Source organism: Cetorhinus maximus, chromosome 3, assembly GCF_964194155.1.
Source record: "Cetorhinus maximus chromosome 3, sCetMax3.hap1.1, whole genome shotgun sequence".
In the NCBI taxonomy this organism is placed as follows: domain Eukaryota; kingdom Metazoa; phylum Chordata; class Chondrichthyes; order Lamniformes; family Cetorhinidae; genus Cetorhinus; species Cetorhinus maximus.
Window position 1 is genome coordinate 88150586 of NC_135881.1, and position 144179 is coordinate 88294764.

Genomic DNA, 144179 nt, shown 5'->3' on the forward strand with positions numbered 1-144179 from the left:
CTTGAGTAGCAGCAGGGTGTATGTGATGTACTAGTAGACTTTGCAAGCACACTGCATGATTTCAAAGACAGATGAATCTGTCTCAAATATAAATGCATGTTGCACATGTCTTTGTGATGATGTCTGCTCCAAGCATGAAACATGGCAATCATACAAATATGTGCAGGCCATTAACAATGACTTTCCCACAAGAAATGGGGTTAATGATATCCTAGCCTTGGCCTATCATTGTTCCATGGATCTGCAGCAAAGTGCACATTGCTAGCAGTAAAATGCACCTGGGCCATGAGAGGGGAGGGATGAAGGTGACAGAGGACATGGAAGTGGGAACTCAACTCAAGGCATTTCCACTTCTCACCTGTTTCCCCATCCAGCAATCCTCCATACCTCAGTTTGTACCTGACATGCTGCCTTATGTCCTGAAAGCCAAGACCGCGCTGCAGTGGCGCAAGCAGAACAATCTTTGGCAGGGCCCTCTCAGGCTTCAAAACCCAAATGACACGGGGCCGAGAAATTCTCAGTAGTCAGAGCAGGGATCTGAGCAACCCCTCTTTATCTCTAACAGAGTTGTGCTAAGTAGAAGCACGAAGAAAAGGAAGATGGAAAATATCTATTTGCACAAGGACATGCACATGACTGTCCTAACACACTGTTAGACTGTTAAGTTTCTGTTTAGTTGCCTTTTCAATTGTGTGACTGATGAATGAGATGGCCTAAGTCAACAGTGACCAGTGATGTACTACAAAAGGCAGGCTTGGGTATTTGTAGGAATATTCTGTGATAGTGGCATTGGCCAGAGGGCGGGTGTGGGGATGTGGCAAGCAGTGGGGAGGTTACAAAGAGGCTTTTGCATGTGATTATTGGAGCACCATAGCACCTTCCTGCTCTCCTCCTCGTCTTCTTCCTTCTTGGATGCCTCTGAGGAGACCTTGTGCTCCATGGCTTGTTCCTCGTCGAGGTCCAACCCTCATCGTTACATAGAGTGTAGTGCAGCACAACAATTTTGCACGCCCTGGTTTGTGCATACTGATTGGTCAATCTTTTGAATTGTAGCTGGTGCATTTTTCGTACTAAATAGCATGACTTTATATTGGAACTGAAAATGGGGTCACAAAAGCAGAAATTTCTTTGGCTTTGTCAGTCAAGGTGATTTGACAATATGCTTTCGCAAATCCATCTTGCTAACAAAGGCCAAGTTTCCAGCCTATCAATACAATCCTTGACAAAAACAAAAATACCTGGAAAAACTCAGCAGGTCTGACAGCATCTGCGGAGAGGAATACAGTTAACGTTTCAAGTCCGTATGACTCTTCAACAGAACTAAGGAAAAATAGAAATGTGCTGAAATATAAGCTGGTAGTGGAGGGTGGGACAGGCAGAGCTGGATAGAGGGCCACTGATAGGTGGAGATAGCCAAAAGATGTCATAGACAAAAGAACAAAGAGGTGTTGATGGTGGTGATATTAGCTAAGAAATGTGCTAATAGGTGACATTAAGGGTAGAAAGCAGGACGAGCAAGGTACAGATAGCCCTAGTGGGGGTGCGGTGGGGGGAAGGGATCGATATAGGCTAAAAGGTAGAGATAAAACAATGGATGGAAATACATTTAAAAATAATGGCAATAGGTGGGAAAGGAAAAATCTATATAAATTATTGGAAAAAAAGGGGGATCGGAAAGGGGTTAGGGATGGAGGAGAGAGTTCATGATCTAAAGTTGTTGAACTCAGTGTTCAGTCTGGAAGGCTGTAAAGTGCCTAGTCGGAAGATGAGGTGCTGTTCCTCCAGTTTGCGTTGAGCTTCACTGGAACATCGCAGCAGGCCAAGGACGGACATGTGGGCATGACAGCAGGGTGGAGTGTTGAAATGGCAAGCGACAGGGAAGTCTGGGTCATGCTTGCAGACAGACCGAAGGTGTTCTGCAAAGCGGTCACCCAGTCTGCGTCTGATCTCTCTAATGTAGAGGAAACCGCATTGGGAGCAGCGAATGCAGTAGACTAAATTGAGGGAAGTGCAAGTGAAATGCTGCTTCACTTGAAAGGAGCGTTTGGGCCCTTGGACGGTGAGGATTGGGGAAGTAAAGAGGCAGGTGTTGCACTTTCTGCGGTTGCATGGGAAGGAGCCGTGAGAGGGGGTTGAGGTGTAGGGGGTGTTGGAGGGATCGTTCCCTCCAGTACTCCCAGATCCACTCCTCCATCACCCCCTAAACCTCAACCCCTCCCACGGCACCTTCCCATGAAACCGGAGAAGGTGCAACACCTGTCCATTTACTTCCCCCCTTCTCACCGTCCAATGCCCAAACACTCCTTTCAAGTGAAGCAGCATTTCACTTGCACTTCCCTCGATTTAGTCTACTGCATTCGCTGCTCCCAATGCGGTTTCCTATACACTGGAGAGACCAAACGCAGCCTGGGTGACCGCTTTTAGGAACACCTTCGGTCTGTCTGCAAGCATGACCCAGACCTCCCTGTCGCTTGCCATTTCAACACTCCACCCTGCTCTCATGCCCACATGTCTGTCCTTGGCCTGCTGCAATGTTCCAGTGAAGCTCAACGCAAACTGGAGGAACAGCACCTCATCTTCCGACTAGGCACTTTACAGCCTTCCGGACTGAATATTGAGTTCAACAACTTTAGATCATGAACTCTCTCCTCCATCCCCAACCCTTTTCCGATACCCCTTTTTTCCAATAATTTATATAGATTTTTCTTTTCCCGCCTATTTCCATTATTTTTGAATGTATTTCCATCCATTGTTTTATCTCTACCTTTTAGCCTATTTCGATCCCTTCCCCCCACCCCACGCCCACTAGGGCTATCTGTACCTTGCTCGTCCTGCTTTCTACCCTTAATGTCACCTATTAGCACATTTCTTAGCTAATATCACCACCATCAACACCTTTTTGTCCTTTTGTCTATGACATGTTTTGGCAATCTGCACCTATCACTGGCCCTCTATCCAGCTCTACCTGTCTCACCCCCACCTTAAACCAGCTTACATTTCACCTCTCTTCTATTTTTCCTTAGTTCTGTTGAAGAGTCATATGGACTCAAAACGTTAACTGTATTCCTCTCCACAGATGCTGTCAGACCTGCTGAGTTTTTCCAGGTATTTTTATTTTTGTTTTGGATTTCCAGCGTTCGCAGTTTTTTGCTTTTATAATACAATCCTTGAGTTGTGGGATTAGATGGAAGTCTGCCTTAGTTATTGCATTAACCTTTCAATAATCAATGCAGAATCTTTGCGAACCATCTGGTTTTGGTACCAGCACAACAGGAGTACTCCAACGGCTTTGACTTTGTTCAAGTATATCATTAGTTAACATAACTGAACTTCCTCCCTGACCTTGGTCAATTTGCTGTGAATTAATTTGTAGGAGTTCTGTTTAATTATTTCAGCTTCCTCTAAATCAACTTCATGAATAGCCAGGGAGGTACGACCTGGCTTACCTGTGTATACAGGCTTTTTTCCCTCTTTAGGCGAGCTGTCTTTCTTCTGTTGCTCAGGTAGAAGGTGTAGTACCTCATACAGGCCCTTCAACACCTCCAAATTCATCAGCTTCACTGCAGAAGGCTCAATCTGAGAACTCTCAGTCTCAGATTCATCATCAGGTTCATCATGTGCATCATTAAGACCATCTACACTTTCTACCACCTGGGCTGCACCTACTGGCTGACTATGGTCACAGTCATAATACCTCTTGAACATGTTCACATGACACACCCATTGACTCCTTCTGTCTGGGGTACTAACCACATAGTTTACCTCACTGAGTTTCCTTTTGATACAGTAGGGTGCACTAAACCTAGCTTTCAATGGTTAACCAGGAAACAAAAGGAAACAAAACTAGCACCATATCCCCTGGTTCAAAACTACTTGCCTGTTGTGCCTCAACCAAGGAACATCTATTAAACAATTTGCTATTGTTAGCCTTGGAGCCTTTAACACCAAAATTCCCATCTAAGTACTTGTAAAAGCTTTCAGGCGCCCAAACATCCAAATTATCCTTTAGAGCAACTGAATTTGCTCATTTTGTTTAGTCCTATGATCCTCACTCTATCACTACTATCAAGCAATGGGACCAACCCTGATTCAATGAGATGACACCAGGAGTAGCACCAGAAATACCTAAAAATGAGGTGGCACCCTTATAAAGCTACAACAAATGATCACATACATATTAAACAGTGGGAGCAATATGCTATTGACAGAACCAAGGGATCCCACAACTAATGGTTTAGATCAAAAAGGTGCAGGCATGCCACATCCAGTCATGAATGGTGGTGAGGAATCAAACAATTAAAGGGAAAAGGAGGTTCCATCCGTAATGATGTATGTGAATGCAAAAGGCAAGGTTGAAGCACTTGCAACCATCTTCAGACAGGAACGATCCATCTCAGTATCCTCCTGAGGTCCCCAGCATCACAGATGCCAGACTCCATGTGATTCCATGAAACAGCTGATCGAACTGGATACAGCAAAGACCAAGGGCCTTGACAATATCCTGGCTGTAGTACTGATGACTTGTGCTCCAGAACCAGCCTCTATCCAAGCTGTTCTAAATACAGCAACAACAGTGACATCGATCCAACAGAGTGGAAAATTGTCCAGGTATGTCCTGTTCACAAAAAAGCAGGACAAATCCAATTTGGCCACTTACTGCCCCAACAGTTTATTCTCAATCATCAAAGTGATGGAAGGTGTCTTTGACAGTGTTATTAAGCAGCACCAACTCACTGATGTTCAGTTTGGATTTCACCAGGATCAATCAATTCCTGACTTCATTACAGCCTTGATGCAAAAGAGCTGAATTGCAGAGCTGAGGTAAGAGTCACTCCCTTTGACAAGAGAGCATTTGAATGAGTGCGACATCAACGAACCCTAATAAGACTGAAGAATCGGGGACAATTTTCTGGAGTCATACCTAGCACAAAGGAAGATGGTTGTGGTTGTTTGAGGTCAACCATCTCAGTCCCGAGACATGGTTGTAGGAGTTCCTCAGGCTAGTGTTCTAGGCCTAAACATCTTCAGTAACTTCATCCCCTTCCCTCCCTCATAAGGTCAGAAGTGAGGATGTTGTGTAATGATTGTACAGTTCACCATTGGAACACCATCACCTGATAGTTCCTCTCCAAGTCACACACCATCCTGACTTGGAAATATGTTACTGTTCTTTCATCGTTGCTGTGTGTCTTTGATCCTGAAGCAGTAACGGTAAGGAAAATGTATTTGAAAATGTTTGTGAAATCTGTAATTTTTAAAAATGTTTGAAAATGACTTTTAAGGGTTTGTATCAATTGTAAATGGATCAATTATAAATTTTTGATAATAAGAAATGACCTGGCGATCATTGACCTAGATGTGGGACCAACAGGAAGGAGGTTAAAATACGGACTCCATTTGGCAGGCGAAAAGAGAAAAGGCAAGAGCTGGAAAGAGAAGATGGTCAGCAGGTCAGGTCAGAGAGCTGGGGCAGAATTTTGTCAGGTGGGCTCAGCAGGGGGGAGCAGGGGTGGTTGGGAAGCCGACCGCCACCCGCGATCGAGGCCAGAAGGCAATTTCACGCTGGTGGGCCAATTAAGGGCCGCTCAGCATGAAACACGAGAGGCAACACTCAGCGCTGCCTGTGCGAGCAGGGGGGAGGAGAGCGAGCGGGCAAGCGCAGGCTTTGCGAGCGCACGCTTGATAATCTCCCCGAGGCACAGAGCTGCCTCAGGGAGATGTGACAGAGCTGCCTCTGTCATATGAGCTGGGACATGTTATTAATTAAATTTTAAAGTTTTTATTTTATTTTTATTTGCTTTAGGAAACCTCATCCTGCCCGTGGCTGAGGTTTCCTAAAAAATGCAAAGGCCACTTGGCCTTTTCACCTGCCTGCCAACCGTAAGTTTGGACAGGCGGTGAAAAATTTATTTTAATTACCTTGTTAATGGCCTTAATAGGCCTCTTAATTGTTGACAGGCGCACTGCCGACTCCAGCATGCGCCAACTGACCAAAATATCGCTCGACTGCGCGTTGACGTCGGGACACTCGCCCAACGTCAATGCGCATCATTTTACACTCGAGCGGGTTGGGTGCATGCCCATTCGCCCCTGGGTTTCTGAGTGGTCAAAAAACACATTTAGGACTGCTGCTGCTGCTGTTTTGTTTTTACTTCCAAGTGATTGAATGCCCAGAACTGGCTATATGGTGCAAAAATAAAGTCAATTCTGATAGATGCACGCTATCAGAACTGACAGAGCTGAAAGTTGAGAAAGTTCTTGAAAGAATTGCACTATTGTGTGGAATACTGCATGGGTAGAATCTTGTTTACGTTCGAAGCTTATGCCTGTGGAGTAATGGCTAAGTCCTTGAAGGAAAGGGACTGGATTTCTGCTAAAGGAGCATCTAAGCTTGGAAAAACTTTGTGGCTGAAATCAGTGTCATACAGGGGAATGGACTGCCTAGTAACTCTTTGGGATATCTCTGTTACATCTGCCAATCCATGTGAAATTTATAGTTCATACTGGCCATGATTTTCCTGTTACTTATGTTTAATTTACATTGATTCTAACTTGTTTTAAGATAAAAGTTACAGAAAGCAAAATCTTGTTTGGTAACTTCTTCATTTGAAGGTCTTTTGGTAATTTTTATTCTTTTGATTTAAGGATCCCCACGGGGATTGTAACAGTTGGTTCAAAATCCTAGAACTGCCTCCCTAATAGCAATGTGTGTGTACCAACACCACATGATCTGCAGTGGTTCAAGGTGGCGGCTCAAGGGCAATTAGGAATTCCTTATTGCTATCCTGACCAGCAGCACCCACATGCCAAGCAAGAATAAAAAAAAATCTTTCATTACTAGTATTAGGTTAACACAATAATAAACCTTTTCCTAACATCTCAGCAAAATTATTATTATAACTTGGGAGGGAGATTTAATGTCAGTGTGTGGGGTCTAAAATCTCAAAAGATAGGCAACTCGGACATAATATTCTATGAAGCTTCATGCAGTTTGACGGCCTATCACATAAATTTAACTGTGAAGTATACACAAGAACTGATATCAAACAAAATAGATCAATTCAAAGTTACAATCTAATCTCAGGATTCTGATATTGGTTGTAAAACACTCATGAGTTGTGATATCATTTGAACCTGTCCATGAAATTGTTGGTTTTGTAAGTGTTCACTACTTCCCATTTTATTCAATATAATAATGTGCAACTGATTAACTTTGTTATCAACTTGTTTCAATCCCAGAAGTATTCACGAAAACCATCTGTTTCAGCTTTCAGAATTAAATCAATCCTCCTACCTCTTTCAGAATTCAACGCCTGAATAATAACGTTCCTGAGTGACTTGTCTATCATGAGCGCTCGCTTGATCAGAGGCCATTGTGGCAAAGACTGCAGATTTTCCTGAATCCTTTTCTCATACTTCTCTGACCTGAAAATGTAGATACAGCATTAAACTCCTCTCAGATGGATCATAGATCATCATTGTGCTTGAAGCTGTACATTTATGTTACATTTTACATCAGTAAAGAAGGCTCAGTGAAAACATCTTTTACACTGTCTGTTGTATATACCATGGTACACAATGTATATTGTGATGTGTTACACATGACCCAGGGAGTCCAAGTTGCTGTGGCAACACACACTCTTTACATGCATGTTGTAGCCTAGAGTTATGGATAGTGATGGTGGAGGCTGCAACTTTCTTTCCATCAGATATCAGTAATCACATGGCTGACCAGGAACCTCTCCTGCTCTTACTGCCTGCTACTGATGTGTGTTGGAAGGATTTGCAAATTGACACTCAACCTGTTTGGCCACACTGAATGTCCCTTCCTTGACTATCAATTCCTGGAGTGGGGCTCAAACCTGGAGTTTCTGGCTCAGAAGTAGGTTTGATACCCACTGCACCACAAGACTCCCTCCATATATATCGTGTGAAGGCTTGCATATGGATTCAGCAACTGTTGACAGGGGGGCACATGGGGGTAACATTTATTTTTGGTGGGAGCAGCACATAAAATATGATAGGTGGCTAGGCCACCAGCTTCTCGCGTACCCCCTAACCGCTCCCCATAATATGGTGGGTAGGTAAGGCACCTGCTAACCTGCCCACCCTTAGGCCTTTTGAGGCCCTTAACTGAAGACCTAATTCTGCCTCCGCTGCAATAATATGGTTGGCGGTGGATGCGGAAGAGAGTGGGCAGGCCGCCCAACTGTGGTGAAAAGGTGGGAAGGGAGGGGGTGTGCCTTCTTTGGGGGGGTGCTCTATGTACATCAGGGGAACACCCATCCGAGATGTTACCCCCTTTGTAATCACCCCCCTCTAAAACTCGACCACCCAGCCCCTTCCACACCTCAGCGTACCCAATCCCTCCCCACCCCAAAACCCTGGACTTACCTGAGTCCAAATTCCATGCTGTTTTCTTGATGGGACTATGTGCAGCCTCAGCAGCACCCACTACTGAGTTCTGGTGCTGTTGGGACTGCAAGAGCTACAAGCCAATCAGATTGGCCAGCAGCTCTCAAGGGCTGGATTTCCTGCCACTAGGGGGTGGAAGTCCAACGCTGAGCTTGTTAAGGCTGTCTGCAGTGTATCATTGCTGCAGGGCAGCTTTTTTAAAGTCAGTCAGTTCACGACCGAGTTCTCTCGGTCCACATAATGGGAATGGGGACAGGTGATACAAATTATCATTTTGACTATGAAAGGAAATTTATAGTTGCTATGAATATTACAAGAATATATGGCTTCTGGCTTCAGCCCATGGGCTGAATTTTACATTGGGGGTAGGGTCCCCACTCCCGGTGTAAAAGTCATGGGCCAGCCAGCTCCCCACAGGCATTAAACAACGATCGGGCCATTAATTGGCTTGAAACTCTTTCGAGTTATCAACAGTCACAGATTGCAACTCTTTCGAGTACAATCACAGTTCTTGGTTTTTTTTTCCCGGGAGTGGGACATGAACCCACAACCCTCTAATTCAAAGGCGAGGGTGCTATGAACTGAGCCATAGCTGACACCGCATTAATTGGCTTGAAGTGGGACATCCACTCCCATCTGGGTAGAGGTCCTGTCTCTGAGATCTGACAGCCAGTCAAAGGGCCATAAACTCCCTTGTACCAGCAACACCACTGGGAGCAGTAGCCTCAGCTAGGGCTGCACGAAATCCCCTGAAGTGGAGACACTGATAGAGCTCGAATGAATGTTAGTCTAGTGTCTTGCCAGGGCAAGGCTGGCAGGCTCCGGTGATGGGGCATGGGGTTGAGGTGAACAGAGCAGTGGGGGAGAAAAATGCAGAAAGATACCTTGGGAGGCCTCCAATGGGCATGGGGGGCCCAAGAAGGAGGTACATCCCTTGCTCGGCTACCTGGTCCGCCATGTTTTACCTGGTGCATTGGACACTTGGTGCCGATCACCTCACCGCTGGAAATAGAGGAATTAAATGGCCATTAATGGTCCCACAGGTGAGTGGTCCGCCTGATGCCTTCATCCACTGTTACTTTGTTGTAACATTTATGCTGTTTCTCCATATTTCCCATGGATCTTATGTCAATGTTATGGTGGAAGATGCAGACTACTTTGCCCCCCGCAATCTCTATGTTTAATCAACCCTTCTACACCATAAGGGAAAATAATCACATTCTTGCCAACAGACTCGCATGTTGCACAAAAGTAATAAAATAACTAACTCACGCCTCTGTTGATGTATTGCTTTCAGGCTGTGCATAGAGATGAATCACATCCTTAAGCAGATAAAGAATCTGTTGGGCTGAAGAAGCTGTTTTGAAATCCTGGTTGTTTGTCGAAAGTCTCATTACAGCTGCCGACATTTGGTCAAATGTGGTCAACAGATAGTCAGGCAATCCATTGCTGTGCCAAAGATTAAAGACCTTAAAGTGTTACATGAAAAAGACAAAATAACAAAATGATGAGTCAAAGCAGGTAATAGAACTGTTTCACTAGCACTTAAGAATACAGTCTCATTATTATCATCTAAACCTGAGGATTAATTTTAATATTTAGCATTTTTTAACTTGAAACCCAAGGAGATTCTGCATCTTATTTACATAGAGGTCTTAGGTAAACCTGGGTACTGAAAAATTTCTTCTCTCACTATATTGACTATAATATTGTTGTTTCTTTACTCTTTGTCTGATTTGTGTTGTAGATTCTTTATCATCACAGGCACAAATTGAATACATTTCAGCTTAGCATCTCTTCTAAAGGCTTTATATGGAGGCCATTTACAAGCTTACATTGTAACACTAACACAGATATTTGTGTAAAAATCACAACAGACAGAGAAAGAATACCTCAAAAATTATATGCTCATTGTTAATAGGCTGAACAATGAATAATTCTGTCATGGATGGATGCATCCCGGTCCCATTAAGCTATGGGGGAATAGTGTCCTTGATATAGCGCAAAGCATGCAGTATCGTATAAATCAATTAGTTTACCAGTTATAGCTATATTGTGCAAACATAAACCACAGAAAACTGGTAATTAAAACCAGTTAATTTTGGCTGATAAAGAATTTTTTAAAATATAGTAAGCAACACAAATGAAAGAATATTAAACTTCATCACTTTCATTCAATAGTGAATACCACAGGACCATACAAATGTATATTTCTTTAGCATATAAAATTCATGACTGAATTCTCTATTGTACTTCACAATGAACTTAGCTGAAAAATATTGTTTTAAACATTACATTACATTTAGCATAATACGCTTGCAAACATAGTCAATCAAACGTATAGCTCACATGGTTCACGAACGGCAATGTTACATTTTGTTCCAATTATGGACCTCTGGAATATGTTGAGCACTTCCCATACTCTGACAGCCACCTCTCTCAAAAGGCCACCATTGACAAGGAGATCCAACACCAGATCAGCTGCATCAGTTCAGTCTTCTACAAACTACGGCAGCGAATGTTTGACAACAAAGACCTTTGCAAATCAACAAAATTCCTAGTGTACAGAGCAGTTGTTGTCACCACACTTCTGTACTGCAGTGAGACCTCGACTGTGCATCAGTGAAACTTAAGAGCACTAGAGAATTTCCATCAGTAATGCCTCCACCGCATCCTCTAGGCTCAATCAGAGGTCTATCGAACAAATACTAATGTCCTTCTTGAAACCAGCTCCACACATTTAGGCAAAACTCCTACAAAGTCAAATACAATGAATTGGACAGTGTCCAGATGGCTGAAAAGCATCTCCCCCAACAAGTCCTGTTTTCTCAATTCTCAAATGGCCTGCATTTCAGGGGAGGACAAAGAAAATGCTTCAAAGACACTCTGAAGCTCTCCCTGAAGTGCGGCAGCATTGCCATTAATTGCTGGGAGAAGCTTGCTACCAATCATTTAAAATGGTGACAACTTGTCCTTCAAGCTGCATCATGCTTAGAGTCCAAACACCTTAAAGATGCTGCAGAGCAAAGGCAGAGAAGGAAGGAAAAGGACACAAATACTGTACTCTAGATCCCACACCTCACGGGGCATCCTGCCCCATATGCCTAAAGACCTGCGGGTCAAGAATTGGCTGAATTTGGTCCAAACATTTTTTTTAAATTAATATCGGAAACCTCATCCCACCCCTGGATGACTAGAGTGTGCAGCATGATGATACCAACATCACGGGTTCAATCCCTGCACCTCTCTCAAAAGGCCACCATTGATGTGGTAGGTCATGGAGGCCTGCCTCCTTCCTTTATCCCATGTTTGATGCACAGTGATGCCCCTCAAGCCATATAACAAATTGTATCTCTCTAAGGGAGGGCCAATTACCATTACAATTACCATTATGGCCAATTACTTAACTACCAATCCCTGAAATTTGAAGATAAGGGGGTGATTTGATTGAAACTTTCAGCAGAATAAGGGGAACAAAAAGAGTAGATCGAAAGTATTTCCGCTGTTTGGGCAGTCTATGACTGGAGGCATAGTCTAAAAATTAGAAGCAATCATTCAAGAGTGAAATTAGGAAACACTTTCTCATGCAAATGATGATAGTAATTTTGAACTCTCCTCTATAAATGGCAACTGATGCTAGATTTATATTTTTAATTTTAAAACTGATATCGATAGTTTTTTTTAACCAAAGGTATTAAGGGATATGGCCAATGGTGAGTAAATGGAGTTAGGGCCGGAATTTTCCAGCCCCTCAGGCCGGCAGGATCTTCCGGTCTAATGTGAACGGCAATTTCAATGGTTCGTCGGCCCCGCCAGGGGGAACCCACCGCAGGGGGGCTGGAAAATTCCAGCCTAGGTCACAGATCAGTCATGAATGGCAGCACAGGCTCAAGGGGCTAAATACCCTTCTCCTGTTCATGTGCCCCTATAATCCAAATTTTTCTTGGAGTTTTGGTGATAGTCAAACAGCTCAGAGGAGTCGACAAGGTCTAATGTACAAATGAAATGTAATAACTGGAATCCAGCTGAGATCAGTACATAGTTAAATGTAAAAGTTCATAATTTTAATTTACCTCAAAGCTTTCTAGCATCCTTTAAGCACCAGCCAAAAGAATTTTCTTGATTTCATGCATTCAACATGGCTGTTGCAGCATTATGATTATAATGAGTTATATATTTATAGTTTTTCTATCTGCCAGAGGAAGTCCATGTTTTAAATGATTTAACAGTGAAATTTGTTTAAATTATTCATGCTTGCTTAAAAGTAATTACTGTACAGCTGTAGCAAAATTGTTGTAACTGCAAAGTGGTTAACTATGTCAATGGTAGTTTAAAACGACAGCTTTTAGACTTCCTCATTAAACATTGGCATGAATTTTGCGCATGCCTGGTGCATGCGATCGGTGGGCCCGGAAGCAGACAGGAAATGCACTTGCGCCAGCGATCGGCCCCAACCATGATCTTACGCTAGCTGGCCAATTAACGGTCGGCCAGCGTGAAACTCGCCCGGAAAAAGGCTCAGCGCTGCCGTTGGGGGCAGGAGGGGGGCAGGCGCCGACGTCACCGCAGGTGCTGCCGAGCACTTCCACTGAGCTCCCTGAAGGAAGACAGATGCCTCAGGGAGCTGCAGACCTCCAGATAAGAAAATAAAGCCCAAAAATGCTGCAAAAATGCCAATGCAGCACAGTCAAGCACCTGAAAACCACCAAACACATCTTCCCTTCACCCCGCCCGGCGGCATTCCGTAGGGATCGTTCCCTCCGTGACACCCTGGTCCACTCCTCCATCACCCCCTACTCCTCAACCCCCTCCTACGGCACATCCCCATGCGAATGCAAGATATGCAACACCTGCCCCTTCACTTCCTCTCTCCTCACCGTCCAAGGGCCCAAACGCTCCTTTCAAGTGAAGCAGCATTTCACTTGCATTTCCTTCAACTTAGTCTACTGCATTCATTGCTCCCAATGCAGTTTCCTCTACATTGGAGAGACCAAACGCAGACTGGGTGACCGCTTTGCAGAACACCTTCGGTCTGTCCGCAAGCATCACCCAGACCTCCTTGTCGCTTGCCATTTTAACACACCACCCTGCTCTCTTGCCCACATGTCTGTCCTTAGCTTGCAGTGAAGCTCAACGCAAACTGGAGGAACAGCACCTCATCTTCCGACTAGGCACTTTACAGCCTTCCGGACTGAATATTGAGTTCAACAATTTTAGATCTTAAACTCCCTCCTCCATCCCCACCCCCTTTCCGTTTCTTCCCCCTCCTCCTTGTTTTTTGCAATAATTTATATAGATTTTTCTTTTCCCACTTATTTCCATTATTTTTAATGTATTCCACCGATCATTTATCTATACCTTTTATGCCCTTTCAGTCTTATTTCACCCCACCCCCACTACAGCTATCTGTACCTTGCTTGTCCTGCTATCCATTCTTAATTAGCACATTCTTTTAGATAATATCACCACCTTCAACACCTCTTTGTTCTTTTGTCTGTGACATCTTTTGGTTATCTCCTTCTATCACTGCTTGCTTGTCCCAACAACCACCCACCCCCCTCACTTCTCTCTCCCCCCACCCCTCCTTAAACCAGCTTATATTTCACCCCTCTCCTATTTTTACTTAATTCTGTTGAAGGGTCATGAGGACTCGAAACGTCAACTGTACTCTTCTCCGCCGATGCTGCCAGACCTGCTGAGTTTTTCCAGGTATTTTTTATTTTTTTATTTTTTGACCTGAAAACAGGTCTCGTTAAAAAAACAATCCCCAGATACTTATTTTTATTTTAAATCCAAATGGAGATTTCACCCCATCCTTGGATGAGGTTTCATCAAAAATGTAAAGCTCGCCTGGCTGATTGGCCCATCCACTAACCGTAAGGTTGGACAGGCCACTAAAAATGGCTGAAAATTGGGCCTCAATGGGCTTAATTGCCCTCTTAATCGTCATTGGATGCTCTTCCGACTTTTGCGCACGCCTGACAAGCGAAATATCACGTGAGTGCACAATGACATCAGGACACTCGCCCAGCCGTGGGACGTAAAATTCTGACCATACTCTCTTTGAATGGTTCTGACAGGTTATTTGATACTATAAGTTAGAATGCATTGCTGGCAATATCAGCAGATGAATACTTATGGAGGGATGCCAAATTTTGCAGTGCTCCACGATATCTAAATAGGCTACTCACACAGGAAAAGTTTGTCCAGACAAATTAGCCTGCAGCACATTCTTCTGGGAAGTGCAACATTCAGCAGAGCAGCAATTTTTAAAGTGCTACTGTTCATTTATAGGGTTTAAAGAGGTGTGGAGGTGGGAAACAAATCGATTAATTGTTTGCAACGATACAGAAAAAGCATGTGGGAAAGGACCCACTTCCTGCTCCCTCAGCCCCATTCCCAAAAAACTGCTGGCCACCCAACTTCTCTTCCTGGCCCCCGTGTAAGCTGATATTGTTCCCTCTCCTCGGGTATTGTCCACCTCCCTGTCAAATCTGCCACCATCACGCCTCTCCTCAAAAATCCTACCATTGACCCCGATGTCCTTGCAAACTAACAGCCTGTGCTGAATAAGACAGTGGTGGCCCAAGGACGGGTTCCGCACCTAGAAGCCGGTGGTGTTCCGGCTTCTGGACCCGCCATCGAAATGTGCCCGCTAATACACAAATTGCTGGAAATCAACAGCAAGGGCAGGTTGGAGGCCTTCATCCTGGTCAAAGAGTGCTGGAGGGCGGGATGCGCTGTGTGGAAAGAGGTGGCTGAGTGGTCAACATTGTGGACATTGTCAGAAGGACTTAGTCCCATTTCCAGAAAAGGCTCAATGACCTAATGAGGTCAGCCAGGTTGAGTATGGCTTTAGTGTGAGAAATCTTCATGCTGCAGGCCACACTAGCAAATGGAGGAGGTAATTGAGTGTTGCTGCTCCTCAAAGGCAGCATAATTCCACAAAGACACAGCTGTCCTAGACTATGCCATTGTGCATTTGGAGCAATGGTCCAGTTATAGGGCGGGTGGTTTTCAGGGTGAGCATATGACGCATGTGCAAAGCCTCCAGGCTGGAATGCATTTAGCTGATAATGGGTAAGCCAGCAAGTCATAAAATGATTTGGTACTGTTAGTGAATGCACTCTTACACATCTTTTCAAGAGAAGTGAGATGACAATGCCCATCTCTCTCAGATACTTTATAGCCCTGGGAGATGGCCAGGAACAAAATATAGCACTCAGCAGCCAAAAAAAAGCCCTTAACTCATATGATTTTAAAATGGATGGTCTGATTATTCAAATGAGAGCTCCTAGCAGTAACGGATCTACCAGCTGCTAAGCTGAGACTCAGAGCTCAGCTGTAGTTTTTAACACTGCCCTAACAAGCTGTTCCTTAAAAAAACAGAACCACACATGGCGTGAATCTGACTCTAAAGGAATATTACAGCGTTCACACTGTATATATCGCAGTCAAATGGGCCGTTAATGACCTTAAATACACCATTAATTGACATTTACATAACATGGGTGATGTTCTGACCTTTAAGCCTGCCTGCCTTATTATACAAAACTGGCATGATGACGTTGGGAATGCCACTCATCACGCTCGATAATATGTCTACAGATGCGGGCAACGCTCCTGATTTGGGAGCCTATTATTCTGCCCCTTGTCTGCAACCTCTCTTTCCCATCCAAATTCTTAGAACATACTGCTGCCTTGCAAATTCCTGCCCGTCATTTCCACAATGCCACGTCTGAATCCCTCCAATCGGTTTTCTGCTCCTGCCATAGTACTGAAACAGCCCTTATCAAAGTCACAAATGCCATCCTATGTTGCTGTCTATGGCACACTATCCTTTCTCGTCCCTATTTACCTGCCTCTAGCCCTTGACATGATTGACCAAATCATCCTATTCCAACATCTATCTATCATTGTTCAACTGGTTGAGACCGCCCTCACCTGGCTCCATTCTTATCTATCGAAACATAGCCAGAGAATTCTCTGCCATTACTTCTCTTCCCATTCTCATGACGTTATCTCAGGAGTCCCCTAAGGATCTATCCTTGGCCCTTCCCCATTTATATGCTTCTATTGGCAACACATCATCCATAAACATATTAGGTACAACATGTATGGTCGTGACACACATCTGTTTTCCACCACCGCCTCTCTAGACCCATCCACTGTTGCTGATTACTTCTCTAACATCCTCCAGAAATAGGTAGTAGGGTTTCTTTGAGTGCAAAGTTATACCCATGTGGTCATCAGGATTCATGGGACTAGATTTTTCTCTGGGAATCTGCCAGCTACAGAGCAATGTTCAAATGAAAATAGGGCAGAAAATATGACCAATGCATGTGGGCCAGAATTTTTTTCTTCAACTCAACACCAGTTGTCTATTCACTGTTTGCCCAGCTTCACAAAAAGGAATGAAGTTTTGGACTCCTGCTAATTTCCTTCTTTTCTTGTCTTTTTAACACTGCTGGAGAAGAATGTTACATTCCAGAAAGACAGTTGGTGAAGAATGATACTGGAGTCAATCTTTACTCAATCATATGTTCATTTGCAGAGTGACACAAAGTGTCCCCAAGTGTCGCTTTATACTCTTTGAGTATACCAATAAAACAAACTAATTAACAAATTAATAAATTGACAGCTCCTTAAAGGAGCACTGTAACAAGAAAACAAATCTTTGCAGGATACATATCAAATTTTAAACTAAAGTAACATTTTGAGGGCTTCAGCACCTGGTATTCCCAGGTTGTGTCCCATCCAAGTATAGATGCTGAGTTTTTCCAGGTATTTTTATTTTTGTTTTGGATTTCCAGCATCCGCAGTTTTTTGCTTTTATCCAAGTATTAACCAGACCTGAGTCCTCATAGCTGCCAAGGCCAGATAAGATTGGGCATTTTCAGACCATTGTGGCTACAGACAAGTATCGCTTTATATGCACTCAAGTAAAACCCCAATTAATGCCCTCCACTTGCATATAATTAAACACAATTAATACACAATTAACTGGGAAGATGGGAAAGAATGGGAAATTGTGGTAGCAGAAGGCAGGAGATATCACTTTAATGGATGAAAGGTGGATGATTTACCCACCTTTCCTGCTCATAACTATATAACGTCAGCTTTTCAGCTGATATGCAGAAATGCACATTTTAATAGCATTTTTTCCATTCCTAAATTAAAACAGTTATTATACTTCAAAAAGTGCTTTATTGGCTGCAAAGCTCTTTGGGACAACCTGAGATAATGAAAGGTCCTAAAGAAATGCAGATAGAAAAAACATTCTTAAGCAAACTAAAACTACACTCTTAAAAACTTGGTTCCATGCTTAGTAAAAGGGCACAATTAGAAACAGGGGCCAGAATTTTATATCCCATGACTGGGCGCGTGCCTGACCCGTACGGAGGTGAAATAGCGCAAGATGGTGTCAGGCGAGCATCCCGACGTCCTTGTGCACTCGCACAATATTTTGCTTGGCGGGAGCGCGCGGCAGTCGGAAGCGCACCCGCCAACAATTAAGTGGCAATTAAGCCCATTAATGATGCAATCAACAGTGATTTTACATGGCCTGTCCACATCTACGGTTAGCGGATGGGCCATTCTCCCAGGCAACATTCACATTTTTGCTCAAACCTCGATCCAGGGCGGGATGAAATCTCTATGGGGAAATAAAATAAAGAGAGATATCTGGGGACTAGCTTTTTTATGAGCTATACTTTCAGGTGCTTGATTATGCTGCATGGACATATTTTGCAGCATTTTTGTTGTTTCCTTTATTGCATGGAGGTCTGCAGCTCTCTGGGGCAGCTGTCTGCCTTCAGGGAGCTCACTAAAGGTGCTCAGCCACACCCTCAGGTCAGTGCCTGCCCTATTCCCGCCCCCACCCTGGCAGCACTGAGCATTTCCCAGCACATGTTTCAAGCTGGCTGGCCGTAAATTGGCCAGCCAGTGTGAAATCGCGGTCGGGGGCCGATCACAGCTGGAAGCTCATCTCCTGTCCGCTTTCAGGCCCACCAATCATGCACGCCCGACGATCAAAAATTTCAGGCCAGAGACTAACAGCAACATTTCCATTTACTTCCAAGAAAGAAACAACTTGAACATGAGCAGTGCATTGACTATCAACACTGCCTAATGTTACTGAGCCCAGTACTGAAAAACACCATTACTAGCTGGATAATCCACTTTCAAAGTCAGTGTACACACAGATCAAACATTGCAATTAATGGTTGAGAAATATTAAATACTTTTCAGTGATCCACAGAGCTCCTACTAATCGTATTATTTAGCAGTCATATCTTTATGGCTGATTTTGATTTGTTCATTACAAAAAACTCTCCTGGCTTTAACTTTTAACAAAGTAACAGATTTTAAAGATACTCCAAGGGTATTAACAAATGGAACAACATCAAGATGTTTGGATCAGTTTAAGTTGAATTTTTGTTACACTGATTATCAACTATCAACAACTTTGGGATGACCATTGACCAGAAACTAAACTGGACCAACCATGTAAATACTGTGGTTACAAGAGGAGGTCAGAGGCTGGGAATTCTGTAGCGAGGAGCTCACCTCTTGACTCCCCGAAGCCTGTCCACCATCTACAAGGCACAAGTCAGGAGTGTAATGGAATACTGTCCACTTGTCTGGATAAGTGCAGCTTCAACAACACTCAAGAAGCTTGATACCATCCAGGACAAAGCAGCCATTTACCACCTTCAACATTCACTTCCTCCACCACCAACGCACAGTGGCAGCAGTGTGTACAATTTACAAGATGCACTGCAGCAACTCACCAAGGCTCCTTCCAAACCCATGACCTGTGCCACCTGGAAGGATAAGGGCAGCAGATGCATGGGAACAGCAACTCTGCAAGTTCCCATCCAAGCCACACACCATCCTGACTTGGAAATATATTGCCGTTCCTTCGCTGTTGCTGGGTCAAAATCCTGGAACTCCCTTCCTAACAGCACGGTGGATATACCTACATCACATGGACTGCAGTGGTTCAAGATGGCAACTCACCATCATCTTCTCAAGGGCAAGAAATGCTGGTCTAGTCAGCAATTCACACATCCCACAAAAGAATAAAAATAATTTGTGTCGCTTCACATCTTCTACCCCCTGATCCACACCCCCATCCCAGAATAGTAAAAAAATGCCTTTGCTTGTGAGAAAGCTGATCTTTTACCCCTCTTACAAATATTTAAGTATAGAGTGTAAAGAAGATATTCAGTGATATATTATTGAATCATCTCTAGGAAACCATTTTGTATTGGTTTGAGTTCATACCAAGTGTAGAATATTTCATCCTTGTTAACTCAAACTTTCAAGAATGTTGAGTAATAAGCAATTCAACTAAATTGGATAATCAATAACTTACAAGATTGCACTATAAAATAAAAATTGTGGAGGAGAGAGAAGCAATTTTGAAGGTTACTGAAAATGTTCACATCTCTTTGCAGCTTGTCACTGACAAAGATAACCTTTTTTGTTGAGAATAAACTTAGTTAGCTTAAGTTAAGTTAACTTAAGTTAGCTGCAAAATTCAATCAGGCTGAAAATGGGTGGGGGAATCATGAAGTGCACTTAAACCACATTTGTTGCTTCCAATGCAGGCAGCTTCCAAACCTTGTACTGCTTATTTACATGATTGCAGCATGCAGCCTGCACTAAACACGCTATTGAGTTGCTGAACACCTGAAAAGTGGACAGAAAATCATGAAAGGCTAGCATGAGTTCAAGCTAGCCTGCACTACTTAAAGTTAGTCTGAAACTTTTCAAGGGGAAGTGTATTTTTACTGAAGCAAATACTGTAAGTGGTTGTGGGGGTCAATGACCTGCAAAGGAGAGAGAGGGTGCTCCAAGGTTCTCTGATGCATCACTGAAGGCCTTAGTGCAGGAGGTGGGCAAGAAGGGAGGGTTTCACTTTCCAGGAAGAGGGGATAAGGAAGACCTCCAGACAAATGCTACAAAGGCAATAGGAGCAGAAAGCTGTCATGGTCAATGCCAATAGTCTAACTCCAAGGACCTAGATGCAGTGCCACAAGGAATTCAATGATCTCACATGAAGTGTCAAGGCCAGTAAATACGAATATATGAACGTACGAATTCTGATTTTAACGTCATATTCTTGCCTACCCCCAATAATCTTTCACCCCCTTGCTTATTAAGAATCTATCGACCTCTGCCTTAAAGATATTCAAGGAATGTGCCTCAACCACCTTTTGAGGAAAAGAGTTCCAAAGCCCCACAACCCTCAGAGAGAACATATTTTTGCTCATTGCTGTTCTAAATGGGCAACCCCTTATTTTAAAACAGTGACCCTGAGTTCTAGATTCTCCCACATGAGGAAACATGCTTTCCACATTCACCCTGTGAAGTCCCCTCACGGCCTTGTATGTTTCAATCAAGTCACCTCTTACTCTTCTAAACTCCATCAGATACAAACTTCCCCTGTCCAGCCTTTCCTCATAATACAACCCACCCATTCCAGGTATTAATCTAGTAAACCTTCTCTGAACTGCTTCTAATGCATTTACATCTTTCCTTAAATAAGGAGACCAATACTGTAACAGTACTCCAGATGTGGTCACACCATAGCCCTGTATAACTGAAGCATAATCTCTCTACTCTTGTATTCAATTCCCCTTGCAAAAAATGATAACATTCTATTAGCTTTCCTAATTACTTGCTGTACCTACATACTAACCTTTTGTAATTCATGCAATAGGTCACCCAGATCCCTCTGCATCTCAGAGCTCTGCAATCCCTTACCATTTAGATAATATGCCTCTTTTCTTATTCATCCTTCCAAAATGGACAACCACATATTTTCCTACATTATATCCCATTTTCAGGACCCTTGCCCACTAACCTAAACTATCTATATTCTTTTGTAGCCTCCTTATGTCCACTTCACAACTCACTTTCTTACCTATCTTTGTGTCAACAGCAAATTTAGCAACCATACCATCGGTCTCTTCACCAAAATAATTTATATAAATTGTAGAGTTGAGGCCCCAGCACTGATCCTTGTGGCACACCACTCATTACATCCTGCCAACCAGAAAATGAGCTATTTATGCCTATTCTGTTTCCTGTTAGCTAGCCAATCTTCTATCCATGCCAATATGTTACCCTCTACACCATGAGCTTTTATTTTCCACAATAAACTTTTATGAGGAAAATGCCTTATCAAATACCTCTGAAAATCTAAGCACAGTATATCCACAGGTTCCCCTTTATTCACAGCACCTGTTACTACTTCAAAGAACTTCAATAAATTGGTTAAACATGATTTCCCTTTCACAAAGCCATGTTGACTCTGCCTGCTTACCTTGAATTTATCTAAGTGCCCTGTTATGATGTCTTTAATAATAGCTTCTAACATTTCCCTATGACAGATGTTAAGCTACCTGGCCTATAGTTTCCTGTTTTCTGTCTCTACCCCTTTTTGAGTAAAGGAGTTACATTTGCTATTTTCCAATCTAATGGAACCTTCCCAGAACATAGTGAATTTTGGAAAATTAAAACCAAAGCATCAACTATCTCACTAGCCACTTCTTTTAAGACCTGAGGAATAGAATAAACCTTAACCGCTTACTAGGTACTCACCAGTTACTCACTAAACAGCTAGCTTCTTCTTCAACCAATCAGATTGCTTCTTTGCTGTGATGTCACTGTTTTCTTGCGCTGTTTTCAATCTCCTGACTGACTCTCCTCTCACGCTGTTTTCAATTTGCCGACTGCCTCTCCGTTCCATCTTCAAATGCCATACCCCACCAACTACACCACCAGTCTCATATTCTCGATCACTTACCTAATAACAATCTCCAACGATTTCAATGCATACCTCATATTCATAGCTTCCACTCACCTGCACACAATTAGCACTGCTCCAATCTTCACACCCACATCTCACAGCTTGCAACACTGCCAGCTATTCAAGTATGACAGGCACATCACTCAAAAACATTGCACCACTGACACACTTCCCTCTTTATTACAGGACAACGTAACTGCATTACATAACTACAGACATGAGACCTAACCAGCGGGGTCAGGCGTAGCTGGATGTTCTCACCATACTGGGGAAGACAATGCTTACATTCATAACCATTGGAGGTGCAATGAATTAGACCTTGGCCAGCAACAGGGTTGAAAGTATAAAAGATGATGATATGCTCAAACCCAAACCTTCTTCTCATATCCCACTTACCCCTAATCCAACAATTTCTTCTAATATACAAGCTGCAGATGTGTAAGCATGCACCTCTTGCTTTCCCTATCTCCCCTCACCACAACCTTACCCTTGTACCAGTCTCCTTCAGATACCCAAGAACTGCCACTTGTGGAAGACCAAGAGGTGGAAGAGTGGGAAGACAGTGATGAAGATGAAAAACCATCACAGATTCTCATACTTGCAGTCACTAACTCAGATATGAGCACTGTACTTTAGAGGTTAGCTTAGAGGCAGGAGCTGCATGTGGTGGAACACTTAGTATGAGTGGCCTACAGCCAAGTCAATGGGTAAGGGCAGGGTAGGTGCCTGCTCACTGGACAGTGAGATAACATATGAGTTCTACTCCAGAGGACTCAGGTGAAGACTTTGATTGACATTGTACAGGAAAAAATCGGTATGCACACACAAATGCTTGGTGCATTGGAAGGCCTGGAAGGTCTCCTTTACAATGTCAGGGAAAATGTAAGAGTCCAGCACCAACTTTGCACATAGTTTTGCGCAGATTGGTTTCCAGCATGGAAGCGATGACGACCTCCATTAACCAATCATGATGCTGTATCTTTAGGCCAATGACATGGATGACAACATTCACTCTCTCACTACCGCCATCCCATCAGTGCTCTTGCTGTTACCTCTCAGCCAGCCAGCCCAGACTGCTGCTGTCCATGCCAATGGTGAATTGGGGTTACATTAACTGGTGCAAAGTTGGATTAGCCTTCCTGTTGCTGAATGCATGTTCAGCTGTGCGAAATTAAGAGTGGGTGTTAGCTGGAGCACTGAAATTAATAAGATGCCGCTAGAGTACAATCTACATTGCACCCCAACTCCCTATACTTCCAGTGCATGGTCCCAGTGCCTGCACTGTTCACTTCACCAACATGGCAGCTGCACAACCAGCACCAGAAGTGTTCAGTGCATTGTATGTGGATGTCATGTTGGATCCAAAACAACACCTGTAGCAGCAAAGATACAGGTAGTACAGGTTTACCAAATTTTGGGACAATGTGGTTGGAACTACTGGACTGAATCCTGCACTTGCTTATTTGGACCTTTTTTGGTGTCATAGGAACATTGGAAAGTAGGAGCAGGAGTAGGCATTCAGGCTGTCAAGCCTGCTTCGCCATTCAATTAGATCATAGCTGATCATCTACCTCAATGTCACTATCCCGCGTTATCCCCATGTCCCTTGATGTCATTAATATTTGTCATTTGCGTCAAGGTCACAAAAATGCTATTGTCTGTGTCATACATATTAAACTAGTTTGGAATGTTGTTTGGAGGAGAGGTTACTTTAAATATGAGGAGATATGATAACTGGCCAATAAAATTTAAGTTTTCATTAAGTGAAACATTTTAAGGCAATACATAAGTAAATATCGATGCTGGAAATCTGAAATAAAAACAGAAAATGCTGGAAATATTCATCAGCCTGAAACGATAACTATGTTTTTCTCCACAGATGCTGCCTGACCTACCGAGCATTTCAAACATTTCCTATTTTCATTTTAGGGCAATAGTCTGTTGTCTATTTTTCTCACCTCTTTGAGAACACTCATCTTGTCAATGTTGTAGAACAGATAAATAGTTGTGTAGTACCACATATAACAAGGTCGTTTTACAAACTGATCCATCCTTGTGCACATATAATTATGGAATTCTTGCATATCCAGTAAAATGGAAAACTGAAATGATAAACAATTCAAATATGTTATGTGAGAAAGAGAGTAACATTTTCATGGCTATCATATTCCAACTGGTAATAGCATATATATGGTCTACAGACAGTAACTAGGCCTTGGTTACGGCTCTCAACTATAAACTTCATCTATGGTTGTTCAACATACATTCACTCCTTAGAAATTACAGATGGGTACTGGAGATGTCTCCATGGGTACTGAAGCCCTGAAGGAGCAAAATGGTGTGGGTTGTGCTGTCAGCCAATTCTGGCGTGGACCACATGGTGCTGCGCCGTGCAATAGCGTGGGCATGTTGTTCATGACCCATGAGAGAGAGAGGGTAAAATATCAGTGGTTGTGTAAAACTGGGTGATGGTTTGGGTGATGTGTCTGCCATAGCTGAATAGCTGGAGGTATGTGGAGACAATGATAGGTGAGTCATGTTTAAAGGGTATGTGAGGGCGGAGTGGAGTATCTGAAAGTTAGGCATGAGTCCTGAGTACTAGAGATTGTTGATGGATGAGTAAGGGGGGTGTGCTACATTGAGCAGAGTGAGACTGGTGGTGTGATGGGTATGAGATATCCTTTGAAGATGCATTTACTGATCTGACCTCATTAAACTTCTTGTGGCACAGGTATCATGTCCTTGGGGCCAGATTGCAGAGGTTCATCTCCTAGACCACCTGCTCCCTTTGGATAGCATTCCTTGATGGTCTCCTGGTCCCTGGAGGAAAAATGGAGCGGAATTTTGTTGCAGTATCAGGGGCCTTGCCTGCCAGCTAGAGAGCCACTGAGAGGCCCATGGTGCCTCTTTTTGGGAAGGTCCACCAAACCTCAAGCTAATCAGGCACTGGTGAGGCCACTGGCAGGCGTTGTCCTGGAATCAAGACCCTGGGGGTGAAAATCCTACCTGGCGAGAGCTGCCAGCCAGTCAGAGGTCAGCAGCTCTTGCAGTCAGCAGCACCACGGAGGAGGCCATGGCTGCTGCCGGAAGGATGCCCTCCAGAGTCCCAGAATCGTGGATGACCCAGGCTGCAGGTAAGTAATGTGGATGGGGGGCGGCAATTGCAGGGTGGGGGTCATGGGGAGAGAGGGGCAGGATGGTTGGAAGCAAGGCAAAGGGGTGACTCTCAGCTAGCACTCCCTTGTTCCCAATGTCCAGTCCCTTGATCAGGCACTAATTGCCTTTGGTCAAGAGAACACCCCACTCCCCCAGGTGACAAGCAGCTGCCAAAGGTTCACCTGTCATACACGATGTATGGCGACAGGCCCGCTTGCATCTGGGTTTATTGCAGAGGTGGTGAGATGAGACCCTTAAGTGGTCATTCATTGACCACTTAAGGGCCTCAATGATGGCGGGGTGGAAAGGTTGACCATGGGCCTTCCCATCCAGAACTTAAGTTCTGATGGAGGTGGAAAGGTTCAGCTACAGCACCACCCCATTTAATTGCATGCCTTTCTGGCCTGCAAGCTCACCCCCAGTGAGAGCAGAAGATTCCACCCATAGCCTCTCCCCTCCTATTCACTTCCATGACTAAGGCCTCTAGCACTGCATCTGTGAACCACAGAACCCTTTTTCTTCATTGGTGCTCCATTTCCCTTCCCTCCAATTGTAGCACTGACAGACATCATCAACGTCCTGTGAAACAGTGCAGCTTTCCTTTAACAGGGACAGACTGTCTTTAAGAGCTTTCCTTTAACAGGGACAGACTGTCTTTAAGAGCTGGAGGCTAGCTGGGACATGTGCTCGCCTCGCTTGCTGTTAGGCTCTTTGTTGTGCATGCAGTCATCAGCAGGGGTTGCATTAAACTGCATGCTGAAATCATGAAAATGAGAAGGCAGCACAAAGTGTGTCCGCTGCTCGCCTCAAAGGGACCAGGCGGTCAGATCACAAATTCAACCCCCACACCCGAAAATGGGTGCCACCAAATTTTTAGCCCAAAATCTATTAGTGTGTGCTTGTTTCAATAATATTTCTCACTTGTTAACCAAATGTGGTGCCCAAAAATAACACTCACTGAGAGCCTACAGGAGAAAAGTCCTTAGAATTTCCTGAAATTATTTCTCAAAATAGGTAAGTTTGAATGCTTGGATAACCTAATTAAACCTGAAAGGCTTACACAAACAAATCATTCATTACCAGTGATAGTAAACAGATAGAGTGGCAATGTGTAGGAGTAGGTGCTACATTGATTTGTAAATCATAGGAGTAGTTACAGGACTGTGTGAAATGTTTAACACCAAAAGTACTGAACTCTTCTAATAAATACATGTGACTTGGATTGTTATGAAATTCAGACTTTCCTCAGTGTTGGGAGGCTGGAACTCCAAGTCCCAGCAGGCCTCAGGAGTTTCACAGGCCAGTAGTGGGTGGTGCATGTGCAATTTGAAATTTTTATAGGTCTTCGGGCTGAGGACGGGCCCAGTGCACCTGCGCATGAAGAAAAATGGCGCAAAAACCTGGGTCATGTGACTGGCAGCAGGGTGCCATTGCAGAGAAGTATCCCAGGCAGGGGACAGGGAAAGGGCACAGGGAGAGGTCCCAGCTAAGAAGAAAGAAGAGCAGAGAAAAGTGCTCCAAGCAGAAAAAGGGCTGCGGTTGGCAGGCTTTAAGTGGAAATGCTCAGGAGAAGCCCTTGTGATCAAAGAGGGCTCTGGAGAAGCCCTGAAGGTCTAAGAAGGCAGCAGGAGGCTGATGACTTTATGATGCAGGCCTTTGGGGCAAAGGTACCCCTTTGGAGCAGCAGTATTCTGCTCAGCATGGTCGAAGAGCTGAAGATGTGCTTGTGAGGTGGTTTGTGAGTTTAGGCTCGGGAATCCAGGGGAACGGAGTCTTAGGAGACAAGATTGAAATCCTAGAGCTGTACAGTTGCTGAGACTGAATTGTAGCGACTTTTGGAGAGAATTCCTAGGTGAGATATTTGAAGGTGAAGACAGGAATCCCTCGTGAGAGAGGTAGAGTTTCAATGAGATTGGTTGACCCACAGTGTTTACTGATGCCTAGATAGGATTTTGAGAAATCCATGGAATCTATCTTAGTCGCTTCTGCTATGTATTGTGCAGTGTGGTGCGCTCAGCCATAGTTTGCCTGCTAATTCACATGTACCTCATATTAACTCTGAGTGTTAGAGTATAAGATAGATATTGTAAATCGTTTTGTCTTTATGACCTTGTATAGTAAAGTTTATTTTGTTGGTCCAAAACCTGTGGAATCATGTGGTTTTATCCCTTAGCAAGTGTCTTGAATCAAACTTTGTCCAGAATTTTATCCTGCCTGGCGGGATATTATGGTTCTGCCGAACTGAATGGAGATCTAAATGGCTTGCCACATCCACCATGGGGAGACACACTGCTGCGGGGCCATAAAATCATGGCCTTTGTCTACTTTAAACAAAACATTATAGGTTCCTAACCAGACCTTACCAAGAATTTGTAGGTCTGGTCCCAGATCATAACAAGGTTTATCAATAGAATTGTGTTTGTTGGGAAGGGTAAATTAAGGACACATAGGGAAGAATTTTCCGGTTGGCGGGGCCTGCTCGCTGATGCGTAAAGTGACGTGCTGTGACGTCAGGCGGGCGTCCCGATGTCACCGCGCGTCATTTAGATTTTCAGTTCGGTGGGTGCGCAGCCAACTCGGCTGCGCGCCTGTCGAACTGTCAAAGACCTATTAAGGCCTGTTAAAAACTAATTAAAATAGTTAAATGAGCTGCCCGTCCACCCTTAAGGTTGGCGGGCAGGCAAAGAGCCCAGGCGGCCTTCGCATTTCTCATGAAACCTCATCCACAGTCAGGATGAGGTTTCACGAAGTTTTTATAAATTAAATAAAGTTTTCCATTAATGTTCCTTGACATGTCCCAGCTCATGTGACACTGTCACATGAGGGGATATGTCTTACATTATTTCTTTTCTGTATTTAGCTTTTAAAACTTAAACTTTACCACGGAGGTGCTTTAGGGAGATTTCTGCGCTCTATCGTGTCCATGTGCAAAAGAGCACAAGTCCCGACTCAGGGAATCCCCCCCCTACCGCCCGCACAGGGAGCACTCAGCGCTTTCGGCTGTGCGTCACACTGGGCGGGCCTTAATTGGCCTGCCCATGTAAAATGGCGGTGCGGACCTGATCGGGGGCGCTGATCAGTCTCGCGTCCGCCCCCACACAACCCCCCAAAACGGGAGGGGGTGGGAGATAATATATTTATTTTGATAATAAAATGTGCTGTTAGTGTTCATTCATCAGTCCTTTAGTTTTAATGTTTAATTTAGTTCCAATTCTTTAGTAATTCTTATAGCAGTGTTTGGAGTAGAAGGTGTAACAATTCTTTGTCAGATCAGCCACTTTTCAGATGTGATGTTAAACTGAGGTTCTATTAGCCCTTTCTGCAACAGGTTAGGTTTATATCATGCATTTATATCAAATTTCACCATCTGCCATAGTAGGAGTTGAACACAGGTCCCCAGAACATTACCCTGGATCTCCGGAATACCAGTCCAGTGATAATACCACTATACCACTGCCTCCCCAGAAAATTCACAATAAGAAATGAGGGAATAGGCTAAGGAGATCTCTTTATGCAGAGAGTTTTTGGAGCGTGGCTTAGAATCATCGAAATTTACAGCACAGAGGGAGGTCATTCAGCTCATTGTGTCATCTAAAAAAGAACAGTTCGGCCTAATCCTGTTTCCAGCTCTTCATGCAATGAGAATTTCTGTCGCTACCATCCTTTCAGGCAGTGAGTTCCAGAACCCCGCTACCATCTGGGTGAAACAAATTCTCCTCAACTCCCCTCTAATCCTTCTACCAATTACTTTAAACCTATGTCCCCTGGTTATTGACCTCTCTCCGAAGGGAAATAGGTCCATCTTATCCATTCTATCTATAGGCCTCTCATTATTTTGGGCACCTTGATTAAATCTTCCCTAAGCCTCCTCTGTTCCAAAGAAAACAAACCCAGCCTAGCCAATCTTTCCTCCTTAGAACTCACCAAGGCTCCTTCGACAACACCTTCCAAACTTGCAACCTCTACCACCTAGAAGGACAAGAGCAGCAGATGCATGGGAACACCAGCACATGCAAGTTCCCCTCCAAGCCACAGACCATTCTGACTTGGAACAATATCACCGCTCCTTACTGTCAGTGGGTCAAAATCCTGGAACTCCCTTCCTAACAGCACAGTGGATGTACGTACACCACATGGACTGCAAGCGGTTCAAGAAGGCAGCTCACCACCACCTTCTCATGGGCAATTAGGAATGGACAACAAATGCTGACTCAGCCAGCGATTCCCATATCCCAGGAAAGAAAAAATAAATAAAATTTTCCATTCCTGGCAACATTTTCGTAAATCCTCTCTGTAGCCTCTCCAGCACAATCACATCCTCCCTGGAATGCAATGACCAGAACTGTAATCAGTACTTTAGCTAAAAGAACTAGTGTTTTATACAGTTCCTTGATCTTATAGTCTATGCCACAGCTAATAAAGGGAAGTATCCTGTATACTTTCTTAACCACCTTACCACCTGTCCTGCTACCTCCAGGGGCCTGTGGACAATTCCTCCTCTTCATCTACATTTTTCCATATCCTATCATTTATTGTCTATTCTCTTACCCAGTTTGCCTTCCCAAATGCATTACCTCACACTTCTCCAAATTGAATGAAGGCCTACTCCTGCTCCTGATTCATATGTTCGTATGTTTGTAATTCCATTTGTTAATTTCCTGCCTACCTGGCCAGTCCATTTATATCCTCTTGCAGTCTACAACTTTGATCCTCACCAGCAATCATATGGCCAATTTTTGTATCATCTGCAAACTTCTAAATCATGCTCCATACATTTAAGTCTAGATCATTTACATATGTCATGAAATGCAAGCGCTGAGCCCTGTGGAACCCCATTGGAAATAGCCTTCCACTCAAAAAACCACCCATCGATCATTACGCTTTTCCTCCTGCCACAGAGCCAAGTTTGGATCTAACTTGCCACTTTCCCTCAGATTCCATGGGCCCTTAATTTTCTGACCAGCCTGTCATGTGGCACCTTGTCAAAAGCCTTCCTAAAGTCCATTTATTCTACATCAAATGCACTTCACTCATCTACCCTCCTTGTTACCACCTCAAAAAATTCAATCATTAGTCAGACACAACTGGCAGAATCATCTCCTCTTTAGAATTATGCATTCTGAATAAGGTAAAAACAAACTTTTGTGATTTAAACTCTTGCTGTGAAAAAGGCAACTGTGGTTAAAAAGCTTATTGTTCCAAACTCAGTTAAACACGACTTTTACAAGTTGTCCATCACCGTGTACAAAACATTTTTCTTTACCATGTGGATCTCGGTTTGAAAGTCTAAACTTGGTTAATCATTTGAAAGGTTCAAGTACCACAAATCAACAATAAACTGCTTTTATCTGATAAAATTAGCACTATTTTTATAGAATTTTGGAAATCTGGTTAACATGAAGTAGGGCTAAATGCCCTATTTATGCAGAGTTGTTGGGGTGTTTGTAAAGTGCACCCCAGTACTTTGCAAAGTGAAAATAATATGAGGAAGAGGGAAGCAGGAGAACCCACAGGTTGGGATTACATTACACTGACATGTTTGACGCCATTTCCGCTAGAGGGTGCTGCATTCCGGTTTATCAACAACAATTCTGAAGGTGAAATTCTGAGGTAAAATCCAGCCTTCCTGCTAATCTGTCAATTCTTGTTTCATATTTTTCTTTATTCAGCCATGGGATGTGGGTGTTGCTGGTTAGGCCAACATTTATTGCCCATCCCTAATTGCCCTTGAAAAAGTGGTGGTAAGCTGCCAAACATAAAGTTGGACTGGCAGCAAATAATTTAATTTAATTAGATTTTTAATGGTCTTAATAGGCCTGTTAATTGTCAGTGGGGGTGCTGCCGACTCCCGCGCTCGCCCACCAACCAAAATATCGCACGAGTGCACGATGATGTTGGGACACTTGCCCGACGTCATCACGTGTCATTTACGCTCGCTCGGGTCGGGTGCGCGCCCGCCCGATGAGCAGAAAATGGTGGGTTCAAATACCACCATGGCAAATGGTGAAATTTAAATTAAATTAATAGAAATGGATATGAAGTTAATCTCAGTAATATTGACCATGACAACCATCATCAATTGTAAAAACCCATTTGGTTGACTGATGTCTTTTAGGGAAGGAAATCTATCTTCCTGACCAGGTCTAGGCTACATGTGACTCTAGGCCCAAAGCAATGTGGTTGACTCATAACTGCTGTCTGAAATAGCCTCGCAAGCCACTCAGTTCAAGGGCAATTGGGGATGGGCCTTGTCAGCTATGCCCACATCTCATGTATTCCCTTGTGGTGGAATCTTGAACTAGGGGACAGTTTAAAAATTAAGGGTCACTCATTTAAGACTCAGATAAGTAGAATTTTTTTTCTCTCAGAGGTTTATTATTCTGTGGAATTCTCTTCCCAGACATCAGCGGAAGCTAGGCCATTGAATATAGTCAAGGCTGTGTTGGATAGATTTTCGATCAACAAGGGTTATGGGGGCAGATAGGAAAGCAGAGTTGAGGCCACAATCAAATCAACCATTATCAAATGGTCAAGTGATTCAAGAGGCCAAATGATCTACTCCTGCTCCCTTTTGAAAGAATAAAGACAAAAACTGGACACAAGGGGCTATGTTGTGAATATACATGGGAGTTAAAAGCACGGGAGTTTAATGCACGCCCACACAGAGCAGACCACGCGTGGCAAACGACAAAGATAAATGGGTCTTCCAACAAAACGAATGAAGTTTGAAGCCATTTGGCTTCAAGATATGATTTGTAACATTTGCTGACTTGTCAAATAACTGTGTTGCAGCAACAAAATTTGGTGTCAGTGAAAAACTGGTGCGAGAATGAAAGAAAAAGGAATCCACTCTGAAGAAGGTGCCCAAGACCAATTGTGCCATGAGATTACGGACCAGCTATCGGCTTGATCTTGAGAAGCATGCATCTGAATGGGTCCTCAAAAATCACCAGAATGATTAAATTGTCACCAGAAGTGCAATGTGTATAAACACATCTAAGTGGGTGAAATCAAACCCTGAGCCCAGCAAAGACTTCAGAGCAACAGCTAGTTGGTGTAGCCACTTTATGGAATGAAACCGTCTAGTGTTGTGGCTGAAGACCAAGATCAGTCAGAAACAACCAAAAGATCTTGATGCCAAAACTACCAGCTTCCAATGATTCATCATCAGACAATGGCAAAAGCATGCGTTTCAATTATGCCACATTGGTAAGACGGATGAAATGCCCATGAACTTAGTAAACCCAGCAACTGAACTGTGGAGTAGAAAGATTCAAAAATAGTTCTAATCAAAACCACAGGACATGAGAAGACACGATTCATGGCGGTACTAGCCGGCATGACCGACCAAATGAAATTAAAGCCAATGTTAATTTTCAAACATAAAACCAAGCTGAAAATCAAGTTCCCTGCAGGAGTTAATGTACATGTCCATGACAAGGTTTGGATGGATGAGAATGGAGTGAAATTGTGAAACAATAGCATGTCGAATAGGCATCCTGATAGCCCATGCAAGAAAATGCAGCTTATTAGTGTGGGGTATGTTCAGATCTCATATAACTGATGAGATCAAGAGACGCCTGAGAAGAAATGACAGTTATACCAGGGGATCTAACATCAGTAGTTCAGCCTTTGGATGTGTGCCTCAACAAGCTATTCAAGGATTATGTTCACATCAAATGGAATGAGTGGATGGTTGACAGAAAAAAACCTTCACAAAGAGAAGGGTGATTCTGAAACTTTGAAGAGCCATATCTGATCCAGTTCAATCCCAGGGTCAGGCTTAGACCAATTCCTGATCCCAGGGGGCATTCCAATCCCTGATTCCAGTACTTGAATCCAATATTAAGAAAGGAGGTAAACTACAGCGTTTGGAGGAAACACTTCAGTTCCTCTGGGCCCAGAAGCAGTGCTGACAAGGCATTTTACCTTTCCACAAAACAGTCCTCATCTCCCTTTATCTGCTGGTTTCCTGAGGCCGCGGGTTACCATGGGTTAAACCTTTAGGTTAAATGTGAGACACATTAGCAATTATAATATTTAATTGGTCAACTTGTCTCCTGGAAGCAGGATGGTCACCCATCCTCATCTCATGCCATCTCCATTAAACCATGTTGAAGGCAAGTTTTAGATTTTTTTTAAAAATTACACCTCATCCAGCCACAACCCACTGATTTTTCAGCTGATGCTCCAGTTTGAGCCTAACCAATGATTTGTAAAAGCTTAGCATAATTTATTTGCTTTTGTACTTTATCGCTCCGATATTTGCCAAGAGACATGGAGGTTGAGCCGAGAAGCAGGGGGCTATCTACATAATGGACAGGAAACAGGAGACACAGGTTTCCCTCAGGTCCTGCCAAGTTAACAGCAGATCTAATTAGCATTGTCAGGATCTGTTTCAGAGTGGCGGACTGGCTGATGGGCGAGTAGGCCTGCAGCACCAGTCCACATCCTGGCAGCCAAAAATGGGGAGTCAGGGAGACATCGATGGGGGGACCAGGAGAGATTGGAGGGGGAGAGAAGATCATCATGAGGAACCGTGGAGAACATGCATATGGGGCTATCGGGAAAGGGATCACAGGCTGGGGAGGACATTGGGAGGGACATTAGGTTCATGGGAGGTTACCAGGGTTACTAATTTCCTTATTGTTTAGTACGTTTCCAGGTTTTGTGTCATCTGTAAAAGTTGAAATGATGCCCTATATATTCAAGACTGGGTTATTATTATATATCAAAAAAAGAGCAATTGTTCTCATACCAAAATCTGGAAAATACATCTGTACACTTCCATCCAGTTTTATAAGAAAGGTTCACCACCACTCTTTTGCTTAGAAAAATCTGGAATTAATTTTTGAAGTCGAATCGTTTGATCTTGGTTTTGTGACATAATTCACCAAGACCTATCCCTTTAAAAAAAATCATCTGACTACTTAGATTGTTGTGATTGGTACAAATGTAATATTAGAGAAATGTTCTCATCTTGTGTCATGTAGCATTCTCTGTAGGATACTCTCTACTGTATGTGTAAGGTAAACTGATGTATAATTTCAAAAAATATTTATTTTTATATAGGAGTAATTTCCCTGTAATTGCAGAAAATAGGTGTCCAGTGAGTTAGCATGCCCTCACATCTGGGTTCAAATTTAGCCCAGAACCAGATGCATGAACACAAAAAATTCTAGAACACAATTGCTTTAAACAGAACTTACCTTGAGTAAAGGAACAGATGTATTCAGCACCTGTCCGGTCAACACAGGATCCATACGAAATGTGTTTTTTAACAGTGCCTCACTCATTTTATGATTATACAGAAAATGCCCCAGCGTCAGGTTCTGTTCCATGCCTATTAATTAAAATGAGTTTTTTATATTCCTAGGTACAATCTATAAGACCATCAGACCAAAAGACATAGGAGCAGAAATTAGGCAATTCGGCCCATCGAGTCTGCTCCGCCATTCAATCATGGCTGATAAGTTTCTCAACCCCATTCTCCCTCCTTCTCCCCGTAACCTTTGATTCCCTTACCAATCAAGAACCTATCTATCTCGGTTTTAAATACACTCAATGAACTGGCCTCCACAGCCTTCTGTGGCAATGAATTCCATAGATTCACCACTCTCTGGTTAAAGAAGTTTCTCCTCATCTCTGTTCTAAAAGATCTTCCCTTTATTTTGAGGCCGTGCCTTCGGGTCCTAGTCTCTCCTACTAATGGAAATATCTTCCCCACGTCCACTCTATCCAGGCCTTTCAGTATTCCGTAAGTTTCAATCAGACCCCCCCTCATCCTTCTAAACTGCATCGAGTATAGACCCAGAGTTCTCAAACGTTCCTCACATGTTAAGCCTTTCATTCCTGGGATCGTTCTCGTGAACCCCCTCTGGACCCTCTCCAGGGCCAGAACATCCTTCCTGAGATACGGGGCCCAAAATTGCTCACAATATTCTAAATGCGGTCTGACCAGAGCCTTATGAAGCCTCAGCAGCACATCCCTGCTTTTATATTCTAATCCTCTCGAAATAAATGTCAACATTGCATTTGCCTTCCTAACTACCGACTCAACCTGCAAGTTAACCTTAACAGAATCCTGGACGAGAACTCCCAAGTCCCTTTGCACTCCAGATTTCTGAATTCTCTCCCCATTTAGAAAATAGTCTATGCCTCTATTCTTCCTACCAACCTCACACTTGCCCACGTTGTATTCCATCTGCCACTTCTTTGCCCATTCTCCTAACCTGTCCAAATCCTTCTGCAGCCTCCCCGCCTCCTCAATACTACCTGTCCCTCCACCTATCTTTGTATCGTCTGCAAATTTATCCAGGATGCCCTCAGTTCCTTCATCTAGATCATTAATGTATAAAGTGAAAAGTTGTGGTCCCAACACTGACCCCTGCAGAACTCCACTAGTCACCATTGGCCTATTCTATCATTTTTCAATTCAAAAGTCCTTTGTTAACAGTACCCATGGGCTTTTCAATTTTAAATATTGACTGTAGCTACATCTGGTGATGTCAGGCCTGCCACATTTCAGTAGGACTCTCCCATTGATGTGACAGCCTGTGTCTCTGTAGGAGACCTTAAGAAAATGGAAACTAAAATAGGGTGGGCTGCATCAGAGGACATATAGGTATAATGAACTACTGCTATAGTTCATGTGGTGAAGGTACTCCACAGTGCTGTTAGGGAGGGAGTTGAAAGATTTGCCTTAGCAACACTGATGGGAATGGTGATATAGCTCCAGTCAAGACAGTGTGTGACTTAGAGGCAAACTTGAAGGTGATAGTCTTCCTTTGCGCCTGCTGCCTTTTTCCTCATAGGTGATAGAGATTGAGGGTTTAGCAGGTACTGTCAAAAATACCTTAGCAAGTTGCTGCCATGCATCTTGTAGATGGTACACACTGTACCCATGGTCTGCCAGCGGTGGGAGGAGTGAATAATTACTATGGTGGATGGGGTGCTGATCAAGCAGCTGCTTTGCCCTGAGTGGTGTCAAGCTTCTTGTGTGTGGTTGAAACTGCACTCATCCAGGCAAGTCAAGAGTATTCCATCCCGTTCCTGACTTGTGGTCTATAGATGGTGAAAAGGCTATGGAGAGTAAGGAAGTGAGTTACTCACCTCAGAATATCTAGCTTCTGACCTGCTTTTGTACCCACAGTATTTATGTGGCTGGTTCAGATAAGTTTCTGGTCAACAGATCCCCAGGATGTTAATGGCGAGGGATTTATTGATGGCAATGCCATTGAATGAAAAGGGGAGGTGGTTAGGCACCCAATGATTGGAAAAGTGAGGACAGGGTCAAACTTTAGTCTGATGCCCCCAAGGCTGGCACACACATAAATTGACCATTCCTAGGGATGTTAGTATTCACAGGACTCCAAAGTGAGAACATGACAACAAAAAACATATTTGAGTGATATGTTAAATTATTGCCTCTAGACCTTTAGTGTAAAATTGAAAACTTATACATACCTCGAGTGCCCACATTGTTCATGATGTTTATTGCGCTAATAGTCAGATTACAGCCAGTGTCTAAAACCAAATATGAATCCTGATTGGTGGAATTGAAGAGATCCTTCAGTGATTCCAATAAGCTGAGGAGGCAGAAATTCACATATACAGAACAATTCAATCAATAATTGATATTAACTAAACTGTACTTACACTTACACCACAAAGGGTAGTATTGCAGTAGGTACAAAAATAGTTTGGTGTTAGTCTTGAGATTACTGGTGGCAATTTTAACCAACCTCACTAGCCAGGAACTAGGCAGTTAAAATTGTGTGAAAATTTACCAGCATGATCCACTCTATTCCCATCTACCACTGCTTTAGCTAAACTCTTCTTTTGGATCATTGGGGCTCACCTGATTTAGGCAGGAATCTCATGAATACATTATTAAGGCCCCAATACCATTTTAATTGATGACTGAGTGAGGCATCATCTCTTCAATCAAACCTGTCAGCAGCAGAAGTGCTCCTCTTAGACCCACAAAAATAATTAAATTTACAACAACATCTTACATTTATATACCACTTTTAATATGGCACTTCACAGAAACGCTACCTAATAAAATTTGACTCTGAGACACTTAAAGGGATATTAGCCCAGATTTTGCAGCCTGCGATGAAGGAATGGTGCTCGCTGTTCACCATGTTGACAGCGGCCCACAAAGCTACAATGGGCTTCTGAGTTGAGACTTGCTCTAATCCACCATCTGATGTAGCATGGTGCCTTCTACAGGGCATCTTCGGAATATGTGGGATGATCAAGAAACAACATGTTTCTTCAACCAATCAAACTGAAGAATCATCGTTGAGGCACGCAGGGCCCCATTTTAACTCTGTATGAGTGAGAGCGTTTTGAGCGAGTTAAAATCTCGGCCACAGAGTCTAAATGATGAAGTATAAAGCAGGGAGTAAAAATTAGATTTAAATTATGTACAGAAACAAAATAATAATTGAGAGAGAGAGGTGAGATTAAGAGAGTGACATAACAGAGGCAGGCCGAAACAGTTTGAAGAAATGAAATTCCACACTTGTAGAGAGGTTGTTCAGCATTAATTATCCCACTTATTGCATCATTAAAGGTTCACTCACTCCTGGATGCACCAGTCCTAATTTTAACTGGCATGTTCAGTGGGTAACTTGTGTTTAAGTATCCCAACTTCACTCTGTTGTTTGTATTTCAATGTCAAGTCTATCAATGATACAGTGCTGGATTTTCACAGAACCATGGACCTTTGAAAATGGCAGACAGGACTGGATTTAGAGGTCCCTCCCACAATTCCAACAGTTTCCATTTTCACTGGTAGGCTAAAGAGGCCAGAGCATGACTCACACATCAGTGAAACCCAAATTCAGCAGGACCATTTGAACTCAATGCTGAGTTCAAACAGACCACATTTTTTCTATAGCAAATGCCTTAACTGATAGTGTAGGAGTCACAAATTTTTAATAGACTTAAATGCTCACGAAGGGCAGATAAGTTCTGTAGAACTGTCAAGCTGAAGTTATTTAAATCCCCAACCCTTTAAAAATTAAAACAAAAACTGAAAAAAGCCTGTTCTGGCAGTTACAATAGCTTTTCATCTTGCACTCATCAGGACAAACACAAAGTGTCAAATTTCAAATAATCACAACAACTTATACTACAGGAGGAACGGATGCTGGTTGGTTGGCAAGTCACCTTTGATTGATCACGAGCTTGCTATGGAGAAAGCAACAGGGAAAAGATTAAAAGCTTTGGCAATATGTCCCTCTTTTCAGCAATATTCAAATTCTGTACTACTAAATGATCATTATGTCATTATTAAAGCTCAGCTGCTTTCCACAGGCTATAATTATCTCAGCAGGGGGTTCCAAGTTCACAGTTTGAGTGATTAATTAGAGGTTATAAAAGCATTATCTGTCTTTGCTGTGGGGTTATGAATACAAGTCTGCTTGTTTTCACAAGGGATTAAGTACTTGTGAGCATTTAAAAGTTTGGAATGGGCTGGGCTTTTGTGAATGGGGGCGTTTTTATTAATAAAGTGAAGGCTGTAATAGGTATTTATTCTATTTCATCTCAATATGGCACTTGAGAACTTTCAATGGTGGATACTAGGTGACTTGGCATGGAGGGTGTAAGGGCAAAAGGTGGTAGATGTGGGGCATGGTTTGGCATGGCCTGGCATTAAGTTGGCATGGGGGCTATAAGGGACCATGGAGGTGAGTGGGGTCATGGGTTGGCATGAGTTGACTTGGGGGCAAGGAGGTGGAATGGGGAGTGATTGGGGGTACGATGGGTGTGAGGTGAGGGGGTTAAAATTTAAGGAAACAACTGGGACCAAGGCCCAGAGAGCTGAGGTAGACCTTTATAAACTGTCTACCTCAGAACTTGGCAGCTCCTGTGGCCACCTCCAATTCCTGTTCCTGCCCTGTTACCCTGGAGTGAAAATCGGGTCTATTGAGGCACTTTTTCCTGAGGTGGGTGCGACAAGCTGGGAAATTTGCTGACTCATGTTACCCACCTTGGGATTGAAAATCCGGCCTATAGTGCAGCCTGTGAAAGAGCTGGATTACTCAGATTGTAACTCTGGATTTTCATGTTAAACTATGCAGACTCCAGTAGTTGCTATATTTTTTTACTCACAACTTCCATTCACAACCTCACTTATTATTAACACACTATCCAGGTCATTAGGACAGGTGACCAAATACTTGGTTTATGAGGTAGGTTTTAAGAACCTAGCATCTTAGAGGAGATGAGAGAGAGGCAGAGAGGTTTTGGGTGGTAACTCTTAGGCCTTAAGCAGCTGTAGGTATAGCGGCCAATGGTGGAGCGATTAAAATCGGGATGCACAAGAGGCTAGAATTAGAGGATTGCAGATGTCTCAATGAGTCCTAGGACTGGAAGATATTACAGAGATAGGGACGTGCAAGACCTTGGAGAGATTTGAAAACAAGGATAAGCATTTTAAGTTTGTGATGTTGCCAAACCAGCAGCCAATGTAGGTCCATGAGCACAGCAGTAATGGGTGAAGGGACTAGGCACAAGCTAGGATATGGTTGGCAGAGTTTGGGATTTGAAACTCACTTATACAACCAACTGAAATTGTTCTTAGGTTACACAATCCAAATTCAGCTCACAGTGTCACAGCTCTAGGCAAAAATATCAATGTATTTGGGAGAGCCCGAAGCCTTTAGATAAAACTTTAATGAAAGCATTAACGACACATTCATTCATGTTATTATGAAATGCTCAATATTTTATTTAAAAATTTGGCTAAGTGCAGTTTTTTGAACACTAAAAATTTCAGTTACTGGGAAAAATGGCAGATGAAAACATATTTTAAAAATTATTTTCTAAAAACTATGGGCAGGATTTTTGGGTCGGCGTGCAGCTGCGATCAGCAAGCCCAGGAGCGGCCAGAGAATGGACCGCAATCGCCCCCCACCGACCACGATTTCACGCTGGTTGGGCCAATTAATGGCCAGCCAGCGTGAAAGGCTCAGTGCTGCTGCGGTGGGGGCGGGAGGAGGGTGAGCGCTGAAGTCAGCGTGGGTGCGCGGGGACAGGGAATGAAAGCTCCCTGAGGGCAGACAGCTGCCTCAGGGAGCTGAAGAATTTAACTTCAATAAAAACAGATTTTAAAATCCGGAAAAAAATGCCCACACATCAGAATGAGTCACCTAAACATATGGATATTGAAATTTTTGTCCAAACAATTTTATCTTTTAATTCATCTCAGAAACCTATCCCGCCCTTGGATGAGGTTTCCTGAAAACTGCAAAGGCCACCTGGCCGATTTGCCCGCCGCCAACCATAACGTTGGATGGGCAGCAAAAAATTCCACTTAACTGCACCGTTAATGGGATCAATAGCCCTCTTAATTGTCAGCGGGTGTGCTGTCGGCTTTTGCGCATGCACCCTGACCAAAATATCGAGCGTGTCGGGCGCGCGCCCGGACACCAAGTGAAAATTTCTGGCCTATGACCGCAGAGTGGTCAGATTCCACAAGCAGGTGGACAGCTTAAATGTGGACTCAGAAAATTATGATGACAAAGTTTGGCACAAGAAGTATGACAAATCCATAAAAATAGGAAGTCAAGTGGCATAGAAAGAAAGTGTATGCAGGAGTAAAGTTTTTAATATGCTATTGATAAACAGATATACATCATTGCAGTCTTAAATATTAGGAACCTAAGGAGCCTTAGATGCATGAGTAGACCATTCAATCCAATGAGCCTGCTCTGCCATTCAAACAGATTATGGCTTATCATCTAACTCTATGCCATTTTTCCCCACTATCCCCTTTTCCTTTGATGTCATTAGTATCCAGCAATCTATTGATTACTGTCTTGAACATGCTCAGTGATTGAGCTTCCACAGCCCTCTGGGACAGGGTCTAAGATTCGCCACCCCCTGAGTGAAGAAATGTCTCCTCATCTCAGTCTTAAATGGCCTGCCCCTTATTCTGAGACTGGGCGGACTTTTTCGTGCCCGCTGGCACTGGGGTGTGTTCAGCAGCATGATTGGACAATATGGCGAGAAGCCAAAAATCGGTTTCACGACGTTGTGAAACAAGTTTGCGATCATCCGCTCTGCCCATCAATGGCAGGCCGCGTTTCAGACATCGGGAACCTCATTGTAATACATCTGCATATCATTATAAGCGCAGCCCGCCGGAATCATCCCCCCCATGCTGGATCATTTGAGCACACCAGTGGGTTTCACAATACCATATATTTGGTTTGCACTTGGGCTGCACTTCGAGGGCAACTCGGAGGTGCATGCACAGTAACATTGTGCAGCACTCGCCAGGTCACCTGTTGGACTTCAAGGTTGAGGTGTGTTGGGGAGAGGTGGGGGGTGGGGGTCAAGGGTTGAACTGCATTCGAAGCGAGTTGGGGGCAGGCAAGGGCTGCCTTGCGGTTGAGGTGAATTGTGGGGGGCCAAGTGCGGTTGATGGTTGTGCATAAGCACGTGTGGGGTGGGGGAGAGGGGAGCAGCCATGCATTAGGGAAACCTTGTATAAAGTGACCGTTCCTCTGCAGCTGAAACAGTTCAAGCATAGCTATATTGACATGCTTGGAGTCAGGCCTCTAGCTTATTTGTCCACTCCAGCAACACAGAGGCATGAAAGTGCCACCAAATGCTCCAGAGCTTTTCGCCCCTCAGGCACAGGCTGCAAACTAATGATCGTTTTAGAGGACTGCAGAGGACGACCGGGCATTAGTACAATCTCCTTGCTAAAGTTGGCCATGGAGCAGTCACTGCTGGAGGTGCTCACAGCTCCTTGCAATGTCATCATTCCAGTTTGGACCAGTCTCGCAAATGGTTAAAACTAACAGTGCAGCCTTGCAGTGCGGGTTAGGAGAATGCCTGCGCCTGAGCTGAGAGCACAGCATGCAGTCCAGTAGGGGAAGCTGCTGCCAATCAGTCGGGTGGAGTGGGGGGGGAGGTGGGTGGGGTTGCGGGCAGCCATGCACCGCACTAATCTCTGGCCTTCCAAATGGTGGCCAGCATTCTGCGGGGTACATTAAGGAGCCTCAGACTTAACCAAGAGAGCTCCTTAGAACACCCAAGCTAACCCATGGGTCTCTCTTTCATCCTGTAGGAGGAGTACATCAGGAGCATGGAGTCTGGTGAACTAGCTATATGCCTCGTGGAGTACAGAGAGTGAAGACGAAGGAGAAGAGAGTGACGGAGGCGCCCGGCTGTGCAGAGGGAGGAGCAGCACCCTCAGGAAGAAGGGGAGGCTGGGGCTCCCACACACACCACCGAAGAACCACAGAGAGTCATTGCTGGTTGGCGCCTACCTAGGCCCAGTGTCTATAGACACCACCTTTCATTCCTACAGATGACTGAGAACTAGTGTCGCCGAAGACTGCGCATGTCCAAGGAAGTGGTCAGTCACATCTGCCAGCTGCTGCAGGATTTGGCACCACGGGGACATGGAGGGCATCCACTGCCTGTGGCCGTGAAAGTGACTGTGGTGCTCAATTTTCATGCCAGTGGCTCCTTTCAGGGCTCCACAGGTGACCTCTGTGGGATATCACAAGCCTCCACCAACAAATGCATCCATGAGGTCATGGGCGCCATCTTCATGAGAGCACACAACTTTGTGCATTTCACCCATGACCAGGAAACACAGGATGCAAGAACGATTAGATTTGCCCAAATCAGAGGTTTCCAATAACAGGGTGCCATTGACTATACTCATGTGGCGCTCAGATCTCCATTGCAATAAGCAGTCAACTATGTCAACTGCAAGGGGTTCCATTTGCTGAATGTGTAGCTGGTGTGCGGCCACCAGAAACGCATCCTGCAGGTTTACGCACAGTTCCCAGGGAGTGTCCATGACTCCTACATTTTCAGTCGGTCACAGATTCCTGACATCTTCCAGGGTTCACATAGGCTGCAGGGATGGGTCCTTGGTGACAAGGGCCACCCGCAGAGGGCCTAGCTGATGACACCCGTGTGGCGTCTCACACTGCAGCAGGGCAATGGTGAGGCTCATGCTGCTACCTGCAACTTGGTGGAGCAAGTGATTGGGACGCTGAAAATGAGGTTGCGGTGCCTGGACTGGTCTGGCGGAGCCCTTCAATACAGTCCACAGAGGGTGTCACGCATCGTCGTTGTCTGCTGCGCCCTTTACAACCTGGTGCTGCAATGGGATGAGGAGCTAACTGAGGAGGAGATGGAGGAGCTGGAGGTCTCCTCCGTTGAGGAGAATGCCGACGAGGATGAGGGTGAGACGGTCCTCAAAGGCGACGATGATGGGGGTTAGGCCCTCGCACTGGCTAGACAAGGCAGATGCACTCGGGAGGCCCTCATAGCTGCTAGATTCGTGGAGGATGATGACGACATGCAGTGAGGAGACACCATAGATCCTCACGTTGCATCTGTGAATGTTCGGCTCCTGCCTGGCTGATGGCAGTGCGCATACCCTCTGTGACAAGACTCCCGTCATGGAGATGCAGCTGAGGCCCTAATAGTCACTCAGTTCCAGAAGTATGATGATGACATGCAGTGAGGAAACTCCGTAGATCCTCACATAGCCTCTGTGAATGTCTGACTCCATGTCTGGCCGAGGGCAACTCGCTTCCACTTGTGATCAGGCTGCAGTCTTCTTGCCTTTTGCAGCCATGTCTCCTTCGCAGCAGTCATGGGCTGGAAGCACTGAGAGGTGTGTGCGTGGCTGCACTTTAAAAATGGCATCCGCTGTGATGAAGCAGTGAGGTGATGGTGTGGCAGGCAAATGAGAACACCGAAATGGCGTGTTTCCCAGGAATGCATTATTAATGAGGTGGGATTGGGACAATACGGTGTGAAAATCTGCCATGCGGCCAGTGGGTAAAACATCCTTTCTCTCGTCTGCTACCGCACTTAGTGCAAATGTGGGATGATTCCGCTCTGTGTTCCTGGTTCTAGACTCACCAGCTAGGGGAAACATCCTATCTACATCAACCCTGTCATGCCCTGTAAGAATTTTGTAAGTTTTTTATATATTCTTGCTCATTTTTGTTTTCGAATTGGGATTTCTTTGCATAGAAAAATATCTGATATTATTTGATGATGAGCTTACAGTCAATGTTGTTTTAGAAGTCCAATCAGTTCAATACTGACTTCCTGCACAACATCAAGAGAAGGATAGAAAGCAATCCATGTCCAAATGCAGCAAGACCTGGACAATATCTAGTCTTAGGGTGACAAGTGGTGAGTGACATTCATGCCACACAAGTGCCAGGCAATGACTATCTCCAACGAGAGAGAGTCCAACCATTGCCCCTTGATGTTCACTGGCGTTACCATCATTGAATCCCCCACTATCAACATCCTGGATGTTACCATTGACCAGAAACTGAACTGGACTAGCCATATGAATACTATGGCTGCAAAAGCAGGTCAGAGGCAGGGAATCCTGTGATGAGTAACTCACCTCCTCACTCCCCAAAGCCTGTCCACCATCTACAAGGCACAAGTCAGGAGTGTGATGGAATACTCTCCACTTGTCTAGATGAGTGCAGCTCCCACAACACTCAAGAAGCTTGACACCATCCAGGACAAAGCAGCTCACTTGATTGGCACCACATCCACAAACATTCACTCCCTCCACCACTGACACACAGTCACAGCAGTGTGTACCATCTACAAGATGCACTGCAGGAAATCACCAAGGCTGCTTCGACAGCGCCTTCCAAACCCACAACCACTACCATCTAGAAGGACAAGGGCAGCAGATAGATGGGAACACCACCGCCTGGAAGTTCCCCTCCAAGCCACGCACCATCCTGACTTGGAAATATAGCGCCATTCCTTCACTGTCACTGGGTCAAAATCCTGGAACTCCCTTCCTAACAGCACTGTGGATATACCTACACCACATGGACTGCAGCGGTTCAAGAAGGCAGCTCACCACCACCTTCTCAGTGGCAACTAGGGATGGGCAATAAATGCTGGCCCAGCCAGCGAAGCCCACATCCCGTAAATTAATTTAAAAAAAACAACCAGTCCCCGGGTGAGGTCCCCCCAATTTGTTATGATCCCGGACAAGATGCCCCAAATTATTAACTTTCCGATGGGACCCCAATTTGCTTTGCTCCCAGATGAGGAGGAATGAGCTGGCTCCCCTTCTTTATTAAATCCCCTTGTTTGGTTGCATTAAGGTTAATTTGAAAGGGATCCCTCACTGCCTGTTCAAGGTACATCACCATTCATTCTCTCATTGACACCTTCATTGTCCTCATCCTGTCCATGAGGATCCATTCCCAGTCTAAAGGTATTTATGATTTAGAAGGAGCCGGTTTAATCAGGCTTTCTTAAGTCAAAGAAAGAGTGTGTTCATTAGTTACTAAAAGCCCAAGAAAAAATAATAAAAGCACAACACACATCAGAAATGAGAAGTCCAAAACTAAATGTTAAAAAAAACGAATCAGTCATTGGCTTGTCCATGAGGAGTAAATGGCAAAACGTTGCGGCCGTTAAGTTGGGTGTAGAGCTGACTTTGCCAGTTTAGCAGTTGGTTTGGAGACATTTGGTTCTGTCGTTTAGTCGGAGAAGCTGACCTATCTAGCTCTGAAGAAGAGCCATACAGACTCAAAACGTTAACTCTGTTTTTCTCTCTGCAGATGCTGCCAGACCTGCTATGTTTTTCCAGCATTTTTTGTTTTTGTTTCAGATTTCCAGCATCCGCAGTATTTTGCTTTCATCTGACCCATTTCCGTTTTGATTGTGGCTTTGCTGACTTTCATCCAGCAAAAGAGAGAGAAAGAACCTTTGCCTACAAGCTGCAGGGATGCCTAGTTGATCTTCTTCTGCTGTGACTCTCACAGCACACACTAGCACACCAAAATTAGAACACACAGATCAGGTCTGCAGCTGGCTTTTTAACTCCTTTCCTTATGTCTCCCTGGAAGGGAAAAACAAATATGTCTTTCGCCCACTCGGATCATTTCCACATTCTGAGATATAGCTCAACAGTAGATTGTTTCTGAATACTGTTGAAATATGACAATCAGTGTCTATTGTCTCCCCAACTGTAGGAGGTTAAAGTTCAGTCGTTTGCCTTTCATCTCTTCCTTTCAAGTGTCTCTGTCTTAAGTAGGCCTTGACAATTTTTTAGGTGCGACATTCTATGGTCTCTCTAGACTAGTTGGTCAAGTATAATCCACATAGGAATTTTCCAAAAAGTGGTTACTTTATATTCTCAGCCATCTTTTATTCAGTATTCTTGCTTGTATATCTTTTTTTTAAAAAAAAAGACATGTCTTCCTTAAACGTTCATTATGCCTGTAAGTAATTTGGGGTTGTAATCCACTGTCGTGACAAAAATAACACATTGCAATCTTCAATTTTAAAACATATAGATTGTAAGAGGAAAGGAAAACTGAGGGAAGTAAGGAACACCACAATTTTTGGAAAAATAAGTTTCAGCTGAAGAATTGAGTCTCAATTTTAACAAAATGGGAATGCAGGGATTCGGAAGAGCAGATAAGATTACATTTTCAGCTTGGAAGGAACAAAAGATATACTCTGGTTCTCCATATGTCCTGCAGATCTATTGGTATGTTTTTACTTTGGCCTTCTCTTAAAGTAGGTAAACAAAAATATGTAACTTATATAGAAGCAATTTGTTAATGACATTGTAAAATACTTCCAATATATATATATATATATATATATATAGGGCTCTTAGAGGTGTACCCAATTTGCAATAAAATGGTCATTTTCAGATTTAGATCTACAAAAGTGCACATCAATAGTTTATCCTGCTATAATCTCAGTCACGCAAAGGGCGGATTATAATGGCGTCTAGTGTTACTTATTTGGCATCACGCCATTCCCATACCTTTGTATGTTGCTGGTTATTATAAGGGTGTGTTTCCCTTTTATGTTTTGTTTTGCTTTTATGTTTTGTTTGGATTCTTCCATCCCTTGTTTCTATGGCAGTCACTGTAATTTAATTCTCTTCCTTTAATTCTGATTCTTTCTCTACCAGTCCCCCTCCCTCATATTTGATAAAGACATGGACCTTGATTGATTCTCTTGGGTCTGGAGTGGTGGCATTTTCTGTACAGATTTTCTGTCATTTCAAATAACCCTGCTGGTTTGTATAGGCTTGTGGATTTCAGGTGCATGCAGTCGTCAATATTTCGATATTTGCAGACACCAGACCACTGCACAGTAAAATGTGCAGCAATAACTTACTACTGAATGCACACGTCTTATCAATTAAGAGTAGTTGGTGGATCTTATACACACTCTTGAGTTCACATTTACAAACATTATATAACCTCCAGCTGTATTAGCAGGCAGCTATTATGAGCAGTTGTAGTCTTATTTTAAAAAAAAACTGAATCTGGCTTTTAATTTTCTGTTTCACTTATCTGCTAGTGATGTAACACAATTGAACCAGCTGAATAGTTAGTCAACTATTTTCTATATCCATTGCATCTGAGATCAGAAAAAGCTACACCAGAAACCATATCCTTTTTTGTTAATTTTTAATCATAGAATCACAGAATCAGAAAATGGTTTTGAAGGAGGTCATTCAGCTTGTGTGTGTGCCAGCTATCTGCAGGAGTAATTCACCTGGTAACATTTTCCTGTCTTTCCTTCAGAGCCCTGCAAATGATTCTTCTTCAGATAATGATCCAATTCTTTTTTAAAAGCCAAGATTGAATATGCCTCAAATAAAGTTGCAGGCAGATCCTAACCACTTGTTGCATAAAAAAGATTTTCCCCATGTCACTGTTGCTTTTGCCAATCACCTTAAATTGGTGTCCTCTGGTTCTTGATTCCTCCACCAATGGGAACAGTTTCTCAATGTTTATCAAGATGAGCAAAAGTCCCCTTAGCGACAGCACCTTCCAAACCCCCAACCACTTCCATCTAGAAGCACAAGGGTGGCAGATGCATGGGAACACCGCCACTTGAAAGTTCCCCTCCAAGCTACAAATATAGGGAAATTGACTTGGAAATATATCGCTGTTCCTTCGCTGTCGCTGGGTCAAAGTCCTGGAACTCCCTCCCTAACAGCACTGTGGGTGTACCTACACCATATGGACTGCAACAGTTCAAAAAGGCAGCTCACCACCAACTTCTCAAGGGCAATTAGGAATAGGCAATAAAAGTACTGGCCTAACCAGCAAAGTCCATGTACTGTGAATGAATTTAAAAAAGCTTGGCCCGCTTGGCCCACCCCAAGAACCAGAACGAGTGAGACCTCATTTTGTATTGGACTGGAAACACCCTCATTGGCCGGGATTTTACAGCCCTGTTGCGGGCGAGGCGGCGCCCCAGCCAGAAGTCCATTGACTTGCGATGAGACCGGGAGATAGCGGCGGTGGGCGGGTGTGAAAAATCCCACCCATAGACTCATAGACATTTACAGCACAGAAGAAAGCCATTTGACCCACTGTGTCCACCAGTCAACAAGGATCTGACAACACTAATCCCACTTTCCAGCACTTGGCCCATAGCCCTGGAGACTATGGCAATGAAAGTGAATATCTAAATACTTCTTAAATGTTACAAGAGTTTCTGGCTCAACAACCTTTTCAGGCAGTGAGTTCCAGACTCCCACCATCCCCTGAGTAAAAAATTTCTCCTCAACTCCACTCTTAGCCTTCTGCCTCTTACCATAAATCTATGCCCCCTGGTTATTGACCCCTCTACTAATGGAAAAAGTGCCTTCCTATCCCCTCTATCTATGTCCCTCATAATCTTATACATGTCTCTATTGGGTCCCCTCTCAACCTCCGTTGCTTCAAGGAAAACAGCCCCAGCCTATCCAATCTTTCCTCATAGCTCAGACCCTCCGGCCCAGGAAGCATCCTGGTAAATCTCCTCTGCACCCTCTCCAGTGCAATCACATCCTTCCTATAATGTGGTGACCAAAACTGCAAACAGTACTCCAGCTGTTGCCTAACCAGCGTTTCACACACTTCCAGCATAACGTCCCTGCTCTTGTATTCTATGCCTCGGCTAAAAAAGGCAAGTATCCCATATGCCTTCTTAACCAACTTATCTACCTGCCCTCCTACATTCAGAGATCTGTGGATATGCACACCAAGGTCCCTCTGATCTTCAGTACTTTCCAGGGTCCTACCATTCATAGTGTAATCCCTTGCCTTGTTAGCCCTCCCCAAGGGCATTACCTCAGACTTTTCCGGGTTGAATCCCATTTGCCACTGCTCTGCCCACCTGACAAGTCCATTGATATCCTCCTGCAGTTTAAGGCTATCTTCTTCACTATTTACCACCCTACCAATATTCGTGTCATCCGCAAACTTCTTGACCATACCCCCTACATTTAAGTCCAAATCATTTATGTACGCCACAACAGCAAGGGCCCCAGCACCAAGCCCTGTGGAACCCCACAGGAAACAGACTTCCAGTCACAGAAACATCCCTCTACCATCACACTCTGCCTCCTGCCTCTCAGCCAATTTTAGATCCAATGTGCCACTTTGCCTTGGATCCCATGGGCTCTTACTTTCTCTCCCCATCTGCCATGAGGGACCTTATCAAAAGCCTTGCTAAAGACCATGTAGACAACATCAAATGCATTACCCTCATCAACACTCCTGGTTACCTCCTCAAAAAATTCGATCAAATTTGTCAAATACAACCTTCCCTTAAAAAATCCATTCTGGCTATCCCCAATTAATCCGTGCCTCTCCAAGTGCAGATATATTCTGTCCCTTAGAATTCTTTCTAGTAACTTCCCCACCACTGAGGTTAGACTGACTGGCCTGTAATTTCCTGGTCTATCCCTTCCTCCCTTTTTTAATAATGGGACAATGTTAGCAGTCCCCCAGTCCTCTGGCAACTCACCTGTGGCCAGAGAGGATTTGAAAATTACTGCCAGGGCCCCTGATATGCCTTCCCTTGCTTCCCTCAACAGCATGGGATACATTTCATACGGGCCTGGGGATTTATCCACTTTTAAGGCTGCGAAACCCACTAGTACCTCCTCTCTCTGCGTTAATTTCCTCTAATATTTCACAGTCCCCCACCCTGATGTCTATGACTGCGTTGTCCTTTTCCATTGTGAAGACTGACGCAAAGTATTCATCGAGGACTGTACCCACGTCTTCCGGGTCCACACACACATTACCTCTATGGTCCCTAATTGGCCCTATTCTTTCCCTAGTTATTCTCTTGCTCTTTATATATTTAAAAAACCCCTTTGAGTTTTCCTTTATTCTACCCTCCAATGCTTTCTCATACACTCTCTTAGCTTTCCTAATTTCCTTTTTAAGTTTCCCCCTGCACTTTTTATACTCCTCTAGGAACTCTGCCATATTGAGCTCTTGGTATCTGCCAGAAGCTTCTCTTTTTTGCTTAATCCTAAACTTTATGTCCCTTGACATCCAACGTTCTCCAGACTTGGTTCTCCCCCACTTTTTCCCTTTACGGGATATAGACGTGATGACTCGAAGGAGCAGACAGGTTTCGTCCAGAACAGTTAACTTTATTGCAGAGAGACTTACAGATGATTTCACGCTCGACCAAGACTCTTGTCAGGGAGCTGCGTCCTCCGGATTGCCCACGCTAAAAGATCATTGATTGGAGCCCCCATAGTACATCCTGGTTGACAGAGGGAGGGACTATACCCCTAGTTACCACAGTAGAAACTTTTTCTGAACACATTCTAGAAACTCGTCTTTTTTTGCCCTTTACACTATCATTATCCCAGTCTATATTAGGATAATTAAAGTCCCCCATTATAACTACTCTGCAATTCTTGTAGTTCTCTATAATTTACTTGCCAATATATTCTGCTATCTTTCCCGCTAATTGGTGGCCCATAGAATAATACATCCATATAGTGTTACCTCCATTGATTCTTAACTCTAACCAAATTGATGCTGTTCTTGACCTTTCTGGGATATCTTCACTCTCCAGCACTGAAATGTTCCCCTTAATCAATAGCTGCTACCCCTCCTTTTTCTTTCTTTCCTTATCTTTCCTGAACACCTTGTAACCAGGAATATTGAGCACCTAGTCCTGCCCTTCTTTGAGTCAGGTCTCTATTATCTCCACAATATCATATTTCCATGGGTTCCTGAGCCTGCAGATTGACAACCTTATTTACCACATTCCGCACAATAATGTACAAGTGCAGTAACCCTAATTAAGACCTTTTGGCATTCCCTCTTATTCTGACCCCACCTAATAGCTTACCAAACTCTAGCACTGTCTCTCCCAATTCTTTGTGTACCTTATTTATTCTTTCTACCATTACCACCTGGTTCGCACACTCATGCCAACTTATTTTAGCCCCTCCACAATAGTACCAGCAAATGGCTCGATAAAGAAATTAGTCCTGGCTCTGTTTCAGTGTAACCCATCCAGCCTCTGCAGGTCCTATCTCCCCCAGAACTGGTCCCAATGTTCTAGGAATCTAAAGTTCTGTGCCACTTTTCCAGCCAGGCATTCATCTGCTCTATTCTCCGATTTCTATATTCACTTAGATGTGGTACAGGGAGCAGTCTGCAGATTTCTACCTTTGAGGTCCTGCTTGCTAGTCTCCTTCCTATCTCACTAAACTCTAAACATACCCTTTTCTACAAATGTCATTGGCACTGATGTGGACCACAACTGCTGGCTCTTCACCCTCCTCCCTCAGATTGCTCTGCAGCCACTCAGTGACATCCTTGAATCTGGCATCAGAGAGACAACATGCCATCTTGGATTCAAGTCTGATTTAGTGAAGAAAGAATAGCTTGTGACTTTTAATAAGTCAGTAAAGCTCTTTACTTGCAGAAGAGTTTAAATATTGTTTTCAACAAACGCTAGTATCAAATGAACCAAAATTCATAAAAGACATTAAGTCTCTTTATCTTGCTCAAAATAACCATCAACTTTGTGTGAACTGTTGAGCTAACAGGATATGGATCCTCCTCCTGCATGTGCACATGATCATACAGTATTGTTTTGTTTCTTAACACTCTATAATACTGAAGTATCGCTTTTCCTTGTTGAAATCTAACTTAAAAGTGATGACGTGTGAACAATTTCCAAAGGGAACAACTGTAACTCCTCAAAAACTTCCATTATAAGTTGACAACAATAAACAATAAAACCTCTATTACACATCTCCTCATATTACTAACAGGAGACTTCCTAATCTTATGCTTGGCTTCTCATATGATAGAGCATGCAGCTTTGTTCCTGTGGTAAAGACATGCTGTTTCCTGAAACATTCCAAGGTTTGGTCTGTTTGAATGTCAGGCTCAAAATCTGGCCCAAACATTTAACTGTGCACAATTCAATAGAGTTGAAATGACAAACATTATATTCAAAATATTCTTAATATATGTGATGTACTAGTAGACAACGAGATAATCTAAATGTCAGGCTAACATAGGAACAGGAGTTGGTCATTTAGTCCCTTGAGCACTGTTCTACCATTCAATAAGATCATGGCTGATCTGCAATCTACATCCCTTAATACCTGTGAGTAACAAAAATCTATTGATCTCAGATTTAAGACCATAAGGCCATATGACATAGGAGCAGAAGTATGCCATTCGACACATCGGGTCTGCTCTGCCATTCAATGAGATCATGGCTGGCCTGATAATCCTCAACTCCACTTTCCTGCCTTTTCCCCAGAACCCTTGATTCTCTTACTGATTAAAAAGCTGTCTATCTCGTCCTTGAATATACTTAATGACCCAGCCTCTACAGCCCTCTGCAGTAAAGAATTCCACAGATTTACTACCATCTGAGAGAAGAAATTCCTCCTCACCTCTGTCTTAAATGGGCGACCCCTTCCTCTGAGATTATGCCCTCTGGTCCTAGACTCTCCCACAAGACAGCCTCTCAGCATCTACCCTGTCAAGCCCCCTAAGAATCTTATATGTTTCAATAAGGTTGCCTCTCATTCTTCTAAACTCCAATGAGTACAGACCCAACCTACTCACCCTCTCCTCATAAGAAAAATCCCTCTATACCCGGGATCAACTAAGTGAACCTTCTCTGGACTGCCTCCAATGCCAGTATATCTTTCCTTAGATAAGGGGCCAAAACTCTTCACAGTATTCTAGGTGTGGTCTAACTAGTGCCTTGTATGGTTTTAGTAAGGCTTCCCTATTTTTATACTCCATTCCCTTTGAAATAAAGGCCAACATTCCATTTGCTTTCTCTCTTACCTGCTTTTTGGGATTCACGCACGAGCACTCACAAATCCCTCTGTGCTGCAGCTTTCTGCTTTATTATTTAAATCTTATTTAAATCTTATTTAAATAATATTCAGCTCCTCCTCCAGCCAAAGTGCAGAACCTCACATTTTCCAAGATGAAAATAAATTTAAATTTTAATGTTTCTTGAAGAAGAACTGTATTGTTTAATATTTGAATTGATAATGCGCTGTGTGGCTTGAGCCCGCTTGCAGGTGGTGCCCACACAGCACTGGCACTGGACCCGAGTAGTATAACATATCCTAAGAATAGTTTTATTGCTAACTATGCTGGCCTGCAGCAGAACATCCAATAGAATTACTACAACAATGTTAATTAAGTACAACTGTGACAATCTTCTTATTGCATGGGAATAATCCTTTTCAATCTAATTACTTTGGGGTTCAAGTTTGAATGAGCGCTTCAAATAGTGAGCTGGCAACATTGTTAAAATTGCAAAAAAATTATACAAGTCTGGAATGCAAAGAACTAAAATTAGCGCTTAGTGAGATTATATAAATAATGAGTTACTCCTGGTATTTTCCATTCCACAATTATCATTTAACATTATACTGAACAAATATTTACTGAAAAAATATATACAACACAAATATTGCAACTCGGAAATAAGGCTTGAAACTAAAACCAAACAGCTCTGCCTTTTTTTGTGTTTTACTTACCGCAGGCACAGTTGCTATGGTAACCAACCCAGTTCAGGCACTCCCAACTTTACACCCATTGAAAATCTTTCATTTAAGGAAGGGCTTATCTTACCAGGACTAGTGAAAAATGTGCCAAAATTCATGCTGAGGTTACCATCGGTCAAAGCGAAACTGGTTTCAGTGCACAAACAGAACTAGTTAACTTGTCCTCATTTTCTCCTCTGGTCTCAATTTGAACTCTGTAATGACTTGATGGAGCGGGCAGGTTTCAACAAGAAACAGCTAAACTTTATTACAGAGAGCTTTTCAGGTGCTGCGAGTTCAATCAGGACTCTCGTCTGGAAGCCCCTAGAATGCCCACGTTTAGGGCTCATTGGTCGGAGCCTCCCAGAACATCAAGTGACCCCTGATAGACAGCAGGAGAGGCTATACCTTCAGTTACTGCATTTCCCCACCCCTTAATTTTTTACAATTTCAGTTTACAAGGAAACATTTGAAGGTCCAACAACATATACATATATACAACTTCAGGTGTGAAAGATCAAGCCCCTGAGGTGCTCTCCTTAAATGGCTAGAGTGGCATAGCTCTACCACTTGAGGTTCCTCAACAGGGTCGGCAGCATCTGGAACTGCAGCACAAGACACATCATTTGAAAATGACAGTTCTGGGTTTGGCAACTCTACAGAGACATCAGGCATGTCTATTCAAGGTTGATCTGTCACCTTAGGAATTGATGGTTTGATGTTAATCACAGGCAGAATAGCTGGTTGTTAAAATGTCTCTCTAGTACAAATATAATCTATGCGTTTACAAATGATTCTATCTTCCACTTGTACTTGACCTTTGAAATAAAGTTCAACATTCCATTTTCATTTTCTATTACCTGCTGAATTTGTATCCTAGCTTTTTGTGATTCATGCATGAGGACCTCCCCAAATCCAAATCCCTCTGTGCTGCAGCTTTCTGCAGTCTTTCTCCATTTAAATAATATTCAGCTCCTCTACTCCTCCTGCCAAAGTGCATAACCTCATATTTTCCCAGATGAAAATAAACTTAACTTTAAATGTTTCCTGAAGCAGCAGTCTCTGAGATAATGGTTCCAGATACTCAACAAGTTCCACTTCAGAAATTTTGCACAAATACTGTGTCACCTACAGTGAATGTTGTTCAATTTTTGATTACTCCGATTCCACTCTACCTTCCCATCTAAATTTGGAAATACCGGGCATAACTGTGTACGTAGGTGGTGTTTCATCAATAATTCAAATGGTGTTGAACCCGTAGTCAAATGTGGCATTGTATAATAACTGAGAAGAAAGTGGGAAAGTCAAGATTCTAGAGTCCCTTCTGATAATCTTTTCAGCTTGAAAGTTTGTATAGCTCACTTGGCTAAACCATTCGACAAGGGATGGTAAGGGGCTGTTTTAATATGTCTGATTCCATTCAGATTCATGAATTTCTGAAACTCTGTGCTGGTAAAGGCTGTACCGTTATCAGAAATGACGATTTCAGGTAGGCCATGTATGCTAAAACAGTGACACAACTTCTCGATAGTTGTGCACGATGTTGGCGATTTGACTTCATATACATCCATCTATTTAGAATGTGCATCTACAACCAACAAAAACATGATACGTAAGAATAGTCCTACAAAATCAATATGTAGTCTAACCCAGGGTCAACCAGGCCACACCCATGGATGCAGGAGAGCCGAAACAGGCAACTTTTGTTGTTGCTGACAATGGAGACAGTGCTTGACCATGCTTTCAATGTCACTGTCAATGCCTACCTACCAGACATAGATTCGCGCAAGCATTTTCATCTTTGATATGCCAGGACGCGCACTGTGAAGAGTGGTTCTCTACCTTATGATGGGACGTCAACTCTTGATCCCCACAACAAAATTCCATCATGACAGCTTAACTCTGTGTTTCTGCCTTGGAATAGTCGTAAATCTTCAGATACAGGCGAATTTGACCATCCTTGCAAAACAAAGTCTTTGGGCAGAATTTTGCCCTCGTCAGGCAGGCTTGGCAGGGGGGAGGGTGAGAAGTCGATGAGGCCAGAATCGGGGCCGGACTGCGATTTCATGCTGGCAGGCCAATTAAGGCCTTCCCAGCGTGCTGCAGCGCTCAGCGCTGCCTGTGTGGGGGGTGGTGGGAGGGGCGGAGGACAAGCGCGAACTTCGCTATGTTACCCACATCATCAAACATAATGACTCAATGGAGTGGACAGCTTTTAACAAGAAACAGTGAAACTTTATTACAGAAAGCTGCCTCAAGGAAACAAAGTTTTGAAAATAAAAAATAAAGAATTTTAAGGTTTAAAAAGAACATGTCCCCTCATGTGACTCTGTAACATGAACAGTGATGTGTTAGAAACTGGGATGATTTTTTTTAAATGACAGATCAAAACCTCATCCCACCCGTCGATGAGGTTTTGCAAAAAATGCAAAGGCCAACCGTTAGGTTGGACGGGCAGCGAGAAGTTTAAATCAATTAGATTGTTAATGGCCTTAATAGGCCTTTTAATTGTCAACGGGTGCACTGTCAACTCCCGCGCGCTCCCGCTGACCGAAATATGGCACAAGGGGGCGATGACATCGGGAGGCTCACTCGACATCATTGCGCGTCATTTTACACTCGAACAGGTCAGGCGCGCGCCCGCCCACTCAGCAAAAATCCTGGCCTGGGTCCTCCTTCTTTCACTATCATCACAAGCAGCTGGGCTGTCTGTTGCCTATAAGATAGCAGTACTGTGGCAATGCCATTTACCTGAATAGCTTCTTTAGTGTATGGCTTTATTATAGCAGTTGTCCGCTCCAGGTTTATTAGCTGGCTACCATAAGGTAGTTGAAAATATGCTGTCCCCACCACTGTAGTTGAGGCACCTGTATCCACCTCCATTAATAGTGGCTTCTCATTAACTTGGATTATGACAATGATAGGTTTGGTAAATGTCAGTGTCAGCGTCTTCAGGTTCTGCTGTATTTTTAAATTCAATCATGTTGGTTTGCTGCTTTACTGGCTAGTTCAACTTTGCCCTGTATTGCCTTGCTACATGACCTTTCTTATGGCAGTAATGGCATTCTGCCTCCTTGAATTTACAGATGTCCAGTCCGTGCTCACCTCCACATCTATAACAACTTAATCTTGGAGTTGCTGCTGAAGTGTTTCTACTCGGCCTTTTCATGTTTCTCACAGCGACATTGCATCTTGCTTCAATGCTGTGGGTCTGGTTTTCACTCCACGCTCAGCGATAGGTTCCTGCCCCACATGAAGAACAGCGCCATGTTGTACATGATGCAAAGCCTGTGAGGGTCTCGCGGCACTTTCCATGGTGAGGGAGGTTTCTAGGATGCATTTAAAGTTGATGTCAACCTCTGTGAGTAAACGGCGCTGTATGGCGTTGTCCTGAACACCACAAACTAATTGGTCCTGCAGCATACCGCTTAATGTGCCCCTAAAGTCGCAGTGTTCTGTTAGCTGCTTAAGGTTCGTTACACAGTTTGCAATGGACTCTCCCAAGGCCCTAACTCTGCAATTAAATTAAAAACGCTGCATTCTTATGGATGGCTTTGGCTGGAAGTGTGTTTTCACGAGGTCCACTAATTTATTTTAGGGCTTAGAATTGGATGTGTTCGGGTCCATCAGGTTGCGAATGAGATTGTTTGTCTTTCTGCCACATACACCCAAAAGGATGGCTTTCTGCATTTCCTCCGTGATAATTTCATTTGCTATGAAATAAAATCTGAGGCGCTCTACGTGCTGGCTCCAGACTTCCATAGTTGCATCATAAGGATCGATTCTGCTGAAGAATGCCATGACTGGTGAGTAGTCTTTTCTTTTTTTCAAGATTCAATATACTCACAGTAGCAAGGCGAGGTGCAATGTCAGAGCTATGTTACCCTCATCACCAAATATAATGACTCGATAGAGTGGCCAGGTTTTAACAAGAAACAGGTAAACTTAATTACAGAGAGCTTTTCAGGTGCTATACTACGCGCTCGATCAGAACTCTCGTCAGGAAGCCCCACCCCTGGATTGCCCGCGCTTAGGGCTCATTGGTTGGAGCCTCCCAGAACATCACGTGACCCCCGATAGACAGCAGGAGAGGCGATACCTTCATTTACTGCAAACTCCCTGAGGTTTGACGCTAGTGGACACCAGGCGGGTGGGCAGTTAATATCACCCAAGATACTTATGTGCCCTGAAAGTACCAGGATTAGAGTGATTAGAATTTAAAACTGCTCAAATAAATGGATGGAAAGGACATCCAGCCAATGCCAGCAGAGTCCTTTGTAGCAATATGCAGTCAGGAACCTAATGTCACAATTCCCACTATACTCCTGGTCTGCAAAAGCCTGCCAAGAAAAGTTTGGCCTCCTGAAGCACTTCTCCAGATCAGTCAAAGAAACTCATTCTTGGCCTTTATGCCACGTGTACTCGGTATGGCCTCCTGTGAGAAGCCTCATTTATCAGCTGTCTTCTAAAAAGCTCAGCTATAATTCATGTTGGTTGCTAAGTCTACTATCTCTTACTGCAGGTCTTCCTCCATTCAAATTAAACTGGCAGTTAAAACATTCATTTTCAAAATATCAGGATGCGCACTATGGATTTCTTCCAATAATGATTCTCTTCCTTGCACAGGGATAATGACTCTTGCTCCCCATAACAAGAAGTTATGTCACCATAAACACACACAAGGGCCTGTACCACCATATACGCCTACCCTTCTGTGTGTCTTCCGCCTGTGCGACTTTCCAAAGAACCATGGAAAACTTATTACAAGGACTCCCCAGAATTATGGTGTATCTGGATGATGTCCGAATCACAGGATCCACAGAAGCAGAGCATGTGGCAAAGCTGGAAGAGGTTCTGAAAAGATTTTGCCCTTTTCTATGACAGTAGTGGCATCCTGCCTCTCTAAATCTGCAGACTTTGGATGCATGATTTCCCACACAATGGTAACACTTTAACTTCTGGGTTACTGGTGAGCTGCTTCCAGTATTTCTTTTCATTTTCCTAGCAGTAGGGACCATGTCCCACTTCCCAGTAGCCTCCCTGATTCACACCACGCCCGACAGCAGGTTCTCACCCTAACTGCAGAATGATGCCATGTTGCACACTCTGCAAAGCCTGCATGTCCCTGTCAGCACTCTCCATTGCTAGCGCTGTCTCCATGGTGAACTTCAGATCTATCTCAAGCAAACAGCGCTGAATGGCATTGTCATTTATGCTGCAAAACAAACGATCTAGCAATATGTCATTTAAAGTATCACCAAAGTCACGGTGCTCCGTTAACTGCTTTAACTTCATGATGTACACTGCGATCGGCTCACCAGGGGCCCTTCCTCGAGAGTTAAACTTGAATCTTTGCATGATCACTGAGGGTTTAGGCTGAAAATGTCCTTTGACGAGGTTGACTATCTCTGTGATGGTTCTGGAATTTGGTGCGTTCAGAGCCGCCAAGCTACGGATTACATTATAAGTTTTGCTCCCACAGATACCAAGGAGAATTGCCTTCTGTTTCTCTTCCACCATTATTTCATTAGCTACAAACAAAGTAAAAACCTAGTCGCTCAATGTATTGACTCCAGCCCTCAATGGATGAGTCGTATGGGTCAATTCTGCCAGAGCCAGCAGTGGCGAGTATATTTCTTTCCTTTTCTTCCCTTAAAAATTGAAATACTCACAGTGCTGCATCAGTGCTATTTATACTCATCGCCAATTGTCATAAGCTTGGAGTGCAGGAGGGGTTTCTTGTCAGAAACTGTAAACTTTATTTACAGACTCCAGATGAGGCTGCATGTTTCTTCCAAGACCAAGGCTAAAAAGCCCCGCCCCCAATATTCCCCGTGCTTAGAGCTGGTGGTCTATACCATCACGTGATCCACATAACAGTAAGAAATAGTTTAACTTACAATTACTACATGTGCTGTATATTTCTAGATTTCTCTGCTTTTGTTTTATAAATAGGTTTTTCTAGGTTTTTTTTTATTGATTTTACCAGATACCAATCAATGAATGGCAGCTGGCTGTGATTTCCTTCCAGCAAATTTCATAAAACCTGAATTTGATAGAGAAAATAAAAGAAAATTAGCTGGCCGTGATGCACCATTTTCTTGAGTTTTTCTTACAGTTCTGGTTCATTAAACTGGACATCTAAATGTATTAATTGCCACAGAATGCATGCTACTGCCACTGGCAGGATTGTGTGTACACAAGCAAACTAACAATTCAGAGTTGCCTTAAGCTGGATATGAACGTGAAGCATAATAGAAATGGAAGTCCTCACATTCACACTCTCTATATCCCCACAGGATTTAGCATTTAAAATAGAGGCTTGTTCAAACCACCCAGACCGACTTACACGACTTGTGCTTTTCACTTGCATAGGGCAGAATCGTCCGGTCCCGCTGGCAGCGGACTTCATGGTGGGCATGACCAGACAATATGGCGAGAAGGCCAAAAATCGGATTTTCGCCGTCGTGAAACCAATTTGCGATCGTCCCCTCCACCACATTTCCCACCACTGCACATCGGGAATCTAATTTCAATACTTTAGCATCTCATTATAAGCCCTGCTCACTAGTATCATCGCCCAATGCTGGATCATCCAGGCACATTGGCGTGATTGCAAGCCAACATGTTTCATGTGTACATAAGCACCATGCACCTGGCAAGCTGCTCTTAGCTCAGGACTTTGAGGTTTATTTGCCTACCTTGCTTTGGGCAGGACTCGTGGTCATCAGCACCAGGCTTTGCAGACAGCACCACATCACATTTAGGGGGGCTCACAGGCAGGTCTCTACCTACCAGACCAGCCGTAAGGCTTTTCAATGGCCAGGGCTGGCTTGGTGAAGGAGGAGAAGTGGCCTCAGGCAAGGGAAGAGGCTGAAGGGTGAGGTCTGCACTGGGGAAGTGGGGTATCCCAGCGTGTCTGTAGGGGCACATGTTGACCTGTTAAAGTGGCCTCAAGATGGTGAGGAGTGAGGAGGCAGATGAAGCCAGATGGAGGATGTGTGTGAGAGAGTGAGTGGTGATGTCCTTTGAGCTGGCAGTGAGTGAGATGCCAGTGAATGTGTGATGGCCTTGTGAGTGTGTGAATTTAGAGATGGTTGCCTTACTCTGACAGCATGGATGAAATCATTCATCTGTTTTTTTCACTGGATGGCTGACCTCTTGTGTGCAGCATTGTCACTGGCCACCTCTGCCACTGCCTCCCAAGCTGGAACGATGGGCCTCCTGTGGCCAAAGCAGTGGTACAGGACATCGCAGAGGGCTTCCACGGCGTCCAGAAGGCATCCCAGGGATGCGTCACTGAATCGGGGGGCTGCAGTCTTCTTGGCTTTTGGGGCCATGTCTCACCAGAGCAGGCCTGGACTGCAAGCATTGAGAAGTGTGCACGTGGCTGCAGTTTAAATATGGCGCTGTGCATGAGGAAGTAGCGAGGTAATGGCGCGGAGGGCAAGTCGGAGGCTACCCGTCAGTGAGGCAGGGTGTTTGCTATAGTTGCATAATTAATGAGATGGGAAGGGGACGATACAGCGTGAAAATCCACCATTCCGGCCAGTGGGTAAAGCATCTTTTCTCACGCCTGCTACCAGACTTAGTGCGAATCTGGGACTATTCCACCCTTAGTGTCAGAAAAAGCATTCACATACTGCAAACAAACCAAATTCAAGGGTGCTTGAAGTAAAATATTTCTCAATTTGAATGGATTTATTGCACAAGAAGATTTATTGCGCAAGTTCTTTGTTTACTTCATTTAAAGGAATGCCATTGGTATGTAATCCTCGAGTATGTGCCAATGACAAAGAACTGGCACATGCTGAAAGATCATGAAAAGACAAGCAGGTGAATGCCCCCATCAGCAGTAAATATTCAAAAAATTAACCATATTCATTCTGTGATCTCTGTCAAGCCTTGAAAGAAATTGCCTGAAAATTGGGTTCCTTCAGATAGTATCATCAAAACGTGCTGGGATCAATTTTAACCCATACCAGTCCAGAGAAATTTGTGTAAGTGGGAGATAAAAATGAACTGGTTACTTGGCTGCTCGCAACTCAACTATTTTGGATTTTAACGTGCAGGATTCCGTTTCGGCGGGGACAGGGCCGTAAAATGCAGCGAGCTATTATAAACCCCATTGACTTCAGCGGGAACGTAAAATCCCACTGCCGTAAAATTCTGCCCTATGTGTATCAGGATATTCTTACATCAATGCAGATTTTATTACATTTTAAGTGGGGCTTGAACAGGAAAACCTCTGCGGCCATCCGACAAAGCAGGAGAAGGTCAGTTCTAGGTCTGCAGATAAAAAAAATGTTCCTCCAATGTACACCTAAAACTTTCTTTTATGGGTACAGAAGGAGCAGAATCGCTTCTCTTGCCCATGAGTAAAATCACTGCTTTCCCTAAAATGGGCTCACCCCATTCGCTCCAGCAAAACTCTCCAATTCATGTGCTTTCCAGTGAGTCTCCCCAATACCCCTGGGTTTAACCCCCTACTCCTCTGGCAATTCCTCCTCCTTTGAGCACCTAACCTTATTCCACCCCTTGCACTTCTCATTTAAAATCCTCGTTCTCTATAATCCATGCAATTACAACAAAAAAGCTTTTTTTTTTGCCCACAAAATTATTTTTACTTCTTTCCTCCCTCAGGCTCTGCACTGAATGACTTCTCATCCTTGTTGATTTCAACCTTCATTTCAATTCATCATACTCTCTCTCCTCCGGGTACATTGCCCTCTTATCTCCCTTAATTTCTTCCTCCTTATAAACTCCCCAGCTCATATTCATGGCAGTCTTTTTGAACTTGTCATTCCAGTGGTGTCACAATCTCTGACATTCCAATCACAGTTAAGGCTAGGTCTGTTCACTCCCTTGTATCACTCTTTACCCATATTCCCTCTCCACATCCAAACCCTACTTACTTATGAGTCCACATCTGGCAAAGCTATTCTCCAATCCACTTACAACTGAACTTTCAAAATTCCAACTGTCTTGCCATTAGACCTTAGTTCAGTGTAACATTTTTGCAACGACTGATTTGTTCAACTGCACCATCACCTTTGATGGCCCAGTCCCCAGTAAAATGATTATTCCCTCTCACCCTGCCATTTCCCTGGCATGGCCCTCATCTTCACCCTCTTAAATTCAAGGGTAGCAGACTTGAACAGATATGATGGACAACCAGTTTAGCAAATCACCGCCAAATCTACCTGACCACCTGAAGCACTACCGGATCCTGCCCTCATCTTTTAAAACTGCTTACTATTCCAGGATCAGCCTGGAATTCCTGGTTTATTTTCTCTACAGCAAACCATCTCCTTAAACTCCTCTCCCTGTCTACTCCACCCTCACTTTCAACAACATGTAAGGAGCTGGTGGAATTCTTTGTCATTAAGATTGAGATCAGCTGCCTGCCACCTTCCACTAGTCCACAGGGGAAGATTTCCTCTAAAGTTTCACCACCTCCCTCACAAACCCAGAGCCTGCATTTTCCTCTAGTTTCTCTCCCAAGTTCATCTTGTCCACCACCTCCATCCTATTCTCTGTAAATCAATGGCCTCCCAACATCCCTTCCTAATCCTCATGTTAGCCAATATTGTTAATAGTTCTCTCTCATCAGGTAGTTTCCCTGTCTCCTTCAAATCTGCTGTCATCACCCATCTCCTCTAAAAACCAACACTTGACCCCATTGTCCTTGCAAACTACCACCCCATCTCTAACCTGCTTCACCTCTCCAAAGGTGCTCTAGAAACAAAAGCTGCTGTTATTATTGTTGTGTCAGTGATGGCCTCAGAGTACCTGAACAACTTCACTCACCCACCAGCTAATTGCCACTTTCTAGTCATTTCATAAAACCTGGGGATTAAAATACCCTGGGCCTGAAACTTAGGTCAGTGAGTGCATCTCGTACTCGCTTCGCACCCCATCACCTGAAACTGCCCAGGATTAAAATCAACCCTTTTATTACTAAATTCCTTGGCCTGCTATTTTAAAAGAGACACAATCCCATTTATTTCAATTTTCAAAATGTTAGTGGCACTAATTCATTTATTTTAAGCATTTCTACATAATGTCTAAAGAGATAAAAACATGGTTTGCATTTCTACAGCAAATGTCACTTCTTTTATAAAATCTTACAGAAGAAGAAAATCTGTCTCCCGATAAAGACTTCAGGCACAAAAATATCATTTTACCAGGTTGATTGACATTGATATTAAAAGCAGACTTCAAACTTCCTGTCAGTGACAATTAATCAGTCCTGCAATCTCAAATGTCTAAATTCAGTGAATGCCTTGTTTGCGTTGATTTCTGGAATATCCCCTTAGGTTTATGACTCAGCATTTTCAGTTTTTGTGTTTTTGTTATTTTGAGCTCAGATGTTTTCTTAATTTTTTGGGGGCATTTTGATTTTTAATTCATTGCAAGTTATTTATTTCTGCCATACCTCATTGTTCTTCACTCTGGTTGTGAGGCTTAAATTATCAATGTACACTTGACTAGATCAGACCATCATAAACAGTAAGATTTACTTCAAAGGAACTAAGAGAACAGATTGCAAATCCATATAGATATGTAGAACTATGAATTTCATTTACATTGTGATGCATTAAAATTTTATGTTGAGCCCACACAAATTTGAATTTCACATAGACTCGAGAACTTTGTGCCAATGCTGTGAAGATGATTGGCATTTACCTGGTTTCTTTCTTCTGACATTCCAATGAAGGGAAGATGAGAAGTATCTGAAACTCACACTAAGCCATGTGACAAAAGGGAGTGGTGCATGTCACAGAACTAGTTCCAAAAAATGTATAACTAGCAAAACAAGAAAAGTAGGCCTTTCTATCACTCTCAAAAGTTGTGATGTTATTGTTGGTGTTTTGACATCTGGCTTTGACTAACACTCGGCTCATCTTTCCTCTAGCTGAATCTACCCTTCTCCCATGTCCCATTTATCAGGCAGAATTTTCCGCCTGTCGGACGGGCGGGCCCAACCCAATCTCCGGCGGGCGGGGAGACGATCCCTGCCGGAGAAGCGGGACCGCTGGCATTTTATGTGGACGGGCCAATTAAGGCCCGCCCAGCGTGACGTCCAGTGGGAAAGGCTATGCGCTCCCTGTGTGGGCGGGGGGATTCACCAAAAGCGAGAGTGCGCTCTTTTACGTATGCGCACGAAAGAGCGCACATCTCCCTGAGGCTAAGTGCTGCCTCAGGGAGATCGCTTACACTTTTAAAAATATTAAAAATTGAAAAAAATTTCCCTAACATGTCCCCCTCATGTGATGAGATGGGACATGTTCATAATTAACATAATAACTTTATTAAAAATTTTAAAACCCTACATGAGATCTCATCTTGCTGGTGGATGAGGTTTCATGTTTTATCTGTTTACCGTGGGGGCTCCTGGTCTGCCTGCCAACCTTAAGATTGGACGGGCAGGTCCTTTAATTGTATAAATGATCCTGTCAATGGCCTCAATTGGCCATTGACAGGTCGGCGGGCCGCAGCTGATTTTGCTGTGCCCCTGCCTTCCTGAAAATTTAAATGGGGCGGGATGACGTCGGGGTTTCCGCCCAAAGTCATCCCGTGTCATTTTACACATCGGCGAGTGGGCCCCGCCCCCTGCTCGTAGACGGCAAAATTCTGCCCATACTTTTCACCATCCATCCTACACAAACTGACACTGTGGTGAATGTAGCCCTTATCATCAAGGGCAGAATTTTTCGCTCGGCATACAGGCGTGCACCCGACACACTCAAGCGTAAAATAGCGCACGATAATGTCAGGTTTGTGTCCTGACATCATTGCGCACTCGCGTGATATTTCGGTCAGCGGCCACGCACTAAACTCGGAAGTGTGCCCACTGACAATTAAGAGGGTTGTTGGGCCCATTAATGGTGCAATTAACTGGGATTTTTCGCTGCCCGTCAATGTTACGGTTGGCGGGCGGGCGAATCGGCCAGGTGACCTTTGCATTTTGCAGGAAACCTCATCCAAGGATGGAATGATCAATGCTGCTTGTGTTGGGGAGAGGAGGAGTGTGAGTGCTGAAGTCAGCGCGGGCATGGAGGAGCACTCACAGAAAGCTCCCTGAAGGCAGAGAGCTGCCTCAGGAAGCTGAATACTGCAAAGGTATCAAATAATCCCTTATCCCTGGAACCCTCTACTGAATCTCTTCTATATCCTCTCCAAAGCCTTCAGATCTTTACTGAAGGGCGGTGCCCGGATATGGACACAATGGGCTGGATTTTCACTGCAGGGGTGGGAAACGGAAGTTGGGGCCATTTCTGGGCCACAAACATTCCCCCCAGGGAGCAACATAATCAGCCCTGAGTTCCATGGGGACACCCTTTTAATTGCTATGGACATGGATTTGGCAGCCAAGTGGCTGCAGGAATGGAGGCGGGACCACTCAAGTGCATGTCCGAGTTAAACTGGCTATGGCAGCCGTAACTATGGCTGCCGTTTGAGTGCTGTTACGGCAGGACACAGAAGACGTGAATTCCACAATGTCTCAGCAGAGTCAGAGGCCTGGAACCCAGGGCAGGGCAGCCCTCAATTCTCTGATATAGACCTAGAGGTAATGCTGGAGACTTTGAGGGAGAGAAGGGACGTCCTCTTCCCAGAGGATGGCAGAGGAGGCCACTCATCCAAAGCAGGTGGGATTGACATTGCTGCACAGTCAAGGGAAGAAGTGTGGTCAAAGATTTTGGATCCAGTCTAGGAAGAGGTTCAATGACTTGATACTCTCTGGCAAGGTGAGTACTAGCCCCAAGACTCAGGACAAGCCTTTGGGTATTCATCCTCCAGCAAACACACCAGCAAGGAGCCTCAGGGACCATGGGAAGAGTGTTTTCCCAGGGTACTTACTGATTCCTCAGAATGAATCAGAATCATAGCACTGCTGAGGACCATTCAGCACTGATATATATAGCTCCCAATAAATAGGAGCAGCTATTGTTTGCAGAGGACAGCAGTGCCTTATCACAGTCTCTGTTGTCCTCTCAAAAGAAGTCAGCACATAACGCCCAAGAAAGGACCCAATTGGGTGGAGGGATCCCCAATCTTTAAGTTATCACACCCATGCAGGAGGGGTTGATAGAAATAGCTGGGATCGCAAACAATTTCAAAATGTGGACCACTTTCCATATCTTGCAAGGTGTGAGGTCTTCAACAACAAGGGTACAGATCTCTGAGACCATCTGCCTGGAGAGTCCTGTCTCCTGCAGCACTGGTTCTCGGTTATCCCCAGGTACATCCGACCTCAGTGGTAGATCCAGTACTGAATGTATGGCCTCTCTGTCCTTCCTGCTCCTCGTCCCTCTTCCCTGCCTTCCTGATGCCCTCAGCTCCACAATTCCTGCGAAGGATATTGCTCCACATTGCCACTGGGCAGAAAATCTGAGAGATATGCCCCCATTGCCAGTTGCTGCCTTCCTTATGCTCAGGTGGCCCCCAATTCACAAAGCAACTCACCAAGGCTCCTTCAACAGCACCTTCCAAACCTGCGACCTCTACCACCTAGAAGGGCAAGGACAGCAGCTGCATGGGAACACCACCATCTGCAAGTTCCCCTCCAAACTACACACTATCCTGACTTGGAACCATATTGCCATTCCTTCGCTGTCACTGGGTCAAAATTCTGGAACTCCCTTCCAAACAGCACTGTGGGTATACCTACACCATATGAACTGCAGCGGTTCAAGAAGGCAGCTCACTACCACCTTCTCAAGGGCAATTAGGGATGGGCAATAAATGGTGCCTACATCACGTTAAAGAATAATAAATAAATAAAATTGTGCTTGACAGCCTTGCCCCCTGCTCTTATGCTCCTGCAATGCCAGGAGAGTAATAATCCCCAGCACTGCCTGAGTGCTTACTGCCTACTCTCCCCATCACCTGTGCTGCAGCAATGGCATCTGTTTCCTAATGGCCAAGTCACCCTCTGCACCATTCAGCCTTTTATGAAACCTAGCTAATTCCCTAGGACAGCCATGCCTGGCCTTCTACTGTCCGTCTACCTCCGTTCAGCTGGACTTCCCAGACAGCCCATGTACCCACAGGAAAATCTCAAAATTCCCCTTAACAAGCTCTTAACAATTTCTTTAAGTATTTTAATTGGCTTTCTTATGGATTGGGCAGGTTCATGGGGCCACCCTCCCCTGCCCTGGTGAAAATGGCCAGCGCCAGTGTCAGAAAATCAACAACGTGGCCGGTGCCAGAATTTTCCAGCCCCAATTGCTTCTGTTCCCGCTGCTGGCAGACCCAAAAATTTAGCCCAAACTTCAACTCATGTTTTAAATAGATTTAGCATAACTTCCCATCTTTTGTATCCCATATACTTCATTAACTGCTTTGGTAACCTGTCCTGCCACCTTCAAAGAATGTGCACCTACACCCCCTCTCTCTGGTGTTGCACTCCCTTCATAATTGTACTATTTAGCTTGAGTTATCTATCCTCATGCATCCTACCATGATGCATCGCCTCACACTTTTCTGCTTTGAATTTCATCTGCCACGTGTCCACCCATTCCATGAGCCTGTCTATGCCTTCTTGAAGTCTGTTTCTATTTTCCTCACCATTTACTAGACCTCCAAGTTTCCTGTTATCTGCAAATTTTGAAATTCTGCCATGTATCCACAAGTCTAAGTCACTAATGTATATCAGAAACAGCAGTAGTCCTAGTACTGAATCCAAACCTCCCTCCTGCCTGAATAACAGCCATTCACAACAACTCTGTTTTTATCTGTTAACCAATTTTATATTCATGCTGCCACTTCTCCTTTTATCTCATGAGCTTCAATTTTGCTAATAAACCCAATATATGGTACTTTATCAAATGCCTTTTAAAAGTCCATATAAACAACATAGGGAGCAGCTGTTCCCCTTAGTTGAAGGGTTTGTCATGAGGGGACATAAGTTCAAGGTGATGGGAAGGAGTTTTAGGGGGGGATCTGAGGAAAAACCTTTTCACCCAGAGGGTGGTGATGGTCTGGAATGCGCTGCCTGGGAGGGTGGTGAAGGCAGGTTGCCTCACATCCTTTAAAAAGTACGTGGATTAGCACTTGGCACGTCATAACATTCAAGGCTATGGGCCAAGTGCTGGTAAATGGGATTAGGTAGGTAGGTCAGGTGTTTCTCACATGTCGGTGCAGACTCGATGGGCCAAAGGGCCTCTTCTGCACTGTGATCTTGTGATTCTGATTCTGTAAACATCAATCACACTGCCATCATCCACCCTCTCCATTACCTCATCAAAAACTCAATTAAGTTCATCAAACATGATTTTCCCTTAATAAATCCATGCTGACTCTCCAACAACTTCAGGAGCCCATGCATATCAACTTTGAGTACTGCCAACTTCTCTAGTACCCACTTTTTTATTTTTATTGCATCCAGTGTTTCATCTCCTCATTTACAGAACTTTGGGAAAGTCTTCTTCAGTAGTAGACACCAATGCAAAGTACTCATTTGGAGCTCAGCAATGTCTTTTGCTTCCACCAATAGGCTCCTATTTTAATCCCTAATTGGCCACCGCTCTTTTGGCAACCTTTTTACTGTTATTATGCTTCTCCTTTAAAATACTTCTGTTTTACCAACACCAGCACCAGTTTCTCCGCAAGACATTCTCCCTCCTTTCCTGCATCAGTCTCTGCAAAAAGTGATTCCTCATCCTCAATGATTTCAATCTTTTCCCTGAATTCACTGCACGCCTGTCCTCCCAAATCCTGTCCCACTCCTACACATATTCATAGCCGCTTCCTCAACCTTCCTATTGCTGGTGGTCTTTCTCCCATGGGTTCAATCACTGACGAGACCATCTCTAACCACTTCATTGTATCAGGAATCACATTCCTCTGCCACCGTCCAAACCCACTTCCTTCTTTAATATTCCCCATAGCACTTACAATTGCAACTATAAACTCCCAACTTTGACCCTCCATTCAACGCTATACTTCCGCACCTATTGATCTGCCATCTTCACCTTTGACACTCTAGTTCTAGTTGGCAAAACCTTTACTCTCTGCCATCTTGGTTCCCCTAATATGGTCTCCATCTTCACTCCCTCAAATAGAAGGGAGACAGACTTAAAGGTCTTTGGCGCACAATTCATTTGGCCATCCATCACCAGATCTGGCTGGACCAAAAGTGTTAACCAGCCTAAGTGTCCTCCGCCAAAAATATTCACTATTGCCAGATCAAATGGAGAGAAAAGCTATCCTTCACCATCTTTTCTGCACTACCAACTGTCTCCCTATATCTCAGGCGTGCAGTGAATTTAGGAGAGAAGATTGAAATCATTGAGGATGAGGAGTCACTTATTGCAGGGACTGATGCAGCAAAGGAGGGAGAACGTCTTGCACAGAAACAGGTGCTGGTGTTGGTAAAACAGAAGTATTTTAAAGAAGAGGCATAATAACAGTAAAAAGATTGTCAAAAGACCGCTGACCCTTTGAACTCAAGCCCAACAACTAGTGCAGGAGGGCTCATTGACTTCTTTGTCACTAAGACTACCCATTCAGCTGCCTGTACTGCTTCTACCTCTTTTCATACTCACCAAGCCAAATGTTCCCACATCAGGTTTTCCCTTGGGGTAGCCTTGAGCCCCTCTCACTCTTGAGTGTATTTTCCATCCTGTGTTTCTTTCCCAGAATTAAAGTCAATCAAAAGGAAAATCATGCAGGGTGTGTAACAGGTGACTGATCGGCTCCCCCTGCTTTACATCCCTTCTTTGGACGTAAATATCTAAGAAACTCAGGAGTAAACAAAGTGGCTTGGCATAGCTAGATAAGTAACTGAGCTGTAGGTAATCAGGGCTAAACAAAAAGCAGTTAATGCTGAATTACTGTGATATCACTGAACTGCCTTTGTAACCTCTGTTATTTATTTTGTCAATTAACCCTATCCACTAAATATTTGTTTTTTAAGTTAAAGTACTAGTATGATTTTAAGATTAATAAATAATTGTTAGCTCATGACTTTTTTGTCTGACTTATTTTGTAGTTGGCAAGAAACAACGAATTAATTCGCTCAGTAGCTTGTGTGGATCAGAGAAACATAGAAAAATAGAAGCAGCAGTAGATCATTCGGCCCTTCAAGTCTGCTCCGCTATTCAATATGATCATTGCTAATTCTCTATCTCAGCATCATAGTCCCGCTCTGTCCCCTTTAGAGTCTAGAAATCTATTTCCTTCTTAAATATATTCAGTGACTTGGCCTCCACAGCCTTCTATGGTAGAGAATTCCATAGGTTCATCACCCTCTGAGTGAAGAAGTTTCTCCTCTTCTCAGTCCTAAATGGTCTACCCCATATCCTGAGATTGTGACCCTTTGTTCTAGACCCCCCCAGCCAGAGGAAACATCATCCTTACATCCAGTCTGTCCAGCCCTGTCAGAATTTTATATGTTTCAATGAGATCCCCTCTCATTCTCCTAAACTCCAGTGAATACAGGCCTGGTCAGCCCAATAACTCCTCATATGACAATCCTGCCATCCCAGGAATCAACCTGGTGAACCTTTGCAGCACTCCCTCTATGCAAGTATATCCTTGCCTGGGTTAGGAGACCAAAACTGCACACAATACTGCAGGTGTGGTCTCACCAAGGCCTTATATAGCTGCAGTAAGACATTCTTGCTCCTGTACTCAAGTCCTCTTGCAATGAAAGCCAACATACCATTTGCCTCCTTAACTGCTTGGTTTCAGCGATTGGTGTACAAAGACATCCAGGTCCCTTCGTACATCAACATTTCCCAATCTATCACCATTTAAATAATACTCTGCCATCTGTTTTTCCTACCAAAGTGGATAACTTCACACTAATCCACATTATACTGCATCTGTCATATATTTGCCCACTCATTCAACTTGTCTAAATCGCCTTGAAGCCTCTTAACATTCTCCTCACCACCCACATTCCCAGTTAGTTTTGTGTCATCAGCAAACTTGGAAATATTACATTTGCTTCCCTCATCCAAATCATTGATATACATTGTGAATAGCTGATTGCACTGATCCCTGCAGTACTCAACTAGTCACCGCCTGCCATTCTAAAAAAAGACCCATTTATTTGTGTATTAACTACTAATAAAATCAATATTAGCTGAGGTAAAATAGCTTGGCAAGCTAAAATTGGCAGCAGTAACTTAGACATATACTAGGTGTTAAAAGCTAAACAGTTCCTTGCTGACAAATTAAGGTAAAGATTATAAGGTCACATCTGCTGCACTTTGAGGAATATTCTTGGCAGGGAATTGATTCCAGTGTTCTCTGGTGCCAGACAAAACAAAGTAGGGAAGTTCCTTAGTTAAATCCCTATTCTATGCTACAGTTGCATTTAAAATCACTATTTAGTGGCCTACGCTGAGCGACAGACTGGGCTCAGGCCAATTGCAAATATAATTAAATTGGCAGGTAGTAATCATTGCTTAAGGATGCACACCAAATTGAATTACATTTAGATGAGGTACTGAAGGTCTGCCAGAGCCCATGGAACTCTATCCAGCATGAGTGATCGCTTTAACTTTAAATCACTTGGCCTATTTGCTATATGAATTAATAATGCTGTTGTCTACATTGATGAGCAGAAATAACAAATACACTCAATATTTAGTTCCCTGCAAGCTTACAGGCCACATAAATCAATGATACAATTTCAAGTGTTCTGCACCAATTAGCTTAACTTCCTCCTTCATACCTGAGGCAATAACAGACATTTTAAGAACATAAGAGGATAACAGTTAAGAGCAGGAGCAGACCATTTGGCCCCTCGAGCCTGCTTTACCATTCAATGAGATCATGGCTGATCTGACTATGACTTTAATTCTACTTTCCTGCCTGCACCAACCCCTCTCATACCCTTGGCTCCCTTGTGGATCAAAATCTGTCTAACTCAGCCCTAAATACATTCAAAAACCTAGCCTCACTGCTTGCTGGGGAAGAGAATTTAAAACAATAACGACCCTCTGAGAAAAGGAACTCCTCCTTATCTCTATCTTAAATGGGAGACCTTTCATTTTGAAACTGTGTCCCCTAGTTCTAGGTTCCCCATGAGAGGAAAATTGTTTCAGCATCTCAAGCCCCCTCAGAATCTTTTATGTTTTAATAGGACCACCTCTCATTCTTCTAAACCCCAATGAATATAGGCCCAACCTGCTCAAAGGCCAACCATGAAACAAACAGCGTGCACATATTAATATACGAGAAGGATAACATTGGCCAGAATCCTTGGCTAGACGAGTGGGGCCTGCTCACCGATGTGTAAAATGATGCGCAGTGACGTCGGGCTTGCGTCCCGACGTCACCGCGCATCATTCCGATTTTCAGTTCGGCGGGCACGCACCAGAGTCGGCTGCACGCCCGCCGAACTGTCAAAGGCCTATTAAGGCCATTTAAAAGCTAATTAAACCACATAACATAGCTGCCCGTCCAATCTTAAGATTGGTGGGCAGGCAAAGAGCCCAGGCGGCCTTCGCATTTTTTATGAAACCTCATCCATGGGCAGGATGAGGTTTCATGAATGATTTATAAATGAAATAAAGATTTTCATTAAAATTCATAGACATGGAAAGTTGTCTCAAGTGGTGTTCCACAGGGCTCGGTGTTGGGACCCTTGCTGTTTGTGTTATATATTAACGATTTGGTCGTGAACGTGGGGGGCACGAATGGGAAATTTGCAGATGACACAAAGATTGGCCGAGTAGTGGATAGTGTAGAGGATAGCCATAATCTCCAAAACAATATAGATGGGTTGGTGGAGTGGGTGGTAAAGTGGCAGATGGATTTTAACATAGTGCGGTCATACATTTAGGGAGGTCAAACAGTTACAGGGATTACACGATAAATGGGAATATACCAAGAGGAGTAGATGAAGTGAGAGATTTTGGTGTACAAGTACACAGGTCCCTGAAGGCAGCAGTTCAAGTAGACAAGGTTGTAAAGAAGGCATAAGGAATGCCTTCATTGGCAGAGGTGTAGAATATAAAAGTAAGGATATAATGTTGGAATTGTATAAAATACTGGTGAGGCCACAACTGCCATACTGCGTGCAGCTCTGGTCAACACATTACAGGAAGGATGTAATAGCTCTGGAGAGAGTGCAGAGGAGGTTTACAAGAATGTTGACAGGGTTAGAAAAGTGTAGCTACGAGGAGAGATTGGATAGGTTGGGGTTATTTTCCTTAGAACAAAGAAGGCTGAGAGGTGACTTGATTGAGGTGTACAAAATTATGAGGGGAATAGATAGAGTGGACAAGATAAAATTGTTTCCCTTGGTGGAGAATTCTAGAACCAGGGGACATAGATTCAAGATAAGTGGCAGAAGGTGTAGGGGGGACATGAGGAAGAACTTTTTTACGCAGAGGGTAGTGGGTGTCTGGAATTTGCTGCCCAAGTTGGTGGTAGAGGCAGAAACTATAAACTCTTTTAAGAAGTACCTGGATCTGCACCTTAAGTGCTGTTAGCTGCAGGGCTATGGGCCGGGTGCAGGGAGGTGGGATTAGAAAGGGCACCTGGGTGTCCTCTGGCTGGCATGGACAAGATGGGCCGAATGGCAGCTGATCACTGCCCACAATTGGCGCACAGCCAATCGCGGGCAGTGATCAGCTGCGTGCCTGCCTACGCCCGCTCCCACCCAACCCCTCCGAAGGGGAGAAAATTCTTCCCATTATATTTTTGTAATCTTTACCCACAAGAAAATGATGTTCAATGAGACCCATCATAATTATATGTACCCAATCTAATATTCGGTGAGGTCTTTTATCACATTATCTCATTACCCAATGGCACTGGCAGTCAAATGTCAACAGTAACAGCAAAGCTTTGAGTCTAGCATACAAAGGTTTCTTAAAATAGATGATTGGCAAGTAACAGGCAATTCACTCTGAGTTCAGATAACTGACAAATCGTAAGTGCAATTGATATCATTTGATTCCAAAACCTATTAAGCTAACACCCAACCAGTTTCTACAATTTACACTAGTCAAGGAGGAATGACAGTCAATCACTGATTTTTGCACTCTCACATGTATTAATGGGCCAACCATCCCTGGATACAGAGACCCTGCAGCGCCTGCAGGATGGGAAAATGAGGGAAGTTTTAATTATCAAAGCCTATAATACAACTGGGGTTTCAGTTCATGTCCAAACCAAAGTGCAAGCACCAAGAGGCTTTTAAGAAAATTAAAAGTGCACTCAACACACTTACATATCCATTGACATTAGTGGATGAAAAAAAAAAATCATGGGCAATGTACCCACAATTTTCTGTTGAGCTGACCCTCCATGAGAAGCCCTATCAGTGGTGCAGGGTATAGAAGACCTTGTCATCATTCTTGAAATATGTCTGTTTTTTTACAGAATGAAGATGTGTTCTTTTTTGTTTGGTGATGATTCAAAAGATGCATTTTCATGCCATTCTCAGCACTTCAAGTATCCATGACTCCGTGGCAGCAGTGCAGCTAAGTATGGAACAAACTTAAGTGCTTAAGCTTTAGTGTTGCTGAAAAAGACATTTTTTGTCAAAGCTTTTCACCTTGCACTCATCAGGACAATTCACAAGAAAATACCAATGTCAGTGGAAGCAACATATTTATGTATGAGAAGAGAGTGCTGATTGGTTGGCAAGTGGACTCTGACTCTAACAGTGCTTAGCAGTTAACTGTCAGTCACCATCTACTGGTGCATTCTCCATGGCAAAGCCTCTACCAATCAGGGTCCACTTGCTGACCAATAAGAACTCTCTTCTCATACAGTATAAATATGTTCTTTTCCCTGACATTGGTATTTTCTTGCGAATTGTCCTGATGAGTACAAGATGAAAAGCTTTGACAAAAAATGTCTCTTTGGGTGGGTGGTAGTTGGTTATGTTGGGGTAAAGAGAGCGACGTACCAAGGGCTGCAAGGCACAGTATCAGTGCACTGATCTGGGCAAGAATCCTACCAGATTCATAAGTCATTGGTCTTTGGTGGTTTTTAGGTACAGTATAAATAGCAAAAGGATAAATGTCCTGTTGTCAATTAATAATAAAGGATGTTATAAAGCTGGAAGACTTTGTAGGCTATTGCATCTTATTTTCGGCCATGGCCTTGAACTGTTTCTAGCCCTTGCAACCTTTTCATTTGGATTAGGACTCTGAAACACCACCAGTCACAGCATTCCTGCTCTCAAAGGACACCAAGCAGTCATTGCTTATCCCCTCTAGAAGCCCAAGCCCACTGGTAACAGCAATCACTCTACCTCCACCAGGATGTTACTCATCCAGAAACCACTGAACTCCACTGTCAGGATTCCCAGCTTCCTTTTACCCCACCAAGATCCAAACTCCACTGGTCACTTGACCATCTTTCACTCTCATTCTCACCCCAAGGCCTTTTAAGCCTAAGCCCCTACTGGGCACTAACTTCCTTCTGCTGACACCCATCCTTCCAGCAAGACACCTGTCATTCAGGCTTTCATCAGCTATAATCTCTGATCACTGCATCTTCCCTAGCCCAAACCTTCACCTGAGTCTCCACACCCTCCACCTCTGCCTTTAAGAATTTGTTTCTGCCGTGAGCAGGGTGACTTTATGTTTCTTAAGCATTTAGGAGGTTTAACTACAGCATCACTATATGGAAATTTAAACCTCTACAACCTAATCCTCATAGTCAGATATGCCAGCCAGGCATGGCAGTAATAGCATGATGTGATGTTCCTCAAACCACAGGAAGCATTCATTGCATAAAGCTTTGAATGTAATTCAAACAAGTTGGGTTTAAGGCTACTGTACATTATTAGCCTCAGTCTGCATTGTTTTGTTGTGTGGTCTGGGTCTAGACAGGATTCTTTGGGACTTGTCTATTCTGCCAATGTAAGCTGCTTGAGGCTGCAATGTGTCAAAACCATTATCCTTCATTTACAGATACCATATTAATATTGGTAACTCTGCATGAAGTTGTAATTTCTCCTCCCTCCAGATCCCTGTTACTCAGTCATGTGATGTTACAGCATCATTGCATCAGCATCATGTGCTTCTGATGCAAACTTTTTACTCTACACGCATTGCACTGATTCTGATTAGTTTCCAAGACCAGTTTCCACATTCTATTGTTGTCTCTTTCTTGCTCTCCAAACAAAAGACAATCAAAAGTCTTAGGTGAATGAAATTGACATGGCATTGCCATGGGGAATAAATCAGGGAGTAGCTGTCTCAATGCTCTGACCAATCAGAGTCGACCTGTCTGATTTGAATTTAAAAAGCTTGGCAGTTAACTGTTCCTTGGTGCAATTTCCATGGCAACAGCTCAGCCAATCAGAGTCCAGATGCCAACCAATCAGCACTTTCTCATGTGGTATAAATTGTTGTTCCCTTTGAGATTTGGTATTCTTGTGAATCTGTCCTGATGAGTGCAAGGCAAAAAACTTTGATAGCATGTCTCTTTTTTCACCAATAATCAATTATAGATTAATCATAAAAGATTTTGAAGATCAAGCAAATAGTTAATTTCTTTGTTAAAGTCCTATAATAGGAGATATATCTTTACCTTTTTAGATCCATCATTGTGTCTGCCATCACACTTGTCCCCTTGCTTAAAAAATCCTCATTCTTCAGGGTTTCAAGTAGCTTAGGTAGCTTAAAAAGAATGTCCCAGGTATATGTTTCATTATAAATCCTTTCTAATGTGTAAATGACTTCCTCCACTTGATTCAGATCCATCTAAAAAATATAACATAAACAAATTAGGTTTGCCTTAAATTCAAAAACTTTCTTTGAAGAATTGTGTCACTTTCAAGATTTACTTATATACGCAAGAAAAGATGAAAGAAGTGTCATGAAACTATTAATATATATAATATTTTGGAAAATATTTCTTTCTTAAAATAGAGGTTTAGTCTGTGGGTGTGTCTTAATTGGATTAAAGCCAGCTAGCCTGGGTGCTTTGATGGGTAGTAGCATTCAATGGGAATGGTAGGTATAACAAGACAACCATTTTGGGTGTGCAGGACAGAGGCAATGTGAGATCCAAAGGCAGCTTTAAGCCTCCAACTGGCTCCACAGCAGCCAACGTGAAAAGAACCTCATTTTGAATTTGTCAGGTGAAAATGCTTTGTCTGGTGTCTGGTTAAGCCTTTGGGTTGCTGTTGCCTTAATGGAGATTAGTTTGGGAATTTGTTAAAAGTTATGATAGTAGCAATTTGTAGCCATGTGTATATATATTTTTAACCTGTGTAAATTAATAAAATGTTTAATTTAGTTTAATGTAAAACCTCAAAAACTAGTGGTCTGATTCCTGAGTTTAGAGTCGTATCTCAAACATAACACTTAAAATTATAGATTATGACAGTTGTTTAAAGTTTCCCTCTGAGATTTTTAAATAACTCAGCTGTACCAACTGCTTCAGTCATAACAATAGAGTCAAGGTAGAGATAAGTAGGAAAGTGCTTCAATCTGAGCTCTTTCAGATCTGTTCCCAACAAAACCCAATGCCCTCTTTTTTAAAAAGTGCCATTTGATATGTCCATTGCTAGAATAGTAGTAATGCAAAGTTATTGGGGCAGAATTTTACTGTCCCCCACTGGCAGGCTTGAAGGCGGGGGAGCCTCTAAAATTCCCCAGGCAGCCACCTTTTAGCCCGCCCCCTGATCTATCTGCAATTTTATGTGGGGTGGGTGAGGCCATGCAACCTGCCCCTCTTGCATCAATTATTGGCCACTTAAGCGCTGCTCCCCACCCAGCCTCAATATTGAGGCTAATGGGAGGAGTTCAGGGGCAGAGGAGATGCTGGCAGATCATCCTGTTTGGGGCTCAGGTTGGAAGGGTGGGGGTGGGCTGCTTCCCTCAAGGGGCCTCTTCTTTCCACATTGGACGACCCCCCACACCTCACACCCTCTACAGATGCTCCCTTCCCCTCTAGCCTCTCCATCAAGATCCCCACCTGGTCCTTCCCCACAGGCTCTCACCTCCTCTCCCCACTGTGAGATCCCCACACTATCTGATTGGCTGGCAGCTCTCCGAGGTGGAACTTCTACTCAAGTGAGGAACAGAATCCAGTCTCCAGACAATTAAAGCTCCTCAGAATGTTAAATGGCTGTGGGGCTGCTGTGATTGGTGGGAATGCTTTCCCCACTGACTCGTCAGGATCCAAAAAATCTTGCTCATGGGCAGAATTTTGCAGTCCGCTGCTGGCAGTGCAGGGGTCCATAAAATTCCATGGATGTCCTCCCCACTGCCATCTTGCCTGTCCCGATCTGGGCTCAATTTTATGGTGTGATGGGCTCAGCCTAGGTAGGGCTCAGCCTAGGCTGGCCAGCCTGCACCACAATTGAGGCCTTTCTGTGGGCAATGAATGACCACTTAACAGTCGTTTCCCACCCATGCTCAATTTTGAGGCTGGCTAGAGGCATTCACGGGTGGGGGGAGGTGTGGAAGGAGGGAGCCCAGCAAGCCATCGTGCTTGGGCCTCAGGTGGGAAGCAGGGGGTGCCTCCCTCAGTGGCCTCCTTTCCACATCGGCTGCCGCCCCATTCCAAAGGTCTCCCCCTTGGGGCTGCTCCCTCTCCCCACTGGCTTCTCCATCAGACCTCCACCCCTCTCTCCCCACCTCCCGCAGCCTCACCTCCCCACCCCATCATGAGACCATCCACACTTACCTGGTCCTGGGGAAGAATTTTCCGGTCAGCGAGTGGGGGTGGGGCCTGCTCTCCAACATGTAAAATGACGCGGGGTGATGTTGGGCAGGCATCCCGACGTCACCGCGCGTCATTTAGATTTTCACTTCGGTGGCCGCGCAGCCAACTCGGCTACATGCCCGCCAAACTGTCAAAGGCCTATTGAGGCCTGTTAAAAACTAATTAAAACAGTTAAATGAGCTGCCTGTCCAACCTTAGGGTTGGCGGGCAGGCAAAAAGCCCAGACGGCCTTTGCATTTTTCATGAAACCTCATCAACAGGTGGGATGAAGTTTCATGAAGTGTTTTAAAATTCAATAAAAATTATTTTAAGAATTCATTGACATGTCCCAGCTTATGTGACACTGTCACATGAGGGGACATGTTTTTAAAGTTTTTTTTTTCTTTATTTAAATTTTCAAATCTCAAACTGATCTCCCTGAGGCACCTCTGACCCTCAGGGAGATTTCTGCACTTTTACATGCGTATGCGCAAAAGAGCGCAGGCTCGGACTCAGGGAACCCCCACCCCCCACCCGCAGAGTGCTTCTGGGTGAGCATCACGCTGGGCAGGCCTTAATTGCCCCGCCCACATAAAATGGCGACGTGGACCTAATTGGGGGGCACCGATCGGGTTTGCACTCACTAACACCCTCCTGCACACAATCCCCCCAACGGGGGGAAAATTCAGCTCTTGGACTCTTGGACTCTGGGACTTTGAATCCTGAGACAGCTTGTAGTCCTAGTCCTGGCCACTGCTGCTACAGGCACTGCTGGGACTACGGAGCTACCAGTCGGTCAATCTGATTGGCCTGCAGTTTTCTGAGGCGGGACTTCCTCCCAAGTGAGGAGCATTGAATGTCTGCAGGTGGTGAGGCGGGAAACCCCATCATCCGAAAAATCCTGCCCCATGTGCTTAAGTAGACCAAATGCTGAATGTGAAGCATTTGAACTGGGATCAAATTCAAGCATTTAGTATATGACCCAAAGATAATCCAATCTAGATCATTTCAAGTAATTTTCACTCCTATTGGATGGCAGGCAAACTATATTGGAATTATATGTCGTTAACTATGTCTACTTTCCTTTGAATTCCTGGTTATCATGTTGCAAACAAAAATAGTCACATTATACAGACACAATTTATTAAAATGTGTTGGTAGGTGGAGTTACAGTGGTAAAACTAGAACAAATTATGCTGTTATTAATTACCTTTGCCACTGAAGGTGAGCAGAGGTAATGTTTTTGCCCCTGTTTGTTAGTTTGTTTCTCTGTAAACAATATATCTCAAAAACTAATGGACTGATTTCAACAAAATCTGGTACACAAATAGTGTATGGCCCAAGGAAGAATTGCTTAGTTTTTGGCAAAGATGCAGACCCGGATCCTGGAATATGTTAAAGAATCCATTAATATTGGGAGATAGAGAAAATTGACCTTTTCTTTTAGAATATTGGGGTTGTTTTATTTAGGATGTTGTTGATTGTTTTAGAATGTTGTAGATGGTTTCAGCTGCTGTGCTGGAATTTGTCACAGCTGTCAAAATGTGAGCAGAGTTTTCAGAGCAAGTTTTTCAATATGGATTGGCATGAAGCCTCCTCAGTGAGGTGGAAGTGCTTAATAAAAAGATTTTTTTTCAGCTTTGAAGTTGCAGAGCATCAACCAGGCAGGGAGAAGCCTTGAGGGAGAGCTGCACAATCGCAATAACATTGGCCAGCATTTTAGCTTGTCAGGCGGACACGCGCCCGACCCAAATGAGCGTAAAATGGCGCACAATGATGTTGGGCGAGCATCCCAATGTCATCACGCACACTCGCAATATTTTCGACGGCGGGCATGCATGGGAATCAGCAGCATGCTCGCCAACAATTGACAGGCAATTAAGGCCACTAAAATCACAATTGAATTAAATTTTTCACTGCCTGTCCAACCTTATGGTTGGCGGGCAGGCAAAAAGGCCAAGCGGCCTTTGGATTTTTTAGGAAACCTCATCCATGGCCCTACTTTATATATTATGTAGACATAGTTAACTACATATAATTCCAATATAATTTAATATTTTTAAAAATTCCACATTTTTGTTCCTCCCATCTCTCCTGAAAGTGTTGGGTGTTGAAATTGGTCTATGCCAGGACAAGCTCATAGCGAATATACAGCCAATTTCTCACCACTTCAGCTTCTAGTTTCCATTGACTTGGAAAGTTTTGCCAAGATTTTTAACTAAAAGCAGTAGTGATAATAGGAAATGAGAGTCGAAAAATTGGAAACGATTCACTATTAGCCTGTTTTGCAGTGCGGACATACACCAATTTCACACCCTTGTTATAATACAGTTCCTGATGTGTATACAGACACACGCGCACGCATACATTACTGATCAAGCATGAGCCTTGGCCATGTGGTCACCCAAAGTGAAATCAGCTAACTCAACACAAACCATTCAATGCTTAACTGCTCACTGAATTAATGAGGAGACTTGCTGATGTTCTTAACTTCTTCAATTAACTTACTAACAAAGGAAAATATTGAAGTGGCTACTTTGGGCTTAATATTCTATTTAGCATATGTTAGTCTTATTGAAGAATGGCTATAATTGGCAGCTTAATGTGTACATTCCCCTAAAGGTTTTTTTTATTTGATATATTGATTTAATCACTTACCATGCCAAATCGAAGCTGTCCGGTAACATCTGAAGAAGAAAACAAAACATGTCAGACAGAGGGTTACAACTTAGATCAGCTCAAGTAGGACTGCTGCATCATCACATGGCACAAAAACAACATCCAGGGGAAAGGTTAAGAAAATTTGATTGACTTCATGAGATCTGATTATAGTTTGGTTCAAGGATGGAACTCCATGTTATGTTTTTGCATAATTTCTGCCCTTGTTACTGTTGATATTTGTATTTCTATATTTTACTCTCATAGATAAAGCTTAGTTCTCTACAGCTTCAAGAGTGTCATAGTTGCCCAATGTTTAGATAATTGGTTGCTCGCGTGCCCAGGACATTTCTCCAGTACACTGTATGTGTGTATTTGACAAATAGTTGCAGTCGCCATTATTCCATTTTCTAAAAAAAAATGTCTTTGTGTGATTGGCACAAAATTGTCAAGAAATCTCTTAACATAAATCTAATTTTTGTTGGTAACTTTACTTCATATATTATTGTCAATTAAAAAAAACCTTCCACATTTTTGGTCCTCCTGTCTCTCCTGAAAGAGACAAAATGTTTCTTTAGAATTCTTTAGTTACTAGATTTATCCCATGGATGATTCTCTTTGTTTACAAAAGCAGTAAAGCAACACAAAGAAAAGAACTTTCTATAAGCTGTGACTCCCAAACAGATTGATTGAACAATACATGAAAAAGTGAATAAATGAGTGACATAATATTTATTTATAGTGTAAAAGCAAAATACAAGTACAAAAGGAGTCCTGATGAAAGGTCACTGAGCTGAAACATTAACAATGTTACTCTCATCGTAAATTCTCTCTGACCTCTAGGTATTTTCAGCATTTCTGTTTTCATTTATAGTAAGTGTTGGAATATAGTAGCTCCTCAAACAGAAAAAATAATAAATGGTTCCCAATCACTGCGCTAAATTATAATTTTATGATTACCTTCTTCATATGTAGTTGTCTTTTCCTATAATGTTATCATCTAAAGCAGCTAACTGGTCCAACTGGTCTCTGTGAGAGCCCATTTTGACTTTACCATTTGAACAGTCCAAGCTAATTAAATACCCCAGATAAAAATTTCCAGGCTTTATGGATTTGAATCATTTGAGAAAGGACCTGACAGTAATGCTATGCACATAAATTAACAAAAATATATTCTCATTTGATGTATGTAACTTGGCTCATCCTTCAAGCCAACAATTGTAGAAGACAACCAAATGTTTGCCACTGTCACATTGATCGGGCTGGAGAGAAAATTCTGTACATAGTTGGTTGTAACTGCAGATGAAATGTGACTGAATTAAATCAACCACTATCAAATTAAATTAAACCAAAATATTTTTATTGCATTGAACTGTGCCAAATGACTTCACATTGTATTGTACTGAATTCATCATCAAACCATTAAATATGTTTTTAATACTTTTAATAAATAAAAAGTTCTGCAGGACCCACTGATCCCCATGAGCAAACCTGCGAAATGGGCTCCTAACGAAATAAACTTTTATGTCAGGAGCACAAATTTGTAAAATGCACTCTTTGAAATCATTCATTTGCCATTTCAACAGAGTTATTAACCTGTATGAAATAAAATAACTTGCAATATAAAAAATGACTTTTCATATGAAAGAATTAAGAATTCTCTACAGTACACTACAGTGTAAGTTTCTCCCTTTCTCTAGGTCCTATAGATAATTTTGTTTTGTTTGTTCATGGGACGTGGGCATCACTGGCTAGGCCAACATTTGGGTTTCCAGAGGGCATTCAATATGGTTCCACATAAGGGACTGTTAGTTCAAATGAAAGTTCATGAATTCCACACAAATTATTGACCTGGTTTGCAGCCTGTTAGGCAGTAGAAGACGCAGAGTAGGGATAATGGGTATGCACACAAATTGGAAAAGTGACCACCCCTTTGAAAGTATATACTGTCCTTGGAAGGAGCACAGCACAAAATTTACCAAAACTTTGCCAGGGATCCAGAGATCACATTATGAAAAAAGGGTTGCATTTATACAACACCTTTCATGACCATCGGATGTCCCAAAGTGCTTTACAGTCAGTGAGGTACTTTTGAAATGTTGTAATGCAGGAAATGTGGCAGCCATTTTGCGCACAGCAAGCCCACAGAAGCAACAATGTGATAATGACCAAAAAATCTGCTTTTGTGATGCTGATTAAGGGATAAATATTGGCCAGGACACTGGAAATAACTTCCCCACTCTTGCTCGAAATGGTGCCATGGGGTCTTTTACATTCATCTGAGAGAGCAAGCATTCAGGAGTCAAGTTAGGAAACATTTATTCATGCAGAGTTCATGGTCTGATGTTGTTGAACTCACTGTTGAATCCAGAAGGCTGCAAGGTACCTAATCAGAAGAGGAGGTACTGTTCCTTAAGCTTGCATTGGGCTTTACTGGAACATAGCAGCAGGCCAAGGACTGAAATATGAGCATGACAGGAAGGTGATGAACTGAAGTGGCAAGTGATTGGAAGGCTGGGGTTTGCTTGCAGACTGAGCAGAGGTGTTGCACAAGCAGTCACCCAGTCTGTGTTTGGTCTCCCAATGTAGAGGAGGCTGCATTGTGAGCAGTAAAATAATAGACCAAGTTGTAAGAAGTACAAGTAAATTGCTGCTTCACCTCAAGGAATGTTTTGGGCCTTGGACAGTGAGGAGGAAGGGCGTAAAGGAACAGGTCACCCTACAGCCTTCTCTTTTCCAGAGAAAAGAGCCCTAGCTTGTTCAGCCTTTCCTAATAAGTATATCTTTTCAGTTCTAGTATCATCTTTGTGAACCTTTTGCACCTTCTTCAGTGGCTCTATATCCTTTTTTTTAGATATGAAGACCAGAATAGTGCAAAGTACTCCAAGTGTGGTACAGAAGATCTGATTCTGGACAACACCATCAGACTAATGTTAGGAGCGTAATACCCACATAATTGTACAGGGCCAGGAACAAATCTGAAGCCCTGAGTGGATCTGATGATAAGTTTAAGCATTTCAGATTTTGTTGGTCTGAGGTAAATTGATCAATCTTTGATTATCAGAAACAAAGTAACAACAAGCTCGGCAATTAGTGCAGCCAGCTAGGGCAGCAAAAACACACGTTTACAGAAGGAAGGGCTGACAGCAAGTCAGTCTAAATGTAGATTCTTAGTAAGACAAAAAGAGGAGTAGGATACTTGGCCTCTCAAGTCTGCTCCACAATTCACTTAGATCATGCCTGTTTTTCTACTTCAACTCCACCCTCCTGCACCATCCCCATATTCCTCCATTCTCATGGTGCGCAAAAATTTATTGAACTTTGCTTTGAATATTTCCAATGATTGAGCATCCACAGCTGCCTTAGTGGAGAATTGAAAAGATTCACAGCCCTTTCAGTGAAGAAATGTATCCTCATCTTAGTCCTAAATGACTGGCCCCTTAATCTGAGATTGACAGGGATAATGGACTGCCTTTCCACCTGCCACCAATTGAGGCCCTTAAATGGGTAATTAATGCCCATGCAGAAAGCCCAAAAATAAAGCCCTAAAGAACGACCAACATCCTTAGGGGGGTGGCGGGGTGGGGTGGAGGGGGGGGTCGCGCAGGAACATTGACCAAAAACTGAACTGGACGAGCCATATAAATACTATGGGTACAAGAGCAGATCAGAGGTTGAGAATTCTGTGATGAATAGCTCACCCCCTGACTCCCCAAAGCCTATCCACCATCCACAAGTCAGGAGTGTGATGGAATACTCTCCACTTGCCTGGATGAGTGCAGCTCCAAGACACCATCCAGGACAAAGCAGCCCATTTGATTGGCACCCCATCCACCACCTTCAACATTCACTCGACCATCATCAATACATAGTGGCAGCAGTGTGCGCCATATACTAGATGCACTGCAGCAACTCGGTGAGGGTCCTTCGACTGCACCTCCCAAGCCCAGGGCCTATATCACCTTGAAGGGCAAGGGCAGCAGATACATGGGAACATCACCACCTACACGTTCCCCTCCAAGACACTCACCATCATGACTTGGAATTAAATCGCTGTTCCTTCACTGTCGCTTGGTCAAAATGCTGGAACTCCTTTCCTAACAGCACTGTGTGTGTGTGTTCCTGCAACACATGAGCCGGGATTTTCTGCTCTCGTTTGCGGCAGGCATCATGGCGGGTGGAAGTGGAAAATATCAGGAGATCACAAAAATCCGTTTTTACATCATCGTAAAACCAGTTTGTGATCATCCGCTGCACCCATTAATGGCGGGCTGCATTTCCCACCGCCGCATGTCAGGAACCTAATTTCAATACATTAGAATCTCATTATAAGTTCTGCTCGCCGGAATCATCCCCCCACGCTGGATCATGAGCTCACGTTGGCATGATTGCACACCAACATGTTTCACAAATGTACATAAGCGACGTGCACCTGGCAACCTGCACTTTGTTTGGGACTTCGAGCTTTGTTTTCCTACCTTACTTTGGGCAGCACTCATGGTCATCAGCGCCAAGCTTCACAGGCAGCACCACATCACTTTTAGGGTGACTCACAGGCAGGTCTCTACCTACCAGACCAGCCAGACCATTGTTTGGGGAAGGGAGGGAAGTGGCCTCAGGCAAGGGAAAAGGCTGCATCGCGAGGGTTGTACTGGGGAAAGGGGTGTCCCAGGGTGTGTAGGGGGGCACATGTTGATCTGTGCAAGTGGCCTCAAGTGGGTGAGGGCTGAGGAGGCAGTGATGTGAGAATGTGTGTGAGAGAGTGAGCAGTGATGCCCCTTGAGCTGGCAGCGAGTGAGATGCCAGTGAATGTGTGATGCACCTGTGAGTGTGCGTGTTTAGAATGATGGGATGTTTGACTTACCCCGACAGCAGGGATGAGATCATTCATCCACTTCATGCACTGGATGGCCAATCTCTTCTGTGCAGCTTTGGCACTGATCACCACTGCCACCGCCTCCCAAGACAGGGTGATGAGATTGCTGAACCTCCTGCGGCCAGAGCGGGGTTGGAGGACATCACGGTGGGCCTTGAAAAGGCATTCCAGTGATGAGTCACTGATCTCTTTTTGACTTTCAGGGCCATGTCTTCACTAGAGCAGTCCTGGGCTGCAAGCATTAAGAACTGTGCACGCGGCTGCAGTTTAGATATGGCACCCGGAGTGAGGAAACAATGAGGTAATGGTGTGGCGGACGATTCAGAGAATGCCCGCCAGTGCTATGGCGGGTTTCCTGTGGCTTCATAAATAATAATGTGGGAAGCGGATGATATGACACAAAAAACTGCCCTTGTGGCTGGTGGGAAAAATGTCTTTTTTTCATGCCCTACATCGCACTTAGTGCATTTAAGGGAAAATTCCGGCCATGGACTGCAGCAGTTCAAGAAGGCAACTCACCACCATCTTCTCAAGAGCAATCAGGAAGGGCAATAAATGCTGGTTTCACCAACAACGCCGCAAGCTAATGAATAAATTTTAAGAAAGCAAACTCATTGCCTGAGCAAGGGACCCGGCTTTGGGAAGGGGGACTCACTGAGAGCCACTCCCTGCCCTTGCTGCTGACCACCCTCCCCTGTGACCCGCACCACCTGCCATCACTCACCTGTGGCCTGCATGTCTTAGTGGTCTTGGGCCTCGGATGGGTGCATTACCAGCAGCAGTCACTACCTCACTGGTGTTTAGAGTGATGGGATGTTACCCCGACAGCATGGATGAGATCATTCATCCACTTCCTGCACTGAGCAATGCACAGCTGCCAGTCTCTGATAAGCTGGCAGCTCTCGGGAGACAGGATTTCTCCCCGAGGCCTTGGCCTCATAATTCGGCAGGCCTCCCCAAAGGGCATGACACCAATCTCCAGCTGGCAAGCAAGACTCCCGTCACTTACATTAAATTCTGCCCGTTACTGGGTCAAATGGGGAAGGTTCTACTGAAGTTCCCCATAATTTGATTTCCATTCCCATTCTTACTTTTCCATTTTTACTTTGATATTTGGCCATTTTATGGACATTGACTTTCCCTCAAATGCACCGTTTCCAAGTTAGAAAGTGTTTCTATCGATTTTTGACAGATGTCACGGTCAGATGGCTCCTTGATTTGAACAACTCAGACCTGCAACAAATTGGAACCAATTGGAATCTAAATGACTTAACACTGAAGGCTACTCAGGCAGAAGTATGGTCTTAGACTCTTGGGATTTCCTGGAGCAAAGTGTCACTCCCTCTGGAACTACTCTTTTAAGTTGAGTTCTTTAGATTCCGCAAGTCATCCAATCCTTTCTGATGGTGTGCCAGTGTGTATTGACCTTCCCCATTTCCCACCATACCTGGTGCACCCTGGTCAGGCCTTTTGTTCATTTGGCCACTTCTGCCATCTGGATCTATCCAATTCTTTTACCTGCAAAGTGGCTCCTTTCAGGGCAGCCCGGTTTCCCTTCACCATCAGTATCACTATCTAGTAAAACGTAAAGGCTCCAAACCAAAATATTTACGTGGAGTTCCCATAAAGCAAATACAGGTCCTTTGCACCTGATTAAAGCAATTCCACAGAACTAATTATTGAGTATTCTGAAAAAAGAGACAGTCTAAGTTTTCCATCTTGCACTTATCAGGACACTTCACAAGAATGCCAATATAAGGGGAAATCAACAATTTATCCTGTATATGAAGAGAGTGCTGATTGCTTGGCAAGTACGGTTGCCATGGAGAATGCACCGGTGATGGTGACTGACACTTCACTGCAAAGCATTGTTTGAGATTTAAACCAGGCAGCTTGACCCTGATTGGTCAAGGCATTGCCCTGAGGAAAGAGTCAGCGAATGGTTGTCACTTATTTTGTTTGGCTGAAACAGACACAATGGGGAGAATTTTTTCCCCATCATGCGGGCTGGGTGGGAGTGGGCGCAAAAAGTAAATGGATGATCTCATCTGTGCTGTCAGGGTAAGTCAAACATCCCATCACTCTAAACTCACACACTCATAGGCCTATCACACATTCACTGGCATCTCACTCACTGCCAGCTTAAGGGGCATCACCTCTCACTCTCACCAATTAAGGCCCGCCCAGCATGACATGCACCCAGAAGCACTGCGCAGGCGATGGGTGGAGGGAGAGGCAGGGCCTGTGCTCTTTCGCGCACATGTGCGCAAAAGAGCGCAGAAATATCCCTGAGGCACGGAGCTGCCTCAGGGAGATTATTTTCATTATGAAAACTTCAAGAAAAGAATAGAAAAAATTATTCAGACATGTCCCCTCATGACAAGGTCACATGAGCTGGGACATGTCAATGAATTTTAATAAAAAAATTTATTTGATTTATAAATCCTTCATGAAACCTCATCTCGCCCATGAATGAAGTTTCATGATAAAGGTGAAGGCCGCCTGGGCTCTTCGCCTGCCCGCCAACCTTAAGGTTGGACGGGCAGCTCTGTTAATTCTTTTAATTGGTTGTTAAATGGCCTTAATAGGCCGTTGACAGTTTGGTGGGTGTGCAGCCGACTCCGATGCGCGCCCGCCGAACTGAAGGCCGGAATGACGCACGGTGACCTTAGAACGCATGCCCGACATCACCCCGCGTCATTTTACGCATTGGCGAGTGGGGCCCGCCCCAGCACCCCAACCAGAAGATTCAGGCCAATGTGTGTACATGTTCTTTCTGTCTGCAAAGAACAGAGCCCTGTGTATTAATATATGTAGCTTCCAGTGTACTCAAATGTGTCACACTGCGAGCCCAACTGACAATCTTAAATTGGTTGTCAGCATAATTATTAGCACACTGAGGATTATTTAGCAAATATTGTTCAATCGCGGAATCACATCTAATGTTGGGCACTGTGTTTTGAGTTTGGCAAGCACAGGCGAGTCCGTTGTGAACAGTGGCTGGGACATGCTATTTGATATGATCCACCAGTCTTTGGGACATACGGCCCACATACCTAGCATCACACTAGCACTGAAATTCATATGCCACATTATTAATTTGTGAGATAGACAGAATGTCTTTTTGGCTTGATGGCAGCATCCTGTTAGTGGTGAATACCACTCGTGTTGCTACTGCATAGTAGCAACGTGAAACAGCTGAGATACCTTGCCCTTCCCAGAATAATGTGAGGTAGACTGGGCACTCTTCAGGGTCGAAAATGATGGCCTTAGGCCTGTTCAGGAATTTGCATGATATACAGCATGAAATAATCTGATCAGGGTAGCCATTATCCTGCAGGATGCCTTTGATGTGCCCTATTTCAGAATCAAGCTTGCATGGTGAGCAAATGGCTCAGGTTCTATTTACAAGGTTGCCGATAAGACCAATCTTATAGTGTGTGGAACCCAATGCATTTATTAGCTAGTGAAGGTAGGCTTGCAGTAGACCTTGGTAGTGAATCCCCTGGCAGATTTCTCAACTAGTAAGTAAAGGAAGGGGAATTCATTTGACTGCTCCATTTCAAAAGTGAATTTGAGCACAGGATCGAGTCCATTAAGGCATGTAAGGAAATTGTTACATGCAGCTGCAGAGTTAAATATAGCAAATGCATCATCCACCTACCAGAAATATGCGAGGGATAGGAGGTTAGTATCTTCCATCAAAGACACATTTTTCCTGGAACCCAACAAAGATGTTTGCGAGAGCTGGGCCTAGAGGGGATCCCATGGCAACACCATTGATTTGGACATACATGGTGCCACTAACGCTAAACTAAACTGCACGAGTTGCCGAGTTCATAAGTTCGATGAATATTGATTCCTGCAACGGTGGCAGGTCCAGATCGCCATGATGTAGTGCTGCAGCACAAATATCTATGGCTTGCTTAAGTGGAACATTGGCGAATAGGCTAGCAATGTCAAATGAGCACATGGACACAGCACTGCTATCGATATACAAGTCCTGTTTGGTCTTCGCAGATGTGAAGCAGTCCTTTATAGTGTATGTGGAAAACTTGTGTAGCAATTCACCCAACCATTTGATCAATTCATGTATTGCAAAACCAATCATAGATAAGATGTGGCGTAAAGGGGCATCACTTTTGTGTGTCTTTGGCAGCTCATATTTATGCGGACGTAGTGAACCGTGAGGGTGAGCCCTGTCATATATATCATGCGGTAGCTTATCGCGCTTACAGAAGTCCAGTAAATGTTTTTTAAGCTTACTTTCAAGCAAGGTTGTCCAGTCATGTTGACTGGCAGGTCCAATGGATATGAATTTGGACCTGTCATTAAGAATGGCATGCATTTTATTGCCAATGCTTGGCAATTAACTGTCAGTCATCATTACTGTTGCATTCTCCATGGCAATGCCACTTGCCTACCAATCAGCACTGTCTTCATATACAGTATAACTGTTGTTTTCCCCTTATATTGGTATTCTTGTGAAGTGTCCTGATGAGTGCAAGACGAAAAGCTTAGACATGTCTCTTTTTTCAGCAATACTCAGGTTCTGTACTACCAAATGACTATAACTAATTATTGCTGAAATTTAGGGATACTTTGTCAAAATGTCAACTGAAGTAAAACATTTTACAATGCACACAACATTACCTGAATTTCCAAGCAATTGATCTAAATTAATTTGTAAGTTGGATGCTTTTTCCAAGGTTTCATTAATGTCCTTTCCTAGCTCTTCTATTAATGCCAGGATGTTGACCCCACTCTCATCTGTGAAGGCCAGTGATGACCTGCAAAAAAAGTAAAGATTACTGAGATGTGCATTTTGCAAATGGCATGAATCTAACATAGGTAGGTAACATGCAATCTTGCAAGTGTACCAATATGGAAAAGTTTGCATTCTACTAAAAGATAAGACACAATAAAAATGGCACTGACTGGATCTGTGCATTGCAGGGACATCCATCTACTTTGTGCTCTATCACTCTCTGGAACATCATAAAAGATGCTTGATTTTAGCCAATATTTCTAAATCCATGGATACTGCCCAATTGCTGTTGTATAAATTTTCCACATATTAAAAAAAAAGTACTCAGGAAACATTCTTGACCGAACGTGGACAGGTACAAGTTTGTACCAAAAATGTGACTTCCACTGGGGCAGTGAAAGGTGCACATCTGCAATCCAACATTTCAGTTTGATAGGCAGACAACTGAAAACATTTTTCGCTGCTCAATAATGTCTCCTCTACGGTGGAGAGACCAAATGCGGACTGGGTGGCTGCTTTGCAGAACACCTCCATCCAGTCCGCAAGTGTGGTTCTGAGCTTCCAAGTCGCCTGTCATTTTTCCACCTTGGTCCCACTCTGATCTTTCTGTTCTTGACCTGCTGCAGTGTTCCAATGAAGCTCAACATAAGCTCTCAAGGAGTAGCACCTTCTCTTTCAGCTGGACACTTAAATACTTTTACACCTTTCTGGACTCAACATTGTATTTAACGGTTTTAGATAGTAATCTCTGCCCCCATTTTGTTTACTTTGTCTCTGCTGGCTTTGGCCTTTTGATCTTATTTCTCTTTTATTTTCCTTTTCATCTTGCTCTCGGACTGCAGCTGTTCATAATTCTGCCATTCAAACATCCACTAGATACTTTGTTTATTTCTTTACCACTCCCTTTGGCCTTGCACCATAAATGTTTTTGCTATAAGTACATACAAATTAGGAGCAGGAGTAGGCCACTCGGCCCCTCGAGCCTGCTCCGCCATTCAATAAGATCATGGCTGATCTGAATGTAATCTCAACCCCACACTCCTGCCTACCCCCGATAACCTTTCACCCCCTTGTTAATCAAGAATCTATCTAACTCTGCCTTAAAAATATTCAAAGACTCTGCTTCCACCACTTTTTGAGGAAGAGAGATCCAAAGATTCAAAACCCTCAGAGAAAAAATTTCTCCTCATCTCTGTCTTAAATGAGTGAACCCTTATTTTTAAACAGTAATCCCTAGTTCTAGATTCTCCCACAAGAGGAAACATCCTCTCCACATCCATCCTGTCAAGACTCCTCAGTATCTTAAAGGTTTCATTTATTCTCTCCTCCCTTTCACCTTGTCACCTTTTGTTCATTTTACCCACCCTCCTCTCTTCAACTTGTTTAAAACCTATAACATCTCTAACTTTTCCTAATTCTGATGAAAGGTTAAGTCTATTTCTCTTTCCACAGATGTTACCTACCCTGCTGAGTATTTCCACCATTTTCTGTTTTTATTATCAATCGATGTTTGTTAGGTGAGGGATATGGAACAAAGATGGGTAAATCAGATTGAAATACAGATCAGGCTTGATCTAATTGAAAGGTGGAAAATGCTTGAGGGGCTGAACGGACTACTCCCATTCCTACATTTCTCTGCTCCCAATTAAAGACTTTAATTTAACAACTGCAGCAGCGCTGCCATCAGAGGGATGTACTCCACCAAACTGGCTGCACTCTATTTTTATATTTATATTGGAAGTTGGCCAAAATCTAAAGCAGTATCTCTAACAGCAAATTCCCAATTTAGATGGGGTATATGCTAATCCAGATTATAAAAATAAAGTCACTGTGGTGTCCAACATTCTTGAAACTTGGCCCTATTTTCAAATAGCATTCACTATAGGTTTGGGCCCAACAAGGCAAAATGCTACCACGCAAGGTGGAAAATGGTTCAATGAGATGGGATGTTAAAATGTTAAAAATCTGAATCCCCCTCTAACCCATCTACATTTGGTTTGAATAAAGGAGGGCAGCTGGAGAGTTAAATATTATGAAGAGGCTGTGTGCCTCACATATAACCAACATTTTAAACTTGACTCTGGAGACCCAACAGCTAAATGGAGGTGAAGACTTCTGGATCCACAAGGTAAGTGATTTTATAATTATCTGCTGGGTTTAGTTTACCTACTTCACCAACCCATATAATCCAACAACCAATCTTCCGATCTTCCTCAACTCTTCTGAACTCGCCCAATTACAATTAATTATATATTAATTGGGTGTATAGTTGTAATCAGGTGGTGGGAATTACTAGGAATTCATCTGTCCTCCGAAAGATAGAATCAAGCTGAAACTGTGGTTGTTGGATTTAAGTTGTAGTGTGTATAAAGGCTTGCAAGTGAATAAAGACTTGGCTCCAGATCTATCCTTCACTGCCTGGCTAGCTGCCTTGTAACACACAAAGCCTCCAAATGTACACTGACCCTTCCAATCACCCTCTGATCTTCCCATATCTTGGAACTGACCTTGCCTCTGGCCTCTGATCGTGCCGCCCAAACCCCGGCCTTTCTGATCCCAATCTCCTTCCTCTCCTTCCTGCCATTAAATTCAACATGACCTGAGAGAAACCCATTTTTCCAAACCCTCGCTATCTCGGAGTTAATATCCAGCCCTACGTGTCTTTAAGTAAATCATGTCATAACAAGTCTTATTTCAAGTTTTTTTTCCTTCCTGGGTATGAAACAAAGACAACATTTTAGAGTTTGTACCTGGATTTGGGAGAGTTCTCTGCTCCTGTGAACTCCGTGCTCTGACATTGAGAACCAATGTCACAAAAGAGGCTCTGAACGAAAGGAATAAGACCTCCACTGGGCAAAGTACGAGGCTCCAAAAAACCTAATAGTATAGGAGAAAATCACATCAGATTAAGGCCAACTGAAACTTAATTGTGCATTTAATGTCAGTCAGTTTGCGAATTGTTAACCATGTTATTTACCAGTCTGTCAGTGTGTAAGTTGTCATAATTTTATAAAAATCATATTATTGCCCTGCTTTTCAGTTTGATTAAGTTTTTCTCATTCACTTAAAATAAATTCTTCATCATATGCAGCCAAGAACTCAAAACTCCCCAGGCTGATTTTTATGCTCCCCAGTCGGTGGGTTTGGAGGCAGAGGCAGGGTCCTAAAATGCAACCTATGACATTCTCGCTACCTACCCATCCGCCCCCAATCTGTTTGAAAGTTTACAGATGCAAGGAGGGTCAGACAGCCTATTGAGGCCCTTAAGTGGCCTAGCAATGGCCACTTAAGGGCTTCATCCCGCCCCTTGCCATATTTTACCCACAACCGGGGGAGGCCCATTTTAGCCCAGGATCATGGACAGGCTTGCCAACGACTTTTTAGGTGCAAGGTGTGGGAACCAAAGCACCCCATGAAATCCAACCATCACCTCCCCACACCAAGTAAATATACTTTATTCATTTATAAAAGTACATTACATCATTGTTCAAAAGTTGACACTGCATAAGGTGCAAACCAAATTAGTTTCTTCCAGCACTGTGTTACTCACTACATTTATAATTACTAGTTACAGTTAATAGCTAATTGTAACAGTTAATAGCTAACTATTACAGTTACCTGTAACAATTAATAGTTGCAAGTTTCATTACATGTCAAGCATACAGCCCAAGGAGTTTTACCCATTTTCCAGCCCCTCGAATGTACTAGGGCAGGCAGGCCTTGGACTATGCCCTTTCCCCTCTGCGCCTTTGCAGCAGCTGCCCCTTTAGTGTGTCCCTCAACATGTAATCCTGGACCTTAGAATATGTCAGTCTGCAACACTAAGTTGTGGATAACCCTTTGCACTGGAAGACCAACAATTTTCAGCCAGACCAAAGAGCACCTTTCACTCAGTTAATTATCATTCAGCATCAGTTGATGTTTGTCCCTGTATGCATCCCTGAGAAGAAATAACTTGCCAATTCAATATCAAGGATCATATATGAATAATGGTCGCTTGGGCAAAATGGAACTGAACTCAGCAAGGCCTTGACACCTTCAGGCGAGAACATGGGCTAGGGGGAAAAAAAATCAAATGATGCTTACACACAACTGCCAATGCAATTTATTGAAGGGACATCACCATTGGTGTTAGCCAGTATGGAAAAGTTGTGATGATGTTTTGGAAACACACAATACAATTACTTACACAGGTCTGATAAACATAACTATACTGCAAAAAGCGTATTACTCCACATGTATAAATTGTAAAATATTCTCCAGCTCTACTAAGCATTTCTGCTTCCCCAAATGTTGATGATCTGATAGGGCTGAATTTTCCCCCGTTGGGGGCAAAGTTGAAGGCGTTTCAGATCGGTGCCCCCAATTGGGGGCGCCGCACCATTTTACGTGGGCAGGCCAATTAAGGCCCACCCAGCGTGACGTCTGCACAGAAGCGCTATGCGCTCCCTGTGTGTGTGGGGGGGGTGGAATCCCAAAATCGAGAATGCGCTCTTTCGCGCATGCACACAAAAGAGCGCACTCATCTCCCTGAGGCTAAGTGCAGCCTCAGGGAGATCGGCTCTAAATGTTAAAAACCTAAAAATAGAAAAATAAAATTTCCCTAACATGTCCCCTCATGTGATAATGTCACATGAGTTGGGACATGTCTGTAATTTTTACAAAAACTTTATTTAAATTTTTAAAAACCTACATGAAAGCTCATCCCGCCCATGAACGAGGTTTCATGCTTTGTCTAATTCGCGCCAGGGCTCTTGGCCTACCCACCAACCTTAAGGTTGGATGGGCAGGTCCTTTAATTACTCAATTGACTCTGTCAATGGCCTCAATTGGCCATTGACAGGTTGGCAGGCACGCAGCTGATTTCGCTGTGCCCCCGCCTTCCTGAAAATTTAAATGGGGTGCGGTGATGTCGGAAGCTCCCCCCGACATCACCACGCATTATTTTACATGTCGGCGAACGGGCCCCATCCCTGCTCACCGATGCGTAAAATCCTGCCCATAGAATTATATACAGAAACAAACCATTTAGCTCAACTGACTATGCTGGTGTTTATACTCAATACACAAATGCTACTCTAATTACCTCTTTCCACCTTGCCCCAACGTTTCTCTATTTGCTTCTCCCTCATGCAAGCATTGATCCTCCCCTTAAATGTGTCAATGCTACGTGCTTCAGTCACTCTTTATTTTTCATTATTCATTCCAAAGAATGGTCAACATTTATTTCCTTCCATGGTTCCTCTGAGAAGGTGGAGATGGGACTTTTTAAACCATTGAATTCCTTGTAACAATGTGATGCAATTGAGTAGCTACTTCAAGGAATAGATAAGAATCATAGAATTACGTAGGATATTGTGCACAGAGACAGGTCATTCGGCCCAACACGTCATGCTGAAATTTATGCTCCTCTCAAGCCTCCTCCCATCTAGATCTCCTTTCGTAACCCTTCCCCCTCATATGCTTGTCTATTTTCCCCACCATGTTAGTGGAATCACATACGGAGCACTGGAGTCACATAATTAGTAGATCAGTTAAGAGCTGCTGGCTTCTTTTTCTAGATGTCATTAATAAACCAATTAAGTTTTAGCAACAACTTCATGGTCAGTTTCCTTGACAGCAGAGGCAGGATTTTCCCTGCAGGATTAACCTGCTGTTAAGCTCAAATGGGAATCAGAAACCCGCGCTGTGTGGGGAGCAGTCACTTGTCAATGTTAATGACGATTACATTGTTACGATTTAATAGCAATTACACTGTTAAACAGATGATGGATATTTGTACACCTATAAATGTGGATAGCACAGTCGAGTGTCCTTAGAGAGGGTGTCCGCCACTGGTGGAGGCCTTTCGTGCCCGGTGGGCACCGCGGGGACTGGAGCGTTTTATCAACCCCCTTAATCACATTTTGATTTGATGTTTGTAAGTTTCCTTTAAAATTTGTCTTTAGTTTTACAGTTCCCTATTTTGTTAATTTAGTTTATTTGGTGGACTCCGAAAGAGTTATAAATGTAGATAGTGCCGCCGAGTGTCCTTAGAGAGGGAACAGGCAGTATCTGCCACTGGTGGAGGCCTTCCATGACCAGCAGGAATCACAGGGACTGGGGTGCATTATTGATCCCCACAATCATATTTTGGTTTGACCTTTGTAAGTTTCCTCTGTGGGTTTTTTTTTTGCTGCAGTCCCCTTTAAAGGCTACCCCATTTGTTTGTTCATTTAATCTTTTGTTAATTTATTAATTTGTCCCTCTTTGTTATTGATTTACTCAAAAAGAGCATATAAATGGGGATAGCTGGGACACTGGTGGTGGGGAGGAGTGTTGACTCTGTACTAAATCAAAACTCTCTCACTGCAAGGAAAGACACTCTCTCAGTTTTGACTTCACCTATTATCATATGGGGAGGTGTTGGCATAGTGGTATTGTCACTGGACTGGTAATCTAGAGTCCCAGGGTAATACTCCCAACATGGCAGATGGTGGAATTTGAATTCAATAAAAATCAGCAATTAAAAGTCTAATGATGACCATGAATTGATTGCCGTAAAAATCTATTTAGTTCACTCATATCCTTTCAGAAAGGAAGTCTGGCCTACATGTGACCCCAGACCCACAATGTGGTTGACTCTTTAAAAAAAAATTTAATAAACAAAAATGCCCTCTGAACAAGAACAATTAGGTGTGGGCAATAAATGCTTGCCTAGCCAGTGATGCCCACACTCCATGAATGATTTTTTTAAAAATTGGCGTGGATGCTTATAATATTCATCAGGGATTGTCCCTGAAGGTAAGTGAGGGAACAGGCACCTCAAAATGAAGGCGTTCTTTCTCCAACTTGTTGAAATGTAAAATTAAAAGTAGATCCAGCACCTGGGTTGCACTGTAGGGTGGTGTGCAGGGGGGTACCCAGCCAGGCAGGCAGCGGGTGGCCTCTAAACATGGCTGGAGCACTAGTCCCCCAGTCTGATGCTGGGGCTGCCTCCAGGTAGCTGCACTATTCCCCATCATCGGCGGGGACCTGGAGGCCAACTGGAAAATTCCAATTGGTCTCTGACAATTGGTCTTAAGTGGCCACTAACAGGGACAATTGACTATCTGCTGCTTGCTGGCGGGTAATCCTGCCAGTCCACCATCCACCAGGCAATTGGTACAGAGGCAGGGTGGAGCTGGAAAACTGGCATTGAGTCTGGTGCCATGATTTTTAGCGCCTGCCTGCCTTTGTGCCTGCTTCTTGTGGGCCCAAAAATTCAGCCACAGCTTTTCATTTCTAGATGTTTTTTAACTGAATTCAAATTCTCAAACTGTCATGGTGAATTTAACTGATGTTTTCTGCATTATGAGTTCAGTAGCAAGTTTCACATTCCTACCACTCTCTATGCAAAGAAATTCTTCCATAATTTTTTATTTGATCTGTTAGTCACTATCTTATATTTATGCCCCTTTGTTCTGAAAATGCCTACAAATTGAAATAGTTTCTCCACGTTAACTCTATTGAACCCCTTCATAATTTCAAAGCCCTCTGTCAGGTTTCATCTTAGCTTTTGCCATTCCAGATAAAAGAAAAGTCCCAACCTGCTCAATCTTTCCTGATATTGCATCCTCTCAAATCTGGTAGCATCCCTGTAAATATTTCTGCAGTTTCTCTAGTTCTTCAATATTCTTTTCATGGAGATGGAAATTGATAGGTCAGTACTCCAAGTATGGTCTAACTAAGCTTTCACATAAATGTAACATTGCCACTCTGTTTTTCTATCCTATCCCTCAAGAAATCCCAATAGTTTGTTAGCTTGAATTGGCATTATAAAAGACGTATCCATTGATATTCTTAACTCTCTTACCTCTATCCTGCTCCTAGAGCAGGATTTTAGATCCCGCAGGCAGGCGCACACCTGACCCAATCGGGTATAAAGTAGTGCATGATGATGTCGGGCGAGCGTCCCTCCGTCATCACGCACTCACATGATATTTTGGTTGGTGGCCGTGAGCGAGAGTCGGCAGCATACCCGCTAACAATTAAGAGGCCTATTAAGGCCCTTAATCAATTAATTAATAGCAATTTTTCGCTGCCTGTCCAACCTTACAGTTGGTAGGCAGGCAAATCTGCCAGGCAGCCTTTGGATATTTTATGAAACCTCATCCATGGGCAGGATGAGGTTTCCAGCAGCAATTTAAAAAAAAGTAAAAATTTTGAAACATCATTTTTAATATGTCCCTGTTCATGTCACTGAGTCATATGTGGGGACATGTTTCTCTCATTTTTGAAATCTTTATTTCTGTTTGTGCAAATCTTCAGCTCCCTGAGGCAGCTCCCCGGCGCATGCGCAGAATTCACGCTCGCCCTCCTCCCGCACCACCCCCCTCCCCCCCCACCCCTCCCCCCACCCCAGCAGCACTGAGCTTCTCAGCATGCATTTCATGCTGGCTGGCCATTAACTGGCCAGCCTGAGTGAAATCGTGGTTGGGGGCCGATCGCGGGCAGTGGGCCGTTACGCGGCCAATTCTGGGCCTACCCGCCCAACGACCGGAAAATCCTGCCCTTAGACTACATACATAGGATATATGGCACAGAAACAGGTCATGCTGCCCAAGCAATCCATGCTGGTGTTTATGAACCACTCAAATCTCCTCCCATCTTTATTCATCTAAATCCTTCATCGTAACCCTCTATTCATTTCTTCCTCATATGCTTGTTTAGCTTCTCCATCAATGCATCTATATCGTGTATTTGATTCTAAAGTCCAGATTATTAATGTAAATTGTGAACAGCAGTGGTCCTTTGTGAATCACCACTTCCCACCTTCTGCCACCCTGAATAACTTATCTTCACTCCACTCTTTGCTTTCTGTCCTGAAGCCAGCTAGCAGTCCATTCTGTCATCTGTCCCATGACTCCGCATTCTCTCACTTTATTCATTAGTCTATTATGGGGCACCTCAACAAAGGCCTTTTGAAAATTCAGATAAATTACATCTATTACATTACCATTGTCTACTCTCTCTGTTACCTCCTCAAAAATTCAATAAGGTTGGTCAAGTAAGATTTTGCCTTTTGAAATCCATACAGACTATTCATTATTATACTTTTCTTTTATTAGATGTTCTTCTATTTTCTCCTTTAGTAAGGATTCCATTATTGATGTTAAGCTGACTGGTCAATAGTTTCCGGGGCATGTTGTGCCCCCCTTCTTAAACATAGAAATTAAGTCGGCTATCTGCCAACCCTCTGGTATGACATCTCTTTCTAACAAATTATTAAGTATGTGTAGTGATGCTTCTGCTATCACTTCCCTAGATTCCTTTAAAATGCAAGGATGAAATTAATCTGGACCAGGGGTATTGTCCTCCTTGAGTTTAATTAGTTTATTTAACAGGCCCTGTTTTTTTTTAATTTTAAATGCACTTATTTTTTTACTTATCTTATAATTCAATGTCATGACTACCTATTCTACCTCCTCAGTAAACACCGAAGCAAAGCAATTATGTAATATTTCTGCCATCTCTCCATCATTATTATTATCCTGTCCTTACTGGTGGTATTCCCACCCCAGATTTCCTTAATTACTGATGTGCTTGTAAAATATTTACTATTTTGTTTTATTTTAGTTGAAAATTTAATTTTGTAGTTCCTATTTGCCTTCCTAAGTATTTTCTGGCTTCACTCCTAATCTCTTTGTATTCTCCCGTTCCATGGACTCTTTTGCTGTCTATGTACTTAATATATGCATCTCTCCTAACCCTTCATTGTTCCCTTAAGTTTTTATTTATCCCTGGGGTTTTACTAGTGGAATGTATTTTCTGTGCACTCTGTTGAACATTGTTTTAAATGTTTTCTATCGTTGTTCTGCATCATTGTTTGCCACTATTGTTTCCCCATTTTATTATTCCCAAGTTCTATTCTCAGTCACTCAAAATCAGCTTTTCTCTAATCTATTAACCTGTTTTTTGTCATACTTATGTCCTTCCCTATTATCATTTTAAAGTGCATTATGTTATGGTCACCATTACTTTGTTTCCTTACTTTCACTTACTTTATCTGCCCTGGTTCATTGCCCATGACTAAATCCAACCAAGAATCTTCCCTCATTGAGCTTTTTACATATTGGGTTAGAAAGGAATCTTGCACACCTTGTAGGAACTCCATTCTCTTATTCCCTTTACCTACCTCTTCTGTCCAATTATATCAGGGTAGTTGAAATCCCCCATGATTTTTATTATTTTTTTAAATTCAATTCCCTAATTTGTCTGCATATGTCCTCTTCTACCACCCTTCCACTATTAGGTGATCTGTGGACTACAAGTATTAGTGTGACTGATCTTATATAATTTTTTAATCTCTATCCATATGGATTCAATTTTTGTCTTGCTGATAGCTGTGTCCCTTTTTTCAATTGCAGTTATGTTATCCCTAATAAGTATAGTTACTTCATCTGTCCTTTTTCCCTCTATATCTTTTCTAACTATGCTATTGCAATGTTTAATTTCCAGTCCTGACTTTTCTGTAGCCATTTAGTTGTTTTAACTTCTAAGGAATAAGTGTCTTTCCTGAGTTTTCCTACCAAAATGTATTGCCTTACACTTGGTTAGACTGAATTTAATTTGCCATTTATCCATCCACTCTGAAATCTTATTTAGGCTTTACTGAATTTTGGTGCAGGCTTCCATATTAACAGCTATTCCCCAACACCACCACCCGCCCCCCACCGCTACCCTACCCCCCCCCCACACACCCCCCCCCCCACTCCCCCACCAACAACGTACCCACTCCCCCACCAACAACCTACCCACTCCCCCACCAACAACCTACTCACCCCCCAGTTTGGTGTCATCTGCACATTTGAACGCCATACTCCTAATTCCTGAGTCCAAATCAGTAATGTTTATGACAAACAGTGGTCACAGCACTTCCCACTTTCTGGAGGTTTGAGAAACTTACCTTCATTCCTACCTATGCTTTCTAGTTTGTAGCCCTCCTTTAATCCATTCTGTTGCCTGGCCCCTGACTTCACACACCCTGATGTTTGTCATGAATCTCACATGTACCACCATGCTGAAGGCTTTCTTAAATTTGATGTATAGCACATTCATTCCAGGGCCTATGTCTAATCTTTCTGTTATGTCTTCAAAGAATACAATGAGGCTGATTAAACATGGCCTTCCTTTTAGAAATTGAGGCAGACTATATTTTATTATATCTGCCAACTTTAGATTTTTTTGTTCTCTCATTTTTTAGCAAAGATTCTAATATCTTTTTGGACCAATTACCGACCACTTTTATCCCCCAGGGGTCACCATTCGCCTATGTGGGCTTGGGACCCGCTTTTAGTCCCAGTGGTGGGGCAACCTACCTTTTGGGAAAATCCAGCCCATTAACTCAGTTTCTCATAACACAAATACTGCCTAACTTGCTGCGTATTTCCAGCTTTTTTTGTTCCAATTTCAGATTTCCTCCACCCGCTGTCACTTGCTTTTCTATAGGTTTCTGGATTACTTCTATTTTGCTTTTTGAAAATAGGAATTACATCTGCTGGCTACCAGTATTCTGACACTGTTCATGTTTCTACTGAATAGTTGATCCATATTTTTCTGACAAAGAAACAGTGAAGCCAATGGCGCTCATCATTACTTATGTGAAAATGGTACAGCAATTTCAAGCAAGGGGCGGATTCACAGTTAAATTCAAACATTAAAATGTTTCTTTCCAGTTGTGGCACTCCACCATTAGCTTTGCAAAAATGACATCTTACTGTCATGACTCACCTTTGGAAACCATAGAATGTGGTATTTGCATGATAGATATGAACTAAAGTTGCAACTCATGTTGCAAAAAACAGTGGCAAGTCTGAGGATTGGTAGTGTTTTAGAAACCAGCATTTCCTTTCTAACTCTTTCTCTCTCTTAATCCAATCTTTCGTTCTATATCTTTATTTATCCTTCCGTACCTAATTTAGCATTGAATTTAAAAACTCGAACGTATCTTTCCCTCTCAGTCTTTGTGCTATTAATTTTCACAATCCTTCAGTCTGATTGGTTAAGAAGATACAGAGTGCATTGTCTTGTTCATTGAGGTTTCAGGAAGCCCTGTTTCCCTCATTGTCAGTGCAAGTTTGCACTTTCAGCAACTTGCCACACAAACTAATGTAAATGTGCAAAGGCAAGTCTAATTAGCATAATTAAATGGTTCAATATATACATAGATAACATTGATTTTACTATCTTTTCCCTGGTTTTCTTGAGTATTCATGGTGCAATCCATCAGGAGTCCTTAAGTTTTGTTACTTTGTTCAGTATCTTCTTTTTTTTATTCATTCATGGCACGTGGGCTTCGTTGGCTAGGCCAGCATTTATTGCCCATCCTTAGTTGCCTTTGAGAAGGTGGTGGTGAGCTGCCTTCTTGAACAGATGCAGTCCACTTGATTGTTATCATTTTTTCTGTTAGCCTCTTCAATGAAAACTGAGGCAAATTATTTATCTATTCAATATCCCTGACATTTCAGTATCATCTCCCGTGAGTTTATCTGTCTTATCTCTTGGTGGCCTTATCCCTGTCTTAATTCTCCTTTTGTTAATCATGTACGTGTATAATACATAATTGTTCATTTTTATATTCTTGATACTTTTATTTCCTATGCCCTCATTGCCTCTTTACCTCTTTCCTAAACTTTTCATGTTCTCTTTTGCCATCCTTTCCTTTATTGTTTATACACTTTGCAAATGTCTTTTTGTTTTAGCTCAATTTTATCCTTGCCTTTTATTTATTGGTTTGTTTTCCTTAGAGCAGAGAAGGCTAAGAGGAGATTTGATAGAAGTGTTTAAAATCAGGAAGTGTTTAGACAGGGTAGATAAAGGGAATCATTTCCAATGGCTGAAGGGAGATCACAGACTTAAGGTAATAGGCAAAAGAACAAGAAGAAAAATGAGGAAAAGTTTTTTCATGCAACAAGTGTTTAGGATTTGGAATGTACTGCCCAATATGGCAGTGGATACAGATTCATTAACAGCCTTCAAAAGGGAAGTTGCATAAATCCTTGAGGGAGAAGAAGTACAGGGAAATGGGAAAAGAATGGTCCAGCAGTATTAGCTAAACAACTCTTCAAAAGAGCTGTTGTAGACTCAATAGGCCAAATAGCCTACTTCTGTGGCGTACTATTCTGTGATCCTATGGCGTCCCATTCTTGCCTAGTTTATTCCTTTTTAGTGAAATATATTTCTCAAGATCCCTGTTGACCTCTCCTTTAAATATTGTTCATTGTTTTATCTTGTTGTCAATTCTTCCCTTGCGTACCACCTCATTCTCTCATGGTTGGTGTATTTCCAATATATTACTTTATACTCAATGTATCTATCTCAATTATTATAGTGAACCTTATATTGTGATTGTTACATGTTTACTTCAATTATCTGCTTGGTTTATTTCCCACTACGAGATGTGGCACTGCTTCTTCCCTTGTTAGGTTCCTTACATATTGAGTCAGAAAGGTGCTTTGTACACTTCAGGACTTCAACCACTTTTTATTTTTCACTTCCTTGCATTGCCAGTTTGCTTAAACTAGTTGAAATCTTCCATGATTCTGTGTTTTTTACTAATTTCATATATTTTTCCAAATATTTCTCTCTCCACTTCCGTTCTCTTGTTTGGTGGTCTGTAGGATACACTGAATCATGTGGTTGATCTCCTAGAACCTCAGAGTAGTATCTGGACATCACAGTGCGGCATGATTGTCCAATTTGATACGTACCAAAGTCTTGTATGCAGCAATCTTGACTGTTTTGTCACTTTTGGATTGATTTCACCTTGCAAATCCTAGGATTTTGCACCAAGTTCAGCTTGGTTTATGTGGTGTTCTTATGTCATGACACCTGATGGGAGGATGCCAAGGCTCTGCTTGGCGGATGTTTCTATCCTTTATCTCAATCTCATACTATTTCTTTGCTGTCTTTGTCCCTTCTATCTACAGCCATATTTCATTTCTGGTTAAAGCAGCTAACCCAATACCCCTTCTTTCTTCCTTATCATTTCTGCATTATAGCCCGGGGTGTTTGGCTGTCAGTAATGTCCTGTTTTCTCATCTTTAGCTTACTGTTATTTCGACCCTCTCTTTTCATTAGTTTAAATGTCTTCCTATCGCCCAATTTCTGCTTCCTGCTATGATGTTGATTCGGATGCATCACATTCAGCAGTTCATCTCATCCCGGTTTTTTAATTTCCACAAGCAACTTTTTTTTTCCCGTTCCGATGCAAGTTATTTTCCAGTCCCTTGAAAATATTTAAGCCGGCATCAAAACTTTTGGAAATGTTGACCACATTTAAGTACATTATAATTTCATCTCTTTGGTGAACTTTCAGCCGAAGTGAATCATGCAGTCTAAGGACAGATCAAACCTCGCTTATTTGCCACAATTATCCGATCTCCAGACACTAACTTTTTCCTTATGTATTTGTAAAGGTTCCAGTTTTAATCATTTGACATAGAACTGAGGGATTTCAGAACCTGATCCCAGCGTTTACATCACCCTAGTGGAATGATGAAACGCTGGAATCGGATTTGTTTAATTTGACACAGCGCAGATTTCATGTCATCGCTATTTTCAACAAAATGAGAAAACTTATTTTAGAATGGTTTACAATTTCACTAGAAATTGTCAGCATATGAAATCTCCCTGCCACACTTGGATATAACTAATCCATACAGACTGACAGAATATTGTGCAAACATTAAATATCGTAGTGTCCAAAATCAACTCTTCATTAGTCCGACAATGACGGTTAGAGCGACAAATTGCCACTTGCTCCTGCTTAGTAAAATAGTAATATACCAGGAACACTGATTTCTGATCTTATTTCAATCTTTTTCTAATCTACATTCCGATACTTACAATTATCTTGTTGACGCGGCAGGTGCTGAACTCTCACACCAACCAGGATAAGAAACAATAGACATGGCCAGATTATCTCAGACAGGGTCAGCACCTGAAATACATAAAGGAAAGAAACATTGATAGAAATCGCCGAAGTTTCCAATAAATTAAACAATGGACTGAGGGAAACTCAGACAGAAACCTTACCGGTTCTCTTAAACGGCAGAGGCAATTTTTCCAAAACAGCACGCACAACTGGCGAATAAATTTGGCCATAACGGCCATCTGTCTTGAAAGCGAACAATCAGTGAATCTGCTGCTGGTGAGAAATTGGCTGAGAATTGAGTTTCCCTGAGGTCAATGGGGAAATGGATGAGGGACGTGTGTGTACCCGGTAGGGAGGGAGCTCCGCTCTTACAACCGGAGTCCTCGGCAATGCAGGAGTGAGGACAAGGTTGAGGAACCCGATTGGGAACAAGAACCTCCTCTCACGTGCAACAGTTGCTCGGTTACTCAACCTCCAACAACGTAAACAGATCGTTTCCTCAAACTACGGTTTCTTTCAAGTTACAGCATGTAAAAAGCAAGAAAGATGTCAATGATTATATATAAAAGCAGGGGTTGTAAGGAATTTAAATGCAACCTGCTGATTACGGTTTTATCAAATTCCCAAATCGTCGATACGCCCACAGAGTATCCATAGGGCAAAACAATTCACCGGATGTAACACTAAGTAAAAGCAAGGTGCTGCAAAGTTCATGTGTTGCCAATTCTGGAAATTTCATTAAAGGCCATCCTTTAAACTTTATGTGCATTTAATCAATTAAAATTTATATAAACATCTCTTCTTTGTCTTGTAAGTAAAATGTAATTTCCTGGCTTACCCTCGTCCGGGATGTTCACTGAATGGTGTAGCACCATTAAAATCAGTGATGAGCAAGAAGCCAGGATTAGAGAAGCACAGATTTCTGAGGAGGTTGTGGAGTCGGAAGAGAATAGAGATAGGAAACGGCAAGACCATGGAGGAGTTTGAAAACAAGGATGAGCGTTATGAATGTACACAGTGCCAGGTGGGTGCACGGGCTGCTGGGTTGTCAGTATAGGCTGAGGGAAGCAGCTTGTGCCCCTGTGGTTATGGTGGCTCACTTAATGCAGTTCGATGAGGACTGGCAGGTTTTCTATGAGTTCATGCTTGGACGAGGTGGACTCCAATGGTGTCCCAGCAGCACGACTAACATCGACAGCTGCGGACTCTGGAGCACAGCTTGAGGATTTTTCTGAGCTGGGCAACTTCTCAGGGGGAGATCATGAGCTTCAAATTGATGGAGGACCTAAAACGAGAAGCTGACAGTGTGTTTTTGGAACTACAACAGCAACACGGAGAACATCGCCCTAGTTTAGCCCATCTCCAAGGAAAGCTTCGCGAGAGGGTGAACACCCTCAAACAAAGCATTGCAATAGTGTGAGAAGGAGCAGGGCATTCGCCAAGCCAGCTCTGGAATCACTGGGAGGAAATCTACCATCTTCGCCTGGTCTGGCCACACCATGATGCAGCAATCACGCAATAGAACTGTATACAATGCTGAACAGGTTAAACACCTACACCCTGCCGAGGCTCATCCCCTACCCAGCCATGTTCTTGCTACTGTCTGAGAATGTGGAACTTTATACCATGCACCAAAATGAAAGCGAGATCACAATCAAAAGTGAAGACGCAGAAGTGGAAGCCACATCATGCACCCCATATTAACTTATCATTGGGAATTGCCCTATTTTCCAAGCAGCATCAGTATGAAAATCTTATTTACGTAGCAACAGTGAACCCGAACCGACATTAACATTATTCATGACTAACTTCAATGCTGTTATGCAACCCATGGCCCTTTAATAGTGATGTCAATGAATTGAGCTTGATTATGAACAACTACAGCAGCTTTGTAGTGATCACCAAAATCTTTCTCCCCTCGATCAGTTTGCAGACTCATTTAATATTTCAGACTTTGACTTGTTTCCACGTCCAAGGATGAGGAGGAGGTGTTGTGATTGACACCAAACACCACCTTAATGCTACACCTCTTGATATTTCAGTCCCTGACAATCTAGAAGTGATGTGGATGACCACAAGTATGGTCATCTCCAGTATTTATTACTCTCCGAGGAATCAGTCACAGATGGGCTGTTAGATCATTTTAGCTCAATGGTAGACTGGACCCTCACTCACCAGGAATTACCATCCTCTTCAATTTCAATCGACTTAGCACTCTACTTTCAGACTCAAATGATGCAGATAGTGAATCAGCCTACTCAAAATGATGCTATTCTGGATAAGATAGTAATGAATCTTGCTGATCATTGCAATCCGGTTGGGATTACCTCACCCTAACCCTGGAACAACGCTCTAAATGACCATTTCTCCAAAATCGCAGAACACTTTACAGCACAATGAACGATGGAGGCAACACAGCACAGCCTTGACCCCACACAGTTTGGAAAGATCACAGGTACATCGACTTTACATTGTCTGATCGATATTCTGCACACGCTCCATGAGCACGTTATACATCAGGATCAATTTCTTCAATGATGCTTATCGACTTCTCCAAAGCATTCAATCACGTTGAACACATGATTGCCATTGCAAAACATCTATAAATGGGAGTCGATTCATCTCTTATTTCTTGGATTAGCAGCTTCATTGCAAATTGCAAACTGTGTCCAGTTCACTTATATGGTTTCTGGGTGGATGCATGTGCGTGCTGGAGTCCCCCCAAGGAACTAAGATGGGGCCATTGAGATCCTTGAAAAAACTCAGCAGGTCTGGCAGCATCGGCGGAGAAGAAGCTGCCAGGCCTGCTGAGTTTTTCCAGGTAATTCTGTTTTTGTTTTGGATTTCCAGCCTCCGCAGTTTTTTGTTTGTATTACCATTGAGATCCTTGCTGTGATCAATGATGCTGGCTGCAGAGAAGTTGACACTGGTAACCACCGTTTCAAATCTGTCAATGACCTGACATTTGTTGAAAAATGTAGCATTCACACTGAATCTTGCATGCCAGCTGTTCTTGCACAGCTTCACAAGTAAATTATAGGGAATGAAACACACCTTTACCCCAATAAGTGCTTGATTATTGACATCTGCTTGGCTCGAAACAAACCGACTCCTCCGAATCTGTCAGTGAATGATGTTACAATCCAACATCATAACACCCTCAAAATGTTGGGATATTTATGCAGGCTGATATAAAATGTGAGTTCCATTGTTAAACAAGCTATTACTGTTCATTCGGAAGCTGAAATACCGTTTCTTTTTAAGCGATGACCTTCTAACCATTTCCACATCTTATGTTCGCCCTGTATTGAAATACGGGGCACCTGTGTGATTGAGCAGAATTGCAAAGCTGCAATGCAAAGCCATATTGAAAGCGCTCAGAAAAGGGTTTGCAGTGTCATTCTTGGCCCTAATTACCATAGTTACTCACAACGATAAAAACAAAAAAACTACTGCGGATGCTGGAAATCCAAAACCAAAAACAGAATTACCTGGAAAAACTCAGCATCGGCGGAGAAGAGTCTTCTCCGCCGATGCTGCCAGACCAGCTGAGTTTTTCCAGGTAATTCTGTTTTTGTTTTACCATAGTTACTCAAATGTTTTACATGATTGTGGTCTGCAGTCACCAGAGAACAAATGTGATAACTCTTGTCATTTTCGCGTGAGATCGTTGGTGAACCTTCATGACTTGTAACTTGTCCTTTTCCCGCCACCGAGCCGGTCAGGCCCGCCCGCCATCCGAGGGCAAAATTCTGCCCATTGTTTCATAAAAATAGAAATTGTAGCTTTTCACGACGTAGTTTATCTTATTAGCATCAACTTACTCTATGGGCAGAAATATAAATGTCTTCAGCTGCATACCACAAAATGAACGAGGGAATGGGATTATAAGAAAAATGGTAAATTCTGAAAAGCTGAATATCTGAAATATTGATGTTAAATGCGAAGGCTGCCTGGGCTGTTCGCCTGCCCGCCAACCTTAAGGTTGGACGGGCAGCCCTGTTAATAACAGAAAATGCTGGAAATAACAAGGTCATTCCTTTCGCAATGACAGGCTTCTACCTGAAATGTTCTCTCTTTTCAGAACAAGGATGCATACTGATTTTAACATACGGAAATGGCGAAAGAAGGTGAATATTTCATAATTAGATGCATTAACATTGATATTAGTATATACAAAACAATCCTTCAAATTAAGCAATATCTTTAAATGCTGGCACCACCCTACACGCATGAGAGATAATAAATAAACGTTTTTTTGAACTGGATAGCATTCACTCAGTAATGTTTGTTGTACAATAACTGAGATGCAGAGGGATTTATTTTCTTCTCTGCACTTCCTGGTTCACCTGTGCAGGTAAAATGTGTGCTCTAGTGTCTAACATACAAATAGCATTTGATCACAATTTAGACTTAAATGTAGGGGGCATGGTGAAGAAGTTCACAGTGATATAGTGACGAAGAAAGCTGTAGACTGCTGGAACATATGAAAGGACTGCTCAGTTGTGCAAAAAAGTGATAATTGGAATTCAGTCTGGAGAAGTGTAAGGTAATGCACTTTGGGAAAGCAAGCAAGAGAATATACAATAAATGCTAAAACCCTGAGACGTGTGGAGAAACAGAGAAACATTATATTGTATGTCCAAAGATTCCTGAAAATGCAGGACAGCAAGATTGGTCATTAAGAAGGCATATGGCAGGCTTCTTCAACTGTTTCGCATGGGGGGGGGGGGGAACATTTCAACTTTTTTCTCACTCAAGGGGCTGATGAGCAAATTTCGGAAAGGTAAGGTTTGGCACAACATTAAACATGAATTTCATTAAAAAATCTGATGAAGGAAAAGAAACAACTTGCTGATCAAAAAATAAAGATGACCATTAGGGTGTGAATGTGTTAGAGTTTGTGTGTGTGTCCAGCTCACTCCCAGTCTCGGATGCTCACTCACTCGCCCTCACCCTGTGTGAGAGTGGGTGAGAATGCGTGATGGTGTGTGGGGGTGAGGGTGAGGGTGATTGAGAGCTTTGAGACTGGAACTGAGCCAAGCACACACATTCTCCTCTTTCTCTCACCCCTCAAACAGCCAACCACACACCCCTCACACACTCATTCCTCCCTCTCACATACTCACCTCTCCCTCTCAAACACACACGCACACACACACTCACCCCTCTCACACACACTTATAATTAACATAATAAGAATGATCAGTCCTATATTTTGATGGGTAATAACAGTAAATATTAGGTCAGTCAGGTATCTGGAATGGATGTTTACAGTAAATGTGATGTCAGTAATCCATATGGTTGGGTGTTCAACGCTCCAGTTTTGGTAAGTCAAATTGGATCATGCTGTAACAGAATCTTAGTTGAAAATGCACCTATTGTATGGTTCAGGGACATTGGGGAGAATTTTGTCTCAATCGGTTGGGCGGTTCAGGAGTGGGAGCGGCTGTGCACTGCCATTTTGCGTGGGCAGGCCAATTAAGGCCCGTCCAGCGTGATGCACAGCCAGAAGTGCTAAACACTCCCTGTGCAGGCGGGGGGGGGGAGGAGGGAGAGTCGGGCCTGCACTCTTTCGCGCATGTGCGCGAAGGAGCGCAGAAATCTCCCTGAGGCACGGAGCTGCCTCAGGGAGATTACTTGGCTTATGGAAAATTTAAATAAAGAAAAAACAAATATTCAGACATGTCCCCTCATGTGACATGAGCTGGGACATGTCAATGAATTTGAATAAAAAGTTTTGCTAAATTTATAAACCCTTCATTAAACCTCATCCCGCCCGTGTATGAGGTTTGATGTTAAATGCGAAGGCTGCCTGGGCTGTTCGCCTGCCCGCCAACCTTAAGGTTGGACGGGCAGCCCTGTTAATTGATTCAAGTGGTTTTTAAATGGCCTTAATAGGCCTTTGACAGTTTGGCAGGGGTTGAGGGTGGGCAGCCTTCCTTTCCTTTAACTAAAAACCTTTCCTTTGACAGAATGGATGACTTGAGCATCTTGCCCTTCTTAATTGGCTGGCAGCCCAGAGACAGGATGCTGATGCTTTGGGAAAGAGCTTTGGCTAAGTCCACCATAAGGAAATTGAGTTCCTGATCCGAAAATCATCCCACCATTCTGGCAGGGACTAAGTAGGCAAGATTCCAACCTTAGTGTGGGATAACATATGAGCAGCAGAGTTTTGGATGAGCTGAAGTTTGTGGACAGTGAAGTACTGAATACTGGCCAAGGAGCATTGGAGTAGTGGGAGGTGACAAAGGAATGGACAAGGGCTTCAGCAGCAGCTGGGCTAAGGTGGGGTGGATGTGGGAGATGTTATGGAGTTGGGAATAAGTATGCATTGTGATGGAGAAGGTATGAGGTTAGAAAGCTTTGAGCATAGAGCTTGGTGAGGATAAGTTGGGCGAATATGCTAATCAGAGTGAAAAGGAGATATTAATTAATTTTAAACCAAGGAACAACAGTAAATAAGTATACACATAAATACACAAATAAATAAACAAACAAACAGTAATAAATTAGGTCTATGGGTATAAAATTAAAATTAACTAAGCAGAAGATACCAACATTAAATGGATCTGAATTGCATTAAATAAAATGTAGGTCTACATAAATACTAAATAGGAGTTAAAGATCATATAGGGAAAATACTGCGGATGCTGGAAATCTGAAACAAAAACAAAAAATGCTGGAAAAACTCAGCAGGTCTGACAGTGTCTGTGGAGAGAAAGACAGAGTTAATGTTTCAAGTCCGCTGAGTTTTTCCAGCACTTTTTGTTTTTATTAAAGATGATATAATAGACAAACTTTTTAATAAAGGCTGAAACCTTTCAGCTGCTCAAAATTCAAGTTCAAGTATTCTGAATTTGAGGAGCAGCAGGAGTCACTGCAGGACATATGGAAGCCAAATTCCAAGAGCTAGTCATCCCGAAGCCACAAGGAGTTCAGGAGGATAGAAAATGAATGGCCATCGGTAAGGTAGGAAGAGGCAGGCAGTGTAGGAACCCTCCTAGAGAGTGGCGCTCTCAAGATGGTTTTCAGTTCTGAGTACTAGTGAGAGCGACGACAGCTCACAGAAGTGCAGTCAAGAGCACATCCATGGCATAATGAGGCAAATGACGGCACAGGGGGACACAGCATAGTGTAGAAATACAGTTGTCATAGGAGATTCAATAGGGCTATAGACAGGTGTTTCTGCCCAACAGTGCCACTTTTAAGTGAATTGCTGCCACAACTTTGTGCAATGCTGCCACTATGTTGTATTATTGGCTCTTAACACAAATGTACCAAATACTATGCAAATGATTGGTTATCTAAATGTAGGGTTTATTGAAGAATAATGAGATTCCAGGAGAGCCCTTCATATACATGTTACCTGCTGATCAATACTGCCCCAACTACATATCACATGTTAACTTGCATCACTTCCTGTGATGATGTCGACCAAGCAATTACTTATTTAGCAGGATTTTAATCAGTATGTTAAACCACATGCACTATAAAGAAATGTCACAACAATGGGGCTTCAATTATCCTACTATAGATTAGTAAAATAACTGTTAAAAGCACAAAGAGGGAGCGAAATACCTGAAATGTTTACAAGTGTGTTTCTTGCGCAATGAGGAAGGAAGCAGTGCCGGATCTGTTTCTGGGGAATGAAGTAGGGCAAGTCGTCATTCTTTTTTTCCATTCATAAGATGTGAGCATTGCTAGCTAGGTCAGCAATTGTTGCCCATGCCTCATTGCCCTTGAGAAGTTGTGGTGAGCCGCCTTCTTGAATTGCTGCAGTCCATGTGGTATAGGTGTACGCATAGTGCTGTTGGCAATGAAGTTTGAGGATGTTAGCCCAGCGACAATAAAGGAACAGCGATATGGTTCCAAGTCAGGATAGTGTGCGGCCTAAAGGGGAACTTCCAAGTGGTGGTGTTCCCCTGTGGCTGCTGCCCTTGTCCTTCTGGGTGGTAGAGGTCACAGGTTTGGAAGGTGGCATTGGAAGAGCCTTGGTTAGTTGCTATAGTTGCAGCTTGTAGATGTTACACACTGCTACTACTGCACACAGTGATGGAGGGAATGAATATTTAAGGAGGGTGGTGGAGGCGGGTTGCTTCACATCCTTTAAAAAGTACCTGGATGAGCACTTGGCACGTCATAACATTCAAGGCTATGGGCCAAGTGCTGGTAAATGGGATTAGGTAGGTAGGTCAGGTGGTTCTCACGTGTTGGTGCGGACTCACTGGGCCGAAGGGCCTCTTCTGCACTATGTGATTCTGTGATTCTGGTGGATGGAGTGTCAATCAAGCAAGATGTTTTGTCCTGAATGGTGTCAAGCTTCTTGAGTTTTGATACAGCTGTACTCATCCAGGCAAGTGGAGAAAATTCCATCACACTCCTGACTTGTGCATTGTACACAGCGAACAGGCTTGGGAAGTCAGGAGCAGAATTCTCATCCTCTGGCCTGCTCTTGTAGCCACAGTATTTATATGGTTGGTCCAGTTTGGTTTCAGGTCAATGGTGACTCCCAGGTTGTTGATGGTGGGGGATTCAGTAATGGTACTACCATTCAATGTCAAGGGGAGATAAGTTAGATTCCTTCTTGCTGGAGATGGTCAGTGCCTGACATTTGTGTGGCATGAATGTTACTTGCCACTTATCAGCCCAAGCCTGAATGTTGTCCAGGTCTTGCTGCATATTTGTACAGTCTGCTTCAGTATCAGGGGAGTTGTGAATGGTACTGACAGCATGCAATCATCAGCAAACACCCCGACCTCTGACTTTATGATGGAGGGACTGTCACTGATGAAGCAATTGCAGATGTTTGGGCTGAGGACCCTGCCCTGACTAACTCTGGCAGCAACTTCCTGGAGCTTCAATGATTGGCCTCCATCAACCACAGCCATCTTCCTTTGTGCTAGGTGTCATTCCCCCGATTCCCATTGAATAACTGACCTCAATTTTACTAGAGTCCCTCGATGTCACATATTCTCAAATGCTGCCTTGATGTCAAAGGCAGTCCATTCTCACCTCACCTCTGGAATTCAGTTATTTAGTCTACATTTGGACCACAACTGTAATGAGGTCTGGGGCCAAGCAGTCTTAGTGGAACCCAAACTGAGCATCAGTGAGCAGATTATTGCTGCGTGAGTGCCACTTAATTGCACTGTCAACAATACCTTCCAACACTTTGCTGACGATTGAGAGGAGACTAATTGAGCAGTAGTTGGCTGGATTGGATTTCTCCTGCTTTTTGTGAACAGGGCATACCTGGATAATTTTCCACATTGCCAGTCAGTTTTGTAGGTGTACTGGAACAGCTTGGCTAGGGGCGCCAATGGATCAGGATCTCACATTTTCAGTACTACTGCCTGGATGTTACAGCACATAGCCTTTGCTGTATCCAGTCAGCCATTTATTGATATAGCATGGAGTGAATAAAATTGGCTGAAGGCATGCATCTGTAATACTGGGGACCTCAGGAGGAGGCCGAGATGGATCATTCACTTGACACACCTGGCTGAAGGTGGCTGTGTTTATGCCAGCTTTACTTTTTACACTAACATGCTGAGTTCCCCCATCACTCAGGATGGGGATATTTCTGGAACTCCTCCTCTGGTTAGTTGTTTAATTGTCCATCACCATTCATGACTGGAGGTGGTAGGGCTGCAGATCTATGATCTGATCTGATGGTGTGGGATTGCTTTACTCTGTTTATCTTCATGTTGCTTCCGTGGTTTAGCATGCATATACCCCTGTGTTGTAGCCTCACTAGATTGGTATGCCTGGTCCTGCTCCTGTCATGCTTTCTTATACTCAGTAAAATAGGGTTGATCACCTGGCTTAATGGCATATTGAGGAGTATCATAAGCCAGAAGTTACAGATTGTGGTTGAATACAGTTCTGCTGTTGCTTATGGACTGCAATGCCTTATGGATGTCCAGTTTTGAACTGCCATATCTGTTCCATTTAGTGCAGTAGTAGTGCTGCACAACACGATGGAGGGTATCCTCAGTGTAAAGACAAGATTTTGTCTCCACAAGAATGGTGGTCACCAATATTGCCATGGACAGATCCAGCTATAAGAAGTAGATTAGTGAGGACGAGGTCATGTTTGCAGGTTTTCCCCTTTTGTTGATTCCCTCACCACCTGCCACATGCCCAGTTTAGCAGCTATGTCTTTCAGGTGTCAGCCAGCTTGGTCAGTGGTGGTGCAACTGAGTAATTCTTGGTGATGGACATTGAAGTTCCTTGCTCAGAAATGTTCTGTGCCCTTGCTACCCTCAATGCTGCCTCCAAATCATGTCTCACCTAGAGAAGTTCTGATTCATAAGATGAAAAAGGTCAGTGGATGGTAATGAGCAGTAGGCTCCAATTTCCCCCCCTCCATCACTTTCATATGGTTCATCTCCGACACTTCCCTTCCCTTCCTTGACCGCTCTGTCTCAATTTCTGGTGATAGACTGTCCACCGATATTCATTACAAGCCCACCAGCTCCCACTGCTACCTCGACTACAACTCCGCACACCCTGTAAGGACTCCGTCCCATTCTCTCAGTTCCTTTGCCTCCATCGCATCTGTTCCAATGATACCATTTTCCAAAACAGTGCTTCTGACATGTCTTCCTTCTTCCTTAACCAAGGTTTCCCACCCACGGTGGTTGACAGGGCCCTCAACTGTGTCCGGCCCATCTCCCGCGCCTCTGCCCTCACACCTTCCTCTCCCTCCCAGAATCCCTTGTCCTCACTTTTCACCCCACCAGCCTCTGCATTCAAAGGATATGAGTTTTTCTGCGTTTTTGTTTTTGTTTCAGATTTCCAGCATCCACAGTGTTTTGCCTTTATTTAGCTGATTGGTGAGTTGAATTAGTGAGTATTTCTAGTATTTAGATTAAAATTAAGGTCTTTAGTTAGTGTTTAGATCTCTAGTCTTTATTTTCTCTTTCATAAAAATAGCTTGTTAAGTATAAGATCGAAACTGGTGTAAATAAATAACTTCAATAAAGTGTAAAGAGCAGGGATACTAGATTAATTAATGAATAAATTAAATAAAATACGATAGCGAAAGCAGGGCGGGTGATATGTTGCTGCTGCAGCATGTGGGAGCTGCTGGACGCCAAGGTGATCCAGAGCAAACACACCTGTAGTAAGTGTTTGCAGCTCAAGGAACTTCAGATCTGAATTAAGGAGCTGGAGTCTGACCTGCAGACATTGTGCCACATCAAGGAGGGGGAAAGTCACCTGGACACTTTGCTCCAGGAAAGGGTCACACCCTACAGGTTAGATAATGTGAATTTGGTCTGTGATCAGGGACAGGAGGGTTTGACTGCAGGTGAGGCAGGTATGGGAACCCAGGAGATAGCCTTCAAGGAGCCTCTGCCCATGCAATTGTCCAACAGTTACGAGGTTCTTGCAAACTGTGTGGATGACAGTGGGGACTGCAGGGAGGATGAGCGAACTGACCATGGCACTTGATACAGGGAGCCATTCAAGTGAGGGGGGGAAATAGGAATGTCGTAGTGGTAGGGGACAGTATAATTAGGGGATAGATACAGTTCTTTGCAGCCATGAGCGTGAGTCCCAAAGGCTGTGTTGCCTGCCCGGTGCCAGGGTTAAAGACATCTCTTCAGGGCTAGAGAGGAACTTGCAGTGGGAGTGGAGGGATCCAGTTGCCGTCATGCACGTTGGTACCAACAATGTTGACTGGACTAGAAAAGAGGTTCTGCTGAAAGAATTTGAACAGGTGGAGCTAAAGCAAAAAGCAGAACCTCCAAGGTAATAATCTTGGGATTACTACCTGAACCACAGGCAAACTGGACTAGGGTAAATAAAGTTAAGGAGTTAAATGCGTGGCTCAAAGATTGGTGTTGGAGGAATGGATTTCAGTTCATGGGGCACAGGCATCAGTACTAGGGTAGAAGGGAGCTGTTCCGGTGGGATGGCCTTCACTTGAACCGTGCTGGGCCAGTGTCCTGGCGAATTGGAGAACTAGGGCTGTAGAGGGGGCTTTAAACTAAATAGTGGGGGGAGGGTTCTGGAGAGGGAATAAGTAGGCTTACAAAGCAAAAGGATGTTGTGGCATTGCAGGGCAGCTATTTAGGTAATGATACCCAGAGTGTGACAGGAAGGGACAGAGTGTACAAACATTAAAAAAAGCAGCAAACAGGGTCAAAGGGGGGATAAAATGGTAAAAAGGCAAAATTAATGGCTCTTTACTTAAATGCATGTAGTATTCAGAACAAAATAAATTAATTAACGGCGCAAATAGAGGTTAATGGGTATAATCTTATAGCCCTTACAAAGACATGGTTACAAGAAGATCAAAGCTGGGAACTAAATATTCAGGGGTATGTGACATTTCAAAAGGACAGGCAGGAAGGAAAAGGAGGTGGGGTAGCTTTGTTAGAATGAGATGGAATAAGTACAATAGCAATAATGATCTTGGATCGGACAATATGGAATCCATATAGGTGGAGGTAAGAAGTAACAAGGGGAAGAAGACACTGGTGGGAGTAGTCTATAGGCCCCCTAACAGTAGCTATGCTGCAGGACAGAGAATAAATCAGGAGATAGTGGGGGCATATGAAAAAGGCAGTATATTAATCATGGGTGACTTTAATTTTCATGTAGATTGGGAAAGTCAAATTGGCAGAGGTAGCCACGAGCAAGAATTCATAGAGTGTATTCAGGACCGTTTCCTAGAACAATTCTTTTTATTCATTCACAGATGTGGGCTTCACTGGCTGGGCCAGCATTTATTGCCCATCCCTACTTGCCCTTGAGAAGGTGATGGTGAGCTGCCTTCTTGAACCGCTGCAGTCCATGTGGTGTAGATACACCCACAATGGTGTTAGGATATTGGTTATGTTGTTATTAATATTAACATTAATATGTTGTGGATCCAACCAGGGATCTAGCTATTTTGGATCTGGTAATGTGTAATGAGGCATGTTTAATAAATGAACTTAGAGCAAAACATCCCCTAGGAAACAGTGACCATAACATGATGGAATTTAGCATTCAGTTTCAGAGTGAGAAACTTAGTTGGGAAACAACTGTGCTAAATTTAAATAAGGGTAATTACAAAGGAATGAGGGCAGAGTTGGCTAGAGTGGACTAGGAAAGGGGCTTATCTGAAAAGATGGTTGATGAACAATGGCCAACACTTAAGAAAATAGTTCATGACTTGCAACAAAGATATATTCCAGTGAGGGAGAAGGATTGTAGGAGAGGGTTAAACCAACCATGGTTAACCAAGGAAGTTAAGGATAGTATCAAAATGAAAGAAAGGACGTACAATGTGGCAAAGATTAGTAGTAAGCCAGAGGATTGGGAAAGTTTTGAAAGCCAACAGAAGATGACCAAAAAAATAATAAAGGGAGAGAAAATAAACTTTGAGGGTAAACTAGCAAGTAATACAAAAATGGACAATAAGAGCTTCTTTAAATATATAAAAAGGAAGAGAGGGGCCAAAGTCAATATAGGCCCCTTAGGGAATAAGGCTGGGGAAATAATAATGGGGAACCAGGAAATAGCAGAGGAGTTGAATAAATACTTTGCATCAGTCTTTACGATAGAAGACACTAATAGCATACCAAAAATACTAAATAATCATGGGGCAAAATGGGGGAGGAAATAAATACAATAACTATCAGTAGACAAAAAGTACTAGGGAAACTAATGGGGCTAAAGGCCGATAAGTCATCTGGACCTGATGGGTTGCATCCTAGGACATTAAAGGAAATAGCTGCAGAGATAGTGAATGCACTGGTAGTAATCTTTCAAGAATCCTTAGATTCTGGAAAAGTCCCAGAGGATTGTAAAACTGCCAATGTAACACCCTTATTCAAACAGGGAGAGAGACAAAAAAACAGATAACTTTAGGCCAGTTAGCTTAATATCTGCCAGTGGGAAAATATTAGAGTCTATAATAAAGGATGTAACAGCAGCGCATTTAGAAATCCATAATATAATCAAGCAGAGTCAGCATGGCTTCATGAAGGGGAAATCATGCCTAACAAATTTATTAGAATTTTTTGAGAAGGTAACAAGCAGGATAGATAAAGGGGAACTAGTAGATATAATATATTTGGATTTCCAAAGGCATTCAATAAGGTACCACACATAAGGCTACTTAATAAGATGAGAGCCCATGGTGTTGGGGGTAGTACATTTGCATGGATAGGGGACTGGCTAATTAATAGAAGACAGAGAGTTGGGAAACAGGGGGCATTTTCAGGATGGCAACCTGTAACTAGCAGAGTGCCACAAGGTCAGTGCTGGGGCCACAATTATTTACAATGTATATCAATGACTTGGATGAGGGAAATGAAGGTACTATAACCAAGTTTGCCGATGACACAAAAATTGATGGGAAGGCAAGTGGTGAGGATGACACAAAGAGTCTACAGAGGGATTTGGACAGGTAAAGTGAGTGGGCAAAAGCGTGGCAGATGGAATATAATGTGGGAAAATGTGAGGTTATGCACTTTGGGAGGAAGAATAGAGGAGTTGAATATTACTTAAATGGAGAAAGGCTGAAGAAAGCTGCAGCACAGAGGGTTCTTGTGCATGAACTACAAAAAGCTAGCATACAAGTTCAGCAATGAATAGGTAAGGCAAATGTAATGCTGGCCTTTATTTCAAAGGGAATGGAGTGTAAAAATAGGGAAGTCTTGCTAAAACTATACAAGGCATTAGTTAGACCACACTTAGAATACTGTGAACAGTTTTGGTCCCCTTACCTAAGGAAAGATATACTGGCATTGACGCAGTCCAGAGAAGGTTCACTAGGTTGATCCCAGGTATGGAGGGATTTTCTTACGAGGAGAGGGTGAGTAGGTTGGGCCTGTACTCATTGGAGTTTAGCAGAATGAGAGGCAACCTTATTGAAACATATAAGATTCTTAGGGGGCTTGACAGGGTAGATGCTGAGAGGCTGTTTCCCTTGTCGGAGAGTCTAGGACTAGAGTAAGGGGGCGCCCATTTAAAACAGAGATGAGGAGGAATTTCTTGTCTCAGAGGCCAGTCAATCTGTGGAATTAGTTACGGCAGAGGGCTATAGAGGCTGGGTCGTTAAGTATATTCAAGGCTGAGATAGACAGATTTTTAATCGGTAAGGTAATCAAGGGGTATGGAGAAAAGGCAGGAAAGTGGAGTTGAGGATTATCAGATCAGCCATGATCTCATTGAATGGTAGAGCTAATTCGATGGGCCAAATGGCCTACTTCTGCTCCTTCGTCTTATAGTCTTATGGAGTTGGGAAAACTCAACCAGATATACAGATGTATAGCCAGGCACAACAGCAGGCAGAAATAGTACTCAAAGAAGTTGTGGCCTTGAAACACTCTTTGAAGAACCAATATGTGCCCCTGGAAAAACATGAGAAATTAAAAAAGACATTAAATGCTTCATCAGCAAAAGCTGTGTTGGAATTTTCAGTAGCGACAAAACAATGCTGTGAAATGCAGAGTGAGAAGACACGAGCTGAACAAGAAAATAATCAGTTAAAAGAACTGCTAATTGTCCTTCAACATCAACAATAGTGAAGACCGATGCAAAATACCTGTTCAATTCATCTGCCATCTCCTTATTTTCCATTATTGATTCCCAGACTCACTTTCTATAGGGCCAATGCTCACTTTGTTAACTCTTTTCTTTTTTAAATAGCTTTCCTTTTGTGCTGTGTCATTCCATGAGTCTTTGCTTCTATGAGAAGCTATGTTTCGTGTCAAAAAAACCAGAGGTAGCAACCTATCTGGTTCAGTTTCATACAATGTCCAGATAAGGAGCTGGAATTGGTGGCAAGGGGGCCAAAGACAATGCAGGGGGCGGGGGGGAGGGTGTTATTTTAACCCCAAAAAACAAGTGGGTTAGGGTGCATGGGGACATAAAATTAATGATTTTAAAATTGCATATGCAACCTGACTCCAAGGTGCTCAATTCCATGTTTAACTGTGGTGTACTTGCTTGCCTCAGTGTAATCTAATCACTGAAATTGGGCTTTAATTATTGCAGGCAAACAAGCAATTATTGGGAAAATTAAAGTCCTTAGGAGATGCTAATGAGCTGTTTATGAATTGAATTTAAATTATCTTTACATTTCAAGTTTCCAGCATGGGTTTCCCGGGATTCAAGAAACTGACTACTGAGTTGTAGTTCAGCTGAATATTTAAACGTGTGTTTGTTCAATCTGAATAAAACCTTACATCACTGTCTCAGTTCCCTCTGCTAAATGCTTGGCAGATAGTTTGGACACAGCTTTTTCTCAACTCTAGATACTGTCAAATTGAGAAGATCAGGATGGGAGGTGCATTGCACATCAGGAGAACCAGACCATCACAACCATTGCAGCAATGACATCAGCATGTCCACAGGGGAAAGCTGCACAGGAGGGAGGTGCATGGGAGGGAGGTTCAAAGGAGAGAGCCTGAGATTACACGAGGTACTACCCCCATCATAGGGTTTACAGACAGAAGTTTAACTTGCTCCACAAAGCAGCCAGCTTGATTGGCACCCCATCCACAAACATTCACTCCCTCCACACCGAAGCACAGTGGCAGCAAAATGTATAACCTACAAGGTGCACTGCAGGAACTCACCAAGCGTCCTTAGACAGCAACTTCCAAACCCACAACCACTACTATCTAGGAGGACAAGGACAACAAACACATGGGAACACCGCCACCTGAAATTTCCCCTCCAAGCCACTCACCATTCTAACGTAAATATATTATATATATATATATATATATATATATATAGATATAGTTTTTAAATTCATTCACGGGATGTGGGTGTCGCTGGCTGGGCCAGCATTTATTGCCAATCCCTAACTGACCTTGAGAAGGTGGTGAGCCACCTGCTTAAACCACTACAGTCCATGTGGTGTAGGTATACCCAAAGTGATTTTTGCTGGCTTTTTTTCAGGTTGAGATTGTCATGTCAGATTGTTACAGGCATCTTGCTTCCTAGAAAATGTGCTACCTACCCAGACCTGGTGGAAGCATTACCAGTAGTTGTGAAGGTCGTCACTGCCCTCAATTTGTTTGCCTATGGTTCATTCCAGGGTGCCATGAGAAGCATCTCACAGGTCGCTATACATAAATGCATAAGGCAGGTCACTAATAGGATGTTTGCAAGCTGACAATAATATAATTTTTCACTGTGATAACAACAGCCAGAAAGAAGAGAATCGCCTCTCTGGCTTGATTTCCATTGGTACAGGTTGACATCAACTGCACATATGTGGCAATTGGAGCACAACATCAACCAGCCATTTTTATAAACTGCAAGAGATATTCATCCAGCAATGCGCAGCTGATGTACAATCAGGAGAAGAGGTTCGTGTCAATATGAGTCCGATGTTCTAGCAGCTGTCAGGATGCATTCATACTGTGGCAGTCCAACATACCAGACCTCTTTGTTCCATGAAGAAGCCTTAGGAGACAAAGGATATTCCCTTCAAACTTGGCTAATGACACATGTGAGAAACATCATGAATGAGGCATAGGAATGCTGTGTGGGCTGCATAGATATCAGATGTGTCACAGTGGAGATATGCTTCAGGTGCCTTAGATAAGTCTCGAGGCACCCTTTAAGACTCACATTGAGGGTGTCCAGAATGATAGTGGTATGTTCCATCCAAACGCTGTGCAGAAGAGAGAATTCCAGATTATGAAGGGCAAAGGGTTCATCACACATCTTCAGATAAGAACATGGAGGAGGAGGCTGAAGATGTAGTACGTAAAGCCAGACCAGCCACAAACATTGTTTTCAGAGATGCTCTAATATTGCAAAAGTTCATCTGGAATAAAACATAAGGAATTAAATCCTGCTGTTCACTCCCACCTCCAGGACCGCTATCCCCCATCCCTACACCATTGCATCAAACAGTCCATCAACCATTCATAAGTCAATTGCATTTCCAGCCAATGGGTCCTTACATGTGTTGACATTTATCATGAAACAATCGAAAGGATGAGTTGGCACTCGGAATATGGCAATGGGTAAAATGTGGAAGTGGTGCTGACCAATAAATTTTATTTGGCATTATTAAAAAAAGAACTTAACATAACATTCAATCAAACATCCATGTGTATACCATTGATGAATTACAGTTTCTTGACCTTTTACTTTTCTTACTGCTACTAGATGTTGCATTCAGTGTCCCTTCAGCAGAAGTAGAGATAGGATGTTCAGTTCCTGCCCTGGCTGCTGAAATGCATTTGGCTTACATCCTCTATGTTTTGGAGCCCTGGACGGTCCTGCCAAAGATTATTCGATCAGCATCTTTGCAGAGGCAGCCTTGGCCATCGGGAGAAAAGGCAGCGTTTTAAATACTCAGTAAGTGGGGGCAATGGATGAGAAGTGGGAGTGCTTTTAGTGAACTTTGCATTTCCACGTTACCTTCTCCATCACCCTTTTCTCTGGGCCAGCACTGCATCACTCCTACCACTCTGCTGCTGACCAGCTTGGTAGAGGTTAGTGATGCATTGAAAGGCCACAGATCACTTTGATTAAGGTGACAGACATTTCCTGTATGGCGTTGGTCATGGCCTGCATAAACTCATCTCAGATCCTTCCTTGAACCTCCACAGAAGCAGCCAGTCTTTCCATGGAAGACATTCTCGCAATTCCCTGCACCACCAGTGCACTAGCTAGCAAGTTCTTAAAAAATTATTTTATGGGATGTGAACTCGACCGCCACCTGTGATCGGGTCCGCACCACCATTTTACACAGGCGGGCCAATTAAGGCCTGCCTAACGTAATGTGCAGCTCCAGCATCAGCGTGAAGGGGCGGGCGGGGGTGGGAGCTCAATGTCTGTCGGGTCCAATGGCGACCCGGCGGCCTATTCAAAAATAGCGCAGGCAGCCATGCGAAGGCTGCCATTGACTCGGAGGACCATTGCCATGCAGAATATCATTGCTGAACACGGCAAGCGGGAGGGCACGACGGCGAGGCAGTTGGCCCCGCGGCTTTCTGACGAGTGTCTCACTGCCTTCCTGGAGGAGGTGGCAGCATGCCGGGATATCCTTGTCCCCAGGGACAGGAGGAGAAGGCCCCCCCCAACCTCACCAAAAATGCTTTGGAGGAGGTGGCATCCAGGGTCAGCTCCCATGGTGTGATGAGGCGCACATGGGTGCAGTGCCGCAAGCGCTTCAATGATCTCCTGTAATCGGGAAGGGTGAGTACCGTGCTGGCATGGGTCACTTTGCACAGCGGTTAGGAGTAGCCCCCCCACCTCCCCCACCCCCCCGCACCTCAGAGTTCTTAGAGTGTGAGTGGCAAATATCAATGAGGCAGCATCTGGGCAATGGGGTGAGCCCTGGCTGCTTGGAATGAGTGTCCTGCGGCTCCAGGGTCACGAATGGGCTGAGCCCTGTGAGGTGTTCCTCAGGTGGGGTTGGCCAGGCTGCAATGGCATTGCAGGTACAGGGTGGACTAATCAATGCTCCTCTCTCCTTTCAGGAGAAGACAGCCCACAATAATGCTGAAAGGTTGTGGACTGCCGGGAGGAGCGCCCCGCCTTCTAATCCTGACCAGGTATGAGCAAGAGGCCGTGGAGCTGGAGAGGCGCCATGTCCCTGGGTCAACTGACCGCAGTGAGGCAAGAGTGCAGTGCACTGAGGTCAGAATGTCTGTCGTAGCAACCATTCCACTGTAGTCTCTAAATTGATGTGAGCAGCGAACATGGAATCCCCACTGACAATGGAAAGATGAGGGCACCCTGATCCGGGGGCCAGGCATGCACAGTAACAGTGTAACAACTTCAACTAATGACACGTCCTTGTTCTTCCTTTCAGCCTCACCAGAAGCCCTTCAGGGTCAGGAGCCTGAAGGCCCGCCGCTCACCCCAGAGGACACAGAGGATATAAACGCACCAGCGTCACACCCTCTCAGCCAGGCAGACACCAGAACAGATACCAGCACATCGGTGGGCATTAGATCGGCAGATAGTATCTCGGTGCATAGCGGTGAGGGCACTTCACAATGGCTTGAGATGCAGGCGGAGGCAGAGAGTGCCCAGGGCGCCAGCAGTCAGAGGACTGCTGGGAACCAGGAACATGCTCAGTTGGTGGCTGATGATGTGCCTCTGGAGTTGTCCCTGAGGCAGCAGATGTTGGAAGTCCAGCAGGGTGTGCGGGAGGATCTGGCGGAGATACATGAGGGGATGCGTGCCATGGTCTCCGTTGTGGAGGAGTCCATACGAAGCATGAGCAATGCAATGACCCTCATGGCCGAGCACACTGCTTCCTGTATGGAGAGAGTGGTGACTCTCATGGAAAGGCTCCTCCAGGAGCTGAAACAGGTATTCCTGGGGATGTGCTTGGACCTGCAAGCCCTCACACCGGCAATGACCTCAGGTGGTCACTGTCAGTGTGGGAGATAGATTGGGCACCCAGTATACCAGCTAGGTGCCCATCCATCATTGGTGAGCAGGGAGGTCCAAAGCGACCTGACATTGGCGCATGAGCTGCTTGTCATCTCTGTGGGCTCCTCTCAGGGTGCTCCAGATGAGGGCAGCAGCTCCTCTTCCCTCTGTCAGTGACCGTGGCATCCAATCAGGCTGCGGAGATGCCAGCTGTGCCACTGGCCTCTCCCTCCCAGGTGTGGCCATCACAGACTCCACCTGCCAGGGGATGCTCGCCAAGGGACAGCAGAGTGAACAGGCTGTCTCCAATGCCAGTGCTAGTGAGGAGGGAGCATCTAGACATAGCACCCGTAAATGCAAACGTAAAGCACCTTAGGCACAACACGGGATTGTCACTGGTGATATTTTTTTGCCCCACTTTTAAGTTATTTATTAGTAGGTGTGATGGATAACACCTTTCCATTTAATTTGTTTTATGTATGCCAGGCACCACACCAGTAAACGTGTTTGTGTTCAATAAACCTCTGGATGCTTCTTTAGTTATGCAGGTGAAGTTATGAGTGACTTGTTTGTCATTGAGTTTTATTGAAATGGCACATAATGCATGTTGTTCACCAGGCAAATGTTCCTGTCAGGTATCGAGTATAAAGCCTGCAGCCCTGGCATGTGGTGGTGGTTCATCTTTGGAAGGCTAGCTGAAGGAGCGTTGGATTAAAGCCTCCCGGGTGTCCTTGCCTCCCTGGAGGTTGCCCAGGTCGGCGACTATCCCCTCAGTGTTCTCCTGAGTGTACTCATCCTCGGACTCATTACTGGACTCATTGTCTAATGCCAGAGCAGCTCCATCAACATCTTCTTCCTCCACTGGGTCCCCCCTTTCCATCACCAGATTGTGGAGAGCACAGCATGCAACCACTATCAGTGACACATGATCTGGGGGATACTGCAGTGCGCCCCCTGAATGGTCCAGGCATCGGAAGCGCATCTTGAGAAGACTGATGGTTCACTCTATCACTACCTTTGTGGAGGCGTGGTTCCTATTGTACTGTTGCTCTGCCCCAGTTCCCGGATTGCGGAGCGGCGTCATGAGCCATCTTTTGAGGGGATAGCCCTGGTCACCCAGCAGCCATCCATCCAGCCGTGCTGGAGCACTGAAGAGCCTCGGCACCTGGGAGTGTCTCAGGATGTGTCATGGGAGCTCCCTAGGTAACTTGCACAGACTTGCAGAATCTGCATCCTGTGATCACACACTATCTGCATGTTCATGGAGTGGAAGCCCTTCCTGTTGACGAAGGTGCCAGGCTCACCCGCTGGCGCTTTGATGGCCACATGTGTGCAGTTGATTGCACTCTGGACGCAGGGGAACCCAGCATTCGCTGCAAAGCCTCTGTCTCGCTCTGCCTGGCTGGCCTCGTCAATGCAGTAGTGAATGAAAGTCAATGCATGCCTGAACAGAGCGTCTGTCACCAGCTTGACACAACTGTGGACAATTGATTGGGAGACTCCACAAAAATCACCTACTGACCCCTGGAAAGAGCCCGGGGCATAGAAGTTGAGGGCCACTGTGATCTTCAGTGTCATTGGCATGGGGTGTCCACCCACACAATTGGAGCTGATCTCAGGGCCGATCATCTGACAGATGGAGGTCACTGTCTTCCTTGAGCCTCCTCCGACATTGCACCTCAGACATATTGAGGTAGCTGCATCGCCACCTGTATACTCTAGTGGCAGGATAGTGGTGTCTTCTGCGGCCCTTCCGCCTTGGACCTCCTGTTGGCCCTGCGCCCCTTGTGCCTGGGCCTCTCCTCCCACAGATTGCTCCCCTGGAGGCTCAATAGGGACACCTGGCCTCCTCCCCCTTCTGGCCCTCTCTTCCTCCTCAGGGGAGGTGCCTCCAGCGGAGACGACAATCCCCATTCCCAGGGTAAGGGAAGGCTGTCTGATATCTGGAAGGCCCAAGTGGTATGACTCCTCCGGAGTCCTGAACTGAAGCCTGTTATTTCTGTCAAAGCAGCTCTGAAGTGAAATGAAATTGTCCTGTTCACACAAGCAAGTAGCAGTAAGTTATAATCTGAAGTACTAACAACTTGCATTAGCGAGCACACTCACCTCTCTTATCCCGCCCGTGAATGAGGTTTTTGAAAACGTGGCCTACCCACCTGCCCATTAAGCCCATGCAACGCCCTGAGAAATCGCAAAATCAATTTCAATTGGTGCCTCAAGAGCCTTAACTGGCCCGTTAGTTAATGGCACTTCCGTCCTCATAGCGCACATGCTTTCCGAAATATCGCAATGGTGTGTGGCGACGTTGGGATGCACGCAGGACGTAATCGTGTGTAATTTTACGCCTGGCCTGCCCCCGCACGCCAAAAGTAAAATTCTGGCCCATAAGTTAAAATTAATTGCTTTAACCAAGTTGTAAGGCAGAATCTTCATTCATGGGATGTGGGCGTCGCTAGCTAGGCCAGCATTTATTGCCCATTCCTAGTTGCCCTTGAGGAGGTGGTGGTGAGTTGCCTTCTTGAACCACTGCAGTTCCTTTAGTGTAGGTACACCCATAATGTTGTTAGAAAGGGACTTCCAGGATTTTGACCCAGCAACAGTGAAGGAACGATGATATATTTCCAAGTCAGGATGGTGATTGGCTTGGCAGGGAACTTCCAGGTGCTGGTGTTCTCATGTGTCTGCTGCCCTTGTTCTTCTAGATGGTAGCAACCATGGGTTTGGAAGGTGCTGTCAAAGGAGCCTTGGTGAGCTCCTGCAGAGAACAGGCCATCCTCAACTGGGTATTGTGTAATGAGAAAGGAATAATTGACAATCAACTTGTGCGAGGCCCCTTGGGGATGAGCGACCATAATATGATAGAATTCTTCATCAAGATGGAGAGTGACATAGTTGATTCTGAGACTTGGGTCCTGAATCTTAATAAAGGAAGCTACGATGGTATGAGGCACGAGTTGGCTATGATGGATTGGGAAACATTACTTAAAGGGGTGACAGTGGATAGGCAATGGCAAACATTCAAAGAGCGCATGGGTGAACTGCAACAATTGCTTAATCCTGTCTGGTGCAAAAGTAAAACAGGAAAGGTGGCCAAAACATGGCTTACAAGGGAAATTAGAGAAATTATTAGATACAAGGAAGAGGCATACAAATTGGACAGAAAAAACAACAGACCTGAGGATTGGGTGCAGTTTAGAATTCAGCAAAGGAGGGCCAAGGGATTGATTAAAAAGGGGAAAATAGAGTACGAGAGTAAGCTTGCAGGGAACATAAAAACTGACTGTAAAAGTTTCTATAGGTATGTGAAGAGAAAAAGACTAGTGAAGACAAATGTAGGTCACTTATAGTCAGAAATGGGGGAATTTATAATGGGGAACAAAGAAATGGCTGACCAACTAAATACATACTTTGGTTCTGTCTTCACAAAGGAGGACGCTAATAGCATACCAGAAATGTTGGGGAACACAGGGTTTAGTGAGAGGGAGGAACGGAAATAAATCAGTATTAGTAGGGAAAAGGCGTTGGGGAAATTGATGGGATTGAAGGCCGATAAATCCCCGGGGCCTGATAATCTACATCCCAGAGTACTTAAGGAAGTGGCCCTAGAAATACTAGATGCATTGGTGGTCATCTTCCGAGATTCTATAGACTCTGGAACAGTTCCTGCAGATTGGAGGGTAGCTAATATAACACCATTATTTAAAAAGGGAGGCAGAGAGAAAACAGGGAATTATAGACCAGTCAGCCTGATGACTGTGGTAGTGGTAGTGGGGAAAATTCTCGAGTCCATTATAAAAGATTTAATAGCTGAGCACGTGGAAAACAGTGGTAGAATCGGACAGAATCAGCATGGATTTATGAAAGGGAAGTCATACTTGACAAATCTACTGGAATTTTTCGAGGATGTAACTAGTAGAGTTGATGAGGGGCAGCCAGTGGATGTGGTTTACTTGGACTTTCAGAAGGCTTTCGACAAAGTGCCACATAAGAGATTGGCATATAAAATTAAAACACATGGGATTGGGGGTAGTGTATTGAGATGGATAGAAAACTGGTTGGCAGGCAGGAAACGAGTAGGAATAAATGGATCTTTTTCCGAATGGCAAGCATTGAGTAATGTGGTACCACAGGGATCGGTGCTGCGACCCCAGTTATTCACAATATATATTAATGATTTTGATGAGGGAATTAAATGTAATATCTCCAAATTTGCAGATGACACAAAGCTGGGTGGGAGGGTGAGCTGTGAGGAGGATGCAGAGATGCTTCAGTGTGATTTGGACAAGCTGCATGGCAGATGAAGTATAATGTGGGGTTATCCATTTTGGCAGCAAAAACAGGAAGGCAGATTATTATCTGAATGGCTATAAATTGAGAGAGGGGAATGTGCAACGACGCCTGGGTGTCCTTGTACATCAGTCGCTGAAGGTAAGCATGCAGGTGCAGCAGGCGGTAAAGAAGGCAAATGGTATGTTGACCTTCATAGCCAGAGGATTCGAGTGCAGGAACAGGGATGTCTTGCTACAATTGTACAGGGCCTTGGTGAGACCACACCTGGAATATTGTGTGCAGTTTTCATCTCCTTATCTGAGGAAGGATGTACTTGCTATAGAGGGAGTGCAGCAAAGGTTTACCCACTGATTCCTGGGATGGCGGGACTGACATATGAGGAGAGATTGAGTCGATTAGGATTGTATTCGCTGGAATTCTGAAGAATGAGGGGGGATCTCATAGAAACCTATAAAATTCTAACAGGACTAGACAGGGTAGATGCAGGAAGGATGTTCCCAATGGTGGGGGAGTCCAGAACCAGGGGGTCACAGTCTGAGGATATGGGGTAGACCATTTAGGACTGAGATGAGGAGAAATTTCTTCACCCAGAGAGTGGTGAGCCTGTGGAATTCGTTACCACAGAAAGTAGTTGAGACCAAAACATTGTATGCTTTCAAGAAGGAGTTAGATATAGCTCTAGGAGCGAAAGGGATCAAAGGGTATGGGGAGAAAGCGGGAGCCGGCTATTGAGTTGGATGATCAGCCATGATCATAATGATTGGTGGAGCAGGCTCGAAGGGCCAAATGGCCTACTCCTGTTTCTAGTTTCTATGTTTCTATGTCGTAGCTGGTACATACTTCTGCCACTGTGCGTTGGTGGTGGAGGGAGTAAATGTTTGTGGATGTGATGCCAATCAAGCTTTGTCCTGGATGGTGTCAAGCTTCTTGAGTGTCGTTGAAGCTGCACTCATCCAGGCAAGTGGAGAGCATTCCATCGCACTCCTGAATTGTGCCTTGAAGATGATGGACAGGCCTTGGGGAACCAGGAAGTGAGTTACTTGTCGCAGGATTCCTGGCCTCTGATCTGCCCTTGTAGCCACAGTTAGTCCAGTTCAGTTTCTGGTCAATGGTAAACCCCCAGAATGTTGATAGTGGGGGCATTCAGCTTTAGTAATGGCACTGAGTGTTGGGGAGATGGCTAGGTTCTCTCTTGTTGGAGGTGGCCATTGCCTGGCATTTGTGTGGCATGAATGTTACTTGCGACTTGTCAACCCAAGCCTGGATATCATCCAGAATTTGCTGCATTTGGACATGGACTACTTCAGTATCTGAGGAGTCGCGAATGGTGCTGAACTTTGTGCAATCATCAGCGAACATCCCCTTTATGACCTTTTGATGGAAGGAAGGTCATTGATGAAGCAGCTGAAGATGATTGGGCCTAGGACACTACCCTGAGGAACTCCTGCAGTGATGTCCTGGAACTGAGATGATTGACCTCCAACAACCACAACCATCTCCCTTTGAGCTAAGTATGACTTCAGCAGAACCAGCAGAAACTGCTGAACCTGGGTCACCAAGGCAGCCGGCTCCCTTCCAATGGAGACATCGATGCACTTGCATCCTGGAGCCATGACATCAGACAGAATGTGGACAGGTTCTCCATACTTTTGTCCAGTCTGCAGTCACTGTTTTATCTCCTGATCTCTCGCTGTTTAATCTCCTGAACTCTCACTGTTTTATCTCCTGATCTCTCGCTGTTTTATCTCCTGATCTTTCGCTGTTTTATCTCCTGATCTCTCGCTGTTTTATCTCCTGATCTCTCGCTGTTTTATCTCCTGATCTCTACCAGATTTAACTCCTGAACTCTCGCTGTTTGATCGACTGAACTGTCGCTGTTTTATATCCTGATGTTCCCCTGCCTGTCTCTGCAACTCCAACATGTTCCTTAGGGCCGATTCCAAAGGCTTGTCATCAGACTTGGACTCTGCAGGGGCCTGGTCTCTAGCAGCCCTCCGACTATCAGAGACCTGGGCTGTCACTGCCTCCACCTGCTGTGGACCTGTGTCTGCGAGGTGATGACCAGGTTGTGAACCCGAGCCTACTCTAGAACTAGGTCCTACTGAGGTGCATGTATCTGCGCTGGAGGGTGCAGGTGACTGCAGCGACGGTTTTTCATCTAAGGATAATTCTGCTTCCTCCTCAGAGGTGGTCTGGAAGCTGGGGCTCAGTCTTCTTCTCAAGTAAGTTTTCCCCCTTTTCTTACTGGTACCCGGAATAGAGAGAAGAGAGAATTAATGATTGACTAAGCAGGCTCATACATTAACAACGATTCACAGGTTGCCCACATGTTGTTGATATATACTGGATGTACCCTCATTGGCTTGTTGGGGAAGGATGATCTCGCCTTCCATGCAGAAATGTTTCCTATCCTCACCAGCGAGCCCTCTGGCCTGTTCAAACCTTGGCAAGGTCCAGAACTCCGGGATTACCGCTCCGGTCATGACTATCTCTCTTTTGCTACGTTCAGTCTTGTCCTGCATAAAGACAGATGGATTTACTGTAAGCATAATGGTTGAAAGAGCAATTCAGAAGCATGCACGCCTATTGTCCCTGCTGAGCCCTCGCCAGTAAGGGATTAAGACATCGTTTGTGTAGGAAGTTACGTGAGATGGTGATCTTAAAGTGGCTGACAGAGTTGGTTAAGTTGAGTTCCAAGTTTCACCCACACAATTCAATCTCCCCAGAGCATCCCTTGGGAGCCATGTTCAGATTAACATTAGGTTCAATGGCTTTGACCTTCTCAACACTTAACTGGAAGAATTACAGTTTGTCCAAAAGAGGCTTTTGAACAGGCATTTTGACAACACAAACACAACAGAGGGGCTGAGGAAGGTAGTGGAGAATTGGAGCTTGCTTTCATCAGTGTATGTGAGGCCTTTTATTAATTGCTTTGCCTGTTTAAATAAAAGCTTGTAACACCACAGACCAAACTCAAACCCACCATCTCTAAGTCTGGAGGATAGTATATTTTCCATTAGGCCACTGCTTGCACTTATAATTTTTAAAATGACTATAGTTGACTGACATTTTATGAGGAGCAGTTGATTACTTCATATTTCTGATACCTTTATTTACAACAAAAGTCCTTACCAAAATTTAAATATCAAATATTTCCATTGGTAAAAATAAACTGATTAACCACAATCCAAAATTTAGGATTTAACCACAAGATAAATTGGGGTAAAATGCAATCAAGCATCAACAAAAATGATGGGCTGATGAAGAGGAAAGACCTCAAGGTGGAGAAACGATTGCAGAGTGTGCCATTTATCAACTGAAAACCTGAAAAAAAGGTTTTAGGCAGCTGAAAAATGGTTTTGTCAAGAACTATTCCATGTGGCACTCATTAACCACAGCATCTAACTATAATAGAAATTACAAAAACTACTCTGTGACCCTGAATGACCAAAATCTGCAATTGCGACAGTTGACATACCAAAATTAAATGGGAAATGTTGACATAGAACTTTACAATGGAAGAAGTTGACACATAAGTATGCCCAGAAGTTGAGTCAACAGGAAGCATGGACAGAAAATTCATGTCCTGTGTGAGCTTTATAATATTAGTTGTTCTCTTGCAACCAGATGTTATGGTACCTATCTCTTATCTGTCCTCCTGTTCAAATTTCTCTGCTGTCTCGCCTCTTCTGCTTCTGCATCATTCTTTTTGTTCTCTTTCCCAGGCTAAGATTAATTAATAGAGAAGAGAAAAATAAATGAGGTTAGCATTCAGGTCGAAAATAATTTAGCAAGAGGAATATACCAGGAATATACCAAATTGAACCATGGGAAGGGAGGGAATGGAATACTGCCAGCAGCTTGTTTTGCACCAGCCAGAAGAATATAAAAGCACATAATTTAAGTGAATTCAAGGAGCTTTACCAGAGAAAATCCATGAGACAGACCAGAGACAGACTGGGGACAGTCTATAAGACAAACAAAAGCCAGTCTGGAGATGATCCACGAGGCAAACTGGGAACAGTCCATGACACAGACCAGGGATACACTGGAATAAAAACAGAAAGTGCTAGAAAAATTCAAACAAGTCTGGCAGCATCTGTGGAGAGAACAACATAGCTAATGTTTCGAGTCGAATATGATTCTTCTTCGGAACTGAAGAGAGGTAGGAAGATGATGGGTTTTATGCTGTTGAACAAAGGGGTGGGGTAGGTGGAGCAAAAAAGGTTAGAGATAGGTTAGAGGGCAGGGCAGATTAAATGACAAAGATGTTTTGGAAGACAAAGGCAAAGGGATTGGTAATGATAGTATTAAAGACACAAAGCATACACAAGAGATACACTGGAGACAGTCTATGAGAAAGACCAGGGACAATTCACTTCACAGGCCACAGCCAGTGCTGAGGCAATCCACAAGACAGACTAGAGATAGTCCGCAAACAACCCACAAGACTGATCAAAAGAACACCTGGAAGAAAGTAAATGGAGAATTAAACTCTCAGTCTCCCAAAGTAGAAAAATTTGACCATTCTGAGTCTCAAGCTGTACTACTAAACTGTACTCTCAGTCTGTAAAACTTTTGTTTTAATATCAATAAAACCAATTGTCAGAAAAGTTTAAAGCCTTGATTGATCTTACCTCTGAATTACCTTAGAGAATTAACAGAGTATAGAAAGGCCTTACAGTAAGATTAAGGTGTAGAATTAGAGACAGGACAGTGAAATGGATTAAACATTGCTCAGAAGAAAGAACACAAGAGTAGGAGTTAAGGGCTGTTTAGCAGAGTTTGGAAGTAGGTAGTGGCTTCCTTGGGGTTCAGTTCTGTGCAATCTTTGTTCTCTGCATATATTGCTGGTTCACGTGGGCCTAAAGGGTGCTTGGAGATGATACCAAAACAGGAGGCACAGTCTTTAGAAAACTAGGTGTCACTGATAAGATGGGGGAATAGGCTGAAAAAATTGCACATGGAATTCATTATGTTTTAGTAAAAAAGCAACAACAGTAATTATATTCTGAATGCAAGTATGATTGGTGCTGTGGAAGAACAGACAGATTTAAGGGTACAGGTTCATAGAACGTAAAAGGCAGCAACTCGGATTTATAAGGCCCTAAATCCTATGCCTTACCACAAGTGGTATAGAATATAACAGCCAGGGGCACTGATGAACCGATGTAAAACCTCAATAAGATGTGTTAAAGGTATTGGGTGCACTATTGGGCTCTCCACTATATGAAGGCTATTGAAGCTTTAGAGAGGATAGAAGTCAGATTCACTCGGGAAAACGCATGCTGTGAAAAAATACAAGTACCAAGAAAGGATTGGAAAATTGGATGTTTTCGGTAGAACAACACAGTTTACAGAGAAATGTGATAGAAGCGTTTAGAGTTAATGTTTGCAAATACTCCAGGTTGATCTGCAGGTGTACGAATTGCCATGCGTGTACCCTGTACTCACGGGAAGCCAGCCAGAGATGCAATCCTGAGCGCCTATTCATTTTGACTATTGCCATCACAGGCAAAATTCCCATAATTGCTGACCCTAACAAATAAGCCATCAGTTACCGTCTTGTGCATTGCTAGGCAGGGCCCAGGAGCAGTGCCAAACTTATGCATAAGCTAAATGAGCTACAGCTAGGGCCTCATATTATGAGGGGTCTCTAAATATGGAAAAAAAGACTAAATTTCAAGTTTTACATAAACAGTTGAAAAATAAAGAAGACAGGAAAAAAAAGACTATCTAAACCAGGCATTTTGATTCTGATATGATAAAAATATACTTGGCTACACAATTATTTGTCATATTGAGTTTATAAATCTGTGCAGAAATAACTATAATTCATATCCACAATGCTGCCCTTTCTCCTGATCTCTGACAGTTGCATGATCCATTTAGATGCTTCGATCATTAAATAAAAGTACTTATATGGCCTTTTCAAGACAATAATAAATATAAAAGCTTTTTTAATTTTAAAATGTCTTCCTTTAAAAAAATTCTAAAAATGAATAAAATGTGAAAAACATACACGTCTCCCGTTTCTCCTGACACCAGATAAATATATTATAATGGAAATATATGTAATGTATTTTTTACTTCCACTTGTAAACATAAAGGATTGAGTTCAAAGAATTTATCTAAGGTTTAATTGTCTCATTATTATAGAAAGGCCTGTTAAAAATGAAAAGAACTTTTGAAAGTGGATGTCAAAAGGGATTAAGGAAGCAGCAGCTTGAAGGGTGAATAAAATAATTACCGAAAGTTGACAGTTATTTCACCGTAAGAAAGGAGAGATCTCAAACTCAAGAGAATCAGCCAGGCCCACAGCAGCCACAAGTATCCACCTCTTCTACTAAGATAGATGATACAGATGTGAATGTTGCTACTATACCTGAGAATGTTACAGAACATCATTGACAGCACTGCCTGTTACAGAACATCATCAACAGCATTGGCTAGTGATGGGTTTAATGACTGGTGAAACCCTGTTGGAATTCAAAATCATGACTACACTGAGGATCATAGAAAGGCTTTGCTTACAGATCTAATGAAGCAATGTGGATTAACCTTGGATTCCCACCTGAAGGAACAGATGAAAAAAGGAGCAAGAGTACTGGAGGTATATACTTGAATGTGTTATTGCAGTCATGTGCACATTAGCAGAACATGGACTAGCTTTTAGGGGAGGCAATGAAAAGATTGGCTCGCCACATAACGAGAACTTTCTTGGCCTGATAGGACTCGTTGCTACATTTGATCCATTTCTTGCCAGTCATATAAAACATTATGGAAGCAGTGGATCTGGGAAGCCTTCATACTTGTCTAAACAATATGTGATGAACTCATCCAGCTTATGGCTGAAAAAGTAAGAGGAAACAATACAGAGATCAAAGGGAAGGAACACATTTAAGAAATACTGAAATCTATATGTAAGGGTAGCTGCTTAGATCTCCCAGAAGACAACAGGGTAGCTGGACAGATCTCCCAGTTGCTGTCAGCCTCAGAGGGGACCCCCAAGGAAAAAGCACTGTGTGGTAAAAATTACTGGACTTCTATATATTTTAAAACCTATAAGGATAGTTGCTGAACAGAAAAGGGATAGGTTAGTTCTGAGGGTAGTTAAGATTTGTGGGACTGTTTTAAAGTACTGTTTAACTGTATGAAGTCATTCTTGTGTTTAAATGTTACTGTGTTTTTCTTTTCCTTTATTCTTTTAATAAATGTTTACTTTACTATAAAATCATCACAAGTAGTCAGGGAAACCATTTCCTGATTTCAGAACCGCTCCTCATACAAAACAAATTGCAAAACCGTTTTGGCAGCTGTTTCAAGTTTCCCTCTGGGATTTGAGCAGCTCAGCATTTACCATCCACCAAACCATAACAAACTTGGGGGCTCTTTGCAGGATATTAAAAGAAAATATTCCTTGATTGGCTTGGAATTGGTGAATTTAAGGGCAACGAGGGTGAGAAGTATACTGAACCAGGAGTGGTGCTGTGACATTTTAAAGTGGGAGACTGCAATATGGCTTTGGAGGTTGCTAAGACTTGTCTGGGAGCTGAAGCTGTAACTTTGGTTGGTTTACAAAAGGTAACTAAAGCTAAGTTAATGGAATTGACAGGTAAGTTACAATTAGGGTTACCTGCAGGGGTAATCAGACACAATTGAAGGTATAGCACAGCATTCAAAATTGAAAAGAATACCCGAGAGACCGAGTTCTCCAAGAAGTGGGTCATTGGAATGGGCTCCAATTCAGTTGCAAATGAAAAAGATTGAATTGGAACATCAAGGAGCCCTAGAAAAACTGGAGTCAATGGGAATCAGGAGGAAAGCTCTCTGCTGGTTGGAGCCATGCCTAGCACAAAGGAAGGTAATTGTGGTTGTTGGAGGTAGTCACCTCAGCTCCAGGACATCGCTGCAAGAGTTCCTCAGGGTAGTGTCCTTGGCCCAACCATCTTCAGCTGCTTCATCAATGATCTTCTTTCATCATAAGGTCAGAAGTGGGGATGTTCACTGATGATTGCACTGATGAATGTTCAGCACCATTCACGACTCCTCAGATACTTAAGCAGTCCATGTCCAAATGAAGCAAGACTTGGACAATATCCAAGCTTGGGCTGACAAGTGGAAAGTAACATTCGCACCATGCAAGTGTCTGGCAATGACTATCTCCAACAAGAGAGAATCCAATCATTGTCCCTTGATGTTCAATGACATTACCATCACTAACTCCACCACTATCAACATCCTGGGAGTTAACATTGACCAGAAACTAAACTGGACACTATGGCTACAAGAGCAGGTCAGAGGCTAAGAATTGTGCGAAGAGTAACTCACCTCCTGACTCCCCAAAGCCTTTCCACAATCTACAAGGCACAAGTCAGGTGTGTGATGGAATACTCCCGACTTGCCTGGATGAGTGCAGCTCCCACAACACTCATGAAGCTTGACACCATCCAGGACAAAGCAGCCCGCTTGATTGGCACCACATCCACAAACATTCACTCCCTCCACCACCGTTACACAGTAGCAGCAGTGTTTACCATCTACAAAATGCACTGCAGGAATTCACCAAGGCTCCTTCGACAGCACCTTCCAAACCCACGACCAGTACCATCTAGAAGGACAAGGGCAGCAGATAGATTGGAACACTACCACCTGGAAGTTTCCCTCCAAGTCACTCACCATCCTGACTTGGAAATATATCACCGTTCCTTCACTGTCGCTGGGTCAAAATTCTTGAACTCCCTTCCTAACAGCACTGCGAGTGTACCTACACCACATGGACTTCAGCCGTTCAACAAGGCAACTCACCACCACCGTCTCAAGGGCAATCAGAGATGGGCAATAAATGCTGGCCCAGCCAGCGAAGCCCACATCCTGTGAGTGAATTTAAAAAAGGAAAGGGAACAGGGAGAAAAAAAACAGGAAAGGGAATTAGAAATGGTGAGGTAAGAGAAAAAGAGAGAGAGACAGAGAATTCCATCTTAAAATGCTGGCAGTTAACAAAGAGACACTAGAAGGTGAAGAATCAGATCAAAACCCATTGGGGGATGGGGGGGGGGAAGATGTTTAAATTTGTTCAAGCTCTTCCAAAGTTTTAAGAAAGAGATGTTGAAGCATACTTTATCTCATTTGAGAAGATAGCTAAACAGATGAAATCTCCAAAAGAAATTTGGACATTGCTTCTACAGTCTAGGTGGGTAGAGCTTATGAGGTATATGCATCACTGTCAGAAGAAATATCTGGGGAATATGATGCAGTGAAGAAGGCTATTTTGAGTGTCTATGATTTCGCTTCAGAGGCATACAGAAAGAAATTTCGAAATGTGAGAAAACAGCCTGGACAGACTTATATTGAGTTTGAAAGAGTCGAACAAAGTAATTTTGACAGGTGGATCAGGGCATTAAAAATAGAAGGAACCTATGAAGTCCTTAGAGGAGTAATTCTTTTGGAAGAATTTAAAGATTCACTTCCTTCAGTAGTAAGAACCCATATAGTTTTAACCCTTCGTTCCTCCACTAGGTAGGCAGCAGAGATAGCAAATGACTATGAGCTGGTCCATAACTCAAAACCTTTTTTTCAACATTCTTTTAAATCTGAGAAGGATAGAAAATGGGAAGGTGAGAGGAAGATAAGTAGTCAAGGAAGAGAAGGAACAACTAAGGAGATTTCACCTCAGACTAGGGAAGAAGGTGCTGAGAGTGGAAGAGATGTAAGAAAGCTTAAACGTTTTCATTGTAATAAGATTGGCCATATGAAGTCAATGTGCTGGGGGTTACATGGGAGACCTTTTGGATTAGTAGGGACTACAAAAGGTACTGTAAAGTCAGCGGCCTTAGAACAAGACAAATCGGTAGGATTTGCTCAAACAGAAAAGCAAGCACAAGTATGAACAAGGTGTGAACATGGATTCACAGCCTATTCAAAGGAATGTTGAAAGGCAGGTTTCAGACATGTTTAAAGATTTCATGTGTGAGGGTGGAGCTGGCAAAGACATACAAATATTAAGGGACATAGGTGAATCAATCTGTAATGTTATGGGATAGTGATATTTGTTTTTCAAAGGGAATTTTGTGGAAAAGGTGTTAATAAGGGGAATTTATGGAGAAACAAAAAGTATTCCATTGTGTAAGGTGAATTTGAAAAGTAGCTTGAAAACAGATGAAGTAATGGTAGGAGTAGTGGAGAAGTTGCCTATTTGAAGGCTTCAATTTATCTTAGGAAATTATATAGCTGGGTCACAGGTGTTGGTGATGCCTACTGTAGTTGAACAACTTGTGGAAAAGCAATCCATAGAAATGTTGCAGGAGGAACATCCTGGTTTGTTTCGAGGCTGTGGGGTAACACAATCATAGACTCATAAGCTGAGATAGGAGGAGGAAGAGTCTAGAAGTCAGGGCAAAGGGACTGAGGTGCAATTAACTGATACTGTCTTTGATAGGATTGTTCAGGAAGAGAGAATGGAGGAGAATGATGCTGAAGTGTTTAGCTCAAGGAAATTGATAGAGTTACAGCAAAATGATCCAAAAATAAAGCAGTTATACCAAACAGATTATTCAGAAACAGAGGCAAAGTGCATTCCAGAATGTTATTATCTCAAGGATAATATATTAATGAGGAAATGGAGACCTTCTCATGTTCCAGGGGATGAGAAGTGGGCTAAAATACATCAGGTAGTAATACCATATGGATACAGGAAGGAAATTCTAAGAGTAGCTCATGAAGTTCCAGTAGGGGGACATTTAGGAATAAAGCAAACCCAGGCTAAAATACAGAAACAGTTTTACTGGCCTGGACTACATAGAGATGTAGTCAGGCTCTGTCGAACATGTCACACATGTCAGGTGATAGGAAAGCCTCAAGCAGTAATAAAACCTGCACCTTTAATTCCTATTCCAACATAGGAGGAACATTTTACTGTAGTCCTAATTGATTGTGTAGGACCCCTCCCTAAGACAAAAAGTGGAAATCAGTACTTGCTGACAATCATGGATGTATCTACTAGATTCCCAGAAGCAATATCATTGAGAAATATCACAGTAAAAAGGATTGTAGAAGAATTGACCAAATTCTTTGCCAGATATGGTTTGCCAAAAGAAATACAGTCGGATCAGGGTTCAAATTTCATGTCACAGTTGTTTAGGGAAGTCATGAACAATCTAGGGATCATGCAGTTTCAATCGTCAGCTTATCATCCTGAATCACAAAGGGTATTAGAGAGATGGCATCAAATTCTAAAGACAATGATGAGGGCATATAGTCAGGATTATCCACATGACTGGGTCAGAGGAATTCCGTTCTTATTATTTGCTATTAGAGATGCATCTAATGACTCAACAAAGTTTAGTCCTTTTGAATTAGTATATGGTCATTAAGTGAGAGGACCATTTAAACCAATTCATGAGGAGTTAGTGAGTAAGAATTCAGAAACCACACTCTCAAGGCTATTTATCAAAGTTCAGGGAAAGATCGAACAGAGCCTGTGAATTAGCTAAACAGCATTTTAAAATATCACAGCAGGTGACGAAAACAGAAACAGATAGGAAGGCAAAGACACATAGCTTTGTAGCTGGGGAAAACACGTTAGTTTTGTTGCCAGTGTCAGGTGGTTTAAAAGCCAGGTTTAGTAGGCCTTAACAATTTGAAAATAAATTAAGTGAAGCGAATTATTTCTTAAGAACTCCAGATGGAAGAAAAAAACAAGAGAGTATGTCATATAAATATGCTCAAAAACTCCTTCAATAGGGAGGATAAACAAAAAGAAGAAATATTAATAGTGATGAATCAGGAAAAGGAAGTAGGTAAAGGAAGATTTTATTGTGATGGTACTGAAGCCAGATGGAACACAAAGACTGTGTGTGGATGATCGAAAAGTGAATGCAGTGACGAAAGCGGATTCATATCCTATTCCATGTTTAGAAGGCTGCATTGAGAAAGTGGCACAATCAAAGTTCATTACAAAGATTGACTTGCTGAAAGGATATTGGCAAGTACCTCTACTGGAAACAGCAAAGAGGTTTCCGCTTTCGGAACACAAGGTGGACTCTATCAGTTCAAAGTCATGCCGTGTGCACCAGCAACCTTCCAGAGACTAATGAATAAGATTATTCCCAGACTGAGTCACTGTGCTGTGTACATTGATGATTGGTGGTATTCAGTCAAACATGGGAGGAGCACTTACAGAATCTGGGAGAATGATTCGATCATCTACAAGAAGCTAAACTGGTGGTGAACTTGGCTAAGAGTGAATTTTCAAAAGCACAGGTCACATATTTAGGCCAGACTGTTGGACATGGTCAGATGGCCCCACAAGATGTAAAAGTAAAGGCAATTGACGAGTTCTCAGTGCGTCCAAAGAAAAGGGAAATTTTATGATTTCTGGGAATGAGTGGTTTTTACAGGAAGTTTATATCAAATTTTAGCAACATGGTTGCTCCATTA

General features: G+C 43.4%; 1 protein-coding gene across 1 annotated transcript; it reads right to left on the reverse strand.

Annotated features, from left to right (window-relative positions):
• Positions 1-30463: 30463 nt before the first annotated feature.
• On the reverse strand, positions 30464-107461 carry LOC144674147 (ATP-binding cassette sub-family A member 13-like). Its single transcript, XM_078535639.1, has 9 exons — positions 107252-107461; positions 107063-107156; positions 94945-95071; positions 92080-92216; positions 82551-82579; positions 77769-77941; positions 36860-36981; positions 34603-34736; positions 30464-30553 (listed from the first exon to the last, which is right to left on the reverse strand). The coding sequence occupies exons 1-9, from the start codon at positions 107327-107329 to the stop codon at positions 30464-30466; spliced, it is 984 nt and encodes a 327-aa protein (XP_078391765.1). The 5' UTR covers positions 107330-107461.
• Between the last annotated feature and the right edge of the window lie 36718 nt (positions 107462-144179).

What these genes read in the sequence shown, in the direction of transcription:
- LOC144674147 (XM_078535639.1), bottom strand. Translation starts at nt 107,329, where the DNA reads ATGGCCGTTATGGCCAAATTTATTCGCCAGTTGTGCGTGCTGTTTTGG. An exon ending in GCCGCGTCAACAAGATAATT is followed by an intron (nt 95,072 to 107,062) that starts GTAAGTATCGGA and finishes CTATACTATTAG; the next exon opens with GTTTTTTGGAGCCTCGTACT. An exon ending in GAACAATGTGGGCACTCGAG is followed by an intron (nt 34,737 to 36,859) that starts GTATGTATAAGT and finishes TTTAATTAATAG; the next exon opens with GCATGGAACAGAACCTGACG.